The sequence below is a fragment of the Diadema antillarum genome, unplaced genomic scaffold, assembly GCF_040938485.1.
Source record: "Diadema antillarum isolate AM-2024a unplaced genomic scaffold, OU_Dant_1.0 seq00001104_RagTag, whole genome shotgun sequence".
Lineage (NCBI taxonomy): Eukaryota > Metazoa > Echinodermata > Echinoidea > Diadematoida > Diadematidae > Diadema > Diadema antillarum.
Window position 1 is genome coordinate 376,512 of NW_027271920.1, and position 112,241 is coordinate 488,752.

The following is a 112,241-nucleotide window of genomic DNA, read 5'->3' on the forward strand; positions in this document are numbered from 1 at the left end:
GTTCATGAATCAATATAAATGACTAAAAAAAGGAAAAAAATATATAAAATAAATAAATAAATAAAATAAAATAAAAACTTGGCTATCTAAACGAAAGTACAGTGTACATTGTAAGCCAGATTGTATTTCAATTCCTTCTTATTCCATTCTGAATACAACAAAATCAATTATCTTTTCAGTGATGACGTAAATGTACACTGCCATTATATGTCACATATTTGTGAATAGATGATTAGAACAAAATTAGTGCATTACATGTGCATATAGTCACGATAAACATTGATATTAGGCTTGAATGATTACTATTTGTCAAAGGTATTACAAAATATTGCACTGTGTATGTTATTCTAAAACGGAAACTTTCAATTAATGAATTTGATAATGACCTCATATAATATTGTAAATATACATTTGTTACTCTGATACACGTCAGACGGTTATATTCTACAAGAAATACCATTAAGGAAAATCATTGAAGGTAAGATTATATGGCAAGGTGTATTGTATATTAATTTGCATGAAAAGTACATTCATGATCAAGATGAAAATTCAATGTTAAACAACTACCGAGTCACCCTCACTTCATTTTCAAGAGCTTACATTGTACTTGGGTCCACATTTGTGCTACCATGTCTACAGTGTATCTCATCTACAACCAAGGTACAATTACAACTGATGAGAATGGTAATACCAGGTACTGTGGTGTTCCACAACTGGACATTTTCAGCATGTTTGTTCAAAACAAATATCTTTATATTGTGCATTTATGCATAAATGTACATGTGTGCAAATCTTACATCATGAGTGGGAGGTCATACATTTGTACATGTATGCGGTTTGTGTTCTATGTATTTTGGTGCTATCACCCTACAGTGTACTTGTAGGTTTTTTTTTAAACATTTGACCATGGCAAGCAAGCTGAAAATCGGTTACAAGTCTGAAGCCAAGAGTTTGTAAATTATCACTCAATATCAGGCACAATTGTATACTGGCCTGACCCATCGCAATGTAAAATGTATACAATTGGGCTATTGCGCAATGCTTATTCATGTCTGCTGAACCCCTCATGGACCATTCTTATACTGGATGGTTAAAGCTATCCAGGTCAGTGTTTCATGTCAAATATTTACTTTGCTTGTGCTGGGTTGATGACAACTTTGTGTTCAGGATGGACTCTTCTGTTGTGCATGGGTTTTGTAAAACCCTGTGAGTTGGTGCTTTACAAGTGTACAATATGTCATGAAAAAAGGGTAGGGTAAGCGCTGACATGTACATGACCGTATCATTGGCATTACCTCGTATGCTTTCATGGATTTCTTTTATAAAGCATTGGTTAATTAGAGTGATTGGTTGATTAATTTAGTAGATAAATAAAATCAATGCTGTTGTATACTTCAACAGCAAAAAAAAAAAGAAAAGAAAAAAAGAATCATTTACAATGCATAATTATTATAATCATACAAAACTTAAATTAGGTGTACATGTACATGTACATGTACATGTACATTGAACAAATGTTTTCTTTATCACTTGAGATATGTCGCAAGGTGTTCTTATTTTGCTATGATTATGCCATAATTAATGAGTAAGCCCATCAGATATTGTTATCTTGCTTGATATGGTAATGATTTTTGAATGGGTTATTTATTTCAACTTCAGAGAAAATTTTCGAACATTTACATTGTACAATGCCTACATCTTCCCCTCAAAGTTCTTTATTTTTTAGATCCTTATGTACATTTACTGTAACCTTGCCATTTTCATGTCCATACAGTGAAAATATTGTCCTGAAACGTTTCATCCAAATTTTCATTGAATTGCAATGGACATGTACATGTACAAGTACATGACCAATTTAGTCCATACTACCCATATTGCTGATAAATTGTCATTTGAAAGTATAAATGTTAAAAGAAAACATTTGAAGAATACAATAACAACTATTCCTTAATGTATGGAATGACATACAGATTGGTCTGAAATTCAAACTATTTTTTAGTTTCAAACAAGTTTACATACCATAATACATTGTATGTTCAATTGGTGATTTCTCACACATTTTTATATGAAATGAATCTAACAATTGCTCCAGCTATGTTGTCTTTCGATTTGCCTTAATGTTTTTCCCATGAATCTCTCTTTCTGTGCTTCTCTTTCCTAAAGTAACATGCATGAATTCATTGTTTTTTCATATCCCCTCCCCCTACTCATATCAAAAAGTGATGTGCTGTTTCTTCTTTTTTCTCTGAAAGTTGATATTGTTCCTTGAAATCTTGATTTTTCATTGTATCAAACTATTCTACATGCTTGTTTATGTCTTTGTATTGTATTAAATGTATGATACCACTGTGCAGTTGTTATTTCTATAGATGATGATGTAGAAATTAATAAACTTGAACTGAATTGTAGTACTGTACATTTACAAGAGGCATTATATCATAATTGAGTACATGTCTAGAAGGGTCTACAACCTACATGTACAAGTGTAGAGCTGTGCCATTGACTGCACCCTCATGCTGACGTCAGTGCATATAGTATTTGATGAAATATAAAGTTGTACGTACAGTAGTGTACATGCAAATGAATGGTACAGTGGCATATGCTGACAATAAAGGATAAAGAGAAGATTGTTTTCAAACATGCATTTAAACATTATTTATGGTTATGGACAGTTGAGAAGAGTGAAAGTCTGTGGCCCACAAATTGTACATAATGTACTGCACATACAAGGCAATATGTACACTGTGCATTGCTTTAAGGGGTAGTCAGAAGAAAAAGTGATTACCACATACACTTGCACTAAACAGCATCACATCTTGCTCTATAAGGAAACATTTTAAAAGAAATTCAGTACTCACAGCCCAACAAATGCAAATGAAAATACAATTGCCCATACATAGTATGTCTGAGAAAATGGGAGAAAATGTAGGTTGAACGAACATGGGATGTCTCAGTGAACGTACAATGTAGGAAACTGTATGCAGTTAATTTTGCCCCTGGCAAAGATTCTTCCAAAATTGAAAGCTCAGCCCCTATTGATTCCATTTCTAAGAAAACAGAAGTTTGATATTGGAGCAATCGATTGCCTGCCTTTCTTCAATAATTAAGGCCATAATTTTGAAGTCTTGATAAAAGCATGATACCAGCCTGTGCAATATAGTTTTCATGGAAAGACTTCTTTTTTTGCAACAGCCACCTACAAAATGTAATATGAAAAAAATAACAAACAGCTTGGAAAGATTTAGATTTTAAAGACATCTCAGATTAGAGTTTTTTATACTCTATACTTTTTATACTCTATTCGTGGTTGTTAAATGAACCTGTGCATAAGCTTGCAGAGGTAGGGTAGTGTCAGATTGGTAGAATATTACACGTGTAGTGTAGGGTCCTAGCCTAGGGTGATATGGTCTCTGGTGTCCTAGGGTGACGTGGACCCGGTGTCCTTGGGCGACGCAAGCCCTGGTGTCCTAGTGTCCTGGTGTCCATGGGTGACGTGGATGCTGGTGTCTACGTACTGTATTTGTAGGTGGCTGTCTCAAAAAGAAGTCTTTCCATTTTCATTGAATACATTTAAAAAGATGCGCTGCCTGTCAGTGCAGTAGATACTGAATGCTGCACATGCACGGCAAATGCCTCTCTATCCATTTTCAGATTGCATTTCTTTTTCAAAAAGACTGGACCACATCTTTTAATACTACTTGTACTTAAGAGAAATATTATCAAAGTTACAACTGATACATCGGTACTTTCAAAGAATTTACAATGTACAGCTGTACAGTTGTAGCTAGGCTCTGCTAGCAGACTCTACATGTTACTAGAGCTATATTACAGCTTCACTGTTAAAAAAGAAAAAGAAAAAAAAGGAACTTACGTGCTTGCCTTTAATAAAAGAGAAAAAATGATGCACAGAAGTTTAGAAATTAGAATACACCACTTGTCCATTGCTTCATTCTAATTCTTGCTTTCTACATCAAGTTTTGTTACAATGAGAATGTGAGATTGCACTAAAAGTCAAATTTTGCTCAATAGATTAGAATTTGGCAGTATCTAGTGAAACTCATAGTGATCAGACCATCTACGTAGACCTCTATGTGCTGTGATAAAAACTGATACAAGAAAGTTTGTGACCATCAACTATTCCAGACGTCTTGTTATTGTACAGCCTGTACTACCCTGTAGATGTTCTACTTCTCTAGTGTCTCTTAATTACCTTACCAGGTTTAATGCTCACCTTGCATCTTCTGAATAGGCCAGTGGTGATACATGGTTTGGAGGCAAAATAGGGCTCAGTGAGGTGTCAAAAACATGTGTTTCTCCGAGTCTTGGACTAGACCTCCGCTGGGTTTCTCTCTGCTGCTGAATGAAGACTGAGTTGACTTCAACATTCTCAGGCCCACCTGCCTCAACACCAACATTGCATTTGGTGTTGGAGCTGCTGCTGCTACATTCCATCAGTCTTGGACTTGATCTTGTTTCTGCATTCACCATTGAACTGCTACTGCTGGCAACAGCGTTTATCAAATTTGTTTTGGCAGCAAGTCTAGGCGACCTCCGCAGATTTTCTGGGCCATTGCCCACCTCCGATTTCTGAATTTCCTGAATCATATTCATGCTTCAAAGTTCACTTCATTCACTACACTAGTTATACGCACCCGATGCAAATTATGCAAAATCTTGTGTGACTGTTTAAACCGGCCACAGCACTAACCATGTACCAAGCAGCTAGGGCAGTGCCAGTGCAGTAGACTTTTAAAATGCTGAATGGTTAAAGTTTATATTCTACTTAGGCCGACTAGGGTTTCTTATTCTAAATTCTATATTTAGTCAACAGTCAGGACGGTGGTCAGTGCAGTGCGTGGATGAGTATTCTATCTGTTGCATCAAGTGTTCTGCTAAATACATAAAATAGTGCTGCGCTGGCTGCAACGCAACACGAGCCCTGCCCAGACAAGGTAGCGTAGCATACGAATTCACGATTACCACAGTCCACACCCACCTCCCTGCTCACACTTGTCACAGAATACACAGAACAAATTGCGGCACACTGGATACAGTATACAGAGACGTCAGACCAGACCACCACACAGAGCTACAAGTACAACATGTAAACCGTCTATAAAGTCTAACTTGGTAGTTGTAGTGTTGACTTGTAAAGTTGTACGTTGACATGTAACGAACGTGTGTGAATGGTCCAAACGTTGAACATCAGCTCCAGCATGCAGAGTCAAGCATCCGGTCGAGTTCTAACCAGTGCAGTTCATGCTAACGTTATCGTTAAAAAACGTTAGTCCGAGGCTGGGTCAGGATCATAAACTGCTGGCGATCGATCAACCGTGCTGAATGAAATGGTTACAAACTGCTGTTTACTATCCCTTAATTGCTCTTGAGAGTCAGTCTCATAGACGCCGACGGTGCTCCACAAGTTGTCAAGTATTATAGGGGAAAAACTGCACAAATTCGCGATGGGTCAAGTGCTCGATGCCGCAAGTCAGAGCTCCCACATACACACATACAAATACACGGGGCACGTACAGTTGTACATTCATGAACACCGACCAGCTCATTTCAAAACTACCGCCGCACTGATCGAAACATAGCGGAGAAATGAATTCGCTAGTCCACACTGCGATATATTCGTCCCGTGCTTTGTAACATAGGATGTCGTATGTGTGGGGATATCAGCGAATAGGCTCTTATTCATCTACCATATAAATATGAATTCATGTACTTCTTGTGAAAATATTTTGACGTTCATATCAGTATGCCTATGATTAAAAATATTTAATAAATTAAAAAATATCAAATCAAATCAAATCGATTCAAATTAAGTAAAATAAGATATTGCAACATAGGATCTATTATGTGTGAGGATGATTGATAAAAGACAGAAAGAAAGACAAAATTACTTATAAGAATAATACACACCTTCAACTTATTGCTCAATCACCACTCACCCCATCTGTTGTAGTTCATGCCAAACTGGCATAGGCTATTTTTCTACGAATTTTCCCCAATTTACTTTAGGTTCTTTGGCATGAATAGTGATAAAGCTCGAGCTTGTCCATATTATAAGCGAGGACTGAAAATGAATAATAATTATTGTTTCCCGACTATCTAAACAATCACGTACTGCTGTGAAATGGGCATTACCGCATTTTGATCATATTTTATTAGGTAGCTGATTACCATTGGAAAAAAAATAATGTAGGTTAATCAGTGTATAGATATGTTCAAGATTAATAAAAAGTGAGCAAGTGTGAAATCACTGAAAAGTGAAATGGACAGATTACTTCGATTCCTCTCCCCTCGGGAGAATCATGCATATACCTATATTGTGGATAATGTGGTATATGGGCGGATTAGAACATTCCAATGTATCGAAAACAAAATGTGATGTTGGAAACAACATTTGATTTGAAATTGAATATATCCTAGTGAAGAAAAAACATTAATCAGTTTAATACTGATCGAATCTTTGTTTCACGTATATATGATTATAGGCCTATATATTTTCTTTATTTAATGCAAAGTAAAAATCAAATGCAGTTGTCTTATTCTTCATAAACAACATCCACAGCATAATCACAATATAAAAAAAGATAATAGATAAGCCTATTTTAAAAAAAGATGGGGGTGGGAGAGGAGACTACATTGAGCAATTGAGTAATGGTTTCGGGAATGCCACACTTTAGTTTTAAAGATAAAATTTAATAATTTTATATTATTTCGAATGGGTATGTTTATTCAGTATAATTGTATTGGGAAAAATGATACTGGAAAGAAAATCTTATTTTGTTTTATTGATTTGATTAAAAACCGAGATCTCCCATCCATATTAGGTGATTTTTGACACAGTATTACTTATCAAATTGTTGTCATAATATCTAAATACTGAGGAGCCCGACCTTGATCACAATATATTTGTCCTCGTTTCGGAATCTATGCGTCACCATCTTCACCCCATCTCATTTTTACTGTATTAGTCGGTATATGTAGATCAGCATAACACAATGATTTTGTTCAAAAAGTTTATAAGCACTTGCTGAAAGATTAATGTAAGGGCCTATGAATAGATTCTTTTATAAATTATTGCTTTTTATGTAGTATAGGTCCGGTGATTTTTTTATTGTTTTGTAAGTATTTTTTTTTTAAAGAATATGATTTGGCAAGATTTTGTTTTTCTTAGTTAAGTATATCATGAAGGATGCTGTGTAATATTCATACTCGTGAATCTGTTGTAAAATATGTGGTATTATATATACATACATACATATATATATATATATATATATATATATATATTATATATATATATGTATATATATATATATATATATATATATACTCATGTTTAATCGTGATTTCCCATGACGATGTTATGAATTATCGCACAATGTGTTTTATATTCAATTTGGAGGTACTTATTATGTCATTGAAATGTATTCTAGCCTTCGGGCTGTGATTTTGCAAGTTTTTACCAACTAAACCATTTCAATAATGATAACAATGATAATGACGATGATAATTTTTCCCGCTGTCATTGTATTTTCATGATACATCGACTTTTTGCGATAGTTTATTTGAAAGAATTTGTGATACTGAAAATCAAATTTGAATAAAGCTGAAATATTTCTACAACCGTATTCTTTGTTGTTGTTGCTGTTGTTGTTGTTGTTGTTGTTGTTGTTTTTGTTAAATCTTATGGGCTTGCAGTAAATAGGGCCCCTTAACTATAATGTAAAAAGTTAAATGAAATACCCAGTATCAGTCCACAGAACCGTAGAGAGTAAAGATCGGCGATGTTAAATCAACTGTTCTAACAGTTACCAAAAGATGGCGCCATTCTGCTCAGTCTTTATCATTCCACCAAAACGGTAGCACCGTTTGGGCACCCGTCCCGCTTCTTCTTCTTCTTCTTCTTCTTCTTCTTCTTCTTCTTCTTCTATAATCTTCAAAGGGCTATAAAATGCAGCCTATCACGAAGATGAATACAACTTATGCGCACGATGAGAGGAGGGGTGTGGGCTTAATCACAAGGTGTGATTTTAAGGTGGGTCATTAAAAGCTCCTTGAACTGCTCAGGTGAGACTGCACAAACTATACAGAGCTTGGAAGTTTGTTCCACTCAGGTATGGACCTCATGGGCAAATGCAAATTTATCGATGTTGCCCCTGGGGCTGTATGTTTGGAAACACATGTGGTGATTTTTCCTGGTTTTAGACGAGTTGATTGTAAAAAATGTATCTCGATGAATTGCAACATTCATTCATGAATGAATATTCATCAGGCAGTAAGATAAGTGCCCAGAACGCTGGATAGGTGCCATAAGAACATTGATGAATGTAAAACCGTATCGCGGGGAAATGTAAAAATTTCGAAAAATTGCATCCCGGGGAATGTCAAAACGTCTCGCCGGGATATGGAATAATGTTCAGTTTTTGCCGGGAAACGTGAAAACGCTGCCGGGAAATGTAAAAATCATGTATTCAACGGTAGAAGAGCGGAAACTGCTGACGAGCGTCTACCACTCGGAAGAAACGACCTCGATCTCTGTATATTGGATTATGGAAAGAGATTCGATCTATAATGTGTGGTGATCCGAATCACCGCTTTATATAATGATATCTTATCAATTTTTTCTTTTCCCTGGCTCAATTCAGACCTCTCCTGCAAATTTCACCCATGCTCTCAATAAACTCTGACAAGCAACAAACAAGCTGCCTCAATATAATGTATACTAGAGTGAGACAAGCAATGTAGTAATGAAAAAAAGAAAGAAAGCAAAAGCTTGCACGACAACACAGATATTGCACTTGAAGAAAAGAAGAAGAAAGCGACGATTTAAGAAGTCATTTTTATGGCGTGTTTGTATTATCAGTATATAATTTTACTATACCATCATCAGGATTATCAGGGGCCTATATTCTTATTATTGCCGTCGTCACCGTCATCTTCATCATCATCATCATTATCATCATCATCATCGTCCATGTTATTTGCAAAGAAAGTGATAAAACGATCTGCTAAAATATCTTCACAACGATGTCCTGCAAAAAGGGAATTATTATTTGCAGCAACACACAGAAAATCGACATAGGCAAACATATACTGCAAAAAGAACAGTTATACACACTTGTATTGCACAACACTTGATGACGACATTTTATTTTTTTGTCGAACATTGCAATAATAATAATGTAGAATTTGAATGCAAAAACAGCTGATTACATTATTACCATTTTCATCATCAAACCAAGGAGTTATCAATAACTCATTCAGAACTCCAGAGAAAATAATGTATACTCGTTATGTAACAAGAATTATTTTTAAAGATATTATCACCTGGATCAAAGTAAACTCTTAAAAAATGTTCACTTTGCAATTTCATTCTTTGTTGTATACCAGCTTTATATTTCTTGACCGTTATAATGTCAGTTAGTTTAAGTGGCTGCTTCCAGCAGTTATGGACAAGAGTATAAGATCAAACAAAAAAGTTTTATTAAAATTTAACGATTAATCAAATGCTCTCTCATGCTATATTATGATACCATATACGAAAACAATGGCATATACACTAGTACGTAGAGAGAATGTAATTGCAAAATTTCCCATTGGCCTATATAGACACACATAATTATTATAGGCCTACTTTTCCTAATGTTCCTGTGAAAATGGAATCAAAAGCAAAAATCATATTATTTTGTCAATGTTTTGTAGAGATGTGATGGCCTATAGGGCCTAACCAATAATATAGCTTATATGATTTGGGTTTGTGGTTGATAATGAAACATAATCATAATTATGTTCAAACCTATATGTGAGATTATAAGCGAGGAAACAACCTCATCATCACTGGTGGTATATAAGGTTTCACTTCAACTTGAGACTCTGATCTCCGTTCTAAATCAGCTTACGGCCTTTGTACCCATATTTGAACATTGATATTATATGCGTCTGTATAATAACATACTGTTTGTCATGTGTCATTACGTTCATCTTTCCTGATAGTGTAATGTAGTGATTCCTTTTTGTTTTTTTGAATGTTTAAACATCAGTTACTGTTAAGACCGTACGGGTTTCTTCACAGTATCCAAATTCAACTCGAAAACATGATTTATATATATATATATATAGGGCTTTTATAGAACTAAAGTGGCTAATGATGCAGAACTTAGCATTATATATTTTCTTTTCTTCGCAGACACAATTTTGGGTGTCTTCTTGTCAAAACGTTAAGCTCTTTGTGAATCAAAACATTGCATTGAGATAATCATAATCCAATTGGGCATGCCACTAACACCCGAGTAACTTGTGTAGAAGTTGAATGTACGGCCGGATGTCGTGAAGATCCAATCGTATATAAAACTCACTTTAATACAAAAGCAACTTTAAAATAAGCAACATCATGAGGAGAACCAATAAGGTTTCACGGTATGTTGTCATGGGAGTTGAAATCACTGTCGCAATGCTGATAGGTGCTTTGGCATTCCGCCTTTTTTTAACGGTCGAACCTCCTTTCATCTCGATCATCATGTCAGCAAGTGCATTGCAAGTGTATGAGCTCGCACGCCGTCACACTGGTGTCAAATAAACCGCAATCTATTTCATATTGTCAATTTTATTATCATTACTATCATTTTTATCATTTGCTGTAGACGAGTGCTATTCGTGTTGGCATTGAACCATCACCTTCTCCTTTCAAAAACCCAGAACAATTAGAGAAAGCCGGCGTCTTTCACTTCAGTTTCGGTGTGTGTTTGATCCTCGGCATGTCCCTAATTGCCCGTGACCATTCATGGCAAAGATAAGTTCGGTTGACAATGGAACTTGCCCCATTGTTGGAAGAAGGAGACTCCACAGAATCGCCTCGATTGTTCTGCCCGCTCAACAAGTTCTGAGTTTTTCGGAGATAGCGTGCAGAGAGTAGAGTTATCTCGCAGACTATATACAGAGTATTGCATCCGAATGAATGAATCAAACTTATTTCATCAATGAATGCGTTGTTCCAGTTTATCTCTGCACTTGTATCTCTCTTTCATTTCACTTTCTTTGTGGATGTGGCGGCTCATTATTCAGCAGTAGTCCCTCTATATCAATGGACTATACATGAGGACTCGATCACAAGACAAGTTCCCTAATCAAGGTGCTTCACGCGACACCGCTGAAAGCGCGTCTCGTTCAGATCTTTCTGTAATAGTGATATAGGGAGTCTTTACTTGAAGTGCGAGGAGGCTTAACTCCAATAAGTTTTGTTGAAGTAAGTAAAGACGACTAATCGTGGACAGCTCTATACTGAAAAGAGGTTCGCCGCACATAAAATTCTTTCACTTTGACAACCCGCCCGTATACTTGAGGATTATCTCCATCATAATCTTGTTCACTCTTGCCCATGGCGCTATAGGACGATCACCAAGCTGTAGCATTCAACCACACAACAACATATAGCTTCAGGTTGAGATATTTGAGCTACTTCGTTCTGCTATATATACGACCCATGGGTAATGTATATAGACATAGCCAACTATTTCGCGCTCATCTGTAAACCGAGTTGGCCTAGTAGAATAAAGTGACGTTCATGTTCAGCTATGTTTATGTATCGAGGAGATTATGACACGTACCACCTGAGATACAGTGGGAACCGTTTCAGGGCAAGGTTTAACGCCACACAATTGACGGTAAGTATACAGGCCTATATTAAACGAGGATATAAATACGTATAAAAAACATGTGTAACCTGCATATTTGGGGATGCAGAAACAAGATATATATATATATATATATATATATATATATATATATATATATTATATATTATATATTATATATAAAGAAATAAAGAAATAAACTGGTAATGCATTTTAAGACTCCCGAAGAAGGCGGAGGCCGCTGAAAATTCGAGTCGAATAAATTCATTCTTTATTGGCAAAAAAAATGCATTACCAGTAACATTTCTTCATTTCTTTATATATATATATATATATATATATATATATATATATATACATACATTAAGATACCTCGTTTTCAGACATAATTCGCCCCATGGACGCTTGTATATATAAATAGAAATAAGATATTGTCCACAGATTACTTTCCAACAAATCGAGATTTGCCCATGATGTATGATATTGGTTGATCATCTACCTGCACTAATGCCATGTCTGTGTGCTGCACACCCTTACAAAAAATATAAATCAAACTAATAGACGTAATGATTCCTCGTCTCTATGTTTTCTCCAATTAGTGATGACAGCATGGATTTGTCCGATTTCTAATCATCAATGTTTTAAAGCGAAATAGTCATTGTTTGCTCATGCGTTTTACTTTTGTACTTTTTTGCGCATGCAATCAGCTTATCATAGACTCTATTGGCATGTTTTGATGTGTTTACGTGGGTTTGTTAAGTGTGTGTTCATGAGTCCTCGTCGCTTTGTTTTGTTTCGTCCCTTTTTTTTTAAGATAAAAGATTCTGTGAAGTTACTGTATTTGTTCACTTTGTATGGTTAATGTGCAATGACCTTATCACGATGACCTATCATGCCATCAAGCTTTATATGAAAAGCTATTTCTTTTTTTCTTGTAATTATCATTTGAACTAAAAAGAAAAACATGTTCTATTCAGTCTGTTTGTGGTTACATTCCAAATAATTGTGTAAATTGTAGTTTTGTAGAGAATCAGAACTGCAATGTTCTTGAAGCGTTATTTTGTACTATCAAACGAAGCTACAATCTGCCACCCCCCCAAAAAAAAACAACAAATTACAACAACAACAGCAACAACAACAAAACCCCCCAAAACAACCAACAACAACAAACAAATAACAAACATCCGACAACCGACAATATGAAAAGCATGGACTTTGGACGCAAAAAAAAAGAAAAAAGAAAAAAAAGAATGTGCACGATGACATCGTGAATATGAAAGGATGACGTTGGTGTTCTACAGAGGAATTTTCGGGAAACAAAATGGAAAAAATGAGAAATATATTCTATACACCTTAATATTCTAATTTCCATCCAAAATAATTTTACTAGGAGATGTATTGCCCAGTTTTTCTACCCGCACTTTATTGCACAAAGCATCACCGCGATAGGGACGAACTATATGAGCTTCGCGAAATAAGATCGTGCGGTTTTGTTTACAAAAATTCGCCCAACGTGAAATGATATTGAATCACTCGCCACGATCTTGCATATTCATTCGCTTACGTACGAAGCGTGTAAACAAGTCTGCAAGACTTCCGATTGCCATGGTTGTTGTGACGCTTCTGTAATTACTACTGACTTGAACACAAGAAACTACTCTTCAGAAGCATTTAAAGCGGAAAAACGTTAAAATTTGGAGTCCAGTATGCTGTCCAGGACGGGCAGTGGCGGTAGAAGGAAGGAGAAAAAAGATATGGTGTGTATTCATGTATGTTGTTTGTTTAGATTTTGACGTTACGCTTGAGTTCAGCTGAACTAGTGCACGTACACGGACCACTCCGAATGCCAGAACTCTCGGGTACGCTGGCTCTCGCAGTTCCGTTGAGCAGCTTCTAGAAGTAGCAGTGTGCACAGCGCGTCATTCTTTTTGGCAGATGCCATCTCTTTGTTACCACGCATAAGGCGTTGGTATTAAATGCCAGTACCAAAGGTGTCCGAGGTTAATGCCCCTCACAAGAACATTGATAAAGTATCTCATCGTAGGTTCTCGAAGAAATCATCAAATATAAACACTCACATCAACACAACACACAACTGTCAACACTAGTCTAAATATCAATTCAAAGTGTACAATGGCAAAACTGCCTTCTGAAGGTCAACAGCTTCCCACCATTGTAATATACCTGCATCATCCTCTGTGTGAAAACATGAGCTGATTTGACATCATACAAGTACAATATTAATCTGTGGCGGCATGTATGCACTGTGGTACAAAGCATATTTTTACATTTTATATTAGCCTTGGCGTAAATATTAATTTTACTTGATCTTGATCTTGTTCCTTGAACCTTGAACCTTGAAGTAGTAATCCCTTTCAGCAGTTCCTTGAAACTGTCCCGGGATGGTAGAAGTGTCGTGCGTCAGTGAGAGGTGACATGGTGAACAGGATGATTTTAAATGTCACTAATGTACAATAAAAGTGACGGTGCATAGTGCTAGTAAAAAAAACATGCATCTTTTCTTAGAGCATGTGTGACCCAACAGGAGGCTGCATCACTCGGATGACTGGAAGAGCAGCCTCTCTGAATGTTAATGGGTTGGTAATTGTGACCACAGGTCCTGGCAGATGGTTCCAGGTTCTAACAGCTCGGGGAAAAAAGGAAAATTTAAACACATCTATGGTCGCGATTGGGATTATGTACTTGAGCTTATGATCATGCCTTCCTATGTAGGTAGCTGGGAAAATCACATGTGGTAAACGTAGAAGTTGACAGTAGTGTATCTTATGAAAGAGGGTGCACTGTGCAAGGAGGCGTCGTGTGTGGAGACTATCCCAACCAATGATCTTGATCATATACACAGGCACAGCCCAGTCGCTGCGCTGTATAAATGCTTTGCACGGCGTCTGGTCGGGCTAACGTTAGATCTTGATGTTATTGATGTGCAGACGGCTGGTATGGCTATCCTGTACATTTTGGTTTGACAACAATTCATGAGTCAGAGGCATATCTTATTCAAACTTGATATTTCCAAGAAAGTCTTTGAAAACTTTTGAATTGTAGGAGCTTCCCTTACCGGTACCTTAGCTTGCCTTGTTGTTGGTTTTCTCCAAGCCGAATTGGTGCGTTGAAGCTGTTTGATGTTACTAGGGATTAGTCCTTGAGTCTCTTTGTATTAAATGTTCAAGTAAAAGATGGTAAAATTGATAATAAAAATACTTCAATGCTTTTAGAAATAAAACTGTTAAAAGAGCTAGGGCCTGAGCTCCATTTGATGATATCAACATGTAACTAGATAGGTCAGCAGGAGGAAAAATGATACATATTCTTATTTTGTTCTGTCTGGATTTCAGCAATTTTGCTTTGCAACCTTCCACACCCACCCCCCCCCCCCCCCCAAAGAAAAAGAAAAGAGAAATGAGTAAACTGCATTAAGTGCAATGTCTTCAGAATTGTGCTGAGCCCTTGATAACCTGCCTACAAAAAGAAAAAAACAAACAAACACATGATGACATAAATGATACCCTGGGGAACCACATAAAAATCAGCCATTTTGTTGAATTATTATTTATTTTTTAAAGGTTGTACCCTGGGTTGCCAAATAGTGGGAAATCATTTTGGTTCTGGAGCTAGCACTCGTTAGCCACTGCACTGCACTAAAGCACACGCTATTGCACAGTGTACCATGCATTCATAGTATAACGTGCAGTGGCATGGAAATGACTATGAACACGCACACACAGTGCATGCATTTCTCTGGCTGTCCTCGAGTGGATGTTAGGTGGCGCTACACAACGTGGTACCCCAGGGTAACGCATGATACATCACATTACCCCAGTACATCTGTCCCTCCACTGGCTCCCGGCCCCCTCTAAAAAAAAACAACAAAAACATATTACCTTCAAGACTCTTCTTGTCTGCCATACATTATAAAGATTTGCTGGACTGCCTATCTTCAAAATACTCTTCATCTTCACCAACAATCACAAAATCTCCGTTCATCTATTAAACTCACAGATTCTACATGTACCTCGTTGGATCAAACATTGGCCTACTTGATCCGTGCTTTTTCATACATTTGTACATGGGCCCAAAACCAGCTTGGAACATCCTTCCAATATCTCTACGACAAGCACCTTCTATCGATGCCCTCAAATTGAATCTCAAAACCCACCTTTTTTAATTCACATTAATTGTTTAACATGTATTGTATTACTATTGTTTGTTTGTTTGTTTGCTTATTTTCTAGGGGCAGTGATTTTCCGCGATCGCGGAAAACGGACGGAAAACGCGGAAACGGCCTTTTGAAACGGAAAAAAAAAGTCCACACGGAAAATCACAGAAAATCACTTTTCAACAAAATAAAACACATAAAAGTAAAAATAAATCCAACAGAAGCTGTGAATTAATCATTATTACATGTCCACGATATTCACAGACTGCGGAAACTGAGTTTCTAAGCCAAGTTGTGTTAGTTCCAAGTTCTAGCGATGTCTGTACGAAACGGCGTTAGATCTAGCGATGTCACGATTTCAATAACTGTCGAACACTTACTCAATCCAACACCAACAATCATAACCATAGAAGAAAGTCCATTTATATTCCAAAAACACAATGTGTGTCTCGCCGAATAATGTGTGATGATAAAGCCAGTATTTTGGCAGTAAAAGTAGCGGCAACAGAAGAAACTGTCTAACTGTCTAATTGTTTTCTGCTCGTGGTAAGCTGTCAGCAGGTGAGTGGAGTGGTGACTTGCTATGCCTGCCTGCTCCACATGTACAACTGTATGTGTCGTGTCGATGGTGTGTGTAGAGCACACACAGCGCACAATGCATGATTCAGGAGAGTAAGGTAAGAGTGAACTCCAAGTTCACGCAGAAAAAAGGAAATCCCACGATGCCAAGGTGCCATGCCAGACTGGATGGGGTGGAGAGAGAGAGAGACCAATCAACAGAAGAAACCGCGCGTACTGGCGCATTCTTGGAGGTCATGAACTGTCTTGGGTGTTGGAGATGAACAGGGAAAGGGGCTGTGAATTCCCAGGCCCTCTCTCCAAGCGAGAAATTGACACGCGCGCGCAAATTCTTCTGCCAACCAGCCAGCTGTCGGAATGTGCTTTGAAGTTACATGGCAGCCTGGCCTGGCTGGCATGAATGGGTGTTGAGTTTCAATCAATATCTACTGTTGTTTTATTCTTGTATTTGAACATGTCATTTCACCTGACAGAAACACGGAAATCGGGAAGGTGTAGGGGAGAGTTGTGTTGTGTTGTGTTGTGTTGCAATGTGTGTGTGTTTTCCTCGGTTTTTTTTTTTTTTTTTTGGTGGGGGTGGGGGGGGGGGGGGGACCAAGGCCAGAATGGGGAAAGATCAGAATGAAATGAGTGCTAGTTTCTTGTCTGGATTATTGACTGAAGAAAGATAAATTGATTGTTCCTTTATTGCTGAAATTTTTCATCTGTTTAGACCTTCTGAAGGAATAAAAAGACTTGACTAGACAGTAGTACACTGTAAGTCACTTGACTAGCAAGTCAAGAAAGAGGACATAATGATAGTTGTTGATACTACAGGCCAGGCTTTGATAGTGATACACAAATATGTACTGTCCCACGGCATGATTAACTGGATTACAATGTATTGACTGAAGAAAGATTTAGGTAGATTGATCGTTCTTTTAGTGCTGAAGTTTTTATCAACACTGCTTATTAAACTGATTATCATGTATTCTGTTTGCAGCTTCTAAAGGAATAAAAACACTTGACTAGCATAAAGTCACTAGTTGAGACTCAGAGACTTATTTCACTTTGTATATTTTTTTCTAATTTGTAGACAGCAGTGTAAACAGTCGTGTAAACAGCAGTGTAAACAGCCCTCTTTATCGCCATAATTAACCTTGCAGATTTACACATTATGCAATACTCTTCGAACATTATCACTGTGGCAACCTAAACCGCCATTTGGCAACCTAAAAAACTCTATAGGTTGCCCGGCTGGCAACCAAGGAGAAAAGTTAAGTGAGAGCCCTGTGCATGTTTTGACAGTCGAAATAAATAAATTGTAATACTGATGTTTCATTTCATTTGTCTTCATGGGTGTGTGGTACACAGGTTGGAAATCATCAGGTATACACTATGCATAACATGTATGAATGTATACACGATTACACAGGTACACAAACTTCAAATAGCAATCGTTTAATTTTTGTTCATTTTTGCATGCAAATACATGTAAACGGAATTTGCATTTTTTGTATGTACAATTCATATGGGAAAACGGAATTTCCGTTTTTTCACCATGTTGAAACGGAATTCATGATTTTCTGAAACGGAAAAGGCAATTTTTTGAAACGGAAAATCACTGCCCCTAATTTTCTATGTTCTATCTTTTATGATACTATGATACTGTATAATCTTTTATGATACTATGATACTGTATACATAAGTGGATATTTTTGTGTTAGTAATAGTAATTTTTCGCGCTCTGACAGGTAAGATGAGATTCGCATGTTTTGAATTCTGTGGAATTGAGACATGAAGTACTGGAACATTATGGCTCGCAAAAAGATTTGTGTGCTTTCATTTTCGCACTGGTTTCTGGTTGTTACAAATGCATGGACATTTCCACTTGTCCATGTATTAAAATGCATGGTATGCAACTGAATAATCTCAGCTTGAGTCAAACGTTACTGATGAGTGTATGCTTCAATGCTTTTAACCTCCCCCCTATGCTATCTAGTCTTATAGATATAGACTACATCTGTAGACAAACAAAATTGCAAAAGATCCCCACCTAATCATAGATTTAAATTAAGTGTTTTTTACTGTTAGTATTATATACATACATATATGCACTTGTACAGTGATGCAAAGAGAAATAACTATAGATGTAAACATAATGAGATGAAAGCTTTGGTACCACTATAAATGAAGGAATTCGCCTTTGGTCTAGCATTTGATTTTCTTGCAAACAGTCATGAAGTGTCAATTTGGAAGTGATATAAAAAATGAGTCACTTGTCTAGTGTGTCATTTCTAAGTCACTGTAAAAAAATTAATTTAGTTTTTAGTATTGAGTTTGTTTATAAATTCATTTATCTATATTTCTTCATTTACATTGCAGTAGTATGCCCCAACACATGGAAGATGTGCTGAAAGTATGATACCACTAATGAATGCCTATGAATTTATTTATTTATTCTTTTAATCCCATCTTTCTTGTGGAATCTAGGGAAAGGGACAGGGGATGACGCTTCAGTCTGTTGATAGCAGATGTCTTAACATTTTTATGCACATACAACATCCCATAAAAGAACCTACATGTATAAACTACATTCTGTACATATACCTCTAAACTGTACCTTTTGTAGAACAGTATCTATACATATTCACTCTACTTTGTTTTAATAGTATAGTGGGTATGTACATGTATTTGTGAGAATGATCACCAAAATGCCTAAACTACAGTGGATGAAAATTAGAGTTTTCTTGAAATACAAAACAATATCTACTAGTACAACTGCTTTGTTGAAAAGGTATTGTTGTAGTATAACTGCTTTGTGTGATTAAGAATGACATTTTCCCTTGTCCCCCCCCCCCCCCCCCCCATGATCAAGTTGGATTAAGGGAAAGATGACTTACTAGAGTGTGATGGTGCAGATTCCAGAAAGAAGTATACCTGTGGCATGGAACAAAGAATGAATGGGCAGCTTTTCATAGATATTGACTTGTATTGACATGTAACAAATTGCGAGTGCCTCATATACATACAGTGCAGATGTTTTTCAATGGTCACTGTGGAAAAATGAAAATTTACTTAAATTCTTACGTACAAAGAACAGTAATTTTAGGCAGTAAATTTACCAGATGAATTAAAGTATGGCGAGGTGCAGACCAGTCAGATATGTTTTCTGATGCCCCATACATTGTAGGAGGATGTGGGCAAGAGCATTTTGGCAAAATCTTTATCTGTCTTTTCTTTTTGTTGTCATTTTTCAGTGATTACTGTAAAACACAATATATTCATGGCATGAAATTTTGTACGAATTGGAGCTGGCGGCCTATTTCATGGCATGAAATTTTCGCGAATTGGAGCTGATGGCCTATTTCGCGGCATGAAATTTTCACGAATTTCCACTGGCATTCAATGCATGTAGTGTAGACACAAACTTTCCCATACATTTTAATTTCATGAATCTTATTCTTGGCTCTTGCGAAATTCACTAAATTAAAATGCACGCGAATATTCCTTGTACAGTAGTTGTTTTTAAGAGGCTGACATTGCCTGTTGCTGACATCTTGCAGAGTTGTGAATTCCTAGAATTATGATTTGAAATTATTGTGATAGATTTTGAATGATTAATAGATTTAAGATTTCATGGACACTGGAGAAAACAATGTCAGATGTACTCCGTACACTTAATTCTAACCCTATATGTTTATTATAATGATTGTCAAAATGTTTACTGTAAAATGATTATAATGGCAAGAGATGATGACAAAAATGATAATGTCACATCTCTTTGTGACAAGACTGTTGTCATCATAGTGATCATGATTGCACGTGACAGTAATAATGATTAGCAGATGAACCATGAAGTATTATGATTTTGAAGCAGTCTCCAGTAAGATTATCCTGCTCTGTTGTGGCTTCTTTCATTCGCAGCACGCTGGCCTGGGGCAAGATGTGGATCGCGGCCAGCCGTGCATGAAGTGTGGCGACAAGTGTCCTGGCCTGGCATTGCATTATTGGAGGTAAGGCATGAGTTTTGTCCGTGATACACCCCATCCTGGTGTGTATATCTTTTGGAGCATTGTTGAGCTCTGTGGGGTAGAGTTGATGATAAAAGTTGCATCATCCTGTGAAGCTGAAATTCACAGCAGCCATTTTCTTCCGTAATCCTTCTTCAGGTTTGGAAGGAAGATGGAGACTGAGATTCTCTTCATAATGTACGCGTATTGTTTCTGTTTTGAAATTGGGCCAGCCCAGTGTACAGGTTGTAGTATGATTGATGCATGTTTCTTTATGGTAGGTGCCCCATACAGCTCTATAGATATTGCTCTACATTTGTGGTGCAGATGAGATAGTGGGAGGTCATGACGTAGTGATGCATACAATGTAGTGTACCATGTCGTTTGTGTTTTCCCAGATGCTGGCAATAGACAAAGTGGAACTGATTCATGATTTAGTGATGATAAATGGGGCATCTAAGTTACTTCCTCCATGGCCAATTAATGAACCAGATTGTAACATATATAATATATTCATTTTATTATGACTATATAGGATAATTAGCACAGTTTCCCCCAGACCTTTTCTGGTTGTTTTGTTGCTGCCTGATTTGAAAGGAAGAAAGCAAGGAGAGAATAATCTTGTGATGTAATAGCCTTTCCATGAGTTATGAGGCAGCAAAATACATTTTTCACTTCAACAAATCCCAGGAATAGGGTAGAGAAGTGAAAACAACAGCTAGTGGCAGTGCCTGTTGTAATTCATGTAAAGGTGAAACAAGATATTGAAGCCTGTGTTCAAAGGTTACCAATGTCATAACATACTGATATTGACAAAAAGCAGTTCATAATGATAATATTTCAGTAGAGAGAGAGAGAGAGAGAGAGAGAGAGATAAGTATAGAAAGAGAGAAAAAAGGAAAAGGTAGAAGAAAAAATTTAGAAAGATTAATATTTCACAAGGAGGGGGGGGGGGGGGGGGGGGAATAGAATGAAATTAATTTGCACTGTGTGAAGTGACCGGAAAGATATACGATTCCATGCCCCATGTGGCTGATGGAGTCTAGAGAGAGGACAAAAATACAAAAACCCTCTTCTTTTGTAGCAAGTGTACAATGTTTATTTTTCTAGATTTAGAGGAGTCCTGGATATTATCGATTGCCATTGCATGAGGGGATTGTTAAGATGATAATTCCCACAACATCAGGTCACCTACGGAGGTTCCATTTCGATGAAAGGGTTGCTGTTATCGTTCGTTAGGTCCAGTAGAACTGTTAGATTTCTATTGCACGCGTGGACTGATTAAGAAGCAGAAAGTGTGAAAAGGGTTTTGAAAGTCAAGGTTGCTTATATCCTGAATAGCATCAACGAAGCAAATTTCAGATGCGTGCATAATTTTAAGAGTTTGGTTTTATACTCTTTATTTCCATTGCGAGGATGGGAGAGGAGAAAGTTATATTGTTGAGACTTGGGAGGATATACTCCTGGAAGAAGACTTACAATGTAAAAAAAAATTATTTTGCCATACTCAATACAGGTGACTCCTGTGCAACGAAGTCCTCGGGACCAGCTGTTTTCTTTCGTTACTTCAAAATTTCATTGCAGTTGAACAAATAAAGTGTATTGTTAAGATGTAATTTTATTCATTACCTTATTTCATATATATAATTATATCAGTTTTACTTTGTTGCAATGAAACTTTTTTATAAAAATGTTTGTTGTAACAGGAGTGCGCTGTATACTGTTGTTGAATCTGTCTTCGCTAATTTTCTTTTGAGAGTGCTCTCTGTGAGCCATTTCGACAAACAGAGTGTTTGCCATGGTACATTATACATTGTAGCTGATAAATTCCTGTTAAGAAAAGTTCTATTGAAATCAAAATTCTCTTTCATTTGAACCATAAAAGAGATTAATAAAAAAGAAAAGAAAAGGAAGTGATCATGAATGGTTGTAACACAGATTCTCAGTATCTTGAACATTTGTAACCATTATGGTTTGAGTTCCATAAATATTATATGTAAAGTTTTCTACGCTGTTGGTCTTTGATCACTTTTGTATCGTCGGAGGACTTAATAAGTTTAATGACCATGGTATAGACATCAACAACATGCACATTGTACTTAAAGACAACTTGTTTCATGGAAGTAAAACTGTAACAAACCACATTAATCAGAATTTAGAATAGGATCAGCAAAGCTATAAGGAAAAGGACACGGTATGATAAGATTTAGGAAGATTCTATCAAATTGACATTATATGTTTAATATCAGTGTAGAAAAAATATATTGAGCAATTGTCCTTCTGCCCAAAGTAATTTGCAAACTGTCATTATATATCAAAACAGATTGACATTTTGTTTATTGCTCATCAGTTGGGCCATTATCCATAGACCTCTTAAGACAAGAGTGTATTGCTCTCTTTTGACAACATAAATGGGAAGATTCAGGGTTAGTTTTGTGGGGCACTATGGCTGGAAGGCAAGTAATAGCTGCCATGATACATCAAGTGTATCCACGGAATGACATCCACAGAATGCCTTTTAAAAGTACTGCTGTGCAATTTCAGCAAGAATTGCACAGATTACCGTTATGTCTGTCATTCCTTTGAGCTTTCGTAACAGAATCAATAAGCTCATTTCTCTGTGATTCTGAGTTACCCCTGCTTTATTTCTGCTCCCGTTCTTGTCTACATTTGAAAATATACTCTCTGAACAAATATTTGTTTTTCAAGGTTAAGTTCTCGTCTTTTTTCTTGTAAATTGTTCATGTTCACCGAAGCTTTGGACCCTCCTGCTGTGGTACTGCAATTCAACTTCACTCTTTTAGCGTGTTTCTAACGTAATTCTGTTCCTTCCGTTTTCTCATGATGTCTTTGGCTATGCAAGTGGGTATACTGTAGGAGCCTATAATCAACACACATTATCAATCTCATTGCCAATATCTCTGCATTATTTTGAACAATTTATGCAGCAAAAATCAAACGAAGGTGCAAAGTGTACATACCGTCTCCTGAATGTCTGTACATTTTAGGAATTGTGCCCTTTTTTTTTTTTCTGTCACAAATGCAAGTAGATTTGTATTACTGGTTGAGGCAATATTGTTTTCATGCTACAATGTACATATCTGATCAATTATCTTTTCTATCTGTAACTATTAGTGAAACACACACAATCTAATTTGAAAGGAAGAGTGTGATGTGGATAACAAGGTGAAGATCAACATCATCATGTTTCGCTGCTTTTGTGTCATAGAGAAAAATATAAAGGAAAATCTTCTCATCTTGTAGAATACCATCCATTATATATTGCACCACATGTTTGTATATTGATCCCATTTTTTTTTTTAAAGAAAAAAGTATCAATATTCAATGGATGTGTAGACCAAACACTGCTGAGAAATGCAACACAAATCTGATACAATTTTTGTCACTTTTCAACATTGTTCAATGGACTATAATGTGTAACACGTAGCATGTGTCATTCAAGGAAGCCCACATACATTGTACATACAAGTCAACAGCTGTCAGTGGTTCTGACAGATTTCTAACCAACCTGTGAAAAGAAACATCTGTACCGCGGGGGAGACTGCAAGCCCCTTCAGTCAGTGTCAAATCCAAGATAGGGGTCACAGATCAGATTCTGATGTTGACATGAGGTCATAGGTCAATCCCACAGAAATGCTATTTTTCCAGCAGGGGAAAAAATGACTTTTAGCATACAGTAGTCAGCATGTAGGCAGTCCTGAGTTCATGCTGGAATGTGCAAGGTGTTACTGTGGAGGTGATATTTCACCCTAAATATTTTTGCAACCTGTTCTTGGTTGGAAGTGCCGCCAAACAAAACAAAACAAAAAAACTTTTCAACAGCATACATTGTAAATATGTCAGATTGTGATATTTGTTACTGTTATGTGTTCACTTGTTTACTTTTCAAAATGTTTTGTGTATGTCCCATTGCATAAACAAAGGCAGGACAGCATTCACTGTATCTTTGATATACAGTGTACAATTTTGTATGTGATACATTGGTTGAGACAGGTTCTGTATTCACAGAGATAATTTTGGAAGCAGTATCGAGCATCAAATGTTATGATTCTTTATTATCATTTTTTTTTTTGGGGGGGGAGTAAAGGAAGAACCGCTGAATGTCCAGATTTAGGGAATATTGGGGTGAGCAAGGATATCTGCGTGAAACTGTCTTCACTGAGAACATTGATTGCATTACATTGTATGAAACATTGATGTTTGATCTTTCTGTTCACACTACAATAAAAATCGCAATGTTTCAGCACTTAGGAAAAGTCACTTCTTTTTTTTTTTTTTTTGCCGCAGGACTTTCACTAAACTGCTGCAATATTCCTTGCATCGCAGTTTTAGTATATATCACAGTAGGTCTATATCAGTGTAAATGGCTATTTTTTGCTTATGATTCTTACAAAATATAGTGAGGCATCGCACCAACCTTCCTAGAGTACAAGTCCATGTAAGGTCAAAGAGTCAACTTGTACTTTTGCGAAAGCTCTCGTCGTCACTACATCCTGGCTTTTAAAAAAAATTTTTTTAGAAGAATTGGATCAGCTAACCCTTTGTAAAGAGGACAGGCAAAACTTTTCACCAAATATGAAGTTTGTCATAATAGATGAATGGAATTCTCAAGTGTTCCAAGCGAAATAGTGCAGCGAAAATGTCAGATAGTGGCTAGGAAGTTGAGGGTGTATTGACAGGGGCGGATATCATGGTTGGCCTGGCCTTTTGAGGAGGGGCACAGTAGTTTGCCTGCCAGCTAATTAATACCTCATAATGCACTTCTGATTTGCTTGGAATACTGCTCATTCAGAGCTATCCCAAAAGACTTATCGCGTACAAAAGGAGTGTTGGGTTGTGCACAACTGATGCGGAACGGGCTCCTGAGGCATACAAATTATATTTTACCAGCATCAACACAATTGCACGGTTTTATCTAGCAGATGACACATTTCTGGTGTGCTCTCTACAACTTGTATTTGAGGGCTTCATTGTAGATTGACATACTACAGTGTGCATGCAGAGCTTGGCGGTTGTTTACAAGTGCAAGTGAACCACTTGAAGCAGCAAGGCCAATATTTGAGTTGCTCCAGTCCTGATACAAATTTTGATTGAAGCTTGCAATACAACGACACTAACAAAGCAGTTTGCTATATGGCCTGTACCTGCCAGGTAAGCCTGCAGTTGGGCAGGTTTGTCCTCATGGTGTCATACAACCGTAGATGTCACCAAACTTACCCTGGTATGCATGCCTCCAAATTATCAGTTGCATGCGCAGAATGCAGAACACCAGATGTTGTGCAGAAAAATCATGAACTACACACATCAAACAGCAATTATATGATTGAAGATGTAATCAATTTGCAGACTACATAAATGATATATTTTTCATTCTGACCAAAATGTAAGTCTTTGTAGGATATCATCAGAAAATGTATGCCGAGTCAGACAACAGAATAGTTTTCTTTAGTGTGATGTCTCACGAGTGAAGAGTCTGATTATCTCTGAGTATAGTATACATGTATGATTATGGATCGTTTATCAATGCATGATTGTATGCATTTTTTTTTTTTTTGACAGCATGGGGCAACTTTGCAACAGTATGTTTTTCAAGATGATACAGGACTCCTTTGCCAAGTTGGCATACAAATGGGAAATAGTTCAGGCCAAATTCTGTTTTCATAATGCAGAGTGAATTTCAAATCATTTCTAACCACCCCAGATGTGGCATACATTGTATTTATGCAGTCAGGCAGCAGAGTGGGATTTTCTGCAGCAGTGCTCGGTAGAAGCAACTTTTGATGTGGAAGAGGACAAGAAATCACCATGCCAAGCTTACCATGAGTTCAAGAGAAATTCCCTCCGACATGCTTGGCTGTATTTTATGATAGCCATTTATCAGAGCTGACATAAAGTCATATCAGACTTGGCCTTTGTGAACCGATCTTTTGAGCACTGGAGGTGAGCAAACATATTTAACCTACGTATGCAATGCACAAGGTCATGTTTGACCAAGATGAAGGGACACAGTGGAGCAACAATCATAATTATTTTGTTGATTTAGTCCCGAGGGTAAACATTTGACTTGTCTCTCGAATGTCAGACGATCGACCGAAGAAAGACCAGTGACACACATCTGCTGTGACAGGGCAAATTCCAGCTAGTTAGAATCTTGGTGAGAATGACAAGCCGTGAACTTACCTCAAGAAATGCAATTGATATTTCATGGCATGTCTACTTATACTGGCAATATTTCTAATGTGCCTTCTAAGACAACATGTGTAGGGTAGATTTTTACCTTATAAATGATGAACATCTTTATACTGTAGCAGTTTTAAAGATGTTTTCTGGATCATCAGAGCATGGCAAAAAGCAGTTTTTGTACTCGTTAGATTGGGAATTTGAGCAAGGGTCCGAATGTACACATATCTGACAAATGTCCATTCATCTCATTGTGACCTTGTGAATATAATAAAGATATATCCCAAATGTTACTATCAAATTTTGCCTTTGTGATTGTTTATATAGGACTGTTGTTTTTGCTTATTGCAAGGACAATTCATGGTATTAAAAAAAACACTACGTAGTTGTTGCCTACATATTGTACACACATGTAATAGGCTTGATATTTGAGTTTCCCAGCCAGGTAGCAAAATGGATCATCTGGTGAACATTTTGTCTCCAATAGTCATATTTAGTCACCCCAGGTCACCAGACAGTCAGTGGATTTCGAGTTGGCAGCTGCCAGTGACAACCCATTTGTATAAAACTGAAGAATAATTCTTTTTGTCAGGTTAGCACTGAGCTGCATTTGATGTCATTCTGTTTGTAAAGTCAAGTTGATAATAAAGTGGACATTGCTGCTGTACTGGTCCTTCTCTCTCATGTGTAGTGCAGTAAAAGTAACCACATTAAGATTTTGATATGCTGCCCTCTAGTGGTGATGTCAATACAATATGCACCCACATTGTAAGCCTGAAACTATCATGCTTTGTGTGGTCAGAGTTTTCCTTGTTCATACAATCACCACTCAACAAGGTCAGTGATCAATGTTGTTAGTATATATGACACCAAAGAACAGCAAGTAATGATGGGATTAACAGACCCATGATCTCCATAGGAGCAGATGAGTAGATAATCTGTTAGAGAACTCATAGGCTGTATATTAAAGACTGTAGGAAAGAAATGTAGTGTTCAGTAGTAATGTTACATGGTGAGGTCAGTTTGGCCAAAAAAGGAATGTAAGTACTTGTGTGTACACAAGCAAAAAACAAAAACAAAAACAAAAAGAAAAGAAAAGAAAAATGAATATATTAGGGCAAGCATGAAATTACATATATAACAGTGTAGATATTACATGTAATTTATGTCTTGCAGTGGAAGTCTTTAATGGCTGATCATTTTTCGTAATGACAGCTTTACTCTCTTTAATGACCATATTTTCTTTGACTAGAGGCAATTAAAAAAAATTAGACTCTCTACTCTAGGCCTACACACTGGTACAATGTGTAATTAGCACATTTAAAGTATAAACATATATGATTAAGTCATCATCTTTTCCATCCTGTCTTCAATGAATCTCAAGTATTATACTAGGGCATTGCTGAAAATTATTCTTTCTACTTTGCTGATGTTTCCATTGACACGGTGTTACCGGTGTAGCTGAGTGTCGAAAATATCAATTTTAAAGTGCAATCGTACCTTATTGGCCCTGCACTGAGCTTTGGTTTTGCCGGCAGTTGGGTTCGAGGGTTTATGTCACCTTCACTTTGAAAATTAAGCCCACCCATAAATCATGCAGGGTATAGAATTCAATTACCGGTGGAAACCCATGTAATGTGTTGGTACTGCATCTGATAGAGCTGGCGGCAGTGACGTTTGGCTGGAGCTGGAGCGTGCAGTATTGTCCGAGTTCCAACCTTTTTGAACAGCTTTACCTTGAATCTCCCTCTTTTTTTGCCTCACGCCAAGAGAGGATTGGCAAAATCAGAATCCTAGCAACCGTGCTACCATTAAGAGATGATAGGGCGATGTGGCACTGATACCGAACCAGCAGTGTATCATGCAGGTGCGCATTAAAGGCACTGTATACATTCGGGAACAGTAATTCTAAAAAATGTTCGAGTTATCACATTTGATGCATATGTAGGTTAGTTGTATCACAAAACATCCTACTAAACAATTTGCAAATAGAGCATAAGATACATCATGTATAAGGAAATATCACTTTTTTTCTCAAGAAACCATAACTGTAGATGGTTTCGTCCAGAAGCAATTTGAATAAAGTCATTGTTCACATTTTGTACTATATATCTAACAATACTTAACATTGGTTATACTAATCAACATTTTTATATTGGATGCTTCTATCCCTAGCTCCCATTTTAGAACTATTTTGAAGCACTAAAGCTGGGTTTTTGTTTCATCTGTAAATGGTAAATAGTGCCTTTAAAAGATGGTATGTGTTAACCTTCAGTAAGAGCTGACCTGTCTTGCTATACTACTGCATACACACACACAAACACACACACGCACACACTAAAAAAATACTCTACTTTAACATTTGATAACTTTAATGGTGTGTGTTTTCAGTTCATTGCTGGAAAGGAACTGCTGGATGTTTTGCCTGGTGATATCCATAGCATTTCTCTACTTCAGTTTTAGTACCATTGGATAATATCAAAGGACAGGATAGTTAAGTACTGCCTTATTTGTGTGCATGCAATTCATTGATCTGTAGAATGCTTGAAGGTGTCATTGCTTTATATTCCAGCTATAGATACAGTGTACATTGTACAGTTGTAGTTCGCAAATAGAAAACACCACATAAGGCTGTAGCTGTATTTGACATCAAGGTGTGTAAGTGGCTGCTTCTCACAATAGCTTTCTCAAAGATTACATGAGGTCATACTATTGTGGAGGTGTTTGTTTGTCATTGATTTCCATTCATCCATGTCCTCAGGCATTTAGTGTCGCTCAAAGATACAGAGAACCTTTTAAAAAAAAAAAAATTGATTAACGTCACGCATTGACGTATATTGATCATGCACAACATTTGACAACTACTTGTAAACGAGATGGGCATGAATGGAATCTTCCAGCAGCAAAGAATTGTCCAGTGTTTGTTTTGACCGAGTTTTGACAAGGTTTACATGTCCAGAGAAGAAAACTGATGTACCAAGGTATCGACCATGTTTCATAGATTGTGTAAATTGCAAAAACATCATCCATGTACATGTACATCTGTGATAGATTCGCGATTCTGCTTTTGTGAAAATATCTACTTGTCAATGCACCAGTTATCCTCATTTTAAGAAAGTGTAAAGAATGAATAATTAAGAAAAAAAATCATGTTATCACAGAATCACAAATATCGTTTGATTTCATGATGACTACAGTTGTGCCTAGCAACATGAGATGCAAAGAAACATACTCCTGCAGGGGTAGGCCTAAGTGTTCAGTGTAGTTTAAAAAATGTAGTGTCAGTGTTAGTGTAAATTGCTGCATTGTAAGTGACTGCTGCTGACTGTCCTTATTAAGATTGCAAATACCCAAATCAGTATTTAAATGCCAATGCATTGGTTAAAAAAATGTCCTTATGTGATGTAAGGATATATGGCATAACAGAGAGAAAATGGGCTTGTGCAATGTTCTTGCACTGACTCGATGATATGCTCGCACATTTTTGCACAAATCTTGAAAGGATACACATTTCTGATCAAATTGCAGTCGGAAAGTGGCAAGTCTCAAAATATTCAGGCTAGAATAGATGTCACCATTACTTTTGTACCCCTACTAGAAGGTTTAAGTGAATAAAACCTTTGTTGGACAATTATAACCATGATTCTTCCTCTGCAGCCCATTTCAATTTCAATTCAATTCAATTTATTCAGCGCAGAAAAATGTGTATACACAATGAAAACAAAAGCAATGTGTATACATCACATGTATAACAAATCAAAGCCGGGACCCCTTTGAAGCAACTAGTGTTTGTAAGTGTGCCCAAAACAAGACTTACTCAAGGTGGCTGATAGATAGATGGCTGATAGTAATATGTATTGAAAAATTCAAACAGTGATCATAACAGTGATCAAAAAGCAGATTTTCACACCTGCCCCCTATAAACATCACATTTTTATCACATACAAAAACACATATATCACAGACACACACAAACACATTCTGATCAATGGAAAGGTCATAAAAGTAGCTGTGGTGTACCTTATAAATCTTGTTATATTTAATACGGTTATATCTTCTGGTCATTCTTAAATTGCACAATCACACAGAAAGTAAGACCTCTGGTACAGGAAATTATCAGATTAGCAAGATGAGCTAGGTAGCGGCTTCTTGTTGCACGTGTGGCAGACTCTAAACCCCACATCTCATCAGATTTGGCAGGAAAAGAAGCCCGTTTTGTGGATGCTCCCAAATGAGCAGGCTAATCCTATCATAAATACCCATCCAGTAATGGGTCCCCATTCTGCATTCTGTCTCTCGAAGGGGGATTTTCAGAGTACCATTGACAAATTGTTATTCTTCCTGGTTTGTATGTTATTGCAATAGTTTCCTTCTATTTCTGCATCTTTTCTTTGCATTAGCTGAGACAGGGAGGCAACCTCATTTGAGAACAAAATTGGATTGGGGGACATAGCACAATGGCTCCACGTATTTACGAAAGAGATCATAGACATTGATCATTCCTTGCCTTAAATCTGCGCCGTTTGATGAGATTTCAATTATGTCGGGCGGGGTTGTAAACAAGTTGGTCCAAATGGGCTAATTACCAATCTCCGGACCATTGAGACATCCCCCCCGCCGTCGGTTTCCGAGAGGAGAAACCGACAAAGTGAATCGCACAGGTGTCTCATCCCTGGAAGCACTTCCTCTACTGTTTGGCGCACCGGACAGGACCGCGCTTGTACGGACAGTCGACACATGGTAGCTGTTGTTCTGACATGCTGCGTGTGCTCTTCCTTGTGTCAAGCTTTTCTAGAAAAGTGAAAATTATGCCAGTTCCTACAACCAGAAATAAAAGAGACAGAGAGAAAAAAGAAGAAGAAGAAGAAATCAGGAAACTTCTTTACCCGCATTTGATTTATGGATGTTTGAAGTGTGGATTTAGAAATAATGATAAGTGGTGGATCAACTGCTACATATGCAGACCTTTGTATTTGTGATTACATTGCTCATATACCATCACATTGCATCGCATGATATAAAAAGCATCTAATAGATATCTGAGCAATATGCAGTGCAGGGATAAGATTAGATTACCTCATACATGAAATCAATATCGTAGGAAACTTGCAGCGATGATTTCGAGAGAGGTTCAGCAAACATGGCAGTTGTCGTACACGTACATTTTGGAATTCACACATACACAAAGTTTGGCTGCAGCACACTGTATGCCAGTGAACGATGCCGAGATGTGTTACATTATCCACACAATCACTGACATAATTGCCATGGGTGTACTTCAGTGTGATGTAGCTGACAGAACTTCAATTTACTCCCTCAGTACCTCTATCTTAAAGATCCCTAGTTGCTTCTTATTCTAACCCATTTGGTCAAATTTTTATGCGGCATGTTACTAAGCATTTTCTTGTGCCTTTTTGAACTCTTCCCTCGTCCTGTTCTTCACCTCTCTCTTTCGTCCTGTCCAATTTTTGTCACCACTCTCCTGTAAAAGAGCTCTTAGCGTTCCAGCGCTCTTCCCCTTTCCGTTTCTCCGCGAATCCATCAAGGAGTCGGCTATCTCTTGCGGATGCAGTAACTGCTTAAAAGCCTCGAAAAATGTTGATGTCCTCGCGCAGCTAAGAAGCAGTGAGTGAAAAGGGACTCTACATTTAACAACAATTTGTGTTGGCATAGTGCATGAAGAATTTCTGCAGTGAGCTGTTGTCTACTTTTTCATCTTTTTTTTTTTTGGGGGGGGGGGGGGGGAGGGAGAGGGTCTTTTTAAAGACATCTAATGCTGAAATGACCCCATCCAGTATTGTTTGCTTGTGCAGTCCATGTCTTTTTCCTATCCTTTGGCATTATGGTAAGGATAATCTCTGTAGGACTTCATTGTACGCTCATCCAACACTGACCATTGACCCTGAGAAGGTATCATCTTTAGTTGTGAGTTGCTGTTGGTTACCAGCGGGATGCGCATGTTGCAGATTAAATCAGCAGCCAAGACTGGACTCAATTAGCTCTCTCTCTCTCTCTGTCTTGACTTTATCATAGTTGTAACCAGAGGAATTAATTCAGAAGGGAGCAATCATTTCTTTCTTTTACAAACATTTATGCAGTGAAAATATTTTGTTTTACTTTTTGTCCATAGTCAGACTTGAGGGCATATCGTCTCCATTCCAAGGCTCTACTTGGCTGCACATGGAAGGGTTTCAGACTACAAACATTTCTAGCGTGTAGTCACGTTTTTGCATTGAGTTTTATAGTCTTGTTCAAAGGCGGAGTGCAAATGATGATTTGTAAAATATCTGTGTCACAAAGCACTTGGAATAAGGGAAGACTTGATTCAAAGCACTTAATGTGCCATACTAAAGGAAAAATATTGTTAAAGAGACATGTCTTGGGGAAATTTGATTTCAGACTCGTAGCCTCATTGATGTGAAATAAGTTTCTGGACATGTTTGCAAACCATTCCTCATGTAAGTCTGAAAGCGATCATGCTGTCTTCACAGATCTTGATTTTAATAAGTTTGTGTGTATGTTTGTGTGTGTGTGTGCGCACACAAGCGTCTTTGGCATTTATCTTGCATGTATCTTGTCGCGGAAAATGAGCAAGGGGTTTGGGGACAATCCAAGGTAGTAACGGCAGAAATATGCCTACTTCTGTGGAGATGATTATTCCCCTTTGTTCAGAAACGAGGTCAGAATATTGAACTGAGTCACAACAAGCATAGAGATTATGCGTGCAATATAGATCTACATGTATCTGTTTGTTTGTTGTTTTTTTTTTTTGGAGGGGTGGACATACATATATGTACAGGAGTATTAAAAGAATGAAGTTGATTCACTCTCTCTCTGCAGTTGATTGCTTGAATTGGGCTCGTTTCTCTGATTTCTGCTATTTGCTGTATGACATTACTGCTTTATCATCAAAATTTTACACCGGAGCATTCATTTGACGACTGAATGACAATATTGCAAGGAAAGATAAACTTCATGATATGAAGCAGGTAAAAGAAAAAAGAAAAGAGAAGGAGGTATGATTGCAAAATTGAATGAAGCACTTTGAGCAGAAATGAGGTGGTGAAAGTACATGTATCAACAGACTCATGTGTCTGTGTCATACACGACATCAAGACTGTTTGGTAACTCAGTGAGTAGCAGCTATCGAGAACAATTTGTGACGGTATTATGCCTGTCATGCAGGGAAGAAACTCTTCTTTTTTTTTTTCCTTTTTTTTTTGGTTGAGACTTGTTTGTCCGAGGCAGGAAATTCTCACAATTTCTCCACAGTCTGATGCTTTTGGCAAATAAGGACAGCGAGAAAAACTAACCATCCGATACACGACAGGCTGTGGTAGCAGCCCTATGTGTGATTTTCAGACAAATAACTGTAAGATTTTTTTTTAAAAGTTGTTAACCTTCCCAAAGCAAAGTTTCAGCTAGTTCTTGTGTTATCCCCCCCCCCCCCCCACCATGAGGTATGCTGGACCCTCTGCACATATCACACACAGGCCCTCATCAACACCCTTCACAATGCAGATATTACAACGCTGATTACTACGAGTGTTGGAGCTTTGTTCCCCCACGCAACTCAATACCCCGCAGGCATTTCTGTGCATTCTAGCGTGACACTCAACACAATGGAAAAGTTTGACTGATATGACCTTTCGAGACTTGTATTATATCTGCAGTGCTCGGCTCCAAGTGGGGTCATTTCGCGTGCCGTGGTGATGTGCGAAGGGATGTGTATTTCGCAAGGGGTCATCCATTTTAAACAAACATTTCTTGTGTATATGTACAAGCTGTGGAGAATATATATTTGTGAAGCACAGTGGGAAGAACATTGCCGGGGGGAAATATTTACCAAAAGAAACTATGTCAGAGGTCAAAGGTTGACACACTTTGATGCCACGCTGAGAGAAGCCTGATTGTTGGGAGAAACTCTGGTCATTTTGAGAACGACGCTTTCTTCATCAGAGGCAATAATAACCAGGTGATTCTCAGGTAATTGTGTATTCAGTGTGAGAGTTCAAAACTGCAGTATATCTCCTTTTGTTGTTTGTTTTTTAATCTACCAGAATAGCTTGGCCAATAATCACTCTTTTAAAGGGGCATAGTCCCGGTAGTGTAGATGGCGCTGTTGATGATACTGCCGAAGATTACCGAAGTAGAGCTGTCATCAAGAGTAAAGTGCGTAGGTGTTGCTAAGTAACATTGCCTTTGTTGTCTTCTCTGCGCATCGCGCAGTCTGTAGTAATGCCAGGGTGCGTGCATATGTGCTTGTTATTATGACATCACAAAAGAAGTTTGCTGAAGCTGTCATCCCCCTCAGCCGAATCATGAGCCGAAGTGTGATCGGACCACTGACTACAGTGAATCGGTCTTCTTCGGACTCGGGGAAAGTGGGCCAAAGCGTAAGCGCCAAAAGAAGTCGATAGCGTAGGTCTCTATAGGAAACTTGCGCCGTGCGCCCGCGTACGCATTTGACTAAAACACGGGGACCATGTACCTTTAACTTAGGCAATAGATGCAAGTAATAGTAGCTTTGTAGCTGAGATTTAGACATGAAAATATGCAGAAGAGAAAATTGTTGACAATGCGACATGGATAATATATATTTTCTCTTGTATGCTATGCTTGTGAACAGTTGTACTCCAAACAGCTAATCCCACATCCTGCCCGATGTATACATGTATCAGTGTATGATATGTCACAGTGTGGGTTGATTTAAATCCATATGCTGTCTTTTTACTGTTGGGAAAGAATTATGAAAAGATACTTGCCCTCAAAAAGTATAGGGCCCCTAGTCCATATGCCCATCAGGGCAAGTTTGGAGAAAATAATTTGTTATAATGCCCTGATTTGCAGCATCATCTTATAATTTCATTCCATATTTGCTCATGTATACATCGTGAGGTACAGTGTGAACATTTCATCTCAACACGCTGTTTCATTACCAGTCTGGTTCCATGGCTTTAGGGATGTGTGATGGACTAGATGTGTAGGTGAAAACAAGTTTTTATGAGCGTTATTATGAGTGGTGAAGAGAAAGGTTCGCCATAACTGGATCCAGTTACTGACAACATCAAATCAAAAAGTTTACTTATTTCCACTTCTGTAGCGTGAAAGAGGTGCATTAGCACGCGCTAGCTTTTCTATCGGAGCTACTTTATGGGCTAGATTCACCAGTCAGTGGATAAAACAATACCCTGCGCGTAAAGAAGAAAGGCAGCCCTGCTATATACTTTGGTGTCTGTACCTCCATGGAAGCCATGTGAAATTAAGACTAATGTATCCATATGGTATAGCACTCATTGGCTAATTAATTGAATTTGTTGCGCTCTTGGCAAACTCATGCCTGCCTCAGCCGAGACCCAGAGCCTGTAATCGAATTGTTGGGCCTTGTGAAATGGGGATGGAAGTGCAGCGGCATTTGAATGTTCTTTTGTCACGTTAGCGATGAGTGATGATTCAAATATTTGTCAAATTTGATCAGTCCTGTCTCTTGGACATGCATCCGAATGGGGCCACGCTGAATGGGGGTTCATGTGCCCCCAATTTTGTGGCATTAGGTAGATGAGAAAAAAAGTCAAAAAGTGTCTTTTTCTGTCTGAGAATTTTATGATTCATAGCTTTCTGCAAATCAAAATCCAAAATGAGCGCTTTGAGTGTATAACTGAGTCAGAAAATTACTAAAACAATGTCAATATATTTTGGAAGATTTTTTAGCCTCATCCAGCTCCTCCCTCCCCTTCTGGTGAAATGCCCATGCCCAGAAAATTATTCATAAACAAGTGAAGTTACCAAAAGATGCCGAGTGGGAGAAAAAAAAAGTGATTACCCGGGTAGTGTAAAAGTTTCTACCTTTACAACACATCATCGTACCATTCCTATGTCTGCTGTACATTGTCATCATATAGAATAAGAATCGCCTGTTAACTGAGAGTGAAAAATGCAAAATAGCATGCAAGTAGTAGCTGTAGACGAAGGCTTTGTACTACTGGCACTCAGAGAGCTTCTGACCTGATCTCAAAATGATTGTTTGTTTTTTTTCTCTTGACTTTGGGCAGAGAAAACTAAAAGAAGAAAAAAAAACCCTCAGTCAAACTGAGTGTAAAATTGTCTATAAATGATGGTACACTGAAGTCTTAGGGAGCATGGAGGTTTTACTCATTCCAGATTGGATAAATTATTTGTATACAGAACTCACATGCAGATGAATGTCTCAGCCAGTTATTCCATGTGGTATTTTTATTTGAATAATTTTTGGTCATCGTTGTTGTGATTGAAGAGAAAAAAAAATATTCCTGTAAAACAACTCTGTACTGTACACCCTCCGTCTGTCATTCTTTCACACCAAAGTCTATGATGGTCGGCGTCCCGAGAAAGAGAAAGACGTTTTCTGCCTTTTGTACGCCTGGGTGCCATTGATGCTGTAGTGATGGTGTGAGTATTTTTGTAGCCAATTCATTCACAAAAATGGCTTTGCTTTGAAAAGGAAAAATGAAAGAGGAAGGGGAAAAAAAAGAAGGTGGGAACACTACAAGCTTGTTTTCAATGAAAGCACATTGCTGGTCAATTAAAACATTCTGCAACTATTGCTTGTTTTCTTCGTTGCGTGTCAAAATTTGCAAGACAAAAATTATTACTCAAATGTATACAAGGCATGTTTCCATTTTCAAGTTGTGTTTAACCACAAATATAAAGAGGAAAGGAAAATTTGTTTTTATTGATGAATACTCCTTGATTTTCCCCCAGCATTGGACTCAACCACAAGTAAGGCATTGAATAGAAGTGAAGAAGTTACTGTCCCCTAATGGTTTCAGAAAACAATCAGTGTGTTTTTAGCGCAAAAGTTTCCTTCTCCATATTTGACATCAGTGGTTGAGTTGTAGATGAAGATACTGTAAAACGAGGAATGTTCGCGTGCATTTTAATTTCGCGAATTTCGCGAGCGCCAAGATTCGCGAAATTAAAATGCACGCGAAAGTTCTTGTCTACACTATATGCATTGGATGCCAGGGGCAGTTCGCGAAAATTTCATGCCGCAAAAAAGGCTGTCGGCTCCAATTCGCGAAAAATTCATGCCGCGAACATATCATGTTTTACAGTAACCATATAACAGGCAAGGAAATTGCTGTGAGACAGACATTTCTATAGTTAGATTACTTATCATTTATCTAATGTCTAAAACAATCAAACAATTCCTTAATTTGTTCGTCTTTGATAATTTTCATCATATGCGTACTTCAGCAGAGGTTGCATGAACTGTGTATCCACGACATAAAAAAATGTAAGGAATATTGCATAACCCTCAATTATGGACAAGAATTATGCAAGCCAGCTGTCACATCAAATATTCATAATCAATATTTCACATGGGGTTTTATTGATTAAGTTTTGTCCATTTCTTTCATTGACAACATCCCTTTACAAGGAGCTGTTTCCATAGAAATTGAGACAGTTTCACTAAAAAACAATCTCCTCAAAGAAACTTCTCCAGTCCTATTTATACGAGTGGTCTGGTGGTGGCTAAGCTCTTTTCTTCAGGGAGATTGAGAATTTGGTTCATGCGACATTTACTGGCGAAACGAAATCCCAATAAACAGTTAATAAGGAGACAAACTGTTTCTCTGCGCTGCGTTTACCGCTGCAACCTTGGAAGATATTTGTCTTGTTCCACCAAGTAGCGCATTGTCTCGGAGGCCGGCGCGGGGAGTTAGATACGGCAGAAATAAGAAAGACAAGTCGGAAAATGCTGAAATAGATAAAGATAGACTCGTCTTCAGATGGCGGAGACTCATTCATTTCAATTTCGGGATCACATTACCAATGTACTTGATTTTCATTTGTGGCAGACAAAATATTGTGTCATCGTGACAGACTTATCAAAACAATTGAAATTTATGATGGAACATGTTTTTTTTTTCTTTGTATATGAGATGAAATTTGTGAACTTGGTATGGGAAATGTTAGATGAAATACAAAAGCGATAGTATAAATAAAAGTCTAAAAGGACTTGCAACCATTGTCAGTCTGATTTCCTGTGAAAAGACTTCAGGAACAAAGTGCAAAAATATGATCTTTCCCCCATAATATGGATCCCTCTTTCCTAAATTGATGACAGCCTTCGCAAATGATGCACTAGGTAGCTTTGTTCACATTGCAGGATATTATATTTGCATAAAAAGCCAAAAGGACGTTGTCATTTCGGATTTTTAGTAGATGCTTCAAATGAGCAGAGATGTGTAGTATTTGCAAAGTTGCAGTTTTTACGTTATGCGTGTGTCGAATATTGTATGTGAATACATTACCCTTTGCTGGCGTTGCTGATTTAAGGAGCAGTATATATGCATCAACAAGCCTTGTGAAAGGAGGAACCACAGCTACACTACTGCCTGTGTGGTGCTGAAGATAAGTTTGAGGAGGAGCTAATTGCATTAATTAGGGAGAAATTGGAATACAGGCACCTTGCCACAGTACCTTTCTGTGACAAAATGAAAGGCTAAATTAGCCTGAGACGGTATTGATACAGAAAACACATGCCCCGCTTCCCCCGTCTTGATGTGCCATTTCGAAAATGAAATTAAGCTTGTGACGTTATTTCCAGGGAATTATGTATTTTGTTTCATATTCTGTTGCGGGGCATCCCATCAAAGTCTGGAGAATGCTCAGTAATTCATAACTCATTGTTCATATGTACATGTGAAATTACATTACTGTCATAAGTGTATCTCTTTGAAGGAAAAAAAATGTAGACACAAATCATCTAAAAATCATTTTGATAATGATATCACAGGAAAATGCTGCAGATATGTGATCATAAATAAATTGCATACAGGTGCGCTATATACAACTTTGTTATGATTTGTATTTTTTAAAACATTTTCCATTGAAAACCTCACTCTAAATGTAGACATTCTTTAATCTCTTAAAGTTTTATTCTGTAGGCTGAGTGGCAAAATTCCCACTTTGATATTACGATTAGAAAATAGAAATGACATTTAAAGAATTGTGACGTTCAAGGAATCAGGCATACTGCAGAATAATTTGTACTTGTAGGAAACTCTCTTTCAAGAACATGGTGTGTCAAAGCCCACACTTTATAGTTCCATCTTTTAATGCAGCAGCTGTAAGTGTCGGTAGACAGTAAATAAGCTACATTCCAGACTAGTATAGCTAGACATAATATGGGATTCTCTCTTCCGTGTAATCGCAGCTAGAGCATGGACAAAACATTTCACCTTTTTTTTTAAAAATTCTTTATTCTTCAAGAAGCTATGCTTGGGGCCAAACATGCAACAGTTTCATCCCTTTGTTTGCCCTGAAATGACAGTCTGTGTGTTTATTAAGTTGTCACGTAATGTGGGTTTTTGAACCATCATAGAGACCCCCCACTGTTGTTTACTATACCTGTTACGGCTTAGATTTTGCAATAGGTCCATGCACGCATGTTATGTGCACACAACAGCCCACTTCTTTGCAGCTAAAAGGCTTCTCTTGTATATTATACTAGTATGCAGTGATGGTATTATATTAGGTTAGAGCAATAAGGACATTAATGGAATTTTGTATTTCTTGGGGTATACTATATAATATAGCTCAGGCTGGGCCAAGGATCACATGTCTACACATCCTACACCCAAAATTAAAGCCTAAAAGCTCTTTCTACAGCCCCTATGCATTGATCATATTTTATTGGTTTAGAATAGAAGCAGAAGGACATTAGATTGATTCATCTTTATTTTTTGGAGACAGGTAATATGGCTCAGATGTTGCTGTAGGTCATTATGCACATATTCCATCTTCACAAGAGCTCGCCTGTGCTTTTTGGTGCATAGGTTGTACGTCTGCTTACATGCTGCATTGGAGTTTGTAGCTGACATTATGTCATGTTAGATTGGGATGACAGATTTTGTGAGGTTTTTGTTTTGTTGAGTTCATAATCATGACAGATTACCATATATGCCATATAATAGCGAGTTTAATTTTGGAGAGAAAGAGAAAAAAGAGAGGTGTGAAGGGAGGTTTTGTAAGCTTTCTAAAAGGAATGCAGGTGAATGTTTAAACATTCAGGTATTAGGAATGAATGAATAAAGTGTTGGTTTATGCTCTGTAGAGAAGAAAGGCAGTGACTCACACATACACACAAACATACACACACACATGCTGCACACACACACATGAACAAATAAAATCAATATATTGATTTCATCGCTCTTAATATGGTAATAGTGCATTTCGATGGCCTGTCAGCAAAAGATCACAGGAAAAGTATTTTGTTTGTCCGTTGACTCTAATACAAAGTTAGAGGGATGTTTCTTGTCATGTGTGGTGCTTAGCAGAGAACAGTTTTTTTTTTTTTTTAAGAATTGTCGGAGGTGTATATTAAGCTATTGAGATGCAGCCACTGTTTTGTGAGAGACTTGAAGATATTAAGGGAACTGCAAGCTTGTTTTCTTCCGTCTTTTTACAAACGATGCCTTAATTTAGAGAGGTGATTTCTATATGGGACAGTGGTAGTGAGTAGGCATGGATTACCCACGTTGGACCTCTTGTTGGTCCACCGACTTTGAATGAATGACACTGGAGGTGTGACGAGCTTTGCATTGTGACTTGATTGCCTTGGACAGGAGTACAATGACAGTCACGGGGATGTGATTAGAAGTGTTGTGGATTGGACTGAACTTGCCCCAAACTTGAACTTCCCTCAGCAGTAAATAGTATTAGTAATGACAACGGGGGTACTTTCAGCCTCTGCAATAGTTTCTGTCATTTCACTCACAATTTGTTCTGGAAATAAGTTACTAGTACTAAATGAAGAAGGAAAATATGGAATTTTTCCATTGTAATTCTGAAACCTTACTGGTAGCAGTTGATTGTTGTGTTGTTGTGGTGCGAGAAGAATTCAGCATCAGAAAGCTTTCTTTATGAGAATAGATCTTATTTTCAGTTAACCGTAACAGTCTTTACTTCAGTCCAGGCATTGTTTCGGAATGCCTCTTACAATCTTGTGACCTGAAGTTTGGAGTTTATGTTGCTTTGGAAACCCTGATTGCATTTTGCTAAGTGTACATCTAGGGAGATGCTATGTAAACATCACATTGCTTGGTTCTGTGTATTTTCATATAATGTCTGTTTAGCAAACCAGTATGCGGCAGCGATCCGTTGATCCATCGGCATGAAGGTTAAGTACCACTTACGCAATATCATAACCAGTCAGCCCGGTTCAATGTTCATCATGTTCAAAGGAAAACTGATAACTGTAAAACAAACCTTGAATGCATTAAGTTAATTAAGAACGCTATGTAAGCACTTGCTGTTTACTGAAAGCAGTGCTTAAAGGTCATTTTCAGACATACTGTATGTCACGGGGGTGTCGAGTAGGAAATGTTGGCACAAACTGGGTTAAGTGACCAGTGTTAAATAGAAAAGATTAAATCATGAATTCAGTCAAAGTCAGGTAAAGGGTCAACATTTCTAGCATTTGATTAACGGGTAAATAGATAATGGGTCCTAAAACTACTGGAAACGGATAGAATAATCACTAGGGCCAAAGATTTTTTTTTTTTTCATCTATTTGACAATCACCTTGAAGTGGGCTTTCAAAGATGTAAAACTTGAATTCTGCCAGTTTTTCATGATTAAAAAAACAACTGCACTACCAATTTTCTGGCTGTCTGATAGTATTTTGTACCACCCCAGAGTAGAAGTTAATGACATTCCAATTGCACTTTGGGCCATGACTCATGAATTGCATTGCAGGTTGTAAAGTGTGTATTATTAAGTGCCTGTGTAATTATTAAGTACCTGTGTAGTATGAAAAACTAAACAACCAGCTTTTTTCCTAAACTTTCTGCAACATGTCACACTTCCTACACCTCACAGTTTTTGACTTGTCCCCCGCCGACGATGCATGAAGTGTCGATCAGAGACCCTCAATAAAGGTCACTTGACCTTAAAGGCCACTCTTTCACTGAGTGCAAGGCCATCATCATGTCGGTCTAGCTTTGCACTTGAAAGCACTGCTCTTGACCTTGGAGACTGTACACCATAAAATGGCCTTTAGCACTTGATGAGAGATGAAGCCGCCATGATTCAGAGAAGGGGTAGCCTGAGTGCCAGGCCCAAAATTTTGTTACCAGCCAATAAAATATTTAAAGACCCCGGTAAACCCGGGGATCCATGGAATGGGAAGGCTGACCGGCGCAGACATATTTGAGAGAATCCCCGTAACAAAATATGTACAGCTTTATCACTGATCTTTGTGGAAGTGCCATGCGTTTGGCTGAAGAATCTCGACTGAGTTGACCGTTAACCAACGAGCATACCTGTATGCTGTGATGCACATACTGGCTGACCGCCGCTATTCATGTGAGCCTTGCACACAAGAAGATCTGGCAGCTCTAATGCCCTGTGCCAGACAGTGCATCCAACATTGGATTGGAAGAATCTAATGTTCCATTCTGTGTAGTGACTCGAGAAGAAGAAAAGTCCGCCGCTATTCGTGGTTTTTGGAATGTACCCTGGTAGGCACTGAATCCAGTGGGTCACCCATGAATCCATAGATGCTGCTAGGCCTTCAAGGCAAAATGATTCAAAGTATGTAAATGAGAGTTTGTTTCTATCACTTCCTACTGTTGAGTTGATACATTGGAATTACTTTGGAATTACATTCTTGTCATATGTGCACAGCACCTCAGTGATTGGCAAACATACTGAAGCAGAATGAGTATTAGCATATTATCTTATTTGTTGATTCCCATTCTTGCACATGACATCATAAAGGATATAATACATGCTAATACTCATGCTGAGGCAGAATGAATATTAGCATATTTATCTTATTGGTGAATTCCCATTCTTGCACCCGATATTATAAAGGATATTATTCACTGAATATTTTCATCGCAAAGCTCACTGTCTGCTATCTGAGGAAGATATGAAAATACAAATACCTAATGCCACATAGTGTAGTACCCACGTGAATGGCCAGATGTCTGGCCAAATGTCCCCGCTTTGTCTTGCTCAGTGGAGAGGCGGAAACATGGTCTGCCAAATATTTTGTGCGTAAAATGTTTGAAATGAGAGCGACACGTCGAGACGAAGCGTGCACAGAATTACTCACTGTGAGATTCATAAATTTGACGTCCAAATTGCTGTACAGGAAGAGAAATACAGAGAGAGAGAAAGAGAGAGAGATTGTGCGATGTTATTGCAGGAGACAAACAACTCCTTCTGTCACTTGTTCATTAGTTTTTTTGCTGCTCCACCCACGCCAAGATTGAAAGCTGTAGGGGAGTATGCATTCTGGAATATCTTTTTGCGAGACCATCACAGGTCTGCGGTTAGAATGGTTGAAGGTGATGTGGTCCATGTTCAATAGTTAACAAGAATGAGATGTATAAAGTAGTGTCAAAATGTTTGGGTTGTTTTGATGTGAAATATGAATGATTTTTATAGGGGAAAATATGACTGCATTACTCCTTGTTTAAACAAGAAAAATATTAAGAAATTAATGAAGTGAAATGAAATGGAATCAAACAGAATGATATAGATCGAATTGAATGGAAGTAAGACAAATGGAGAATCCTTAGCATACAGTGTATCAAACTGAGAAACCAAGTTTAAACCGCTGGCTGGTTTTTTTTTTTTTCTTCATAAAAATTGTTGGTAGTGAATACAGGCATTCAAAATGCAACAAAGCAGTTGTTGCCTGTTATGAGCTGTAGACTGTTATTGACACACACATACACACACACACACACACACACACACACACACACACACACACATGCAGTCTTTCTAGACTCTGCATCAAGTGTACATCCTTTGATACTGTATCAATATCTACCTTATTAAAGCAAATCAGTAGCTGTAACCTTGTGTACTTTGTTGCCAAGTGCAGCTTTATATACCTTCCGATATAAAAGCATGGGTCAGCGTAATGAGTTTGGTTTGCTCTCTGTGGTCTCGCCTGCACATCGTAAAGTGGCGAGAATTTGGTGAATAATCCCCATCGCGAAGTACCCGGGGTCCTTTAAAGTTCGTGTCATAAAGTGCTGCGTGTGTTCTTTATCAAAAAAGAAGGAAAAAAGAAAGAAAGAAAGAAAAAACAGAAAGCTGCCGTACCACTTCACAGGACGGTGAAGAGCTCATTTGTATGTGATAATGTGCGCTCCATGCTTGAAACGATGACCTTTTCTCTGCAGGCTGAGGAGGGCGATCATGTTGTTGATACTACATGGTGATGGAATTTTTTTTGTTTGTTTTGTCTACCCGTGTATAGAGCTTCTCTCTTGTCTTTTGTCTCTCCCATAAATGCATCCTGCCCACCCTACCATCCTGCCCTCAGAAAAAGTCAGCCTCGTCATTATCATGTATAAAGCAGCTTTTCTCCGTGGGATGAAATTTAGTAGAAAATAAGCATTCTCAATTGATTATTTGCCCGTTTTTGGCCAAGGGAGCATATTTAAATGACCTTTTACTCTTCGTTCTTGGAAGCCTGAGGGATGACATTCTGTATGATCTGACACTTGAAATCTAAAAGGAAAAAAGGTTTTCTTTTCAGTCCACATGTGGGTCTAATGGATAAGTCACAAAGAATGGGAATTAGATCTATTTAACGTGCATGGAGAACGTCATTTTCAGGACATCATGGGCACAAAAAAAAAAAAAGGTTTGAGAGTCATTTGCAAAGAAATAGATTCTGATATGGATTGGAAATCAGACTGCTGTATTGCCCAGTCGCCGAAGAAGAAAAGAAAAAGAGATTAACTTTTCTGATATGTGGTCTCAATGGTGGTACAGTGTGATGTCGAATCTTTAAACACTCTCTCAGAAGTGTAGCTGGAAAAAGTGACTTGTGGGAAATGTACATGTAAGCACTTCAATTCGGCTCATGACTGTAACTTCAAACGAAATGCCCAAAAAGGAAGAAAGAAAGAAAGAAAGAAAAGTGGGATAGGGTTGGGGGAGGGGTTGCATAGAAAGAAGTCACAGAAAGGGAATCAACAATGAATGGTTTTAATACCAGAGCTAATGGGGCGGTTGTGTGCTTACATGTAGTCATGCATTGATTTGGTCCCTGTCTGCAAAACCAGGTGGTGTACCACTGTCAATATTGATGGATTACTGTTGCATTAGGGGTGATAACGCATCGCGCGATTAACTCCATTCAGGGCTTTCCTAGAGTTTGAGTGTTTGTGTGTGTGTGCATTTTTTGTTCAACTTTGCACTGTTTATTCCTCCTCCCCCCCCCCCCCCCCCCCCAAAAAAAAAAAAAAAAAGACAGGAGAAAATGAGAATGATGATACTACATGTTGCATTAAAATGGATCATTGAGAGGAATGAATACAAAGTAGGTCTAGAGAAGCCGGGAGGATTCGGTGAGCGAGCAGGGGTCTCTTGTTCCCTGAGGTGTGATTTTATGTGACATTGAACTGCGGCTTTTACAACGAGTAGGCGCCTTCATGTGGACGTAGCAAGTGACTGTGTCAAGTTTCTCAGTAAGTTTTATGGTCTTTTATTACTGCAGCGTGTGCCAACTCGACGTGATGTCTGACCCTTGACTTTGTTTCTAAAAGTGTGAAATTTATTTTACTGAAACAAAGAAGTCTGCCTTATTGTTACCTTCATATCTGGCCAGCTTGCCATGAAATTCTTTGTTTTTCAGGTTTGTTCTGGAGATTGAATATTTGTCTATGACCCAGTTGTGCAGATGTTGTCTGCTTCATGACATTTCAAAGCAAGTGAACCCAGAAGTTGTCTGATAACTCTGAAAATCTGTAACCTGTTTTGGATAGTTGTAATTGTTTTCTCTTTTTTTTTGTCATGCCAGCTTTCATAGCATAGACTTACTAAAGGCAATTAACTGTGTTAGTCCCATGCAAGTCTTTTTTTGTGTGTGTGTGATATGCCTGTATGCTCCAGTGATGGTGTTGTGTGCATTTCATAGAAGAGCTTGAGTATTGTATCTGATATTTGTGAGTTATAACGTAGGCTAAAGATAAAATAATACATACACACACACACACACACACATCAATATGAATTTGGGGAAAGCTGGCTGCCTTGCTGGCATGTACATGATGTCATATGCCACTGGAACATAATTGTATTGTGGAGAAGGCTATAGATTCTTAAGGTCAAGTTCACCTTCATAAACATAAGGATTGAGAAAATGCAGCAATATTAGTAGAACACATCAGTGAAAGTTTGAGGAAAATCGGACAGTAGATGCAAAAGTTACGAATTTCTAAAATGTTTGTGTTGGAACTGCTGGATGAGGAGACTGCTACAGCTTGTGATGTCATATGCATACAACAGTATAAAGACAATGTAAGGCAAATTCAACATATTTTCACTTTTTTTTGCATATTAAAAGAGCACTTGACTTTCCTCTTTCTAAAGACAGGGGGAATAATATTACCCATAACATATGTCGGTAACGAATCAAGGGAATGTGTTCTTTTTTCAAAAGATAAAATTTTGTGAAATTCTATTTATATTTTCCTTTATTTTTGTATGCATGTGACATCATACACTGCAGTAGTCTTCTCATCCAGCGGTTACTGCACAAAAACTTCAAAAATTCATAACTTTTGAACGGATTGTCCGATTTTCCTAATACTTTCAATGATGTGTTCTACTAATATTGCTACATTCTCTCAATCCTTATGTTTATGAAGGTGAACTTTTCCTTTAAAGATGTAAGCTTGTGAGTTCAAATTCCCTACCTAAGACTCTTTCACACAATGTTGTTCATGATGTAAGTGTACAAAAAACAACAACAGATTACCAGCTTTATAAAACCCTTAGAGAAAATAAGCCTTTTCACTGGTAAAATGCCAGATGGTGGAAATAAGACCACTATTATCATCTATTCTGTCACATTCTTATGAGGTCACAGTGCTTTTTTTTTTTTGGGGGGGGGGGGTACCAGTTAAGTTATTTTGAAATTTATCACATTGCTATTCCTTTTAGTTGAGCAAGTTTTAATGTGTTTGCTTTTTCTGTAGTACTTGCTCTCTTTCAGTTAAATAGTCTACTGCTAGGGATTATGAAGGGGCAATGTGGAGTGGTGTGTGTGTTTGTGTGTGTGTGTGTGGGTGGGGGGGGGGGGTAAGTGCATGGTGGGTTCTGTGGGGTTTAAAATGCTAGCTCATCTAACAACACAAATTGTTCAAAATGTGAAGTCTATTTGATACATTCAATGATTCATGTGCTATGGTATGGCCAACAGCAGTCTTCAAATGAAATCCAGATGAAAATTAGCAGGGTTTGCCAAGGGCAGTTACTCTCCTTAGCTCCTTGTTTTCATCAGAATCTCCAAATTTTCTAATGAACGGAAGGTTTTGGTCCCCAAAGTATTGGTGAAATAATTGAGATGATTCATCCATCCTTCTTTGTGGATCTCTCATGGTAGCAATAATTTTCATCATTCCCACCTCAGACAATTGAGTTCCATCTCCCACTTTTTATTTCATGCCGAGCACGCAGGAGAAACCCATCCCCCTTCTCTTTTTAATGAACAAAAATTCCCCTGTGCCATGCAGGTAGGAAGATTTTTTTTAGGGGGAGAGCTCATTTATATCCTGCATGGAAGAATTAAGATATGTTTTCAACATGTAGCCATGCATAATTCATCTAAGAGGCTTGACTCTGCGTGCCATGCACTTTCATGATGACGGGTTGGCCATATTTCCTGTATTCTCCATGGCGATGCTTTTACCGTCCCACTACTACCTCTTGATTCGCCTTCTCAATGAGCAGAGCCCCAACCTGGGGCTGCAATTAAATCGTAACTTCATCTGTTTGCATAGCCATGCATCCCTCCATTTAGGGCTTATTAGCCTCTCCTCCCCCGTTCCCCCAGAGTGGATCAGTCCGTTGGTTTTTTCCAGCCGCGAGTAGCAGTGCACCCAGCAGTGCACCCAGCTGGGATAGCCTCTGGGTCTGCCCCATTGTGACCAAACAGGGAGCTGTCATCCGGAGGGAGAGGGGGGAACTCTCGCAGCTTACTACTCGCCAGGAGGAGCTCCCAGCGTGGTTAAATTCTCTTGCTGACTCGCTGGCCGCACAGCCTGGACTGACTCTCTCTCTTTCACTCGACTGCTGTAAAGTGGGACTCCAGACTCCTGTGAGTATCGTCTTGCCACCAACACGAGGCAGGCATTCGCTCTCTTGGCACTGTGCTCTTATGGTAGCATCCACCACAGCAGGGTTCAGGTGTGCTGTGTGGTGAGCTGTTCTGTTTATTGTTTTGTCTCCAATGCTATGAATCGGAGGACTCCGGCTTTTGGTGGTGGCACTGTCGAGAGCGCAAAATGCTGCAGGAACAATGGGTGCCAGAAGATGACTGGATTTTTAACCCCTCGGCGTGAATGAGAGGTCACGGCGAATTGTGAAGCCACATTCGGATAAATAACAGTTACAGCTAACAGGATCCCCCATACAGAGGCTCATGTTTACCATCATCATCACTGCCTTGATATTTTGAGTGTATTTGACATTTTTGTGGTAAGTGAAGAAGACTTGATTGATCATGCCTTTCATATGAAATATGATCATTATATGAACATATAATGTACGGCAGAGTTCAGTATGAAGTTCAAGTTCAAGGTAGGTAGTGAGCAGGCAGCATCATTGTTTTGTGTTTTTTTGCATTGTGTGTATGTATTCTTTTGAAATCATGAATAGCTGTTTTCTTTGCATGTGACAAAAACAAACAAGCACAATGTAAGAGAACTAGAAAGGTGTATAGTCCTTATCATTTCTGTAGGACTGCTTTCTTATGAACATTGTTATTCTGTACTCAAGCTGCTCACACAAATTTTACAAGATGCCTTCCCCATGCATGCTGGGCAAGCTAAAACCATGAAAGATATGTTTATCCCCACTTCTGGCGAGGAACTTGAATCCCCCACTTTTTATAGCATTGACCTTTTTACTCAAACCCCCCCTCATCCTTCAAAGGTGCATGTGTCTGTTCGCAAATGACTGCCCGGCAGAAACGAGCCCGTCAAAAAACATGTACTCTGGCCGGCCCACTGGGTAAGCAGCCAAGTTCACTCCAAGGGGAAAGGGAGGGTGATTGTATTTTCTCAGCACAGTCCCCATCTGAATGGAAAGTGTATCCACCTGGCTTTTATGCTGGCAAACAATGGGCTGCTATTGTATTGTACGATCAGCTGGGGGGAAAAAAAAAGACTCCAAAATACCTTGCCTGGTTTGTATGCCATGGTAGCACTGGGCGTAGTGCTGGTGGTCATGGAGTATTGAACTCCTTTGATTTACTTGTAGGGTATTAATGAGGACAGGCGTGTACAGTAAAAGCCATCTTTGTTTAGATGTGGAATCAGAATCAGACATTTTATTGGCAGTTTTTGACATGGCATTGTCTTTGTTTGTGAAAGATTTGAGGGAATATTGACTACTGGTATTTCAAAGAAAACAAGTTAACAACTACAGAATGGTACGATTTAGGAGTGATAGGAGATGTAACATTTGTTATCAAAGGTAGATGTGTAGCAATAGGCAGAGAAGTGGAACTGTAGTTTATATCGCAGTGTGGAGCTGTGATGCAATAAATGAATAAAGGAGCCATCGATAGCATCATAGCCAGGAGAAAAGTGTCTGAAAACAGGTTAAATCATTACATGTTTCTGCCTTTAAATGCACAAATATTGCGATAATTCATCCGCAACAATAATGTACATGTTACCTGATAGCTTTTGAGCCTTTGGGTATATGTATTTCAGCCCACCCCCTCTTTTTTTTTTGGGGGGGGGGGGGAGAGAATAGGGAAAGGCAATATATGGAATGTGTTTCACTTCCAACCCAAATGTTTTCCCTTTCTGCGCAATTTAACATTGATAAAGATATTGAGACTGCAAAAGTGGTGAGGATGACATTGATGTAAAAATGGAAAGCGGGGAGTGGTTGTGGTTTTAGCGGAGAGCCAGATGTAAGCCATCTCAGGTATGTTTCGGCTGTTTCACCTGAGGTGAAATTTAATGCTAGTCTGCCGGAAAAGCTCCGATATAGCCTTGAATCTGCGGACCACAATAACATCCTTGATGAATGATGGCGCGCGGTTTGGAGGCAGTTCACTCATTTGTATGTGGTCCACATTCATCAAATGCCAAGCCTTAGTGGCGGGGGACAGGTTTGATTGATCAAGAAGACGTTCAGAAGGGGGGAATAATTTGTTAAGTGATTTCCCTTCCTCCCTGTCAGTTGCGATAGCCATGAAAGCTATCGTTTTTGATTGCCTTGACTGCCATGAATTCATGTTACTATCTCATCGGTCTCGCTGTGACGTAGCGCAGTGTCCTCTTCCCCCTTCCCCGCTTTCATCCTCCTGTTTCCCCCTCCCCTCCCCCTCCATCCCCTTTATGCTTCTACGGTAGGCATCGAAAAGTTCCCCCTTGTCATCATCTTCCACTAGTAATTGCCTCAAATTGACGGAGCATTCTCCACATTTATTCTGTCGGTGGATTTCCCCTCCTCTCCCTTCTTGCAACCAGGATTGGTAGCCCCCTGCACCAGGATCTCCCCGCTATGCGGCGATTAATGAATGCTCAATGAGTGATTCATGCCGGGCAAGAAGGGCCGCTTCTTACCCCTCATTCCGAGGCCCAAGACCTGTGGACGATACCGGGATGGGGTGGGGGGGGGGGGCGGTAGGGGATGGGGAACGAGAGCACCCATCATAAATGCAATGCCTCCTCCCTTGTCCATTTCTGTCCTTTCCAATTATGCCCGCAGATTCTTCACTTTGTGAGAAAAATCTCTTGTAACCATTGTTGATGATTCTACCTTCCTTGTTTGCCCGTCACATATTCCATCCCAACCGCCCCGCCATCTCTTTCATTCTCTCTCTCTAATGTGGTAACATTTTCTGTCGTGATTGATTAGGTTGCAAAAACTTTGGTGGTTTCTTAACCTGTCTAGAGTGAATCCTCCTGGTGAATGAAATGAACAAACTTGGTATGCAAGACGAGACAATGTCGGTTCTTCCGATAATGCCTGATTCCAATGTATAATGTAAATAAAAAAAGAAAAAGATGTTGATAATACCACTATAAAAGCACAGGAATGATGAGAGACTATATTTTGCACACTGCAACTTGGAAGAAAACACACACACACACATACACACACACACACACACCCAAAACCCACCAAGCAGCATCTTTCAGAAAATCTTTCGTTTTAATTAAAGGAAAATGTGTGAAATGGTATAGCCTGTACTGCATGAGACTATCGTGATATAAAAACCTAATGCACAGGATGATCCTGTGTTTTCGCAATCATTAATTTGCATCCTTTGTGTCGAAATCAAAATAACAATATCCAGCTGATTTGTGAAGTGCAGCGGTAGAGACAACCCCTCCAAATCAATATATCTCATCCGCTTGGGTCTGGGCTTCTATTTACTCGTAGTCTCTTGATTTCCTCCAGCTGCAGTGGTGTCATCCCAGGCGAAGAGATTACTGCATGCTACTCCTTCCTCCTTGGACCATTTTTTTTTTTTTTTTTTTTTTTTAAGAGAGGAAACCAAGTCAAGCAGTTTCATCCATCTATTCCGCATCATTCAGCACTAATTGGTCCGAAGCAATGCGATTGACGCACTGGTATCTGTGTAGTCAGAGAGGGGGCCCATCTCAGTTTCAGACTTATGCGGCAAATATGCTATAAAGTCATCCAAGGCTACAGCCAGTGTCATAAGAATTAAAGGAAAATGAACTGAATTGAGGATGGTGTATTCATTTTTTTCTTCTGATATCTAAGTTATAGATTTGGCGTTCTTAACTTACAGCAAAATCAGGTTACTGGGAGAAGAATTATGAGCACATGCATTCCTTTTGCATTGTCTCTGTAATACTGGATATGATACTTGCTATGAAAGTTTCTCCATTGAAATTTGTCCTTTATGAGAGTATGTTGAGAAAGACAAAACACAAACACAAGGTTTTTGAGCACTGCATAATTCATTACGCCAGTCCACAGTACAGTCAATGGTGTAGCATTAGCTCAAAACCACAGGGACACTGCACCAAGATGTAACAAACCCTGCTACCTGCTTACCTAGTGCAATGATAACACACTATTTGGCACTGCATATAAAAGGTACTGGCCTGTAATGTGTTTGGGACACGTACTTGCCCAATATTGTCCATTTGGGCAGGTAGAAAGTAACATAATTGTCCAGCATTCATTGTACAAAGATAATGAAATGGTTGCACTGTTGCATAATTAATAAAACAGAAAAGAATGTAGCAACCATATGATTACAGCGCAGCAGTGATAACAAACTGAGAAAAGTCAGAGCTCTTATACATCTTGCAATTTAAACTGGACTGTATCAAGCCAATCTCATTGACAGGGGAAATAAAGTCGAAATTTGACATTTGTGTATCTATGACATAGCAAAGTCATACTGCTCTTAAGAAGGCATGGAATACAAAGTCGCTTTTGAACTTCCTGGTCATTGGCTTGGACATTGTAAAACCGTGGCTGTGGTCAAGCCACATATCAATGGTTAGTGGATGGTGGTTTTTGATGACAAAATGACTTCCCTCAGATCCAAAGCTGCAATATCAAAGGAGTTTCAAATTCACCACAATGACTGAGAGACCTTGTAATCTCCGTTCATTTAAGGATTTTTTTTATTCCAGCTTTATCAGTCTTTCCACCTCCCCAATTTCGATACGTCAGTCCGTGGTCCTTCCCACAGTGTGTCCCACACAATAAACCTGATACAATCAAAGGGGCGCCGAAGATTCTTTTTACCCCCCTGCCAGATGATTTTATTCAAAAATGGGTAAAAAAGGGGGATTGCGGGTCAGATTGCTAATATGAAATTGGCAACCATGCAAGAGGACAACCCCGATGATACTGATTATCTTCCAAAACCACAGATCATCGCCATCTTCCCATAACGTTGTACTTGAGAAAAAAAAATCATATTTGATAGTCTTCCATGTTTTGATTAAGGTTTAGGTTGAATGCTTCAGCCTGTATTTCTCTCCTTTTCTCTCTATCCCCCCTCCCCCCGTCTGCCATGGTTGAGGTATTTAATTAGAGCCAACAAAGACATGAAAGGCACCCTGCTCAAAATGCACATCGTTTGGGTCATTGACCATCTTTATCTCGTCATAATCTGGATTTAAGTGGATACTCAGTTTTTGTAATTGATTTATTATTTGGCTAAATTACTCTTATCCAGCTCCTCCTCCCCCTGTCCTCTTCCTCCCTCGTGCAAAATACGTCTGCTGGCCATTGGTACAATGTACATTCCAAAAACGTCAGGTTAGAGAGATTGATCTTTTTTTGTTAATTCACAAATGTTTTGAAGTTTTGTTGATTTTTTTCTTTATGGGATTGTATTTGTCGGCAAAAGAAAAATAGATATAAAAGAAAGATATAAATGAATTATATGAAAGACTGGAAAATTGTCCTACCACAAGGTGCATGCAGTGACTGAATCATTGGAGTTTTCATATCTACAAATGCTTTAAAGGCAATTTGCCATAGGATTTCCTATACAGCTTGAATGGTATTCAGAGATTTTTTTTGCCTATCTTACCCATCTGGTTTATGCTGTCAAATTTCAACAGTTCAATTTGGTACTGGAAGGCTGTAATTCTGTTTTTTTTTTTCAACTCAAGTTCATGTGATGAGAAGAAATGTGTGAGTGTCAGCACAGCACACATTCTATGCTGTTAAACCTAAATAAAATGAAAAACATAATCACACCGGGGACAGTTCTACAATGTCAGATTTCAATTAGTCTCTGATAATTAGTATCAGCGAGGTTTACTATCTTTTCATTAGACTTTGTAGCTAAAAGTCATGACTGTGGTGTGGGGTATACTTGATTGTATAGCAAGGCAGTATAATATAATGGCAACAAATTGGTGTCTTTAGGGGTATACTTTGTAAATTCTTCCCAGCAACAAACATTTTTTTCTTGCAACCTATGGAGCATCCATCAAATGTAAGCCCCACTTCATGAGCAATTTTGAAATTGCGTCCATTATTGTCATCTATACGTTCAGCTGGATGAAAAGCACTTTGTATATTTTGTGACAGCGATGGGCCATTCCATCCGTAAACTCAGGCAGAAATGAAGATAAAAACTGCAGCAACAGCAGCACCCCTTTCACCAATACTCAGAGCCCAGGCTGTTATCATGTGGCCGCCTCCTCCAATTATGCACAGTATCTCTTTGCTATTGGAATCAGCCATCCCAAACGTCTGTCTAAACAAAACAGGACATGCAAAAGACAATAATGTGTTGTGCAGATAGTTTGGGACAAAGGGATGACTCGTTGATGCATCTGCTGGGTAGAACAATAGATTTTTTTTTCCCCCTTCAGTCCTGTCATGATCCTCGTGCATGGTGAAGAGCATATTTTATAGTATGGACTCTGCCCATACCCCTTTGGTCAGGGTTTTTCCTCGTTATTTCCATATTTCATGTAAAAAAAAACAAACTACATAGCATTAACCAATAACTTGGTTATTATCAGAGCTTCAGTAGTGGATCGGGGGGGGAGGGTGCACTGGGCACGTGCCCCCTCTTTATTTTTTTTTTTTGTTAAAACAAAAGAAATTCAAAAAAATTGAGATGAAACCCGGAAGTAGCATCAAAAAAAATTCTTTGCGCCCCCCCCCCCCCCACCCCCCACCCACCCCCCTTTATGAAATTCCTGGATCCACCCCCGGAGCTGTGTGTGGCTGACAGTGTAAAATGATCATATCAAATCATCACGATATTATCATTGTCATTATTATCAGTTCATCAATCTCCTATACTCTACTTCTTTCTGACATCTTTCACTCTCAGGGCTATTCAGTGTATTTCTCATTTTTGCCCAGGATGTGGCATTAATCATGTCAACATTTTTGTCTTCATTTTGCCTTCATTTTGAATCTACAGTGACCGCATCTATTGTATATATTATACATTTATGCTTGTATTCATGCTCTTACTTTTGTACGCATTTAACTATCCATCTTTTTCATTGTGGTCTACAGGATCCATTTCCTACCATTCATCTATCAATATATTTGATTGTGATTTTTACCCATTTTCTTATTCCCCAAATGCAAGGGTGGAACTGAGCAGAAATCAGTTGGTATCCACATTGTGGCGAGACATGTTCAACCCTCTATCATCTCTTTTCCAGCCATGCAGTGTTTGCAATCTTGCAGACAAACTGTCTGAGACATTTTGCATTATCGTCAGTGACAGGGTATGCGCAAGGAATCAAACAACAATTACGATTCAATACGAATGCACTTATTTGTGTGTTGCCTTGTTGAGCGCAGTAAACAACTTGCTTGTGGGGACAAATGCACTGCAGAAAAATAAGAAAGAAAAAGAAGAGAGAAATATGAAACTACATGATGTCTTAGAAAAGTCGAAAGGAAGGGGGGATTGAGGGAGATAACTCAAAATGTTAGATTTAGTCACGTTTTGCCCATAACAGTCATGCTGAGTAACAATGGAATTGGGTTGCTAACACGTAATGCGTTTTTGCAGCAGCAATTTCCTATCGATAACTTTTTGGGAATGGAAAACACCTGCCTGTAATCTTTCACCAGAAAGTGGCATTTCTCAGTCTCATGTGTTTTGAGTTTTGATCGTTTCAACGTGTATATTAATGCTGATGCGTTACTTGGCGACTGAAGTGTGGAATGACAAATTCTTTGAAGAGAAATAGCTTCAGGAAATGCAAAGAGATGATAACACTAATGTGGCTGCGGCCAGAACTGCTTGCGGAATTGCAAACTCGTTAATTCTGCACAAGCGGAGAAGAGTTCTTGGACATCTTCTTTTTTTGTGTGTGTACTGAATGAGTAGAAATAGAAAGAGACCCCCCCCCCCCCCAAATAGAAAAGAAACAAATGTTGCTTACATCTTAGATTAGATCCTACAAAATCTTGTACTGAACCCTTGGTAAAATGAAAGAATTGAAACAGATTTCAGTGTCTAAAAGAAATTTCTCCCACAAGTCCAATGACTGCAGACAACTAGAGGCCTCTTTTAGTTTAGATATCAGCATTTTATTTGTATAGTAGTTTTCAGCCTTTCAAAACTGTTAAATTTCTTTATTGTTTAGGTCAATCTGCTTTTTCTGCTTTTTTTTTTTTGCTAGAAAAGTGAACTCTTGTGTCTTTCTCTTCATGTGGAATCTTCAGCCATGTATTAAACCACTGCTATCTTCATCAAGCAGATTGCTGGAGCACTGCTTAGCGAGGCAGCCCCCAAGTGCTTTGGGAGAGGGAAACATCGGTGTGCTGTGCTCATCTAATATTCAAAACGATCCGACAAGTCCCTCCGGTTCGCTTGGTATCGCTGAAGGGGGCAATTTTCTCGTCTGGTCGCGTGAATCTTGATATGTAGTGCTTGTGGGTGCATGTGATACATTGTGAGCACGTCCTGTCTTTTTTGTTAGATCGTGGCAAAGGGCTGTATACATGTCTGTATGGATTTCGTGATCTCTTCTTGTTTGGACTGGCCTCGGAATAATGAAAAACTGTGCCCGGCTGCATGAATTAATGATGGGAAAATATTTTGAGGGTTTTTTGTTTTTTTTTAGGGGGGGGGGGAGCCTTTTGATAGTAATGAGGGGTGACTGCACAAGATCATTTCAGTTTATATCAAAAATTCAACATAGAGCTGTCCTGAGCCAGAGGCAGACCATTCTTCTTTTTTCCTTTTTTTAATGATTATTACTATCATTTTTGCCATTAGTATTTACTGACAGTGATCGCTGGGCATGATGACATTGTCAGAAAAGCAACCACAATGATCCGTGTCAAAACCAGTCTTCCTTTCTCGCATGACTGAAATCTATGCAATTGTCTTATTATGGAGTATGTGTTATGATTATTTTTTTTTTCCTGCTTTCGAGGACAGATAGTGCCACAAATGAAATCATTAGAGATTGGTCTTGTGACTGGAATCTGAATCGGCAAGAGCTTCAATCTGGCACTGTGTAGATGTTTGTGTGTGCGTGTGTATGTGTGTGTCTGTCTGCGTCGTGTTGTGTGTGTGTGTGCCTGGTTGCCTGCTTGTGACTGCTCCAGAGTCATCATTACCCCGTAATTTGAAAAGAAATGCACCGGCAAATTGTATAGATTTCCCAGTGCCTCCAATATTCCTTCTGCCATCTCTTGAGCCGGGGTCCACGGAGAGACACACGGGGGGAGAAAGGGGCAGGGGGAAGCTCTCCAATGTTTTATCCATCATTTGGGGAGATAATTGTCACAGAGCCATGACTCAGCACGCTAATTTCCTACCATGATGTCGCCTGCAAGATCACATTCTTGAGTCCACCCGCGGCAAAACATTGTCCCACTTCTGATGATATTGCCTGCAATTTTTTCCCTTTCCTCTCTTCATAGTATTTTCTCTGTATTTATCTCTTTTCTTGCTCTTTGTATTAAATCTTCCTTCTATTTCATTTTGTGACTTTTTTTGGGGGGGGGGGGAAGGGACTCGTAATGAAAATGGCCTCTAGCCGTTTTACACTAACCAGGGTTTTATGATATGTCTATATCTTATGTAATTCTGATGAAATTTGCCATCGTTGGCTCCAATTATTCTGTTTTTATCCCGATAAACCCTTTGGATGCTATTCCAGTATGATCTGTGTACAATAGCCTCTCCAAGGGTAATTTGCAGCCATGTGCTTGATTCTACATTCGATTAATAAAATTGTGTTATTTGATTCTGATTCCTTTAAGTTCCTAATTATCAGGGGGCTCAATAATTCTGCTCTATTATCTGACAAAAGCCAAGCAGTAATTTCAGTCCTTTTCATTGTGCATTAACCTTCAGAAATGCTATCAAAAGAATGATAATCTCTTTGATGGACAGATATTCAATCATAACTAGATGATACCGACAATGACAGCTTAGTTCATTATGCATCCTGTTGTGTGTATGAAGGCAGTTAGTGAAACAGTTTTATCTGAGGGTGAGGAATACTACTGAACATAAGAAGGCATTCAAATGTCAATATGTTTGTTTGTTTGTTTTTTTTTTCATTTCACGACCATACTGTTTGCAAAGTACATTGTATATAATAGTGAACTGGTAAACTCGTTAGATATCAATTGTGTTAAAGCTTACAGTGAATTCAAGAATTATTGAACGGAAGAAGTAGCCCGAGGTGAATCAAAATAGAAAAGATCCTCCAACTGTTAAATTGGCTGTCGATGACATCAGCATCGACTTGTAACCTCAGCTTTTGACATTGCGGTTTCAGTTGCTAATTAATACGTATAAGTACTCTGATATTTGGCTGGGTCAAGTGCTTTCAATATCTTTTTACAAACCTAAGAAGTTGTTATTATGCCTTTTTTGGTAGAGACCTCCAAAATTTCAAAATATAACTTCCTCTTCCATTTGATGATAGGATTTGAGTGAGTAAATACTTTGTACGAGAGACGATCTCACAGCTCCGTTTTAACTAAAAAGATTAAATTAAAATGATGCAATGATACCCATATTTAAAGCTATCTAGTTCTTCTCAGCTCTGAACATTTTTTAGAGGCATGGTGATATAGTCGTCCATGTTGGGTAGGAATGCAGTGCATTACCCATTGACAATAGAGGTTCTGCATTAATGTTTGTCTATTTTTTTTTAAAGGACAAGTCCACCTTCATATACATAAGGATTGAGAGAATGCAGCAATATTAGTAGAACACATCAGTGAAAGTTTGAGGAAAATTGGACAATCCGTTCAAAAGTTACGAATATTTTAAGTATCTGCGCAGTCACTGCTGGAAGAGAAGACTACTACAGTGTATGATGTCACATGCGTACAACTATATAAGGAAAATAAAAAGAGAATTTCACAAAACTTTACTTTTTGAATAAAGTGTACAGTTCTTCGATTTGCTACTGACGTATGTTAAGGGTAATATTATTCCCCCTGCCTTCTGAAAGAGAGAAGTCGAGTGTTCTTTTGTTATGCGAGAAAAATGGAAATATGTTGAATTTTCTTTATTCTTTCTTTATATCGTTGTACTCATGTGACATCACAAGCTATAGTAGTCTTTTCATCCAGCCGTGACTGAGCAGAAACTTCAAAAATTCATAACTTTTGAACGGATTGTCCGATTTTGCTCAAACTCTCAAGGATGTGTTCTACTAATATTGCTGCATTCACTCAACCCACATGTCTATGAAGGTGAACTTGTCCTTTAACAAAGTTTGCAGGAGTAGTATCCATCTACTACTTAGATTGTGATATCACCAATAAGAAAGTTCTCAATCAAACTGCTATGGAAGGGAGAGAATGCTATTGGTATATGTATGGTCCAAAGAGAAATATGATTGGGAGGCTGCTAAATGGGTGTGATATCTGGATGTTACGTCACATGCAGTCCTGCAAAGAGGAACAAATGTCCAATCAGCGAGACTCGACGAGGCTACAGCTGATTATTTGACAAGAAAGGATGTAAGTAAGGATTTCAGGGCTGCACCATGGTAGAAGTCTGGATGATGCCAGATGAGCGGAGAGAGATAGCATCCAACATCTTCTGCAGAGCATCCTGGAGCTGGCTTGCTTTGCCAATAAAAATCCAATTTGCAGTCTTGAAGGAGCACTTATGCGATTCTTTCCTTGGCCCCAGAAACTGCCTCCAAATAAGATTCAAACGAAACCCTCACCACAGGGATTTAAACTGCTCCACTTCATTTTGGAGGGAAACCATCTCAGGATGGACCCCTCCCCCCCCCCCCTCCCCCAATGCTCAACAGGAAGTGATGCAGTTTTAGGACGAGATGAAGCTTCCAGACCATCTCCTTGGTCTTTAAGAAGTGTTTTCTATGCATTGGTCCTCTTCAAAATGTACAGTATTTATATCTGCTTATATTTTTGAAAGGGTTGGATACATGTACCCCTAAAGTGAAGATCAGACATGAATATATGCAAAAGTGGTATCGTATCATTCATGGTGCGGTCAAACAGTTTTCTGTGTCCCTCCGTGACGATGAAGGATCGTAGAAACCAAATACATGCTTCTTTTAGTTTGTAGTAACACTTTTTGATTGATTTAAGTTTCGGCATGACATCTATATTTACAAAGAATGAGACTTCAGTCAGGGGAACTGAGGCATAGCAATTCAAAATGTTCAACTAAAGTCAGATTCTGTACTGATATGCTTAATTAGAGTAGAAGGGGAGGATGGTGGGGAGTTTGGGGGGGGGGGGGGACAGACAGGGCAATCAGTTTATGCCTGCTCTCAAATCATGTAATGGGATCTGTAGATGAAGGCTGAATGGGCATTAGTCAAGCATCAATTTTGGAGTTAATGAGGTGTAATTAAACCAGTAGATCTCATGAATAGAAAAAAAAAAGGCCCTGTGCAGTACGTGCTCACGATCCTCTATCGCGCATTGATCACATGACCCAGAGACACAAGACGAAGCACGAGTCACGTGCAATCGCACAAGTAATTACGCCAATCCACTCTGGGGGGTGCGCCGGGTCTGCATTCCTTCAAACTAACAGGATTTTTTTTTTCCCAACACAAACACTGTAACTCCTCATTTGGGGAGGTAGTGCTGAAGCACGCCCAGCCATCGGCATGGATACGCCAGCAAGAGAAATTTAATTTGCCGTCTCGCGTGTTCCTCCCCGTAATTTGTGTTGGCATTGTAATTGGAGAGTTGTCTGTAGCACATCAGTCATTTGACATTGCGGGAGATCCATTTATACCCAACCTCATGTCCTTGTACATATATTGTAATATTGCAAAATTTTATGTAACTATTGTTTCCTTGTCTCTCTCATTTATCTCATTCTGTTGCTTTCTCTCTCTCTTGTCTCTTATATTGTGTGTGTTTGTGTGTGTGTGTGTGTGTGTGTGTGTGTGTGTGTGTGTGTGTATGTGTGTGTATGATATCTGTCTTTCTATCTTTACATATTTCTTTTTGAACTTTTTTGAAAGTTTTCATACATTTTGAAGGGAGCTACTGCATAGATAGGCAATACTGCCAAAGCTCCCTGATTTTACAAAAGGCTCCCTGAAATACATTTTTTATTTATCCTGACCAAAGAAAGAGCTGTCTTGATTTCAATAATATTTCTTGAGCCAAATAAGATTCATATAACACACAAAAATCCTCCCTAAAAAGCTCTAATGTCTCAGGTTTTAATGTGTGAATGTTTGCACCCCTGGGCTGGGTGTGGCTTAGGGTTGCTGTCACCTCAGTCTCCACCTATGGCCCTGCCCCACACCTCCCCCATCCACTCCTCCCTGTGGCTTCTATCCCCACTAGCTCTAGGTTGTGAAATAATGATGCCAAGCATTGCTAGAGGTTGCGGTTACAAAATTTTTGCTGATTGGGGGCGACGTAGGAATTAGGGTTGACTGGAAGTTTTCCCCTCGACGAGATTCACAGCAGAGTCAAATTATCCGCAGGTAATTGAGTATGATAGAAAACAGGTGGATTCATAACTGCTAGTCACATTTTTCCTTTCTTTCTCAAAGGGAAAGGGGAAAGTTCAGCAAAATATGCATGGGCATTCCGTGTGGCATAGATTGATTTACCACAAAGACCGTGCCCTCGCTGCTGCCGAAAGGTGTGCCAGTTTTGCGATTTCCAAGCCTTGCGCATCCATCAAGGGGTGGGGTTTAATTGGCACTGATGAAATATTTGCTGATGATGCAGCCCATTTTTCTTCAGCCAACGCGTTTGTTGCTTGGCTGACCTGGAAAACACCAACGGAGTGGCCAGAAGTAAGAACATGCAGCAGAGTTGTACGGATCAGCTTGCAACACCATGCATCTATCAAGTTAATTAACCTCGCCACGCTACAGTCTCCAAACTGGGGGCTGAATTTCAATCAGCCGGCATGTTTGGTGTTCTTGGCACAAATTCCACGAACTATTTCTGGATACCTGATGAATGAAGCTACACCGTTAATAATTCATCGCAATTTGGTTGGCGAAACCGACACATGCGTGAACATGCACTTCACCCCAGGAAAACTTTTTGACAGGAGCCACTCATTACAATGCCAAGCAAGGAACAAAGCGATTGAAAAAAAATCCAAAGACAATAGTTACTTCAGAACAAAGCAAGTAGCATTGTTTTGTTCAGGGGAAGGATGCTAGTCTCCAAGCTTTCTATGTTTATTAATCCAAACTCAAGGTGTTTTGTATGCACTAATGCAGAGGTATTTTGCCTTCTTTGTGTCAACAAAACTGTGGCGAATGTCTATTCACATAATTACATCTCATGGGTTGGTGCCAACAAAACAGACCTATTGATGTTGACCTACCCTATACTTTGTATTCCAGGACTGTTGCAGTACACTGATAAACACCACCACATGAGGTAGTCCAAACACGTTTTAGTCTCGAGTCTTAAACCGAGTCAGCTGGAGGTTTCTCCCTGCCATCCCGCTTACCTTTCCTTTCTTTTTTTTTCTTACTTTGCTTGATTTTTCGAGAGGTGAAGTCTGGTGTTTGCAGGAAAAGAGGTTGAAACAGGGCGACCCGCCTCCGAGTTGCCCCCACGAAGAGCTGGGGCCTAATTTGGCTCCTTGTATGCGGTGACACTGACAAGATTTTACCCAAGGAGTGCAAAGCGAGCCATATCCAAGTGGCACACACACTCACAAACACGAGATTGAATCTATCAATAGTTTGAGTACCAAATTCGTAATATTACCTCCTTCTGGCCAGTTCCACCAGCAACAAGGTGGTCAAGGGTGATATGATCTCCTCTGCCTTCCACCCCCGTCCCCACCAAAAAAAGAAAAAAGAAAAACTGAACTACTTCAAACCTTCGTCTTTTCTTTGTTTGTGTGTTATACAAAAAGCACATTGCAATATCAACATTGTGGTCAGAGGGACCTGTATGCAAGCTACGTGTAATAAATAGACATTTTTCTCCATGCCATCCCCAACTACATTTAAAAACAAATAAGGATAGCAAGAGCGAGAGAGAGAGAGAGAGAGAGAGATGTGAAATTAAGCTTAAAAAGCACAGTATCTGCTCTTCGTGTTCAAGTTTCCTCTGGAGTGCAGTCAAACAAAATGTTTTTTTTCTCCCCCATACGATTTGTATTGAATATTCTGCCTAATCTCTGAAGAAAGTCCCCATGCAAGCCATGTAGAGAGAGAATTGCATTATGCATGTAGCTGCATTCTGTACCAATTTTTGTGAAGCCCCAATGTAATGTTAAAAAACAAATGTAGTTTGGTATTCCTCTGATGCTATGTTATTCTACCAAATATCAATTTGCAATATTTGTCTTAAATGTCAGTAGATAATAGAGTAGCATAATCTCACAAGGGTTAAAACTTTTTTTTTTTTTGCTGTAAATATTTCAAAGAGCCTTTTTGATTTAATGCATTTCCTTAGTGAATAAAGAGGATACGATACATTTCACCAAGAAACTTTCATCAAACCAGTGTGAGTGTTCCTATGAATAATTGTTAATTCTTCCATTTCTCGAATGTCCTGCTCTCAGCTAGAGCAGGTTTTTTTTTTTTTTTTTTTTTTTGTTTTGTTTTTAAAGTAGAGATTGTTTTTTTTTATGTTGAAATACAGATCCAAGAAATAAGATCTACTGGTTGGAAGGGGGGGGGGGGGGGAAGGGATATTATGCCTATAAGAGGAAAGAAAATGTGTAAAGTAGCGCGGACGGTGGTCAGTTCCCATGTACCAACAGTTTGTAGAGAGCCACTTTGTCCTGGCTGCATAATGGTAAATATTATCTCGAGAGAGCCCCGCGAGGGCTCCCGTCCAGCATCTGATTTCTATTTCCCTTTTACCTTTCATCAATGCTTCTCGCTGGCTGGCGATGCTTAGTGCAGGCGAGAACCCTCCATTATCGCCCAGGCGTGCTGGGCCAAAGCGGGGTCCCATTGGGGCCCTCCACTTCCTCCTATTATTTACCTATTCCCCCCCCCCCCCCCCCCCCCCCCATCATCCTCCGCTGGAAAATCTTGCTTTCAAAGCTCGAGACGGAACTGTTGCATTTTGATGGTGTGCCTAAGTGGCTGCTTGACCTACCTACCTTGCAACGAAACACAAATATTCCACGCACGCTAGTGACTATTAACACGTATCCCTGTCTCAAAACTAATCGGACACAGATGCGTAAGTGGTTGTATTTGGAAATACTTGAGTGAATGGATGTAGAGTGTTCATTTCCTCTGTCGTTATGAAGTTTGGTTTCATATTGCATTTAAAAAAAAATCTCTTTATGGTCTAATGACACTTGTACTGAGTATCATCCTGTTTGTCTGGTCAGTTTGAAAAAGGGGAAGAAACAAAAGCCGTGGTTGTTGTTATTCTTTTCCATTGTGAATATGAAAATGAAACAATCTGTTGTAGTTTTGAGATCGGTGTTAATTCTGTCCTTGGACTCAAATACTGACAAGTTTCAGGTTTTGAAAAACAAACTTTTGCACTATTTGCTGAGATGTCAACAGAATTAATACAAAGGCAGGGTATGTTATACTTTTGATGAAAAGTATATTGTTGTAATGACTGCTTTGTGATAATCAAGTATCAGGGTTGCAGTCTGAATACATCCATGAGATTGTTATATTACAGGTCAGCTTGTCTGAATGCTCTCTTGTTGATGCATCATATCCACATGTGATTTGATTATAGATATGAATACTCTTCAGACTGTGAAAAAGGTCCCCAAAATCTCCCTGGGAGAGTGCCCTGAGCCCCAGATCTTAGAGCGTGTTTCTACTGAGCGACGAAAATTCGAGGTGATACCAGCCGATGTGTGGTGATACCGGCCGATGCCGGCCGATACCGGCCGATGCGTGGTGACACCTCGAATTTTTCCTCAGTAGAAACAGATCGGGTAGTGGCCGATGCCGGGTGATGCGAGGTGCTCCGTCGACCACCTATTGAGGTGGTCGATGCGTGGTGACGCGAAGGACGATTCTCAGTAGAAACACACCGGGTAGCGAAATTCGTGGTGTATCGGACGTCTAGAATTTTTCCCCGCGCTTTTCAATCGGTTCATCGCACACACTCCTTCGACAAGTGTACAAAATACATGTGTACACACAGCGACCATGTTCGCATCATGCTTTGTTTGTACCAACTCGCTCGTGTACGTGTTATAGGCCCTATACGTTACGTTACATGTGAATTGTGCCATTCATCATCTATTGAGGGGTAATTGTTCGCGTGATTAACAGCCTAACTTATTGCATTACTAAGCCCTCATCACTTACTTTGATTTGCTTTGATTTAACACTGCGTTATTTCATTTTATATTGTCTCGAATCGCGAGAGTACCACATTAGCATGTCGCAGCCTTGAGAAAATCTCAACAGCCCCCTCGATCGCGCGTGACCCAGTCTGTGACTTAAAAATACCTGACTTCCGGAATCGCCGCATTTGCACGTCACCTTTGCATCACCTCGTATTTTATCGCTCAGTAGAAACAGCTCGAGTGGTCGTAAAATACGAGGTGCTGCGTTGGACAAAATTTGTGGCGATGCCAGGGATGTGAGGTGCTCTCAGTAGAAACACGCTCTTATACTGGAGGCCGCCACTATCCTCCAGGGCTGTGGTTCTCTCATTAGGAAGGCTGGATCAAAGTCTACCGCCATTAACTGTGTCATTGCCATCAGCAATGTGTGTGCATACTATGTCAATAACATATTGAGCTGGTGGGCCTGAATGGCTTAAGTTCAATGTCAGCTAGTTCAGCGTGGAAAGGTGGTAGAATAATCTGCAAGAACAGCAAATTTTTTTGAAAACATCATCCATATTAAAGGGGGAAAAAAAGAAAATATGTCAGACTATTCCACGTCTTATGTGCACTGTCAAGAATGATCAAATCTGTTAGTTAGATCAAGTGTAATGCTAGAGCATTTCAAAGTATGCAGTGAAATGAATGTGTCGCTTAGACGGAAATAGGATTAAATTACTTCTCCCATGAAAAACTTTTCAGGTACACTATCAAGAATGATCAGATCTGTCAATTTGACCAAGTGTACACTTTACACTTCTACATCTTGAAATACACGGTTGAATGTATGGTAGGCAGAAAAAGGATTAAACAATTTTTGTCATGGAAAATGAAACAAACAAATGGAATGATACCAGTTATGGTTATGATTTACTCCTTTGCCAGAAAAAAAGAGCAAAATGCTGTTGGGTTCTGTCAAGGCTGGTTGAAGCCATTCAATATCTGCGAAATCTTATCACTACACATTTTACCACTTTGCCGATCATTTACATCCATTATTTCTGTGATTACTGAGTCACATCATCGAAGGCAGAAACATTAGGACACCTCGTACTGCGTCGGCAGACACAAATCTCCTTTTGCTGGTCGTTAATCAAATTCATGCCGCCCTGAACTCCATGCGACTTTCCGAAAACACCTGCCCCAGTTTGCTTCATTCAGGACGCACCCATTCTGCCGTCTGATTACAATACTGTTGTGTTTTGGACAATAGTTTGGAGTGGAGGACTCTTTTGTCATTTTGTTTCATATCATTTGTGTGTTTGTGTGTGTATGTGTGTGTTGTTGTTTTTTCCCCATGGCTATTCAGAGTCTAGCGGAATAATTTCAAACATCTGTGTGCACATCCTCGGATAATAAGTGGATGGCGGTGAAGAAGAAAAGCTTGAAGTGATCGTTGTGTCAGTGAATTGATTCCTGGCCCAAACTTCCATGCATCTCGAGCAAAGTTTCGGCACAAAACGGGCAGAGATGATTTTACCTTGAACCGGCATGAATTCCATCGTGCTTGATATTGATTCAGACGTGGGTTCTGCCTGTTTTGCCTTCATGTGATTGAAAGGAGATAAATTTAGAAATAATATTTCCATAGGAAGCAGATGTATGGCTATAAAGTTTAATTGCAGGGTCATCTGGCCATGGAAAGAGGAAGAGGAAGGAAGGAGGAGAGAGAAGAGAGATAGATGGGGGGGGGGGGGGGTCAGGAGGGATGATGTCTATTGTCAGTTATAAGATTAATTTATGGGGATATAAAGGTAAAATGTGACTTGATGAGCATGCTGTGCGATGGCTTTGTTTTTTGGTTCGTGACAGTTTCTACATCTAGAACTTGCTGCCTTCCATAAATACAGCAGTTATTATTTTGTTGCAGTGCAACAAATAATAAAAGAAGAAAACTATTTTGCACAGTATTCAATGTTGCAAAAACTCATGCCGTGTGTACTGAGTGTCAGAAGCATAGTAGAGGTACAAAAGTTGTACAAGTACAAGCAGTAGTAACAGTGGTAGTAGTGGTAGAAATTGTAGTGGCAGAAGTTGCTCTAGAGGAGACTGCCGTTCTATTGAGAGCATTGTGTTGGCTGTTGCAACATAAAATTTGTAGCCATATTGTGATATATACAACTAAGAAAAATGTTTCAGCTTGAGATTTAAAAGACTTTTTGATTTGAAAGAAATAACCTGAAAAACACTTCAAACACTCAAATAGAAATAAAAGGCAGAACTGCTACCAAAGAAGACCAGTAGCATATAAATCAAGTTACTTAAGTTTAAACAGAAATATCAAAACGAAGCAAAACAAAATGTTACAAAAAATATATTTTCATGTAATATATGACCTATTTTAGAGCATATGGTCTTCAGTCAATTAATCATAGTTTAATGCCCAGTGGATTTGTTCAGTCTTAGAGTGTATGTGTTTGCGATGGTACGATCATCCATTCAGCGAGGGATTTAACTCTCTTCCACTGTAAATACTGCTCCACAGCCCTCCCTCCCGCATCGATATGTCGCCTCCTTAGACATTCTGTTCAGATTTAATCGTACAAGTGCCGAGGCAGGCAGAGAACAGTGAGAGAAAAATGGGGGGGGGGGGGGGGGGGTAGAGGGAGAGATGCATTTGCTGAAGGCATCAATACCCCGGCGCAAATGTAAATATTAGGTCTATCAAGTGGCCGCGAGTGATGATGAGGGCCAAGAAGGGGGGGGGGGGAGGAGATGGGTGAGATGAAATTGCATGTGCGTGTTGCATGTGTTTCTCTGACTGTATACGCCGGGCAATTTTACCTCCAAGCCCCTCTAACAGGGAGGCAGAGCTGGAGTTGAATTAGTTTCAACTGCAGGGGAAATGTAAACTCTGCTCATATTTCTTTGGTTATTCACTTGGAGGTAAATTCCTACAGAGACTTGTCAATTTTCTTGCCATTTTTTTCTCCCTATGGCTTTTTGTTCATTGATTGCCTTATTTCTTTGTTTTTTTTTGTCTTGTGTTTAGAATTTGACACAAATTATCCTGTTCATGACTTACATATTGGCCTAATGCAAGCATGTTCAGTGAAGCTGCAGTTATCAGGAACTGATCCCTCCCTGTAAGCATTGCCTCTTCCAAAATCTCATTAATATTCAGCTCCATCTGCCTTCACATTAACTTCAGAAGGAGCACAAATCTTCAAATCAGATTAACAGTAGTTGACTGAAATCTCACTTCTTAAAGCAAGCAATATTGATGCTTTCACTCTGTGAACTTTGGGAAGATGAACTACTCCGGTAGTTTGTGTCTTCTGACATGTCTGACATGTGTCAATCAAACTTGATTGGTGGTCAAGATGAGATGGGACAATTGATGGGGGAATAGGATCCGTGTTTAATTTGGTGTTGTGATTATCACTTTTTCGCCCATCAACTTCGTTGCATAATACCAAGTGCATTTATCAGCCATTTAAGATTTTGTTGACACAAAGGCATTGTAATTGACCTACTTGGGTATGCATGGTAGGAGAAGAAACAATCCCCACGGAATGGGCATTATCTCTAAAGCCCATAAGGTAGCAGCGCCAGGGGATGCTATTAAAAGTGGACCGATGGCCGCAATTACTGTCCGTCCAATCCTTTGTCCACTCCTCCGTGCCCGATGGAAATGGGACATCGTCCATTGTCGAGTGGTCAGCAGCTGTCCATACATAATCCTGGAGGTGGTCATCCCCCTCTGGACACAAGCAAATTTGGAGTGTCGGATTCTGGAAGAAGACCGTCTGCTGACTGGGAGATGAGGGTGAGGGAAAGTCTTGTCTCCTTTTCCATCACCCCAAATGGGTGTCTTGGGTGTCTCCAGAGTAATCTCCTAGCATTTCTCATCACAATGCATCTCCCTTAGCAACCAAATGAGAAGCACACGAAGATGATGGCATCCTCCCTGCAAAAAAAAGAGCATCGTATGATTTATGCATATGTATGCATTATTTTGCGGTGGGTCCAGCAGCCGAGTGCGCGAGTGCCAATCAAATTTGCACCGACCGACCTGGAGCTTGGCACCGTTGAGTGCATGAGGCGCTGGTGTTGAATCCCCATCCTTTTTTTTGAATTAATTTTTTTTTTGTTTTTTTGGATCAACCTGCTCCTGTCCTGCTCTAATGCATGACTAGCTGCCACTCATTTCTCACCCACCATCATCTTTTGTTGCCCGAGCATGTCAATCGGCCTGAATGGATTGTCCGCGCTGTACGTAATGATATTTGCTCGGTCTGTTCAAGTGTATCTGTACCTCCTTGACTTTGACAGAATTATCTATTTACCCTCCCATATCATATCCCACTCATCATCATCACAAGGCAATGATGGTCTTTTAAACTCTCCTTCTCACGAAGCCAGTTGAGTCTCTGGAGGTTTTTGTTCTTCTGATTTTTCTTACCTGTAAATGCAATGGATAATTTCAAATGCAAGAATTTGTAAAATGTGGAAGTGTGCATTTCAGTTTATACACTTGTAGAAAAGATAGTGTTTTCCGCTCTGCAGGTGCTAGCCCCATAAAGGAAGAGGATGTCTTCTAATAAACACTAAATACCTTGCAGTAATAGCTGTAGAGGGAAACAGAGCTTTTCATGACAAAGGAAAAGGATTAAGTCTCATTAAAGCGCAGCACCTGCTTGCAATGCTTTGGTACTGAGTTACAGCTTAACTTGTTGAAGATAAAAGGGAATATTACTGATGACAAAGTCTTGATGCTATTAAAGGGTAAGACAGGCATGTGATCAAGTTTTCTAACCCATTGAGGACGGGCTGATTTTGCTACAATATGCATTTCCCATAGACACCTGCCTGAGTATACTCAGGACTTGACCTTGCAATGGGTTAAGACTTTTAAATGGGACTGTAGAACAAAGGAATTCAAACTACAGAAGGAATTAATAAGATGAGATAAACCTGTCACTGGGAAAGTTATGATATGGACTGGAATCATTTTCCAGTAACTTGTCTTAGAAAATGAGAATTAGAAATTTGATTAAGCATTAAACAGCAGGTATTTGTATTAATTTACAATGTGATTGTGTTTTGAAATCCGTCATCCTACCATCTTCGAAACAAACTTTTGCTGCTCCTAAGAGCAGGCTGTCTTTGTGAGAAGCGTGGGTACATTGCATTAATTTGTGGCTCGTTAATGTAAAGTGGGATCAGCAAATCTGATCAAGCTGGCAGGGGAGATCAACAATTCAATTACAGTGGATATCCACATGTCTCCTTGTGGCAATAGGAAGTAAGTTCAAAATCAAATTCTGTTCCATTAGTATGTAATCAACATCTTTACTTTGTCTTTCCTTGTTTGTTTGTTTGTTTTTAAGGAAGGGGAGCTGAGTTATAAGTTTGCTTTGCAGGTCTTTGACCTTTCTGGTTGGATTAGATAGATGGCTCTTTTGATCAATAGAGAAAAGCCCCAAATTTATTTTTGATTAAAGTTTGGATTTTGAGTCTGTAGGTTGTAATGCCTCAGAGCATGTGACTGTATTTCCTCTCCCGTCTTCTTCTTCTCCCTTCAATATCCCCCGTGCATACAAATAGTGTTTTATTGCCTTGTATTGCAAGAGATTCTTGTGGTTTATTTGTGAGTTTACTTCATTTGTTTTGTTTTTCCACATATTATTTATGACAATCAGACTGAAGATGCGAGGAGACAGTGCCGTTCACACTACCCATTTGATTCGGGACCTGTACCCTGAAAATACAAGCGATCTTTTGTCTTGTTAGGAGGAAGTTGGAAAGGAGAAAGATGAGACTGTCAGTAGGATGTAGAATTTTTTTTTTTTTTTAATGTGGATTAATGATTTATTATTGAAATGGTATTGTAGCATCCTACAGTTTTTAAACATAGCTACACATTGATGAATCTTTTGCAGCTGAAATGGATCTCTGTAATATTCAGGAATAATTAATAGCTGGCATATGCCGTGTCACCATCATCAGATTCTACACGATTGGTGAGGGAGAATGATAATTTAGTTTCATCTTTGAGTAAAGTATTCTGTTCAGAACTGCATCGTGTAAGCTTGACTGAATTGCTTCCAACGTTTATAAGTGTAATATGATCTTGGGGAGCTGTCTCGTTATTCCTGGGCATCAATTGCAACTGGTTCACGTCACTAATCCGATGGAATCCTCCTGCCCAGTGAGGCCATTTCTATCAAGTGACCTAGAAGAAGAGGATGTGTTAAACTTCTGTGAGGAAGAGGAGGAGGAGAGAGGGTTGATGCCCAGCGAGTGTGAACGCTCCCGATCGCCATGGCTACAGGATCTTAGGGAAGACTTCAGCCTTCATTACTGTGTCCATTGGGTTTGATAAACCAGCCCCAATCTGACCCAATCTTGGGCTATATGCTGTGGTCGCCACTCGCGGAGGACTGGAAGGAGAATATATGAGAGAAAAAGAGATATGGGAGAGAAAGAGATAGATATATAGAGAGACGGATGCAGTTTTTCTCTCTGTGGAATTGATGATCATACCCTCCATATGAACTCTGCGATTGCAGTCGCACAAAATTTCTGCCATCTTCCCGTGGTCTGCTCCTTATTCTTCTCTAAGGCATCCCTGACATTCTAGAAGCAGCAGGAAGGCGTCATTGTCCACTAATCTCATGGGCACCTAAATTTGCTGCATTATACCCTTGTCTTAGTCATGATACTCTCAAGATCAGCAAAGAAAAAGAAGGTTTATGCTGAAGGTGAGAGAGTTAGAGGAAATATAAGAACGCTTTTTTTCTTACAGTCCGCAGCCTTTCTTCTTCTCAACTACTGATATTATGCATTTCATGACAAAGTTTTTTGCCCCATGTGTCAATCTGTTATAAAAAAGAAAAGAAAAAAAAAAACAACCAAGAATCAAAACTCGCCCATGCAATCTACAGTGCCGAACTATAATATTGGAAATTCCTGGGGTTCCATGGGTCAGAAAGCATTGTTTGCTGTTTGTGATGGAATTAGTTCACGGACATGCTCCCAAACTAGAATGATTTTGATGGAAAAGACTCAGAAAATGTTGGGGGCAGTAAACACGGTATCCACTCAAACCCTCCAGCGGGCCGACGACGTGAGCCAGTGTTCTCACCCTGTCACAGACCTGTCCCGAGTTCTAATTTGATCGCCTTGCGCAGCGTCACAGGAGTGTACACACAGGTAAATTGGATTCAGATTATGTTTTACAGTAAATCTCCAATAATGGCTCACTCGTTCATTGGAGGCGACAGAAATGGGGCAGAATTTGTGTGTGGCATTCAGAGCTTGCCAAGAGAGACAGAAACAAAGGGGGGGGGGATATGGTGAGAGGGAGAGAGTGTTTACATGGAACACTACACTATGAACAGGTTATGGATCGTCAGTCTTTTCAGTCCCCCCTTAAAAAAAAAATGCTGTGAACTGGGATGAGTGAGACAGAGAGGTAGAATGGTGTCCGAGGATACTTGACTGGCATTCAGTAGCGTGTCACTTTGCCGTCAAGTTATTGCTCAAGTATCGCTCAAGTGTCCATTCACATGCTGCATGCTCTTGAGGGTCATCTACATCGCGCTGTGTGGTAAGCAAGAAAGCTAATTGTGTTCATGGTCGAATGATGTCTGTTGATCTGTTTGTCTGTTTATCTGTCAGTCCATTTGTACCAGATGGCATACCATGTTGACCTAAGACAGCAGTACACTTCTTAGTTTGAAATCAGATGCAACATCACACATGGAGATGCACTATAATGGAACATTTGGATGCTCGTGACACTACAAGTTAATCAAATCATATTTGCTATTTTAGTACCGGGCTTGATGTGAATTGAGCATTACTTAGAGGGATCGTACAGTTCTGGTTGAGACCTAATTTCAGGTTTCTAACATTTTTAGGTGAGATAATGAGAAATCTCTAATAAATATGAAAGAGCATGTAATTCTATGAGGAATTCAACGTTTATTTGATAAAAATTGGTTTTGAAATGGCTGAGATATCCAAAAAAGAGCGATTCTAATAAAGTGTGGGACCCACACTTTGTAACGATCGCTTTGTTTTACTTTGTTTTTGGATGTTTCAGTCATTCCAAACCTGATTTTCATCAAATAAACTTTGAATTCCTCTAAAAATGGTATGCTCTGTGCTATATCATAAGTGTTTTCTTGGTATCTCGCAAAAATTTAAAAGCCCAATTCTCATCTCCACCAATACTGTACTATCCCTTTAGAATGCACCAAGAGTCAACAAGGAATTCTTCAATGCTCTCCTATCAAGTGCATGAAAATCATGCACTATTGGCATTCTATTACATGATACAAACTCTGTATAGAAATACTACATGTGTAGATATGGCCACATTGTTGTCCTAACAAACTTTTTTGCGGGACGCATGGCACGTGCCGGTACTTTCCTTGGGTGGTAAGTTCTTCCGACGGCATCTCCTTCTGTTAAAGACAACAGGTCACTCACTTGTATCGTGACGGAGAGAAAGCGGATATCTGGGGATTATGCATTGACAGAAAGACGTCAAATGTGTGAATGTACGCACAGAGAGAAAGAAAAGAAGTGCATTGCTGGTCATTGTGCGTGACAATTGCAGAGGGGATTAGAGTTGTCCACCTGACAGGATTCTCATTGTCACAACCTGGACAGGTAGATGTAATGACGTTTGTAGCTTCTCGTCAGTCGTCTTGAACATTGCCACCACATCAATCCCTCGGAAGGGCATTTAAGGCTTGGATTGGATAAACCAGAATCGGAAATTAACTAGCCTGATTTCTGCTAACTCGAACTGAATGACAGCAGAGTAAAGAGTGTTCTACCGTTACAACAGGCAAGGATGTTTGCTTGATCACATGTTCCTGTGGTGGGGATATCATGGGGTAGAATTTGCAAAGTACACCTTGTATGTCAATCAGAAAAGCATCAGTGATGTTTCTTGGGGCAGATATTGTTTGATGGCTCTAATTTTTTTGTTTCGTTGTTTTTCATATGTCTGGATTAACGACAGTGGTTGAAACTTGTAAGCAGACAGCATACTTATGCTGACCGCTGACTGTCCTGACCCGGCACACATATTAGTTTGGGTGACCACTGTCCAGACAAGCCTAAGTTGTGCATTGTGCACTTCATTTTGTCTTCACGCCGCAATGGGCCAGAATCGTTGAAACAGCTCTCGACATTCTGTCCCGTCTCTGCCTCACTGCTCTTTTCTTCCTCTCGCGGTGAATAAGATCCTCGTCAACAAAGGGGACATGACGAGTAAATACCCAACTGGAAGAGATTCGGATCCTGACGTTTCCGAGTGTTGTTTTTCAAGGAAGGGCTAGGTAGAGGTGGGGATGGGGTGGGGGGGGTGGGGAGGGGGAGGATTGGTGAGAATAGGTTGTTAGTAATTATTTGCCATTAGTTGTGTGTGTTTGTCTAGATTCTTTTTGCTGTTAGGGGTGCAAATACTTCTGTGTTCTGTTACACGTAACTAATTTTTTAGGACAATATGTAAAACATTGGCAACATTTAGACATGCAATATATCTTTTTAGATACATATTTTACTTAAGTTATTATGCTGCGTGGAAAATGTTCCTTTTCTAACCTTTTCCCTTTACTTTATCTGTGAAGAATTTGGGTGAGAAAATGCTGCTGCTTCCTTTCCAGAGTACAGAAATTACGGTGGTTAATTATTCTTTGAGCTGATGGTTACAGGCATTAAGTGCCAGTGGTTTTTATTTCTTTAAAAGTTATGTCAGAGAAACTTTTTGTAATTATCTGATCATGTAGCACGCTTTGCATGCACAAGGGTCCCCAGTATCCCAGAACGCTTGAACTATCATGGAAAAAGTAGAAAAAGAAAATTGGCAGATTAGTATCAGAATGATAAAGAAGCATTAGGAGAAGAAAACTAATCACTTATTGAAGGAATGGGGCGTTTGCGTGTAACGATGTAAATTGGCTCTATTTAGGAGGTGTGCCACCTTATTTCCGTTCATTTGTTCCTTTGCACCACATCAGGGGTTCGTATCACCGACTGTCGAAATTTCGCCCAACTCCTGATCAGATTAAGCGCCCCATTGTCAGACCCTGTTTTGTTTACTTAGACCACTTCTCCATATTGTCGGAGCTATGATGGATTTCTCTTTGAAATTAAATGTCAGCTGCCTTTTAAGCCGTATACACCTTCTGTCTAGGTTTCTTGAGATGCTGCTTAGAAAAAAAAAAATCCAAAAGGTAGGGGATGGATGGTGCGAGAGGGGGAGAGGGGGGTGGAATTTGAGGCAGGATTCGTCATTTCTGTCTCAGCTCATTTCCGGCCACTTCTCCCATCGGCTTTCTTGTGGCTAAAGAAGAAAAACTTGGAAAGACATCGAAAGAAGGGAGAAGGAGCTTTCTCTTGAATGGAAGTAGATTAGGGGAAGGTAGAATTTGTCACAACCAATTTTCTGCATGATCTACCATGCCCAGTATTTCGCTATTGGTATTTTCTTCCATCTGTAACCCCCCCCCCCCCCACACACACACACACATTGTACACTGTGAATAGTATTCCTTTAAGCCTGTCCTGCCTTTCAATTTCACGGTTGTCTTCCTAATGACCGACTTTCTTTTTTTTTATAGAAAAGTTGTATAGATAGATAGTAATTTTGCAGATATTCTTTTTTTTTTTTTTTTTTGGCCATGGATAGTGAAAGAAGCTTTGACGTGACAGCGAGAATGCATTCATTAATCTTTCAATATCACAAATAGAATATCGTGCTACTTATACTTCTTAGAGAAAAGAGGACTGTATACAAATTTCTTAATGATTTATCCAACATTACAGTCTCTAGAGTTTTTGTCTGGACGTGATTTAACACAAAACAAACTTACAAGTTGCGATGTCACAGAATTTAGGTGGCTTGAATTTTTACTGCGTACTAAAGAAATCAGATACTTCCATTTCATGAGCATAGATGGTGCTAGTGTCAAGTGCTGTCCGTATAATGTATGACCAAACGGCTAAACCCCTTTAATTTTGCCTCTCTGAGAAGATTTTTCCAGTAGATCTGCAGTTCAGTGCCCTCTTTACCACTTCACCTCAAAGGGGCAGCTACTATTCCACCCCCCCCCCCAACACCCCTCACACTCGTGAGGATCAGGATTTTGTACAGCCAGTACAGTCACTGAAGGGTTTCGGTGATTAACTCAGCTTTGGCAATCACTTCACTTCACCATTGGGTCTGGTCAAAGAATGGGAGGAGCAGTAGTTAGACTTGTGAGAATTCTTCCAAATTAGTTTGGAAAACTTATCTCAGGTCCTTCTGCAGAAGAAGACCAGCGGGTGAGAAGAAATAGAAATGAATGGCGTATTTTTCAGATTATCCTGCAATTGATCTTGGTTACCTATGACAGGGCTGAGAATCAATTTGTACACAGAGAATTATCAGGTTTTGGCAGCTGTAGCAATTTGAGTGCATGCAAAACTATTTTACTTTGCTATAGGGAGCAAAGGAGTATAAATCAGAAGTTATCTCTGAAAGAGTTTGTCTAGCGTTTTTTGCAGGATGTTGCATGCTGTGAGAGCTACCTGGCTTCAGCACTTCCGATCTACTGTAGATGAGTAGTTTTGCTTGTGGCTTGTTAGGCTTACAACGTCACTCAGTGAATGTTATTGTCTTCAATGGAAATTCCCCCCTGTCCTTTGTATTCTTGAAATGTTCAATTCATTACCCCTTCTTAACCTGTCAATTTCTTTCTTCTTCTCTTTTACCCCCTTGTGGAAATAGGAAGCCACCAATGTTTGAAAGGTCTCAAAAGTGTACAGAGCTCCACGGTCAGACTACTCAATAGAAATGCAGGGCTTCCCTCAACACGATGACCCTCATGAACTATCCTGGCCCTAGTTTTGTAAATCGTATCAAGGATGTGTGACGTGATTTTATCACTACCTTGTTATATCTGTGCAGGTATCAAATAGAGAGGTAGATTTGTAGACTTTTGGATAGATCCATAGACTGAGAAAAGACAAGTGGACAAGAATTCATTTTGTAGGCAGATATTAGTGGTTGATATCTTACCTGTTGAAGATATAGAGAGAGATGGTTTGCGAGATAGATGTATAGATTCATGAATCTGGATTGAAAGATAGAATGGGAAGACAGAGATATAGTATATCAAGAATATATATAGTAGTATGAGACTAATATATCAAGAATATGAAACATCAAGAAAATATTATTCGTAATGGTAGTCCAAGTCCTTGTACCATGTTCCTGCCCAAAGAACCTCTGGACAGAGGACAAGTTTTATAAAACACCTCATACATGTGTACATTAACACAGACACTCCAATATACAAAAGTGGATTGGACCAGCGAAAACATTTCTCAGTGTGTGGGAAAAGCACAGACTGCTGAAAGATGTAAATAAAACGTACAAAAAAAGCATGTCTGGACGAGCGAAAACATTCACAATGTGTGGGAAAATTACAGACTGTTGCACGATGTAAATCAGAGCCAGAAGCCTGAGTAGTATCATCTTTGAGATAATCATTTGGATAAGGGTATTAGCCCACAATTGACTTTTATATTTCATTTTTTTTTTTTTGGTTACCTTGTGTAAGTACAAAGTTTTATGAATACATTTTGATCAGCCCATCATTGAGGTGCATATGTTCATGTTATTGTAAGATTTTATCACCGCCCATGTATTAACTTTGTTTTTTTTTTGTAGTGGTGTACATTCATTACTAATACTATTCAAATAATAAAATACGATATCATAAACAGGTACCGCTAAACCCTTCCTGTGTACTACACATACACACACACACACACACACACACACACACACACACACACACACACACACACACACATACACACACACACACGCACACACATGCTCTCTGAATGAGACAGGCAACATGCTAATACTGTAAAGCCACAAAGATGCATAGCATGAAACTGTCGTTGATTTGAGCTGCAGGCCTTTCTCACCAATTGGCAACTGGCATTCAAGGCATTGTGTGTGCATTTTACTTGTGCAAATCTTGGCTCCTCACAAAATTCGTGAAAGTTTAATACGCACAAGAAATTACCGTTTTACAGACTAGTATATTGCTGAATTACTACAGACCATTTTTTTTTTCTTTTTTAAAATCTGGTCAGTGTTGCATTGATGATTCAGTAAATAAAGAAAGGCAGGTTAAGTATGATTAAAATGCATGCAAGGGGTTGTTTCTACCTTGCATGTCCCTATCATATAAACAAAGAAAAACTTTTAGGCCTGTCAGTTTTTTTAATACCTTTCAGTAGCAAGATTGTTCCTGCAAACCAATAAAAGCCATTAAAAATAGAAATAAAAGATAGTGTTTTCTTACCTTCATGTTGATTGAGGCAGAAGTGAATGTGGAATTTGTTAATAGTAAGGAATCTCAAAGTTACACAAGTTCATAGAGACTGCAATAAGTCATTACATTAATTTTATCTGTTGGGGAGAAGACAAAAATAATGAGGTTTAAATGATTGAAATGTTTTTCATACAACAATTGAGTGGCTTTTGTTTTACACATTTTCTTCCTCTATTTTGTATAAAAGACCTTCAATATAGATATGGTTAATCATTATCATAGTAGTGCAATATAAATAGAAAATAGAATTGTTGTACAACAAGGCATCTTTTCAGGTTTGTGCAACTAGCTTTAAACTACTGGTATATTGTGAAATAAATAGGATATCATGCATGTTGCAAGGTTTATACTCAGATGCATGATACATGCAGAAGTATGGCACACATCTTAGGATGTGGAGAAATGTAATGCTTGTTGAAGAATCACATAATGGTGTCTTTGTCCTGGTATTTTGTAGATTCGGTGTGGCCGAAGCCCTCGTTAAAGTGTTTTGCTTCTGGTTGTGTAGGACAAAACAAACACACACAGGTTTGTTTTGCTGTTTATGATCCGCTTCCAGAGGCTACTTCATTGTTTGCATGTAATTTGGGATCGGAATGTCGCGATTTACGTCAGCAAGCACCATTCGAAACATCATTCACTGCGTCCCAAGATCTGCGTCTCATTAATGAAAGTGTCATCACTCCGATCACACATATCTTACTCTTGCAGACTATTTTTATCGTGTGACCATGGTATCTAACTGCTATTATGACCGCTGCAACAGCGACACCAGTGACAAAGGATGGAAAATACATCAATTTTCTTTCATCGTCATAATTGATGTCATCAACTGTTATTTCTAGAGGTCTTTCTTTTCTCCTTGTTTTTGTCAACAGCCTGCCGTCCGTCCGAGTGGCCAAGAAAGGTGTAACAGCAGGGCTCAGGCGATGCCTACCCTTTTGTTGTGCATTGAATAGGAAAGACAGAGTTAGAGCAGTTGGGCAGTATGTTTGGCATTCTTTGCATACTCTTGGCTCCCAAAGTTGTTTGTATTGTCGTACATGTAAAGTTTTTCAACTGATGCAGAGAGAGGACCTCTTTCCGAAAGCATAAAAATTTGAACATTGGATTTAAAGCAAGTGGGTTTACCAATGTCCTGGTTACGGTTGATAGTTCATTATTTCTTGATGACCCCCCAGCCACCTGCATCCCTTTCTAGGTCCCGACCACTGGGTTTTCAGATGTTACTGTTTACCAAGAGATTTTATGTGCGGTGCCTTATCTGTGGATAGAGTGAGTAGGCGCACTCCCAAAGGGCAGCATGCTGCCGTTTGCATTGGAAGGCTACATTTGATGAGCTTCAGAGGATTGATAATGACATCTGTAAAGTTTGGGTAGAATTTAGGGCTGTTTGGTCTCCGCCGCCTCCCCATGGTTACCGTGGACTCGGTCAACGCGACCGCCCGCAATCTACGTCAAAAAACCAGTCTGCCAGAGGAATGCGGAAGAGCCTTTGTTCTCCGGGAATCGTTGGTTTGTGGGTTTTTGAAAACCATGGAGATGTTGAACACATCAACATCATCAGTGTTTACATGATGTAAATGTTTTTTTTTTTTTGATGAGTCGTCATCCCAGCCTGTATACCTAGTGGTAAAAGGTGAGACTTATGATATTGTTGGCATTTAAGAGACAATCTGTATTCTCGGCAGGTTTGTCTTCGTTGGTAGGAGGACAGAATTTTGTAGATGTCATTAAGGTGGAAGGGAGGATGAGTTGTGATTTAACAAAAGCTCTGAAAGGGTAGTCCAACATATTTATAGGCCTATATCATAATTCATATGTTCATGAGCGTGCTTCTTACTTGATGCCACTGATGTCATTTTTTTTAGAATGAAATTTGATTATTTTTCAATTTGTTGACTACAGTGTTTCTTCGTTGACTCTTTGTGCCATGTTTAGAGAGTGCTCGGAAGCATGCAAGCTTGTGCTTCTGAGAAACATCACGCATTGGAAATATCTTTCTTCAGAAGATTGGATACAATCCAGATCATAACTTTGTCTGATACTACCCAGTACTCAGCTTTATAGTTTTCTGTCAAAGCTTTGGCTGCAAAGGTAATTGCTGAATATACTCATCCTCTACCAATCAGCAGTGGAAAAAAAGCAACAAACAAACGAAGCATCGAAATGCCAATTGTGTGGGTATTAATGGATTAGGTCCAGTCCTTTCTGCACTCGGTCCTTTGAAGTTCTCATCATGTCGGAACTTGTTCTCCCTTTCACCTATAATACATTGCCTACAGAAACTTTTTTTTCCCCCATGGAATCACCTTTGAATTTAATGCTGATAAATCCATTTATGAGAATACATTTTTTAGTGCTCCCATCAGTTTGAACTGTCCTTGTCTACAGAAACTTGATGGATCATGTACAGAGTGGATTGGGGATTGCATGAGCTTGTTGGATACTTAGGGTTAACCTTTTCCCCCATGTTTCTTTGCCATTTCTGAAGGGTATTGAAAACCATGAAGAAGGAGAGCTTTACCAGTGATCTCATGTCCTCCAGCTACGTCTTACGAGGATACCAATCTGAGAACTGAAGCACCTGCTGTGGCCCATTTGAGGAATAGACAAGGAAGTTTGGAAATGTATCTCTTTTGTCGCTTGTATGTCTGAATGTGCCATCAGAAATGACTTTCGGAGCATTATCTCTCACATTCTAGCGTCTGAGAGCAGGGTCGCAAGTATAAAAGCGTGATATCCAGTGATCGCCTCATTATCCCAAGATGGTGATATGATATGGTATGACATAGTTAGCAATAACTTTTGACAGGTATATGACCAATGAAAGACCAGAGTTCCATGCCATTTCAGTAAAGCTCATAATGCTTTCTGTCTTTTTTTTTTCTTATCACTCAATTTTGTGCCATAGATACAGTCAAGCTTAGTGGTAGACGTATGATTATAAAAGCTGACATACACCTCTATAATTTGTGAATATGGAAGCAGAGTTATGATCAAAAAGGGAGAGAGAGAGAGAGAAAGATACCAATTTAACAGAAAGATGGAAGGATAGGGGCAATGTTGACGCCAGCACAGATCGTATATTGCACACTTGGTAGAGTTTAAGTTCATTCTTGCCTTCAGCCTCTTTACCCTTTGCTACTCTTCCAAGGTGAAAGCCAACCACGTGAAAGTATCAGAGCCATTGACACCCACAATGTTCAGATTGTCTTTTGATCTACCCACACCATTTGAAAGGAGCTAGTATCACTAATCCTGGGGAACAGACTCAATTGTTTCATCTGTGACAAATCTGAAAGTCCCAAGGAAACTCAATACTTCTTTATTCTCTCTCTACTCTCTCCAACCCATCTGTATTGTTCCTGCTGTATGCTGCTGGATTAATATGCCTATGAAAGGAACACAGATTTATCACTATACAAGAGTTAGACTTGGATCATGACTCGTGCTCTGCCAGTGTATGAAGAAAGAGACTGAGACAGGGGGGTGGGGTGGGGGGAGAATATAGAGAGATTAAATGAAGAGCGCACAAAGACAAGAAGGACTGGGGAGACAGTGTGCCCATATCCTGCCTTTTGTGACCAAGGCGTGACATCAGGCTATTGGGACATTCCCCATAACTGGACACTTCCAAAGCTTCTTTTGTGGACGTTGATCCCCTCTAAGTCAACTGTGAAATACATCATTGTCCTGCAGGGGTGAGTGCCCATTCAGAGCCAGCGGTCAGCTGAGTCCAGACGTAACCTGCCCTCTCAGCTCTTGTCTATTGCCCCTTCATTTCTACTCGGACCGGCTGTGAGTGCAGTTCAGTGATATCATCGTGTAAAGGAGGATGACGGCTTTCTTCATGTAGTGGTTTGGAGAGATTTACTTTGATTAATTTACGCACTGATTTCACTGGTGGAGTGGTGTTGTTTAATCTTTCTCCTTTTTACTTTGGTGTGTGAAGACTGGATATCATTGGAATAGACACCCAAAACACTTTGTGGGACCACCCATTTGTGCCTTCCTATAGAGTGGACAGGTTTGTTGTTTTTCTCTTTTTCATGTTCTTATACTTTTAGTACTACATCTATCTATCACTACTATAGATTGTGCTGCTGCTGCTACTGCTACTGCTACTACTACTACTACTTCTAATTCTACTACTTCTGCTAAGTACTACTATTACTACTACTGCTCCTGCTGCTGCTGCTACTACTACTACTACTGTTGCTACTACTAGTACTACTACTACTACTATTACTACTACTATTACTACTACTGCTACTACTACTACCACTACTACTATTACTATGATATTACATTGTACTATTATGATACTGCTCTTACTTCACTACTACTACTACAGTTGTACTGCCACAACTTCTTGTTCTTGTATTATTACAACTTTATTTTAGGAATATATCTGCAACTGTGGCGTTCAGTGGCAAAACACTTACAGTAGTATACAGTGCAATACATGATTGTACACACTACTCTGTCTGAATGTTTGTGAGGATTTAGGTAAAGGCTAGAAGTTGATGTGCAACAACTTCAACGGCAACGAAAAGCACATCTAAATTGTAAACAACACTGGATTTCATGTACCATCCTGTGGTATTCTTTTGGCGAGTAAACAATCAAGAAGCAACAACGTACGCTTGACTACATGTACATGCAAATCATTGGAGCATTTCCTGTTCTTGAGTAAAGAGACCAATTAGACGTTATTTACCTATTTTCATTGTACAACTAAGAGCAGTAATTTTCCTTTTGTTGTTGTTTTTTTTTCAAGGCTTTGATTGTACATTTTGTAGTATTAGGGGTGTGCATGCACAAGTATTGTAGCATTCCTTGTGCAGATATGTAGTATGCATTGGACTCGATTTGTAGGCCACTGACAAAGACACTAATTACTTTTGTTCGATTGGAAGGGACTCCTCCCCATGTAATTTGGAGTAAGATGTCACATCTCAGCATGAATCCATTCTGAGTCCCTCTTGTGAGATCTCCCATTCGTCCATTATTTGACTCCCGCTTCCTTTGTCATATTAAGGGGGTTAAAATATTCATGGGCAAACCCTCCTCCCCCTTCCCCCTTTTCTCCCCACCGTCACAGCCGCGCCATTGGCACTATAACTCCCATCACAGCTCATCCATTTTCAAGTGTGTATTAAGACTAGTGATTGCATTCAGTCGTACAATGTTAGGAGCCCCGCCATAATCGCTCATTATCGCAGACCCCCAAGGAGCAGCGACTCTAAGAACAGGCACGACCAGACTGGAGGGGGCGGGCGGGCGGAGCCCCAAAGAAGACTTCACTGGGCTGGTGATGGTGGTGTCGGTGGGGATGGTAGTGGTAGTACACAGTAGATGGAAGAAAAGAAATGCCTGCGAGTTTGGCTTTGTGATTACAGGCTGCCGCTATTAACACACTATTGACACAAGAGGGGGACTGTTTATGTCGGGGATTTGGGCCGTACGACTAACATCCGATTTGCTGGATCAGAGGGAAGGCGGAGAAAGAGAGGAGAGACGAGGCAGCCGGTCCTTGTCTGTACAACTGTTAACCTCCATGTGCCGCAGCATGCTGTAAAGGGTACAATCACAAGGAGATAAGCCGATATGATAGCTTGAGCAGCAGAAGAAGGGGGCTGTCTAGTAAATCTTGAGTCATGATGGTAGTGCGGACAATTCCTTGATGAACATGCAGCACTGTGATGATATCAAAGAGAATTTTTGTTGCTCCAAAATGGACAGTGTTCTGCGCCTGTATCCATCTTGTGAAAACAAAATTAAGATCACCTTTTGCTAACATTGGAAGATTTCTTTTTTCTTTAAGAAGTATGAATGGGAAGTCATTTTTATTGGAGCTTTACAGGAAATTCAGTGACATTGTTGGAAGATTACATGTAAGTTTTGCACCATCTTCAGAATTCTTCAATCGGACATTTGTTTTGTTTTGTTTTGTTTTGTTTTGGATGGGACACAGAGTGATCAGGGTCATCATCGAAACAGAGGTAAATGTATACTGTGTGTGCCGGATTGTCTCTGTCTGTCTGTTTTTTTAAGCATGAATTTAAGTTACTGATAGACCAGATTACAGTGATCAATACAACGCTTATGCAGTTCTTTCCATTTAGATGTCACCACAATCATTTCTGAAAGTATGCTGCATGCGGTAAATTAAAAAAAAAGTAAATATACTTTTTCCAAATTGAGGAATGACATCTCATCTAATTAACTTAGTAGTGCAAAATTCCCAAAGCTCTACAGAATTTCGCACAAAATTAACATTGCTCAGAAATGAGCAATTTACATAATCAGATTACTAACGAAAAACACAAAAAAGAACAAAAAGAATGGAAGCATTCTAGGTGGGCTTTAAATGTGCATCTACCTGTCAAGGAATTTCCTCTGCAAAAACTCCTGTTAGCTTACTTCAGAGTGTGCATTTTCTGAATAAGATGACAGCTCCTGTGTGTTAAGGTTATGTTGTGGTGGCCTGGTGTAAAGGGAGGGAGAGAAGGAGGATTTGCCTCATCCCTCCGTCCATCATTAAGTCGAGAATCATCCCTGCCTTGTCACGTCATTGTCGCATCAGCTCCGCATCATCTTCGATCCTGTTTGACGTGCTCCCATTAGTGTCTGTCGACACCTTCGTCCATTCTCGTGGACTTAGATACACTGTCATTACCAGCCTGCCATCACTTGGCGCATTTACGGTATGGACTGCGGTATCTTTCAATCTACATGTACATGATATGCACGCATCTCAGAACATTGCTCGCTGCTCTTTCTGTGTTTTGTTTTCTCGCATTACTAAAAGGAGATTTCAACTGTTTGCATTTTGAGAGTGACGTTGTGCGGTCCTTTGCAAAATATTGAATGTCGTTTAGATGGATAGCCTGCCATTGTTTCTGCAGAACTGTATCAAAACAAAAAGAAATGTAATTTATTTCTTGACAAGTCTTCTGTTTGCTATAAGGGAGCAATTAATGCATTCTCGTGAATATTGGATTTTTGTCGAAAAAAAGACATAATTGGCTTGATAGCTGCTACCATGGTATCCCTCTTTCTGAGACAGTTAATATCTCCTCGTCATATTACCCACATTTTGCAATACAGATTGTGCCCATATAAATGGATAGCAATTATTTTGGGGAGTAGCCGCGGGAGAGAAGGAAAGATGCAACGGCCTCACCTCCCAAAATGCGATGCTCGAGTTGGTGGCCGAGGGCTGCATCTCAGGTTTCCCCCCGCGATACCATTTCAATCCCTCCCTTCCCCGTAAAAATTGTGTAAGGGGTGTTTTCCTGAGGAGTGGGTCATTTGTGCCCCTTTGCACTTTTTTTCCTCTTATCCCCTTCTTCCTCTTGCCTCTCGGCTGGAACTGTGTAGTATTTGAAAGAGACCCCCCTCCATGCACCCGGAATAATTGTGGGCTTTCCCTTGATATCCTTCCCACACCCTGTGAGCCGGGTTGTATATACACGTGTATATCCACCTAATGCACAGGTCTCCTAGTTCCTCATTAGCAGAATTCATGGTTGAATAATTCATTTGCGAGAGGTTGGAGATGAGGCATATTTATATACTGTATTTTGTATGGTAGACAATGGAGATCCTGTAATAATATTCAGGGGGATATCGTTATCTTCATATCTAGTGCTTGCTCAAATGTAATGCACCTTACCTTTAATGCATTGGAACCATTAGTTGTTACACTTCAAAAGAAGATTAACGTCCAGAGGAGTGATAAATGCCTCTGTGTTGGAATATTAAAGCATCTCCAATGAGATGAGATGTTGGTAAAGTAATGCAAATTAAATGTTTTAAAAGCAAACTGACTGACGCAGTTAATCAGTTTACCAACTTAATGCAGGCTGCCTTTTTATGAAAAGTGATCCACAGTAAACAAAGGCAGTATGCCTGATACTTGCCAGACATTGGCAATGATTGAAAACATAATTGCATTGGTTTACCCTGAAGAAGCAGGTGACATACATTACTATATATGCAGAATTTCTAGACTCTTTGGCTACAAGCATCCATGATGCTGAATATATTAGTGAACCTTTCTCCATGAAACACTGCAATCAACTCTTGTTTTCTTTCAGTGTATACAGTAGATGTAGTGTGATACCAGGCAAACAGGTTTAGTCTCATGCCTAGCTACAAAATAGAGTGCTGGCATCTTGCTGTAGATGTTGTGCCTTGTGAAAGTAGAAAAGGGGAAAGTGCAGCGAAACTACAGGATGGAGGGGGGTCAGGATGTATCAACAATGCTCCTACAGCCAGGGTACAGCCGATGCTTCCTGCATTCATCGCACTTGTAGCGGCACTGACCCATGGAGCGGACAATATTGACTGAGCCGAGGAAGAGGGGAGCGGGATGGTGGAGGGGAGGGCGCTCTTGTCTCGGTGTGGCTTTCTTCTCTTTCCTCCGTCAAACGCCACTCAAATCTGTCAGGGCTGCTGAGTGAGTGAGTGAGAGGGTGGGGAAGGGGGGCGAGGAGGGCTAGTAAAATGGGAGGAACAAAGGGCCAAAGGGAGTGGGTGTAAATGAGGGTTTACAAGGGTGCTTCATGTGTTTGTAGGTTAAGACCCCTTGTTGGAGGTCAATGTAGGGACAGAGAAGGAGAGAAAGAGAGAGATGGATGACACGAGGCTACAGCATGAGGAGGAGTCTTCTCCTTCCTTCAGCACTGTGAAGAATCTTCTTACAGTAGTTCTTGGGTAGTAATAGACCGTCTACAATTTGTATCTTGCCTCAGTTGAATCCACAGGGACCAGAACAAAATCCTTCAACTCATGCGAATTAATACATTTCAACTTTCATAATAGAATGTTCTTATGCTTATATCTCCATCCGGGGTAGAATTTGTCTTTGACGCAACCAGTTTTTCGGCCTGTGTGAGGTCAACTTAGGCGCGGTTGACTGTACAATTTTACAGAGGATTGTTTTTTTTTTTCAATCAAAAGGAATATATCTCAAAGTATTTTCATGTGTTATCATTTGTCACAGCTCCCTTAAATCTCCTTGATTCTGCAGGAGGCTACCCAGAAATGTTGTACACTAATGTATATATCCTTTCATGAGCTTACAAAAGAATATGAAGTCCTAGTTCGGATGATATTTGCTTGTTGAGATATTTGTAATATAGCATTCTCTCCCTAATTGCTCTTAGGCACCTCTCTATATTGAAGATAATGTTTGTGGCCCTGATTTATCCCATAGATTTATAGTCAAGTTCAAAATTTCTTATAGTTTCCAGGCCTTGAAATTGTCTAGATGTTTACCATGGTACTCCTCCAGTCCTAACTTAGGATAGGAGGGGAAAAAAAAACCTCCAAGAAAATATGCATGATATGCTCTCATGAATGGAGATTTAGCAATTTTTATTCTATACCATTTGGTATGGATAACACATCATCATTCCCTATATGTGGATGGAGAGATGATAACATGCCTAGAACGTTGGTTCAACACCCGAAGCATGCAGGAGGAGGAGGAGGATCAGCATGGTTATTAACCTCCAGTGCCTGCACCTACAATGTGGTACCTCTCCTCCCAAAGAAGTTTGTTGTGGTGGGGAGCGGTGAATGGTGATGATGGACTTGTCTAGGGATCGTGTGGTGTCCAATTTGGCTCCTGATGGGGCGATACAATAGGGGGGCAGTTCACCCCTGGAGGAACTTTGTGGGGTCCTCTTGTTGTTTTGGAGAAGGAATGTCGGGGCAGCAATTATGCCATTAGGGGAATTATTGGGGTAAATTCACTCAATAAATTTGATCCTCAGAAGAGCTACTTTTCCATATGTCAGGCTGGTGTGCAAGGTATTCAAACTCACATATGTTTGACTCCAGGGCCATGTACATTGTGCACTGCCGTCACAAATGTGGTAGGCCAAGTTACAGTACAGGGCAATGGTATATGTGTCAAGCGCACATTTGTTCGTGAACTGCATACCTCATAGATCATGGTCCCTGACTCTGTTGATGTTTATTTTGATAAGCACCCATCATTTTTCCTCCCCCACCAAAATGCCAATCACAATTACAATACAACACTCATTTTTTTGTTGTTGCAAGAATACGAAATGAAATTGTGCTTTCAGTGTTTGATACAAAAAAAATTGAAAAAAGGACAAAGTCATGGTACATTGGGAAGCATTATGGAATGACGTGAGATTGAGAAATATTTGTTCGAGGATTGCACTACTGCATGCATGTATAACTACAGCTCTTTCCACCTCCTTGTGTATACAAGAAAATGGGCGAATGATGCTGACCCCTTGTGGTTTGCCCCAGGTGACTACACGTATAAGCAATAGTCAGCAAACGGTATCAACCAGGTACATTTGTGCCATACACTTTATAAATGAATGCATGAATGAATGAATGAATGAACAGCATTGCATATTATAATAGGGAAATAGGGCCAACCATCTTAATGTTCTGAAGGTAGCTGCGAACCGTAACTCATAAACTGCTGGATGGAAAGTGTGGCTGCTTTCATACTCTTGTGTCTTGAGCATTGTAAGTGCTTCTCTAAAGTAGACCAGTTTCAATTACCTAAACAACAGTATAGACATGACTCATCAATGTGTGTAGATTAGACTTTGATTTTGTATTAGTAGGCATGTCACTCGCGCGCACCCAAAAATCAGCTGTTTCAAAATGATCGTGCGTGTTAGGCCATTTTCATGTGAAGTGAGTGAATGATACTGGGGTGAGAAATCATGATTGTTTTGTTAAATTTTTGAATGATGAGAAATAAAAACATACATATTTAAGAAAAAGTGTCTGTTTCTTACGTGTCTGTGTTGATGTGTGTGCGTTTTTGACGACAAATACGAAAAAAAGAGGCTTGAAGCGCGGCTTTACCGACACGGTCAGCGAAGCTCGAACGGCGATATCTCGGTGGCAACCTCAGCGCCACGCAATTTCGTAACCACTTTGTGTGTGCATAGGCTCTTTTTCTGCATCGTTTCCGGATGCCACACGTAATATATCTGGAAATGAGGTTGCCAATCACCAAGCTGTATACCTTGGCATCGGGTACCGAGTCCCGAAATTTTCCAAGATAGCGACTCGCGCCGGCAAGCGACGGGAAGGCAAGAAGATGTACTTTTTTACCCGAATTTGCTCGAATATCTAAATTTCGATATCAGATTATTAATTTTGAAGTATTTTCCTTTCATTTGATATATGATTCATTTTTCAATTATTTTCATGGCATTTGGGACAGCTTATTGTTTTCCGCCTTCCACTCTTTTCTGCAGAACTGCCTACGCTACGCTATGGCCGCGAGCCACGAGTCAGGGTTTGACCTTGGGCAGCGCTATGCCTATCTTTTACACATGTTAGCTGGACTTAGTTTATTTTTCAACAAATTTGACTGGCCCGTCAGTGAGTATTAGGCATACTTGTATACAGTATATTATAATTCCTGAGAGGCATATAACGCTACTTGACTCCTTTTATCAAAAGTGCACCTTTTAGTGCAATGTCCCAGTGGGAAAATACTAAAATATAGAATTACACATTAATCTTGAAAGCCAACATGAAAGTCAATGAGGTGGGACTGATGGTAGATGAGTGTAGGGGGATGTATGTAATGCTGCTTGTTGGATGTGCATTCACTTAGCTATTCATGTCATGGGCCTGCCGGTAATAGTGACTCATTTTGCAGACATCTCCTTGTCCGTATTCAGTGCATGAACTCCTGTGAGTTGTACACTGTATGCTGTTTCTTGACAATACCAATCATTTAACGTGGTGTACGTGTCGGCTCTACAAAGACTTGCAGGTCTTTCAAGAGATACCCTACTTTTTAAACAAGTGACGTAAGAGAGCATACCGTCCATTGAAGATCGGGGATGGGACGGGGATGGGGGGGGGGGGGGGTGGGATGGGGTCTAGGAGGGCTGGTGAATGTTCGCAAATGATCAGTCATATTGAGCAAATTTTATGATAAACAGAGAGTCGTCAAGTCTGTGAACAGAGCCCAAGTTTTCCACAGAATACCATTAAGTATTGATGTGTTTTTCCAACCTACATTGTTAATCAGGAGTGTTAGGTACTGTACTGCCCTTAAATCCAAGGGAAGAAAAGTGAGCTTTTTGTTGTACTACATCTGCTAAAGGGGGCTCTGCTAAAAAAAAATACATCTTTAAGTTTGTTTTTCTGTGAATCAACCCAGAGAGTCGATGAACCTCCTCCCCTCACATGAAAAACATCAACAAAAACATAGACAGCAAAGTGCCTTATACCAAAAGCAACATAACTGAAAAAAAACCCCACAAAAACAGAGGTACATTAAAGAATTGAATATAACCTCAAAAGAGTATTGAATGGCAACATCAAAAGTGACCTCCTTTCACTCAAAGTTAGTTACAGCATATATTGAATCACTAATAGGGAACCAGATGGCTAAGTCACTTTCATTGTCAGAGCGTTGCCTCAAAGCGAGGCTAGCTCCTAATTCATCTCAGGGATGCGTACACTGTCTAGATTCATTCAGAAACGGCTCACACATCATCTGTAAAAGTTATCAAGAAATTTGGCGGGGAGGACAACTACAAACATGTACATGTAGTCGTGCAAGAGTTTTGATTACCAATCATGATGCGCCCAGCTTGCTTACCTGGGGGTTCTTCACACTACAAAAAAGATATCACATTTAGTCTGTTTATGAAAATTTGTTCAATGCTACTCCATGCCTGTTTTTGTTTTTGTTTGCCTGAAATCACCCTAAAATCATGCTTCAGTCACCACATTTAAAAAAAAGAATGTCTGCCAAACTATCGTTTAGATGTCTTCCACAATTGACATTTGATCCATTCTTAATTTGCATCTATCGTCTAGACGACTCAACTTTCCTAAAAATCATCTGAGCAGATGGAGCTTAGCTCTTTGTCTTTTATTCACTTGCCAACAAACCACCCATGAATTGTGAATATATATATATATATATATATATATATGATTTGGTTATAAACTTTTTCTTTGAGAAAAATACAAGATCCTATCCGTATCAAATCAGAGTAGATTTGAAGGGAAGGGGGAGGAGGGGGGAGTGTGGAAGAAATATGATATGACGAAGTTCATACCTCAGTGTACAGAGCACTCAGGTGGGCCCTAATTAGCAGTCCCGCTCAGCTACAATGCCTGCATTACTCTAGGGCCCCCCAAACCTGTGGTGTGATTGTGATTTGATGAAGATTCTGATAACGTGGTTACTCTAGGAGAGGAGAAGCCCAACTTTAACTCGGGAACTGATGAGCCGAAGATCCAAGATGCTCCATGCCTTGAAGTCAAAGTCATCCACGCTAAGCACCGGGTTTCTGTCTTTTAATCACGCGTATGAGTTCCTCCTTGGCATTTATCAAAGATTCATGAAGGACGTTCTTTTTCATTTAGCTCATCAGCCCCCGGCCCGCTTCCAGCGGGAGAGGGGCATTCGTCCCCTAGTAACTTCACTTCTGTCTCTCTTCCTTCAATGTCTAAGTGACGTATCAGAGATCTCTATTACCGTTTCCTCCTGTCCTCCTATTTGTAATTGGGCTTCTCGGACGTGACTCGAGAGCTCCCGTAATCATTGGAGAGGAGGAGGGGGAGGGGGGTTGGAGGGGGTCATTAGGAGCGCAAAGTTTGCGTCCTCCAGACAATTTGCAGAGGATGGTTATTGCAGAGGATCGAGAGACATGGTGCGATGCGAGTGGAAGAAGAATTTGAGCTGGGAAGGCAAATGATGCAGAGGAGTGGCAGGTACATACTTCTGTATGTAGTGAATGAAATAGTGAATGATGTGTCTACAAATATCTTAATATTCATTGCTGTTGGAGTACGGGTAATCTGGTACAGGTAATCAATGAGGCGTGGGGGTTCATTATCAGGAGAGACCTTCTTTGTGAAGGATTACCATCTCATTGAGCCAAAGCTGAATTTGCTGTTTTAGACAAAATTAACTGATTCTGTCGCTAGTAAATGGTACATACATGTATGTACGTATAATGCAGCCTGTCTTTGTGTTGCACTCTATTAAAAGAAAAGAAAGTGTAATATGTTGAGGTTCCTAATCTTGATGTCTTGTAGCTGGTCTATATGAGCCTTTGAATATATATATATTTTTTTTTGGGGGGGGGGATGTAAAGTATACGTGTGCATTTTTTCTTTTATCCTGACAACATGCCTTCATCTTGCCCTGTGCTGATACATTGTATGATGATCTACTATCGTTATTACTGGCCGCCTGCCTGTGTTAAGTATGCTATTATTCTTGACTATGCTCACATCACGAGTCCACATAGAACAAAGAAAACCAAACAAAACTTAACATATTGGATAGCTTAATATATATATCTTACACAGAGTCAATATCTCCCCTTCTTCCCCTCCCCCCAACCCCAACTGAAAATTATGATTGTGACCAGTGAGACGTACTGGAGGGCTCCCATCTGCACTTGATCGCTTCCCCTCCGCCCGAAGAGCCTGCCCCCACTAGATCACCGTTCCATCAACATGGCAGGCCCTATCTCTGGCCATACATCACCCTATTACATTTCCAATAACTCTCCTGCCATTCCGCGAGCTAGCAGAGGGGGGTAACAAGAAGGAGGTACGGCACTCCGTGAATTGGCAGCTCATATATCTTTCTTTTTTCCCCCTTTTTTTTTTGACCAAACCCCCTCCAGGCAAGCGCGTCCCAGACAAACATCGATTTTGTCACCGATAGCGGGGCGATTGGTCTGCTCGTATCTCGTGGAAAACTATCACCTTGATTACTTTGTGATATCTTCCCTTTGGGAGAAGGGGGAGGGGAGGGGCTGCATGGGCTATTATTCTGGGTCAGTGGAATTTGGTGTTATGAGGTCACCGAGGACTTCCGATGTCTGTCTGTCATCCACTAATCTTAATTAGAGATGCCCGTGAAATGATACTCTTTTATGAAAAAATATTTGCTGTGATTAAGTTCTCTCCATAGTGCAGGTACTCTTTGGTATCTGTTGGAAGTTTTATAGGGCAGAAAGTTAGCAGTGTGCGATGGATGTGAATGTTTTGCTTTGTTTTTTCTATGCTTTCAGCAAGGAGCTTTTCTTATTCAAGTTAGTTGTTGTAGTGGTGCATTTTGTTACTTTCAGGCAGCCATGGAAAGAGGAATGCGTGGATGAGAGAGTGTGAGATGATGGTGATACTGTGAGAATATCAAAAAGAGGTTTGTGTGAAGTTGTTGCTTTGGGTCGTTTTTAAAGTCCCAGGAAACAGCACCTATCTAGATTTTCAGAACGTCAGGGGTGTGATCTATCAACTCGCTGAGACAACAGGAAGAATCTGTGAATGCGCAGTGAAATCAATGTCATTCCACAATTGTTCTCGCCTTCGTTTGTATTTTAAGTCCATCCAGAGTGATACGTATGCAGCACACGTTAGCAGATCCAGGCAATTTGTTCTCTGTTCTGTAATATTGGCATGTGCCACGTAAATGTATCTTTAAATAGTTGACGAATTGCTTTCTCACAAATTTGCAAAATGTCCATATTTGATACATGGCACTTACAAGTTGATAGAGGATAGACTCCTGTCGAGTTTGCCATGAAATGTCAAACTCCGTCACGTTGTCTCTGTTGTCTAGACACATTGATTCAAGCCATGAAATGGTTATGTGAAGGCTGTCAATTTACAGGATGTATTTCCTTATAGATTGATCGCCGAATCTCTCGACTCTTGTTTTTCGCCTCTCAGATTCTATTGTCGCGGGCCATTCTGGCTCTTTGCTGGATTCATTTGCTCCCTCGTAAAGCTCGCCACATGGGCTCATTTGGAAGTGATCGCTCCCCCGAGATGGAATTTGACAGAAACGCTTATCCTACGTAAGGATCAGGCAGCCATTTATAGCTTAAGTGCTTGTCTCGAGTGATAGTGGAAGTGACGCTCTGTGAGATGTATATTCTCGACACCCATCTCGCGACAAAAACATGAAGCGAGAACGCTGCCCTCGCTCCGAGGTTGTCAGGCGCTACTTAATGTTTGTAGGACTCATATTCACTGTGATGTTATAGTCATCGTACCCCCCCCCCCCCCCCCCCCCCCCCCCCCCCCCCGGCTTTAGTGAGGTGTGGTGGTTGTCAAGCCTTCTGTACAACATGTAGTTTTTGAGACTCAGCCCCCGGCTTTAGAATTCATTGATGAACATGCACATGTACAAGGTGTGGTGGTTGTCAAGCCTTGTTGTTTATAAATGTTTTTTTTTTTTTTGGGGGGGGGGTTCTGTACAACTTTTAAGTAAAAAAGATGCGTGGTGATTTCAAGAAGATGACAGTACCGTATTTGTGGGTGATGCCTCACAGGTAAACTTGGCCCCTATACGACCCCATCCCCGAAGGGGCAGAGTTTACCTGTTAGGCCGAGTTTACCAACAAATATGGTATGTTGATATTTTGGTCTTCACATTGGCAAACTTTCACCTTTGTTGAATTATAAAAGGAATAAGAGAGATGTTGATAGGCCTCAGTAATTGTAGTTTCATTTTGATATTCAAGTGTAATTTTTGTCTTCTCTGCTATCACAGGAAGATCTGCCTACACTGTAAGTGTCCCCGGGAGGACCACCTCGTGATGTCCGGCGACCAGGAGAAGAACGTCAGCCGGATGATGACAGACTTCCAGCGCAGCTCGGCCTCCGACGACGACAGCGGCTGCGTCCTGGAGGAGTACACGTGGATTCCGCCGGGCCTCAAGCCCGACCAGGTCAGACCGGACTTTGAAGCCTACCCTCAACCACCACTTTGTGTTCCCATCCTACTCACTCCTTAGCTATTTCTGCCATACTTTAAAGGGACTGTACAGTACTAGTTGAGGCAAGAGATTCATGTCTTTAACATTCCTAAGTGAGATAATGAGAAACCTCTTATGAAATATTAAAGAACATGTAATTTTAAGAAGAATTCAACCTTTATTTTATGAAAAATTGGTTTTCAAATGGCTGAGATATCCAAAAAAGTGATAACAATAAAAGGCGACAGGCCACAATTTTATCAGGATCTCTTTGTTTCACCTTGTTTTTGGATATCTCAGCCATTTCAAATCCGATTTTCGTCAAAATTTAATAAACTTTTGATACCCCGTACAATTGCATGCTCTTTGACATCTCACACGGTGGTTTCTGAATATCTCCCAAAGTGTTAAATGCTAAATCCTCACCTCGACCAGAACTGTACACACCCTGTAAGGGAATTCTATTCTGTGCCAGACTGTAATAAACAAAAAAGTTTAGTCAAACAGACATGAAAAATACAACATTTTCTAAATTTAAAGCTCCTCATGTTTCAATGATATTTTGAAATCAGTCTCAGTTTCATATGTGAATTTGAAGTTGGGATGATATCATATCCCCACAACTCACCAGCATTGCATTTTTTTTTACATTTAAACAATAATATGAAAATAACATTCATCAGTAACTCACCAAATATAATTCTCCTTGCGAAAAGGTCGCCACTGCTGCGTCATATTAGCGCTGATGTGATGTGATGGGAAAGAGATAATCTCTTCTTTATGAAGTCATTTGTAGAAGAGGCTATTCAGGGAAGGTTTATATGCAAGCCAATTATATTGAAACTCTCACCATCCTTTTTGTTTGATTTTATTCATAAGTATAACCTTTCCTCATTGATTATGTGACAGGCACTTTAATGTCAGGCTGGGAGAAAAAGAGAAAAAGAAAAAAAAAAAGAACATAACTATTTACTTTATGCTCAAATGTTGCCAACAAATAGTTGCTTGAATATAATTGTAGTGGAGTACTATATTGTTTTTTTTTTTTCTCTCTCTCTTTTTTTTGGTCCTACAAATATCATCAATTCTCTTGATGCCATTAAAGACATTGAAAAAAATATATACATATATGATACCAACTGGCAACTTTGAAGAAAGTCCTGATATACGAAATGAGATTTATTCATTGACCTTCATTCAACATCTGCAATGATAAGGCAGTAAGATAATGGCTTGTGCGTGTTAGAAAAAAAGACTATTTTATCACAATTTCTTTGATCTTCAACTTTTTTTTTTTCACAACCACACTTTTACGCCTACATCGAAAGATGTGAGTGTGAAATGACACTTGTTCCCTGTACCTCATTAGACAGCCACCTCAAGTAGTGTGAAGGCGTAGGTTGAAGATGCTCGAACAAATTTGAATTTAGTCACTGCACCCCTCTCTATCCTAACCACATGGTAAAATCACCTATGATATGAAGCAAGGCTGACGAATAAACTGTGACCAACATATATTATGGTCTTTCAATTTAATGTGAGGACTCTTTCCTTTCTTTCTTTCTTTTTCTCGCCAATGTGGGATAATTTTTAGTGGTGCATGCAAGGTGATGGGACATTCTGTGTCTGAACACCGATAGTGTCCGAGAGAGAGAAAAAAGGGGTGAGAATAGAGTGGTCATTTGTGCCAGTAGACAAAGATGTAATAAGGGGAGCGAGGTCTCTTGACCCTCAAGTTAATTTGTCAATGCATTTTTCATCATGACCAATGTGCGAACTGCCCACCTCGCTTTGGTGTCTTATGAAAGGGGGACTGCAAAGATGGAGGGAGTTCTGTGCAGTATGGGGAATTGTGTGCTAGAGACTGTCTTGTCCCAGGGTTCCTCTTGAACAAGAACCCATAATAAAACTTGATAAATATGAACAAGAACCCATAATGAAACTTGCTAAATATGATTGTGTTCTTAAAATCACCATATATGCATCACTTTTCACTCGGTTAACGATTTGTAAAGGATCTCCTACCCCCTTCCCCCCCCCCCCCCCCTTCCGAAATTAATCCTCTGCATATGTTGTATAGTTTGGGTTTTTGTTTTTGCTTTTGTGTTGTAATGCAAATTCATTTTGTTTACTGCAAAGTGTTGTGAGTGTACATTTTTCATCAAGCATTCATCAAGTCTTGAGAAAAGACATACGTGTGCAGAAAGCAACAATCATAGAGGATTCATGCAAGCAAAATGTTCAGCCTAGGAATGCTGTGATGTTCCAACAGTTTATGTTTTATTGGTTTTCATGACGAATTATCTTTGCACAGGGAATAAGCAATGTCAGGTTTATTGATGTGATCAAGGATGAATAACTAAAAAGGATTAAAAAAAAAAACCCTTTCTACATGTACTCAACAGAAAAATGTATTGCATCTCAAAATACTCCAAGGGGATGACCATAAAATCTTAGTCTCATTTTTCATTCATGCATATTCACTCTGTCAAATCTCGTCTTGTCTCTACCCCGACCGCAAAAACCTTTCCTCCAGGTGCACCGCTACTTCTGCAGCCTGCCCGACGACAAGGTGCCGTACGTGAACAGCGTCGGGGAGAAGTACCGCATCAAGTCGCTGCTCCAGCAGCTGCCGCCGCACGACAACGAGGTGCGCTACTGCAACGGCCTCGGGGAGGAGGAAAAGAAGGAGCTGCGCCTCTTCAGCAGCCAGCGCAAGCGGGAGGCACTCGGGCGGGGCACGGCCCGCCCCATCCCCATCACACTGTCTGCCAGCATTTGCTACCAGGTGTGTGTTCACCACCCGCCCCTTTTTTGCGTCAAGGATAGTCCAAGTAGTTTTCTCTCCCTATCCCCCTTGTTTTCTCTCTTTTTCTCAAGTATATCAGTATACAGAATGATATATATACATACCACATATGATTACCCAGAGACACACTGACAGACACACACATCCTTTTTTTATGTTTACCTCGGAAATGCAACAAATTATTAAAAATGAAAAGAAGATTTATAAAATCCAACTACAAGCATCATTTTATCACATTATTTCTGGAATTAAGAAACTTCCCATTTGCATGGGTGAATGACATCTTGCCAGTATGGAACACCTGTGCAGAGAAACATATTCCATGCAAAGAAATGAGCACTTATTTTGAGGGAACAATAATTGCTGTTGCCATGGCAACCATTCTCATGCTGCTCACAGCTGTATGGTTGGTTTCTAGCTGCTGCTTCTGCTGTAGTAACTTGCAGTGTTTGAAGCTGCTTCTCAACTGTTTCAAAGATGTTGCCCAGAAGAAAAAAAAAAGAAGTTGTGCATCTTCTTACATCGAAGCGGACTTCATGCAGCTTCTACAAAATCGTCTAACACTGGGCACTGAAATGTCACTTATCAGGCATTCCTTGGAAGCTTGCGTGCAATGCTGTGATTCTCTGAATGGTATAAATGACAGGGTAGGGGTATGGTTTCATCCACCAAGCCGGACTGAAGAACATGGTTGTTTTTGCTGCTCCTTTGAAGCCTATTTGAGGGGGCTGACTCATGCGGGACTGCGGCTTAGTTGATGGATGACTGGGCACAGAGAAAGCGGTAACCTTAGAGCACATATCATCGCATTCGTGACCAAGCACACACCGTGCCTCGGAAAAAAACAGTCTCTCTTGTTATGTGTGCTGTTGTGTGGGGTCCAAAGTTCTTCTAGGGAAGAAAACACAAACACTATTTTAGTAGTCGACTTGTGAACGAAGTCGTCTCCACTCTCTTCAGTGGGGCACAATATGACTTCCTTTTGTCATTGTGCGCAGTGATATATATGCAAACATCAATTAATGCTCATGTCTTGCATGCTGTCAGTACTGCACATGAAGCTAGTAGATTCAGTATACAGGCGGCTGTTGCTATGATGAAGTCCCCGAGACCGGCAATTTTCTTTCATTACACCAAAATTTCATTATAGCTGAATGACTTAAGTACATTCTTGATATATATAGGTGATAATAATAATAATAATAATAATAATAATAATAGTGGCTACTTGTATAGCGCACAGGTCCACTTTTCAGTGCTCATGGTGCTTCAAAAATGAAAAGATATCATATATTTACATGCATATACATATTCAAACATTTCAACAAATAAGAAAATGGTAAACAAAAACAAATATATACCAAATAAAGAATACAACATATACCAATTAAAAATACAATATTGATCCAATATTAATGACATACAGCAATTACAGTCCTCAGTATGAAAGAAACAGATAAGTTTTAAGTTTGGATTTGAATGACTCTGTAGATGACAGTTCCCTTAACTGAAGAGGTAACTGATTCCACAATTTTGGTCCCATAACGGAAAAAGCACGATCACCATACCCATGTTTTACTCTGGGTGTTTGGAGTAAGAATGCATCTGATGATGAACGTAGCCGTCGTGCCGGAATGTATTTTTGAACAGAATTACATATGTATATTGGGGAAAAAGAATGAACTGAATGATGTACTAATAACAGAATCTTGAAAATAATCCTTTTTTCTACAGGTAACCAATGTAAGGAACGGAGAACTGGTGACATGGAATCAAACTTATTAGTAAAAGTTAACAATCGGGCAGCAGAATTTTGCAACCGTTGAAGTTTTGTGACATCTTTTTTTGAAAGATTACACAACAATGAATTCGAAAAATCCAACCGAGAAGAAATCAAAGCATGAATAAGTATCTCAGCTGCAGATTTAGACAAATATTTGATAATTTGGGGACCTGAATTTTTACTTTGCTGTGTCTGAAATGTTGTTCTACCCACGTTTGTTTCAATGACAGCAGCAGTGCACTGTAGTATGATGGTGATTCAGTACTTGGTGGAACAGTTGTGGTAGAGATGTAATGGAAAGAAATGCATTTTGGAAGGGAGGGGGGGGGGGGGAGGGAGGAGGGGAGGGGAGGGAGAGGGGGAAGGGGAGGGGGAAGGGGGAGGGGGAGGGTATTTTGGATCTTTATACTTCATAGAAAGTGTGCTGTAACATATATGCATTGAATAGCAAAAATTCTGCCAGAGAGGTCATTGGTATGGTTCATGAGACTATTCTAATGAGCACAGCACATTATCACTGTGTTACAAGCGGTTGCGCCATACAGGGTGGCCCTGGTTTGCTCGGAATATGTGGGGCTTTGTTCACTCAACTGTGTGGTTGCCTTCTGACTGCAACTATGATTATGTCTATAGAGGTAACCCATACAAAAGACAAAACAGCCAAACATAGTGAAAAGTCAGGAGGCAATGCCCTGTACAAGTACATTACGGTGCAAGGACAGGTTGCTCTTATTGTCTAAGAACACTCTGTGGCAATTGCCTAGAAAAGCCCACACCCACTCCTTCCCACTAAAGCCGATGTATTTCTTGGCAGGGAGGAGGAACTGTGCCGAATTCAAGAAGTGTGTCACTGCCCTTGTGTGCCCTCACTGGCGCCAGGAGGCAGCCCAGTTTGTGGATCCTGTGTTTTCATTTCCCACATGGTGTTGAGGAACATGCACTTGATCCCAAAGCCCAACATAGCTTCCCTGCCTGCATGCCAGCCTTCACCATTCTCCACATTCTTGATGGCCACGGCCTCGAGCCAGAGAATGTCCTGGGCTGTTTTGTCTGGTGCTTGTAGTGCACTGTACCTTTAAGAAGAGCATATTAATCGGAGTAAGGATGGGTGTGCCGTGAATACTGATTTAGAGTCAGTTTTCATTTTGTTTGTTGCTCCTCTACTACTCTTTTTCTGCGTTACAAAATAACCCACACATCTCTGTTTGTCTGTTTCCCTGTACTCTCTATGCGATACAGTAAACTTCTGCTATAACGAACACAGCTATAATGAAACTCTCGTTACAACAAAGTAAAAATTAAGGTTCCAAAATCATTAGTAATATATCTTTTCAAACTTATTTGTTTGGCTGTAGGGAAATTTTGGTATAACGGGGGTTGTCTGTATATAATATGTACGTGTATACCAGTATACACATATATGAATACGCACTCAAACATACATGCATAGATCTGTACACATATACATGTAAACATGTATGTACATGATTGTGTGTGCATACTTATTTCCAGTTGCTTATATTTTTCTTTGTTTTTCCAAATTTTCCTGTGTCATGTGTGTCAAACAGAAATTGTTTAGTTATGACAGTCTAGATAAAACATTTGCATTCCAGATGTGTATGTCTTCTTGTACTTTTACTTCTTACTGTACAAGTCCCTTATAAAATTTGAAATTTGGAGGGGATGTAACTTGATGGATGTATATATATTGAGCCTGAACAGAAAGAGACAACCAGAAGAGTAATGGACACTAAAACATTCAACAATGTCTGTGCTTCATTGACACTAGGGAGTGATAACTTCACCAAACTCTTCATTCATGGCATCAATCAAATGTACCTACTTAATTGTTATTTAAAATTCATTAACCTGCAACATTTCACTCAATGCTGGCCTTCGATATTTCTGTCCTCCATTTGCTAACACTCTTTTGCTATCTAATGTGATTATAGAAGCCTGATACTTCGTCTCTACTCTCTCTCAGCCTCTGAGTACGTCTAACTTTAACCCGTGGCAATTTGTTCTTCGTAAAATTGCAGTGTGGCGGAGGCATCAGTACGGGCGACATTGCCGTCTTCGCCTCGCGGGCGGGGCACAATGCGTCCTGGCACCCCGGCTGCTTCTTCTGCTGCGTGTGCCAGGAGCTGCTGGTGGACCTCATCTACTTCTACCGGGAGGGCAAGGTCTACTGCGGCAGGCACCATGCTGAGTCCCTCAAGCCCAGGTGTGCAGCCTGCGACGAGGTGAGAGGAAGACGCGCGCCGTCTGTCGACGTCTGACCTTTCAATGAGGTCTTTTTTTTTTTATACAACTTTTTGGTCAAATGATAGAGTTCAGCTATGTTAAGCCCACCACACACTATACGACTCACGACTATACGACTGACAGACTTTGGATCTGAAATAAACAAGCGTGTTTATTCTGAGGTAATTGTGATTTTATTTCGGATTCAAAGTCTGTCAGTCGTAAGGTCATGAGTTGTATAGTGTGCTGCGGGATTTAGATTGAGTGCTCATAGATGATTTGCAGCTGATTAGGATTGCTGCTTTTGCATGCATCATTAACATCAGCAACTCCATTCTTGTGGTTTTCATCTGCCACCAGGATAAGATAGTAAGTCGAGGCTATGCTATCTTGAGGTGCATTTCCTATACACATATAGAAAAACTTGTTTGTTTGGGGTTTTTTTTTTTTTGGGGGGGGGGGGAAGGGAGGAAGAGATTTGTCTAATTGCAATTTAGAAAGCATGTCATTGTTGCTTCCCATTGCCAGTGTATACACATATAGGGTAAGATTTCAAGTTGGCATCTTCAATGATGAAAGGAAGGTTACTGATGCCAGTCAGTTTTGAATACCTTTTCATTTCTTTAATGCTGATGTGCCTTTGTTCAAGATGTAAAATTAATGTCAACCTCTGATCCTGACACTTACAGATCATCTTTGCCGATGAGTGCACAGAGGCGGAGGGCCGTAGCTGGCACATGAAGCACTTCTGCTGCTTCGAGTGCGACACTCAGCTCGGCGGTCAGCGCTACATCATGAGAGAGGGCCATCCGTACTGCTGCCAGTGCTTCGAGAGCCTCTTCGCCGAGTACTGCGATGCTTGCGGGGAGGCGATCGGGGTGGACCAGGGCCAGATGTCGCACGAGGGCCAGCACTGGCATGCCACAGAGAAGTGCTTCTCCTGCTGCACCTGCCACCAGTCGATCCTGGGGCGGCCCTTCTTGCCCAAGCACGGTCTGATCTACTGCAGCAGCGCCTGCAGCCGTGGCGAGCTTCCGGGCAAGGACGGCAAGCAGTCGCTGCATATCACGTCCAACTCGCGGAGCCAGAACGAGAGCAGGAGTCGAAGACCCATCAATGTGGATACCCTGAACCTGGACAATCTGAGCGTTGTGGCCTCGGAGGATGGGAGGGAGAGGTCGCTCAAGAGGAGCAGGGACATCTCACGCAGGTCGTTACCCGACCTGAGGAACAATAACTCAACAAATTATCAGAGATCGCGAAGTGCAATGGAGGGGGGACGCAGGAAGGCCAACAGCTCATCGTCACAAAACCTGTCCCTACAGAACGGTCATCATCCGGACCACCAGCGGAGGCCTCAGCCACCACCCAGACCCCCTACCCATCACACCCAAGTAGACAGCAGAGTGCATAATGGTGGCAAAGACTTTAGAACAGCGACGAATACAATTGGTGGTTCACGGTCAGTGCAGGCCACCACGGTCAGCACACCCCAACACAAGAGATATCAGACCCAGCTGTCCATGAATGGTGACCAGAGGCAACACTATGGAGCGATGGTAGAGAGTGGCAGGCCAGATGGGTACAGGAGTTCACCGCAGTGGGTGCAGAGCACAAATTACGAGAGAGAAAGGCCTGGGCTCATGGAGCACAGGTATGAGGAGCCGCACAGAAACGGCCAGCTACGCAGCGAGAGCTACCACGACAAGCTCTCGGACAATTACCAGGAGCTGGAGCCGGTGCCACACCGCAAGGACATGCAACGGCGCTCCTCCATCAAGTCCGAAGGCGGTGACCGCTACAGTCCCAGGAGGCGGCACAACGACCACATCCCGCGGTCGGCCACGCATTTCGACCGCGCTGCCGACGCGTATCATTCGGAGCGCGGGAGGGACGGTCAGTACGGATCCCAGAGAATGACGCGGACGGTGTCGTCACAGATGCACCGCGGCCGTTACGACGACGACTACTACTACTCGTCTTCTTCCTCAGAGGATGACGAGGACGACTACTTTGTCAGCTCGCGCCATTCCTATGTTAATGCTGGGCCCAAAATCCGCTACGTGGAGAGGGGTCCAACCAAGGTACAGATCAATACCCTGCCCACGGTCCATTACCCACGGGATGGCAAGAAAAAGAAGTCCAAGTCTAAGAAAAAGGGCAACTGTGCCGTCTCTTAGAAAAAAATGTTCAGCTTAAAATGTCAATTCACAGTCAGCCACAAGTTTTTGTCTTTGTCAGATGCTTGTAAACCAAATGTATTGTGGCTACACACCAGATGCTGCTTTATAATGAAATCAGTGTGAACTGCCACCAACGTATGCAAACTGCCGCATTTACCTAGATCAAGCAATTCTCAAAGTGGGTTACTGTTTTTTTGCCACTTTTTATTCATTCTTTTAATGTCATAGCTGTTCAACATCTGCAGGGTGCTCATGTCATAGCAGTTTGGATTATTTCATGACGTCACTTCAATTAGACTTTACGATGTGAATTTCAAGTGTTGTTTTCAGTCTGATGTATTCTATTGACAAACGAGAGGTCTCTATTGACATTGCTACGCACATGAATTATGTCGAATCAGAAATTATCTGTCTGCATGAATCTACAGTGCAATTGTGATTATATGAGCTTTTAATCTTGTCAGTCATGTGCTGACACTTCTGAATTTCATTTCTCCCAGATAACAAAGTGACTATAGCATTCTATGACATCTTTTCATCTGTTAGTGGTGCATATTTCTGGTGACAAAAATCTGATGCGATGGTAAAGCACAAAAAAAGAAAAACAAAAGCAATAACAGGTTTGCAAGGATTTTAAGTCAATGTAGAATTTGTTCGAGGAATATAGACACATTGTCAACTCTTTTCTCTTGCGTGTAATTCCAACAGGACAAAGAAAGATATTTTTGTTGAATCTGATTTACAATTCAGAATGTAATTGGAATGTCAACATACTTGAACATACTTTACATAGGAATTAAGATGTGGGTGTAAGAGCTGAATATCAAAGTGATACCAAATGGCAAAGGAAACGTACAATAGGAAATGTGTGTTTGTTCGGTTATACATGAATTTATCTCTTATTCTGGAAGGGAAATAAACTGATACCATTATAAGGATGTAGATACAAACAAGAATGACACAATACATGCAGCATTGTTTTGAGTCAGCACTGGCATTGCTTATAAATGCAGATGTCTTGATATCAATAGAATACAGTGTATTGAGGCATAGGATTTTTAATCATTAAAACAGAGCAAGCAAACCAATGAATCAACAAACAAAGTGGACAGTGGGACATGTAATATTATAGTAACGTGCAGTGTCACGGTCTTCTGCCAACTAAAAGTGCAGAAAAAGCCATTTCACTTACTGTCAAGTTTATGATTGATTCCACACCTGAAGAGAATCGTCAGAGAGCATTTGACCCACAGTGTGATGTAAAACACACTAATTTGTGATCATGCTTCTTTTGGGATGAGGAATCTCTTGTACGAAATGAAATAGCTCCCTCTTTTGTTCACATTGAACTAAGTTACTTTGTTGTCACTGGTGCCAGCCAGTGCAGACTACGAGGGTAAGCTGGTAGTATAGAGATGCCTTCTCATATCACATATTGCAATATTGAGAGTATTAAGTTAACTGTGGGAAATAATGAACTTGTCACAAATTTAACATTTCAGAACGAACCTTGTACATTTGTGTGAGAATTGCAACTTTGATTAGATACCACAGTTTGATAAAGAAGTTTGTATCATTATTTCACTTCAAGCAACTGGGCACAAGGAGTGGAATCATTTAAAGCTAGTGTATGGTCCTTACATATATGTATATCTTACTTATGGGATAACCTTGCATTAGAAGTACTTGGTTTAGTTGTCTATCAGTTTTTAAGGAATTTTAGATTCATTTTTATGTGAAAAAAGTACTATTTTTCTATCCAATTCAAAGAACAAAACGAGCCTTGAGCAGAATTCAAGAAACTGTAATGAAAATGGTTCTAGTACCTTGAATGTTTACATACATTATGTACTACTCACTGTTGCGTGTGGAGAACATCTATTTAAGCAGAGGAGACAAATTTTTTTTCTTCTTTTTTGGGGTCAGTTTTAATCTGTCGTCCAGTTGTATTCCCTGTGTGGAAGTCCTCGAGTATGCAAGTTTCTTTCCTAACTTATCAACTCTTGTACATATGACATTATAGAATTCTGATGTCTATATCATATTGTAAACCTGTACATAGCCAATGGCAAGAAAAGAAATATGTATTAACTTGTAAAAATGAAGAAGTGTATTTGGGAATTAGATTTGTAATTACATGTACAAACAGCTTGCAGAATGATGCACAAAATGTCATGATTCTTTAGCCAAAATTAGCTTTTAAGTTAAATGAGTAAGGAGACACTAGAGTTATTTATTCTCAGTAATTCAAGCAGAGATTATGTTGACCGGAATTTTTTTTAGACGCTTTTAATGTGTTAGTGGATCATTGGTGCTTTTAATTGCTCCATTTATTGTTCTTCAGTGGCTTTCCATACTCCCCTCCCAGGGAGAAATGTTAAGAAATTATGTGGATCCAGGAAAAATGCAAATAAAATTCTCATTCGATCAGTTTACATACATGTATCAGTGAGCAATATGTTTTGTCTCTGTGTCCTGTTCAGAATGCTTTTTAAACAGAGATATAAATAATTCCTTTTATTCTCTCTCTCTGTTTTTTGGCATTGATGGTAAAAGAAAGGGGTCAATCACTACTCATGTAATTGATTGATTGATACATGTATGTACTGTAACCAACCATTTGATATACATCGCAACGTTCTCAGTCCTGAAAATTATTAGTAGTTGCCATTTGTTTTTCTTTTGTTTTTCTCTGTTTTTTTGTTTTTTTGTTTTTTTTGGGGGGGAGCGATGGGCAGTGGGGTCCTGTCTATGCTAATCTCCCCCCCCCCCAATAAAGAATGGAGTGGTTTTGGTTTAAAATCTATTTTAGCATCCCATAAAATTGCAGTAATGTCATCGAGGGCATTCACCCAACTTGGCAAGGTCAGGAAGCTTGGCAGTTTCATTGTAGGAGTCACTTTTAAAGGGACTGTAGAGTACTGGTTGAGGTGAGGATTCAGCTTGGGACTTTTTGCAAGATATTTAGAAACCACTCTATGAAATGCTACAGAGCATACAATTCTAAGGGGAATCAATATTTTATTTAATGAAAATCGGTTTTGAAATGACTTGAGATATCTAAAATCGAGGTAAAACAAAGAGATCCTCATAAAAGCCGTGGCCTGTCAATTTTGAGGATCACTTTTTGTTGTTGTTGATATCTCGGCCATTTCAAGACCAATTTCCATCAAGTAAACATTGAATCCTTCTTGGAATTACATGCTCTTTCATATTTCATAAGAGGTTTCTCATTATCTCACAAAAAAAAATGAAATAAACCTGAAGATAGGTCTCAACCAAAACTATACAATCCCTTTAAACACTCCCACTTGCGGCAGCAGCTTATAAACAAGGGGACACGACAGCTCCATATGATAGATCATGTTTCCATCCACAGATGGAACTTTGATTAAAAGGGAGGTCACTGACCAATGACATGCAAATTGGGGGTTATTGAGGGTATGTTTAAAAACCTGAACGAGAATCAGTGGAATGTTTTGGTTTGAATTACATTGTACTTCCAGAGGACCCATGAAGTCTTGGTTTCCCCATAAACAGTAACAGGTGCTGAAAGTTTGACCGTGCAAAACTTGAACGCTGCTTCGCTCCCTCAAAACTCAAGTGCAGTTGATGTTGCAAGGAATTAACCAGAGATTTATTATACAACACCTAAAAAGAATGTAGGTATCCGACTGGTTGATTGTTCATCATGTGACATTAAGTTAAAAGTACCATCGCACGCAATCTCTGTCAGCTGTGCAATTCTTTTGTGAGCAAAAATGGATATGGCATGGCTGACGTAACCAATTGTCATTGACTCCCGTGTTAGAACCCACGATTGACTTGAAAGTTTTTGTGCCATTGCACGGCTCTGATGTCACAACAAACATTTGCCACGCACACTCTGCAATTACAAGTCCACTTACAAGCATATGTATATTTTGTCTTTTGCTACAGTCACACACGGCCGGGTCACAAAACGGATTTGATCCGGGTGAAAATGAGCCGGATTAGTCCCGGAATGGAGGGTAATTTATGCTACAGTCACACATGGCCGGATTTCGAACCAGGTCCATAAGGAATTAAACCCGTATCGACCTGTATTAACTCCTTATCAACCCGGTTTGACCCGTATTGACCCGTATCGAACCGTATAAAAATCCGCTTTAAATCCTTAACTGAATCCTTTTCGACCCCTATATATCAACCCATGTCAACCTGCTTCGACCCGTACCGACCCGGATGTAAACCTTGTCATCATCTGTTGCATGAAGGCATTGCGGTATACAGCAAGGGTCCATACAGTTTTACGCTGCGGGTCGATGCGAGTCAATGCGGTTCGAACTGGGTCAATTCGGATATCAATACAGAATTGAAATCCGTGAGAAAATTTTGAACATGACCAAAAAAATTTCGCCGCCGTATCGTAGCCCCCGGAATTCATCAGTAATTGACACGGGTTATGATGCGGGTCAATGCGGGTCTCTATGGCTCGAACTGGGTCGATACGGTTTTAATTCCTTATGGACCCGGTTCGAAATCCGGTCGTGTGTGACTGTAGCATTTCAGTACTGCGAACAACTTCAACTGATCAGTTCTGCATACGTATGTGTACATGGCTGATTGACTGTGACTGTGCTTCTCAGTCGCCTTTCAAGGAAAATGGTTGCCATTTCTGTGCTAAATTCAAGGATCTGTGTGGACCACATCTGTTGACATCCAAGGTGTTGTAAAAAAACAAATAGTGTATGGTGTTCCTACTCGTGCAATGGAACAAGATTTCGCACCTCGTGCAGAAGTTTGTACCATCACACTCATGACCATTCACTATTTCTATACTGTAAAACAAGGAATGTTCGCATGCATTTTAATTTTGCGAATTTGGCGAGAGCCAAGATTGGCAAAATTAAAATGCACACAAAAGTTCTTGTCTACACTATATGCATCGAATGTTAGAGGTAACTCGAAAAAATTCCATGCCGCAAATATATCGTGTTTTACAATAATACATTGTAGCATTCTATTGTCAGAAGTGAAAGATTTCTATAGATGACAGACAGGACACACAGAGAATACTCCAATTTCATTACGTATGTATACATGTGTGTGTGTGTGTGTGTGTGTGTGTGTGTGTGTGTGTGTGTGTGTGTGTGCATTAATCATGTACGTGTACATGTACATATGTATATATGTACGTTGAAGTTGAAGGTCTATTTAACCAAACCGTTTTCTACATGCGCATACATACAAACACATGCATGCACCAACACACAATGTTGTACTGTAGATCATCATCGAGATAATGAAAAACTGGCAAATGTTACCTCACTGCCTTTTTCAAAGCACCTTCACAATTTCTACATTCCACAATTCCATGTTTAGTCAGGACCTTAAACTTAACATATTCAGTTGCACTGTAGGCTTTTTTTTGGGGGGGGGGATTTCCTTTAAAGATTTGATTTGATTTTCTTCTTTTATTTTTTTTCTGAATTGTTCCAATATCAATATTATTAAGATATATCTTCATAGTACAACCTCACTTTCCAGAAAAAGACAGAAGACTGAGAACTGGGATCAAATATTTCCTGCTATTTAATACCATTTTGGTGATGGAATTGTGTGGGCAGGACATTGCTAATACATACAGAAGGAAATGAGTGCAGTTGATGCTGGAAAGAATGCTTTGTAGTTGGGGATGTTCATCATTTGGCCATGTATAATCTTGCAGACAACTGAAATTGAAGAATTAGACCTTGACGCAACAACAAAACAATTTGGTGAGAAATATACAACCTTTATTTTTTTTTATTAATCAATCAATATTCATCACCTTACGTGACCCTTAGAAAGAGAAAAGCATACATATTTGAAATACAACACAATCTGACACCGATTAGTGTTCCATCTTACATAACAACTTCGGAAAAACTGTGAACGAGGACACATTCAGCGTGCACAAGTGTACATTCGGATATATTCAGGTGGCATCACGATCTCCAAATTAAGGGAGCTTTAGATTTTCACGATGGGGACGTTCAGAGGAAAAAAAAAATGTTCTGAGTATGCGCAGAAGCGCGCATCAAGTCGATCTATTGTTAGCTTGCGTCGTCTGAGTTTTTCACTACGCGTTCTGGGCTATTTTTACGTCCACTCAATTCACGACGTAGGAAGCTTCTTCATGCACCGATCATATGGGGGCGCCATTTTATTCTTTATGCGATGCGTCCCAGCGTAATCTAAAGCTACTTTTCAGCACGACTCAGGGGAGAGGAGAACGTCCAGCTCAAGCGTCGTCTCAAGCGTCCGCACAGCAAATCTAAAGCTCCCTATTATCACTTTACGCTATAAATTTGTCTATGGGTGGTAAATGCGGCAAAATCAAAAGTTGGACTACACCATCGGAAAAGCATGAAATAGCCAATTACAATAGAATGGTCAGACAGAAATGCCAAAGTGACAGAAATGCCCAAAAGGCAGAGATTGCATTCATATTTCTACTAGCTTCCTTTAATGCTAAAATTCAATGATGGGGTCGCACTTCACAGATGTGCTCATGGCTTATTTAAAGGTACACTGTACTACATGTACCAAGCCTGAACCCTATGAGAAAATCACAACAACTCGGAGGCAACACAAGTTCACAAAAAAAAAGCACCCCTGTCCTTTGGTTCAATGCATAATTCATACCTAAAATAATTATAAATAACTGGCTTAAAAGTTCTCTGTTCATTTTAGGCTGATAATCATCATAGATCATTAGAAATACACCTTGGTCTGATTTCTAACACTACGTAAATGTGAACATGTTCCATTGCTCGTGTGAACACCATGACATAGTAGAAAGGTGCTGAAAAAAAAATTGAGTATACAATGTTTATTCAGACAGTGCTCTTTATACCATTATACTTCAATTCTTTTATGGACTTTCTACCAATTAACACTGTCTTACAATACATATTGGCAAAGTAACATATCTCTTGTGTTCAAAATAAGCTTATTATGTTATGGTGTCAGAAAATTATATTGAGATAGCATTGAAGAAGGAAAACCTGTATGAGATTATTTCAGAAGTGCAAAAAAAAAGTTACATCATTATATCCAACAATAACTTTATCCACCTAGAAAATCTGAGATGCTATACAAATGCGAGCAATATTGAGGAATACATTGTACATTTGCATTGTAAATGGCAACAAAAAGCAGTAAATTTGCAATGCTACGGCATAAAAATGATGATGGAATTTGTTCACTTCAATTCAAACA

The 112,241-nt window shown here is 39.7% G+C and overlaps 1 protein-coding gene across 2 annotated transcripts; it reads left to right on the forward strand.

Annotated features, from left to right (window-relative positions):
* The first annotated feature begins 13,237 nt into the window (after positions 1-13,237).
* On the forward strand, positions 13,238-105,440 carry LOC139743734 (uncharacterized). 2 transcript variants are annotated; one of them, XM_071654185.1, is made up of 6 exons: positions 13,238-13,402; positions 20,305-20,393; positions 95,773-95,950; positions 98,514-98,765; positions 102,609-102,812; positions 103,503-105,440. In XM_071654185.1, exons 1-6 carry the CDS (start codon positions 13,352-13,354, stop codon positions 104,991-104,993), a joined length of 2,265 nt encoding a protein of 754 aa, XP_071510286.1. In that variant the 5' UTR covers positions 13,238-13,351; the 3' UTR covers positions 104,994-105,440. The 2 variants fall into 2 exon arrangements, with proteins under 2 accessions (XP_071510286.1, XP_071510284.1); XM_071654183.1 differs by lacking the exon at positions 13,238-13,402 and having other exon boundaries at positions 20,079-20,393.
* The last annotated feature ends 6,801 nt before the right edge of the window (positions 105,441-112,241 follow it).

What these genes read in the sequence shown, in the direction of transcription:
- LOC139743734 (XM_071654183.1), top strand. Translation starts at nt 20,233, where the DNA reads ATGAAGTATTATGATTTTGAAGCAGTCTCCAGTAAGATTATCCTGCTC. An exon ending in CTGGCATTGCATTATTGGAG is followed by an intron (nt 20,394 to 95,772) that starts GTAAGGCATGAG and finishes CTGCTATCACAG; the next exon opens with GAAGATCTGCCTACACTGTA. An exon ending in CTGCCAGCATTTGCTACCAG is followed by an intron (nt 98,766 to 102,608) that starts GTGTGTGTTCAC and finishes GTAAAATTGCAG; the next exon opens with TGTGGCGGAGGCATCAGTAC.